Consider the following 126,750-nt stretch of genomic DNA (forward strand, 5'->3'; position numbering starts at 1 on the left):
GAGGTGTTCTAACTGAGCCCAAGTCCCCCACTGCAGCAAGCTGGGAACTCTGCTTCAATAAGCATTCTTAGTAGGACCCATTCAAATTCTTATACATATTGGCAGAATAAGCAGGAAGTTCAGCAACAAAAAAAGGACGTATATTTGCACATTTCAATGCATTAAAATAATGCAGGACTTCCATTCTTCTCTATTCAAGTTCCTGTGTAAGTGTAAAAGAAGATGAAGAAGCAAAATTTTCCATTTCAACCAGGGACTCCTAGAAATGGCATCAAAGGATGGAAATGTGTCTCTGCCAGTCCAGCTGAATGTCATCTAGTCAACTGTTATAAAAGGTACTTACTAAAATGAGTGGCACAATCACCATTCCTTCAATAACAAAGAATCCTCTCTGAAGCTAAAAAAATTACCACATGGTTGTTTTTCACTTTTACTAAGAGTTCTTGCATTACATCAGCGTTTGCATCAAAGCTGGTAGTGCAAAGAGGACAGCAAAGCCCATTTTGTGAACTGATGTAATCAAGCCTAGCATCTCTCTGGGGTTTTTTTGTTCCTATGGTGGCAATGACATCAGCCTACTCTGCCTATTCAGTAGTGGAGAGCAATGACAGTTCTTCACCTCTGCTCACACATTTCTCTATTCTTTCATTTCTCTATTCTTTTCCTCCTGCTTGTACATCCTGACACATTAGGAGTCACCTGCATTTCAATGGGACACAAAACAACACTTGCCTCAAATCCCTCTTCTCACTCTTTTCCTCAAACGTTACCAGCAGTTGAGGACAACACCAAAACTGGTTGAGGAAGTGGAAAGAGGGGAAAGAGAAAAATCTCAGGCACATCTAAACACTGTAAAGGGGCCATGAATTTACAGTGGGGATCCCACAGTCTTTAAGTAATAGCCTTATGTTAAGTGCAGCAGACACTGCCACGCACAGAGCTGACCTGCAAAGCTCTGGAGCTGTCTGGCCCGTGGCAAGGGAGGTGTTTCATTGGCACCCACAGACACCCAGGCTGCAGCTCCAGCAGCAGCTCCGTGCTCCCAGCATCCTCCTTCACACGGCCCCAGATGTGCTTCACAAGGCTCCTACAAACCCATGCAAGTAACTCTGCTTTTCCAGATCAGTTTCTACACCTGGAAAATCAGACTAACTATACAAACCTTAAAAAGAACTTAACATTAACTGAAGAGAAGTCGATTTACTTGCCACTGACATAATCCAGCCCTGGAATTCCCCATCTAATTAATTCTCTCATCTGAGACACAACATCTAGGCCAGAATACATTAAAGAAAATATATTTATACATGGAAAGTACTGTAAAGCTTAGTGACAAATGTGATCTGTTACTAAAGCCTACCAGCAAGCACACTGTACACTTTGTGAATTTTCCTAACAAGAATTTTCTTGGATCTGCTCTGTTGTATAGCACACAAACATGTATCTGCACAGTACATGGTAAAACTTATTGAAAAAGATGGAAAAATATCCACCATCAAACCAACCAACCTATTAACCAAACAATCCCCCAGTCTCCACTTCTTCCATCCTTTAAACTACTAGGAGAAACTAATAAATAGATTTTTTTTTTACTTTTTCACCAAATGAGGTCTTTTGCAAGGTTTAAGGAAGACAACATTATGGAGCACCTAATGCAAACCTGCAAGAAATGTAACCTTGCCACAGACTGAAAAAATTAAATGTCACGTTAGAGAGTTGTGTACATAAGATTATCACAGATTTCTTATGTTATCCCCTTCATATATTCTTCAGCTGAAGTCAGAGAAATTATTTCCGTATTTTCAATTACAAATGTAGACAATAAGAAAAATATGATTCTCTGTAGATGACCTGCCTACTTCAATCCCTAGAACTGATTTTTATTTCCCAGCTGTCCTACCCATTAATAAAAAGGAGCACAATCCCCCCACATCTGCTATAATTTTTGAGCAGCTTACCAAATAACATGCAAAGAAATGAGCAACTATTTTAATAAGTAGAAGTCAAATGCATTAGAATAAAAGCATTATAAATATAAAAAATAAAAATGAGTTTTTATGAATAGAGAATGCTATGCACAGCTTAAAATGTATATAGATATGACATGCTTATAGAATCTATATGCAACATATAGGTAGATTGCATCTATACTGCATCTATGTTGTCTATATGCCTGTGTATTAATGACATATTTATACAGATAGAAATATACATACTTTTATCTCTAGATAATATAGATCTCCTCACAAACATCACTACCACCAATTTTTTTTTCCCATTTGGGAGAAGCTGTCAATTTAAAACCAAGAACTTGATGCACATTTATCCCTAACTCTATGGTGAGCCATGCAAGTTAGAGCCTAAAGGATTTATTTAATATTCCTTTTAGTAGCAGCTGACAGACATCTGACAACACAGACATGTAACATTTCATTTAATTTCTCCACAGGTTGATTTCATGGAGCCCTATATGTTTTAGCAGAAGAAAGACATTCCGCATCTTTACAGTGGGGGATGGGAAATTTGTTTACAACAAATGGCCCTTGCTTTAATAATTTCTATCAAAAATTAAAAGACATTAATTTAAAAAATATCCTAAGTAGTACTTCATTCTTGGTTTATTGACTTGCTTGTCTCTTTTTTCTTTCTTTTTTTTAAATTATTTTGTGTGTTAAGGCACCTTGTGGGGCAGAAACCAGTATGAAATTTTCTAGAGGACATTCCATATTATCCCCCTAAACCTATCATCTATGTATTCTTCCCCCTCTAGCAGAAAGAAGGTAAATTACAACAGAAGACAAATAGCTCTTTCTAGTGTTATATCCCATGCATCAAGCAGTACACAACAAAATGCGACGAGAAACAATTACAAGAATCCCTAGAATGATTGCAAGGTGATTATGTTCCATTTCACTTCCCAAGCCTTCCAGAAGGAATGATTTTGTGCCTTTATTTAAGCTGCAGTATCTTGAGAAACTCTTCAGAGGGTTTTTCCCAGACAGGACACTCACGCTGTGACGGAGGTGGAAATGACAAAAGGCAGAGTCTGTAGCAGCCACTGCTCCCCCCACTCCTCGCAGTGGGGCAGGTGAACCTGTCACATGTCCCCGTGGCACTGGGAGAAAGGTAACACTGCCAGGTGTCTTGAACTCCAGCCCACTCGGCTTTGTTCCTTTGCCAGTTGCATCCAAAGTGGGTGTAATTCCTATGGGGAACCAGCCATTTACAGAAGCACCTGAGACTATACACATGAAGTCTGTCAAAAATCTAAAGGCAACATTTCAAAATACACTCACTTGCTATAGTGTTAGACAAAGTAAAGAGCTCTGAACTGCAGCACAAAGGTCAAAACAGAACAAAATCCTCGGTAGAACTACAGATCAAAGCGATTCAAACACAGTGACAAGATGTAAGTAACATGTAATTTAAGGAAGCTCAACTTTTCAACATAACAGCTTGGCCAATAGCAGAAATCCATCAGAAACTAAACTGAGTATGAGGGTTACTATTACCTCTAAAGGTAAATACTTAAGCTCTTTTTGCACTTGTTAGATTGTATTTTGTCTGAAATGCATATTGTGAGCAAGACAGTTGGAGAATGATGAATTATGGGTTTAGAAAGAACAGATAGTGCCATATAAAACCTCTATTGCCTCATAATATAGATAATACTGTAATCTTAAAAAAATATATATATCTTTACCCTGACTGCAAGTGACTGAATACTGCTCAAGAATAAAACATTTCAAAGGCTGACGTGGCAAAGTGTCATCAACACTACCTTTCATTGAAAGAAAAATAATCTTTTTGTTAGTTAAAAGACTAAAACTTTGTCAGCTAGCTAAGGAAGGATCACATATACAGCAACTTAAATAGAACTTGTAAACCTCAGTAAAATATGCCATTCTTCCAGGACGTTCCATAGTTCCATACTGGTAGAGCATCTTTACATATGAATAAAACAGAAATGCATCCAGTGTGCACACAGGCCAACATTCAATAGAAAAGACTGTCATCCTGCAGAAGTAAAAACCTGCTCAAGTCATGAACACAACTGTGCCTGCCCGAATCTCCAACTGAGCAGCTGTGTCACTGACTGGAAGGACACCAGGCTGCACAGGAGAAAGCCAGCCCCAGTTTTAGCAGTCAGAAAATACAATGGGTGTTACAGCTGAAAGGGAATTGAGCAATAGGCTGGAGACAAAACAGTGCAACTGACCATAAACAGAGTTTCAAATACTACAGAGTTCCAGCATTATTATACTAAATTGCAAAAAGAAAGGGCACTGCTGTTTTAAAAAAATTTCCACATAACAAAACTGTAGCAGTGCCTGGCAAAATGAGCCGTGATCTTCAACAAGGTACATCTGTGACGTAAATTAACTGGAGTATTTCCTGCTGAGACACAAACTGAAGCAGAAAAACCCACCGTAAGAGGAGAGTGAGATGCCTAATACAGAAGATGAGAAAACAAAATCTCCTTGTCATCTTTCACTCTCTCTTCAGACGCTCATCTACCAAAGATGTCAAACAGATAATATGCCAAGGCAGCAACACAGCAGGAAAGGGATACTGCATCCTGACCTCCGGCTCTGTAACTCTGCCTTACATGTGGGGCATCCTAAGGACTGAAATACAGTTCAAACTTCAAATGGAACAGAAAAGCTTTTAACACACTACATAAAACAACTAATTAACACTCTAGCAGACACGAGGACACACGAGATCATCACTGCAATAACATTTACAAAAGTCATAAATAGCTTCAGCAAAGAACCAGATGAGATACACTTTGAATAGGGTAGCCAGATTTTCCTGATGCTCAGGGCAGACCAAGTATTTCAGAACAAAAAACCTAGAACAGGGATCCCAAATTGTCCTCATGATTTGCACTGTGCTTCTCAAGAATCTGTGGAGGTTTTTCCAGGTAAGAGGTTCCTAGATTAACATGCACAATTTTCCGTCTCTAAATCATAGCCCTGCAATTACTCATGTAACAGGGCAAAGACTGGCTCGGTCCATCTGCTGCCTACTGCAGTGTGGTCCCTTCCCCACCCCCAATATCTCTACTTAGGTTCTCCAGAAGCTGATGCACTGGAAATTGAATATGGGAAGAAAGCTTTAATTACGTCTTACATTGCCATTTATGATTTCTGTCAGGAAACAAACCGAGGATTTAGGTCAGACGGGATGCCAAGTTCCCTGTCTTAGGCAAGCTGGATTTCTCTGCCATGTGCAGATCTCTCCTCCTGCACACTCGTAGTACATCTGAGCTGAACACACATCTAGGATTTCTCTGCATCTCTAGAGGAACTGTGACTCCAACTGAACGTCTTGATTAGAGTCACTACAGGAATCCCAGGCAATCCTCCAAAGGCCTCACAAAGCCTCCAGACAAGGACCAGCCTCACACAAGTTCCAGACACAGAAACCCACAGAAGCCCAGAGAACAAATCACTGGAGCAGGACAGAACGCCTTTCTTTGTTAGAGGCTGAACTGGTCATTCTGACAATGGCTTCAGGAGGGAAGAGTTACCATTCTAGGGATATCAGAATCTTCAGAACACAGATAAAAAATTCACTATATTAAAATGCTAATTTATTGGTTTTAATTTCCCTAAAATTTAGAAGCTTTTGTGTGTGCTTACCAAGAAAAGAAAATAAAACCGCTTTTTCTCTATAGCTTCATCCTCAAAAATAAATAATGCAAGGCTGTCAATATTCTCCAGACCCTCTGGAAATTATCACTCTAGCTAAATGTTATTTTACTGCTGAAGCAGATATTGACCAATATTTTAAGACAGAGTGAGTTCCCTGTTCAGATTATCCCTATCCCCCTTATAAAAGCATTTCCTGACCATAGGAAGGCAATTCTTGTGGGAGAAGGGAAAAAACCCTACCATCTTTCAGAAGGGATTTGTTGTCTAGATCAGCTTAAGGGTGCACATCTGTGTACCCCAGACTTTTATGAATATTGTCAGTGCCACAGTAACAACAAAATTCTGCTTCTATAACTGCATTTTCCATCTGAGACATCAAGAAGAAACCTTAATTTTAATTCTATGACCTGCTTGTAGGGACAAAACAAACATTATAAATAATATTAGCCAAACACACTGAACCACTGACTCCCTGTGTTGTGACCTGAACAGAGGGGTGTTATCTGAGAAATAAACATTAAAGAGATGTCTTGGGAGAAACTGAACTAAACTGCAACCAGTTCTTCCCTAAAATATTTTAATGTCTCTGGAGGACCAAGAAAATAACTTTTAAACTATGACCTGAAACAAGATTTTTGCTGAATTTGTGTAAATTCTTATGGACTTCCAGAGGAGCTGTCTAAGCAGGGCTTTTACAACCCACCCTGGCACGTGCACCCTCATGGTTTTATCTACATTTCCCGTCTCAGTTTGCTTTCCTAACAAAGGTTTGCAAATTATTTCCAAACAAAATAGCAAAGAACTGTCTGGGAGCGCAATGAAGACATTTGTCCCTGAGTGAATGGAGAAAACAAAGAGCAATAACACGAAAATTTGTACTTGGAGAGGGCCAAGATTGACTCCATTGGTAATCCTGTCCCCCATGGACATGTATATTCCAAATGCACAGACAATTGGAGCCCAGTGGAACAGCTTGCACACTGCAAATCTACCTGAGCAATGCTTCCCTTGACCTTGCAGGCCCTTGTCAGACTCAGTCAAGGGCTGTAAGCACTCCCATCCAAAAATGCTGCAGTGCTACCTGACTTGGACAGGTCATGTAGAGCAGGTTACTGCAAATTGCAGAAAATGTGCAATTCAGCTGGCTGATTGTAAGCACAAGAGGTTTGCTCTGGAAGAGTCCTGCTGGAGTGAGGTTTTCAGCAATGACCACTGCTGAACCCTTGAACTAACGTAGAAAACCAGATAATTAGCAAAATGTAGATACTCTCTCTCTTTAGATATAGATATATAAATTAATACATTCTTTATATTATTTTCTCAAAATTTCAGTCTAGATTTCTTAAATTCAATTTAAAACAATGTTTAGTTATTGCAACATATTTTATAACTAATACAATATCATATGAAGAAAAGGTCAAAAGATTTTTAGGAAGTCTTTAAGTCAAGGAGCACTTGATGCTGTTCCATGGATCAGAAAGCCACGAATATCTGGTGTGTGCTGCTCACAGTTAACTGGAATTTTCCCCTATTATTCTATCCATGCAGTGTGCCAGTGGACAGATGGCAGCAAGGTACAAAATACGTAATGGACACAGATCAGCTGCATGATAGGGAACTTGTATATTTTTCCAGTGCATCCAGGTTTATGTCAAGAATGAGCTCTTAGAAAAAGCAAGTATATTTACAAGCATGTATAAATAAAAGAAGCATGTATTAGCATATTCCCATATACTTTCATAAATATATTTTTTTTCATACACAGAAGGAGAAGGAATTTTTCTTCTTTCTTGGTTTTCTTCAATTGCAGCTGTTATTGGCCACATTGAAAAAGGAAGGTGAAACATGCAAGTGGAGAAACATTCATACAGCGCTGTGCAAAGATGAGGAAGAAAAGAAAAGGGGCCAACAATCACAGAGCTGCACACACCAGAAGGCTGCACATTGTCCTGCAAGAGGCTTCCAGGCTTTTATGCCCCTGGGATGCTTGAAGGGCAGAAGCTCGTGATTTACAACATGAACAAACTCATGCCATAAGACACCTCCTCTGAAAAGAACATCCACAAATTTCCTTACTCATCCAGTTAGGCACATGGAATGATGTGTACACTGAGAAAGCTTTTGTCTTTATTTTTCCATTAAGTTCAATGACCACAGGAATGCTAAGTTTCTAGAAAACAGCAAAACTGTTCTTTCAGTTGTCAAGATCTGTACTTCAAAAAATCATAAGCAGGGAACTGCAGTCAACCCATTGTGAAAACCTGGTCAAGCATTGCTTTTTTAACCTGAACTAACCTGAATTGTTATGAATTGAAATTTCACCAAACATAAACTAGAACAATTAAAGTTGCAGCTGGACTCATATCAAAAGTAAACCAAAATATTTATCGTTTAGATGTCCAACACCCTGGACATCTAAAAGGATGTAACAGAAGGGTGTTTACTGGGGTTTTCTCCTTTCCTTTCACTGCATTTTTCTCAAAACTGAGTAGATTCTGTCATTTACTAGAGATATAAAGATATAACCTTTTAAGGAAAATTATTAATAAAAGGTTCATCAGAGTTTTGTAATGAACAAAGGGGAAAAATTAAGCATCACATTTTTAAAATCAGAGTTTTGACCAATTAAATTTGTTCCAAATACATCATTAAAAAATGGCATTTTATCCTCATAAACTTGAGAGTGAAATTGAAGTCAAAGTAGTAATTTAGAGGGCAGGAGTGTAATTCAGGGTCTCTGACTGCCTAGTTCTTGTGTAAGGCAAGCCAAAGAAATTAATTCTGTCATCTTTGTATGAAGCCCATGGCTTCCATTGGAATGGAGTTAAATCCAGTTGGTCAGTCACTAGAGGTGTCCCCCAGGGCTCAGTTTTGGGGCCAGTTCAGTTGCAAATGACACCAAGTTGAGTGGGAATGTCACAAGAAAGACAATGAGGTGCTGGAGCAGGTCAGCCTCTTCTTTTAAATAACAATCAACAGGGTAAGGGAAAATGGCTTCAAGTTGTGCCAGGGGAGGTTCAGGTTGGATATGAGGAAAAACTTCTCCATTGAAAGAGTGGTTAAGCATTGGAAGAAGCTCCCCAGAAAAGTGGTGCAGTCACCATCCCTGCAAGAGCTCAGAAAATGAGTAGATGTGGCACGTCACAATACAATTAGTGAGAGTGGTGGTGTTTGGTAAAAGGCTGAACTTGATTAACTTGGAGGTCTTTTCCAACATTAATGCTTCTATGATTCTATACATTTAAGCTACAACATTGATTTTAGGAAGACAACCAGCACTGATTAAAAGACTTCAGCTGGTGGAAAACACTTCAGATTCCAGATGGTTAATTAAACTTGCCACTGAAAATTTGGTCATCTGCTTCCATTCTGCTTTATCTAGCCCCATTTCTATGTCATGGAGTTCATTATACCATGTCAATGCTCAAAAAGATATTCCTACTATCACTTGTCTTCTTCTCTGTTCTGGTAATTTTAGGCTACAATTGAATCTCCTCTTACCCTCCCCACCCCCAAAGTAAATAGTTATTTTTTATTTTTGCAAAGCTTGTCTTGTAAGAAGAGACTGTAGAAATTTCAGCTCTCATCTCACATACAGGCAAATCAGTGCTCCTACAGTACTAGAAACCCACTTTCAAAACAATAAATGAGATGAGATTCACCCTTAGGCTTTAATAAGACACTTTTACAGCTCAATAAGTTGCCAGGTTGGTGCTGCAAGCAGCCAGCAGGATTCTACGTGACAGTACATGACATTTGGCCAGTCAGGACAGGGACCCTGGTAGTCACACCAGACAGTCACTGCCACTCCTTTTCCATTCCCAAGCATTCACTGGCAGTTTACACACTGACAGCTGAGGACACCATTAAATGGAGTTACACATTCCCCTCGTCTGTTTTAGTCTGTGGACTGTCATGGCAATAGGTTTTTAGCTTAAGACAATTTCTCTGCCTGGAAGTAGTTAGAGCACCTCATAAGAAGACAAATTTCCTTTTCATTCATAAAGGGCTGACACTTGGGCTGTGAGCCTTCACAGATCTCTGACCTCACAGAAACCTTTACCAAAAAACCTCATCAAGTTTGTGAAGGGCCTTCCTATTTAAACCAGTAAAAACTTTCAAAGAGTATCTGCAAAACAGAAAAAAAACATATCTACTGATATGGAAGAGGAACTGATGAACAAAGCCAGTTAATCTTTAAAAAACATTGTTCTATTTTGAAAAACCTTCTGGGGTCACTCTTTTCAGATATGTTGGAAATGCTCAAGTTATAACCTTGAAATTGAGACCTAATAAATGACTGTATTACAAGGTTGCATTGTAATAAGTAAACATAAAACACTGATCTAGATAAATTTTCTTTTATCACTTCCTAACTTCTTAGTCATTGGATTTTCAAGCATAGTCATCTGCTAAGGTAGCTCTTGCAGTATGGATTTTTGTATTGTTTGCTTATTGTACAAATAAACTCCAGACTTTCGGAACAGTTTTTACTGTGCTGTGTGGACACCAGGCAATGCAGTTTTCAGTCAAAGGGCTGGAAATATAAAGTGAATTTTCATTATCAAGCAAGTTCTGAAAATAGGCAGTGTCTTTGTGTTATTGAAATAAACCCCAACAAAACTGCATGAAAAATCTGTATTTCAAAAATGATTCTACCAAGCCCCTAGAAATTGTGTCTTATGTAGAATTATATATATATATATATATATATATATATATATATATAGGAACTATTGATAGAAGCAGGTAACCAAATTTTGGGGTACAATTAATGGGATTAAACTCCAAAAAGGATTATTATGTTCATTGGCATCCAGCAAGCAGTGAAATGGATTCTAGTCTGGTTTTCTCTCTCTGAAGTCAAAATGGCAACAAAACCCCCTGCTATGTTCTATTTGTTGGCAGAACCGTACCTCAGCAGACACACATCTTTCCATCTCACAAAATCAGCCTACATATTTTGTCTACCATCTACTGCAAAGAGCAAGAGAAATGCTGTTTCCTTTTACAAAATCTATTTATTTCTGGCCATGCCTCTGAAGAATTGGAGGACTCATTAGATGAGATACTTCAGTGTCAGAGGCAAAGCTCTTTGGACACCTGCACGAGTGCTGCAATGCTGATCTTGCAAAGAAAGGCTTTAGCACCCAGGGGATGTGAGTGAGACCCCAGGCTCTGCAAGTTACTTGGCTTTCAAATATTAACAAATGACAAGAACAGGAGGATTTTGCCCACTGAAGACACTGACACTGTATATACACCTAACAGGGAGTAGGGAGTCCCCATCACAGCCAGTCTGGCTATTCTTCAAAGCAACAGCCTCTCTGAAAAAAAAACCAAACAAACCACCCAAACCCCCCCAATACATACAGATACCAACAAATGAAAGGCACAGCGGCTTATGCCTTCCTTCCTTCTTTCCTCCTTCCTTCCTTTTTCTTTCTTTCACTTTTTTCTTTCTTCCTTCCTTTTTTATTTCCTTCCTTTCTTTGTTCCTTTCTTTGTTCCTTTCTTCCTTTCATTTTCTTTTTTCTTTTTTTCTTTCTTTCCTTCTTTCCTCCTTCCTTCCTTTCCTTCTTTCTTTATTTTTCTTTTCTTTCTTTCTTACTTCCTTCCTTTTCTTCCCTTCTTTCTTTCCTTCTTTCATTCTTCCTTCCTTTCACTTTTTTATTTCTTTCTTCCTTCCTTTTTTATTTCCTTCCTTCCTTTCCTTCTTTCTTTTTTCCTTCCTTCCTTTCCTTCTTTCTTTCTTCCTTTCTTCCTTCCTTCCTTTTTACTCAATGAATGATGGAGCAAAATAACTGCAACTTTAGGTGATACCACAGACACTGTAGAAATCATGAGATTTTTTGCAAGTAGGCATTCTTCTAGTAAACTTAGAAAAGTTTAACAGGAGTTTTCCAGTGTCTAACAAAATATTTAGCACACGGTTGTGTATCTGGGAGATTCAGTTGCCTCCCTAACAGAGGACAAGACTGTCTAGAAAAGCTGTGAAATCAACTGCTCCTAAGCCTGGAGGGACACTCATATTTTAGTGCAAAATTAATTTAATGATCATAGCTCATAGGAGGGATTATTTAATTATTTTCCTTTAAATTGTAATAGGACCATGTGATAAATGTTCCACAAACAGGAATATATTGATGCAAGGAAAACCAGCTCTGTTAAAATTTGCACCAAATAAAGTCCCTCTCCCCAGCCTGTAGACACTGGATGGCAGGAAAGGGATTAACAAGGAGTCTTCTGGTTACTCACATGCTTCATGTGCTCCTTTGCTAAAAACCTTGGAAACACACAGCATTCATTTATTTAGGCCCTTACCAGAAGCCTTTTCTCCCTCAGCTTCAGGAAGCAAACATGGCAAAAGCTGCTTGGTCTTCTGATATTCCAAAAATTAACACAGCACTCTACAGCTATGCTCTTTGCCATGCTCCAATTTTTTCTGCTTTCTCATTTAGAGTGATATTAGCTGCCAAAATATGTTTCAAGCTTGAAGACAAAAAAATCACCTTCTAAAATTAATAGTAAAATAGAAATAAAGTTGCTGCCTTGGTGAACCAGTAACACATACAGAATTGGGGAATATATTGCCAGAGGTGAAATATTACTTGAAGATAAGCTGGTAAACCAAGATACCAATGTACAGTCCCCAAAGCTTGTTGGCCTTTGTTCCATCAACGAAATTACTGAGAGAATCCTTCTGAGACACAAAACAAAAGAACTGGAAAGGGGAGATTATGTCAAATTATGAAGGTTAACAGAAATATCATTATTATTTATAGGAAATCCTCCATGCAATTCCTAGAGAGAAAAACCAATCAAAAGAACTTCCTGAAACACAACAGCTACTAAATCAAAGCTACTGCAGTAATGTGAGTATTTTATTAGCTAGTAAATTGCTCAATTCCCTTTCCTACTAAAAGATCCCATTTTAGAGTCCCCAAAGCTCAGAACTGTTACTTCTGCATTAAGTCCATCTTTCACTGACCACAGCCATGGCTCAGCTTTTGGAGAGGGACAATCCTGAGTGCACCAGTGGAAAGCTGCAGATATTTTTCCCATACCAGCTCCCAAAGCCAAGCCAAACCTGTGTCAGGAGCAGGAGCACTGTGGGAGCAGCTTCTCTCTCTGGGAGCAGCACTTTCTGGAGTGCTGCATCCACGGTTATTTGCTTCAGTACCTGAAGAAACAGCTTAGCTCATCAATCAAAAGCACATTCTCAGACACCCACAGCAAAACCACCCCCACACACTGTAGGCAAAATGTGTGTGTGTACCAAGAAAAAGAAAATAATGATTTCTGACAGATGAGGAAGATTTTTAGAAAAATAAGTCTGTTATCATTTAATTACTGACTTTGTACAGCATCTTTAACTACCCAGTTGCACAGATTGCTGTAGTACACTAGATAGAAAATTCAGTAAATTCTCTCTCAAACTCCCAGTCTAAGCTGTTGCATTACAAAATGATTCTTGTTTGAATAATAAAATTAATTTTAAAATTAACTGGATGGCATACCAAACCAGAATTTATTTTCAAAACCTATGGAAGGTTTTGAAACCCACAGAAAAGGGGATGGTGAAGTATTCAGTCATGAATTTATACTTGCTTATTTGAAATATTTGTTTCCCACTGCTACAAAAACATTTTACAACTATTTTTGTACAGCATCCTTTCAGAAAGCTACAGTACTAGGGCTTGCATTCTGTAGCTGCTTTGATTTACAGATTTTTTCCCTTGGATATCTGTTGAATTCAATTCTCACTTAGCCTTAACTATCACATTTCATTCTCCAATACATGGAATCTCCTATACCAAATGTGACTGCCTTTCAGAAAGGCATCTCAAACTCAGCTCTTTCTAAAGGAAAAACACACCAACAGAATTAGAAAACCTTTTATTCTCAGTATTTGAAATTCTTTTGGATTGTATAATCCAGCCTATTGAAAAAGCTAAACAATTCAAACTGAGTCTTCACGTATCCACCCAAACCATGGAACATCTATGAAACACACGCCATTAATCTTGTCCAAACAATTTTCTACATAATCTATTTATTCTGTTATCTAGAACACAACCCAAAGTGGATATTACATCTGCCATCTAATAGCTGTAGACCATTAATAGCATTTCTGATTAGACAGAAGTACATATTCCTCAGATAAAGCTGTATCCAATCATCCAAGTCAAGCTACTTTGGATTTTCTAAAATGTAGAAAAGCGAAATATTGCTGCCAAAAAAAAAATTCATCAGAACTATGATAAAAAAATCGTGTGAAAGGCAGCATGCTGGAACTTTTAACAACCCTACTGCTTCTCATAATTTGGAAGAAATGAAAATGATACCAGCGATTTAAGGGAAAAAGCAAGCTTTTACCCCTGATGAACCGTGAGCGTATTTTTTACAGTCTTACTTCTCTTAATCAGGGAAATGCGTAGTGACTGTGCTCATCAGCACATGCCTGCAGGCCTCAAGTGATACCCTGGCTATGCTTCCTTACCCTTTCACTCTTCTGACATAAGACTGCTGCTTTCTTCTGGGGCCTTGTTCAGGAGGGGGCTCATCAAAGTCACTTACTTTTATCTCTGTATCTTGTGCCTTAATGACTATGCAGAATTATTGTACAGCTGTTGATATATATAATTTGAAAAGAAAAAAAAAGACTGTATTAGTAAAAAATCTCAGAAGTGGCACTGCTGAGGTTGTTTATGGCTTTGGAAAGGTGGGGGGTGAGAGATTTTGCTGACATTTGCACTTGGATAGCATTGAAACATGAAACAAAAATGGTTCATGAAATTTAAATTAGTTTCTCTACACCACTGGAAAATAACACTACTCTCTCCCCAAATTACACATAAAAATAAAGACCCCTGCATGATGGCTGCTTTCTGCAGAGCTCACATAAATTGCTTCTAGCTGTCACTGTCTGGCCCAAAGCTTAATTCCACTGAGCTACTGAGAATAAAAGAGAGTGATTAAAGGAATACAGCGTCACTTCCAATACTGGTTTTGCAGTGTACTGGAACAATATAATAGATCAGCATCCCTAACGTAGCTTGGAACTCCAGTATGTGTCTGCTGTACACCCCAACTCAGAAATCTGCCTAACAGACTTTAGGCCACGTTTGTCAATACATTTGGAGACTACTGGTTTCATGTAAAACTGCACTGATCTGAATACCTCCCGCCACAGAATGTGCTGGATCTGACTTCCAATGCTAAACTGCAGCAACAGGTCGAGTACGCAATTGTGCTGAGGATATCAAAGACTATTTTCCCTTCTAAAACACAAATATCTCTGTCAGTCTCTCCTCTATACAGATGTAGTAACTTTTTTTAATTGAAGATGTTTTCTTGATTACAAAATCCTAAAGATCCACTATATATTGTAATTTTTACTTTGCATTCCAGGCAATTTCTTGATTTTGAAATCCTAAAGATTCGCTATATATTGTAACTTTTACTTTGCAATCCAGGCAATGATAGGAACACATTCGTTAACTCTAAAAAAAAACATAATAAGCAACCTTTCTTTGGATAATCTATTAATTCATTTTATGATATAACACATAGCACAGCTACTTGAAGAGCTCCACAATAAGCTTCACCTGAAGTGAGCAGCTGTAAATTTCTAATTATAAGTGAAAAAACTCTCTGCATTCCATATCTGCTTCAAATTTTGCTTTTAATAAAAGGAACTGCAACATACATACCCTCTGAAGCAAAATGAGTGAAAAAATGAATAAAGCAATTTGTGAAGGTCTCAAGAAAAAAAGAAGTTCTATTAGTTTTAGTATTAGGGAGAGATGACACTAATGTAAGTAGGGACAGGGTGAAGCTCTTGGGTTCCAGTCCAAATCTCTCAAAACCAATGCTCTAAACAACAGTCCAAACTCTAAATTTAGGTATCTAAAATTAAAATGGCCTAAGGGGCCAACAGTCTTTATCTTCCAGTTTGTTTAAGAAATCGTATAGTTACTCAATTGTGTGAAGAAAATAACCCAACCCAAATCACAAAGCTCATGCCCTAAGTTCAAGGGCCCAGGTTTAACATATAATGATTTGCTGTATTCTATGCAGTGATTTTCCCTAAAGTTCAAACTTTTGCCTCAGCCACAGAAGTCTCTGCTCAGAGTATTCTGAATATCAAAAACCCTCTTCACCTGCCCTAGGAGGTAATACAGCTGATTAACACATGAATTAAGCAGCTGTTCCCTTCAGTTTTTACAAATTTGGCAATTGTCTTCTCTACACTCCTTTACTCCCCCCCTTAAGTGATCTATCAAGGGAAGAGTACAATTCAGAATCTGAGTGTTAATCCTCCAGATATTTAGTAAACTACAGTTGAGACTGACTGGAAGTTATAGAATTGTGCTGCCAGAAGATACAATGAGAGGTTAATAGGAGTTGAGAAGCATCTGATTTTAAAGGGTCATTTTATAACTTTTTTTTACTCTCCTTTCATCTGCATGTTTGAGAAGTTTTTAACACAACCACCAAATACGTACACTTTTGAGTGGACTATTACATCTCCTGGCTACAGCACCTGACTCTAACTCTGAGGAGAGAAGTGCTGTTAATATTCCATGTCTGCACTTCAGCACCTGATGTATCCATCAAGACTGTGATTATCATAACATCATTTTGCAAATGCTCTTCATGGGGCAGGAAACGTTTTAATAACAAGAGATCTTAGTCGATGAGCCAATAACCACACAGCCACTCAGCAGGAACCCAACTGCCCTTTCAGTGCCAGGCTTGCAGCAACAAACCTCAAACACTTTGTACATAACATTCACCATCCTGCAGAAACAGAGACTCTGACAGTTCAATCATGCCTTGCACCTGTGAGGTTATTTTCATCCCAGGTCATGTAAGAACAAAATAATGAGGTGGCTTTGCAAATCCTTGCTGCTAATGATCTTTATATTAAACCACATATGTGAGAGAAAGAAAAAAAATCCCCACCAAATCAAAAATACCCACCCCTAGTACAAGATTAGAACAAACCCAAATTCAAAGAAAACCCACACTGAAGAGCATAAAAAAAAAATCCTGCATTGTTCACTCGCTAAAAAGCTCATTGCCTCCCAAATGAGCTCCCTTGGGAAGCCAGCATGGCCAGAGCTCCACTACACACAACATCCCTTGGCATCCCCTGCTGCAAGCCTAGGACAGACAGGTGAAAGGGAAAGGAAGGGCCCGTGGAAAAAGCTTGCACTGACCAGCAGGAACAGAAACTCCTGTGTTCTAGATGCACATGCACACAAACAGATACATATACACACATGTGTAGATTTATTCCACTCTAACAGTGTATAAACCCCTGCGTGGGAAACACCTTCCTCCACCACAAATACAGGGAAGGCTTATCATCTAGAATGTTTTATCTTTGCATAAAGGTTGATACTCCACATTCCCAAGTGTTCCTGACCCCTTTTCTCTAACTGATTAAATGAAAAATAAATTCAAAAAGAACTAAGACATCTCTTTCAATTCTGCCACAAAGCAATACTTTGTAATTTCCTTCCAAGTTAAACAGCAGAAGTGCTTTTAATTAGAATTGTGGCAAGCACACATTTAACTACTATTCCTTTGGCTTCAATCAGCAGCACAGCTCTTGGAGCTGGCTGAAACCTTCCCATTAAATGTGATACTCAGCAGCAGAAAGGATGCTAAACCAACAGAAGAAACAATCAAGCTCCATATTGTTTTCTCTTGGGAACACTGGACATGCTGATAACCCTCTGATTAAAACAGATCAGCAGAACCAAAAGCTGCAGAAACACTAAAAGGAAAGAACATGAGATGAGTATCTGCTCCTTGAAAGGCCTATGGCATGAGAAAATAAGAAGTTGCCTCATCTCTGAAGCTGTTCTTCATATTCCAAACGCTTTCTCCCCAACATATCCTGAAGCATAAAAATAACAGCCAGAGAAAGTGCTCTGCTGCTTCTACAATCAGCCCATCAACATTTATTTCGAATTTATAAGCACCTTAGTAACTGCAAAAGAATTTGGACAGCCAATAGTGAGATGTACAAGTGATGCTTTTGGACCTTGACTGCCCCCAAACACTTTCTATTTCTGAGGTCAACTGCCTCCAGGCATGAGAGAGCATCCAGCTGGACTCTGAGAAGTGAGGGGAAATGTGACACTTCCCTAATCCACAAAGAGACACCCTCACATTAACTATGTCGGAAGCACCAGAGAAAAAGGCCATCAACACAAAGCCAGATGAAAAGACAAAGGAATAATCAAAATCTGCAATAAGAAAAAAGACATTTTCTTGCTACTATTAAGTTACCTTAATTTTTCTTTAATTTTACCTGTATGTTTCTATACTCACAGTCAATAGGGGAGTCTTTTGCATCATTAAAGGACTACAACACCCCCTGAAATTTATCATGTCAAGTATTGCAGCATGTGAAATTCTCACATTATGTGAAGTCCTCACATAGAGGAAACCTTGAAATTGTCACGTGAGGTGCAAAATAACAGTCATATGCTGTACCTCTTGTTCTAGCACCAATCCACATTTGGATTCCTTTCAAACCAAGTAAACTTAGAAATTCTGTGCGAAAGTACATTGCAGAGGCAAGATATTCGTGTTAGTGAAGATCAGAGACTATGACAAGGTGAATGAAGGTTTTCCTAACGGCAGCAAGCATAGCTTTTGGCACGAGTGCATCAGTGAAAAGAACAGCTCAACTGCAAACGCTAACAGGAGCGGAGCAGTGGTGATGTGTGCGGGCCTGTGGTGAGTGGAGCTGGATTCTGAACTCTCAGGCAGAAGACTCATACTTGCTCCCTGCAGTCTGTACAGGTGGCTTGTAAACTTTAGTGACACCTGGACTAAAGAGAAGGGTCACATTCTGAGTCCTCCAACTAGCAGAGGCAGAACATGCAAGTAAAAAGGCTGCTCACACATTGTGTTTCTGCACACTGACTATTTCAACTGGGGAAAAATAGGAGTTGGAGTGTGTTATGGTTCATGTTTACTTCATTAAGTTGTTGTTAAATGGTTCATTCAATTATCCTCCCATGCTTTCCCCAAGTTGTTTTTTTCCCTAAGTTGTACCCTCCCTTAAAGCTGTCTCTCAAGCTGTTCCCTGCTCTTTGTTCTAGTCCCTTCCCTGCCTGTCAGGGTGATCCTGTCCCTCTTTCCCTGCCTAGCAAGGCGACCCTGCCCCTTTATCCTGAATGTTCCGTGCCACTCACCCCCTGGGCCAATCCCTGACTGAAACCCCCATTTGGAAATCCCCAAATCCTCAATGCCCTATATTGGCCCATGAGCCTTTCCCTCTGCTCTCCCCATGCTGATTGGCCCCACATGACTGCTGTAATCCCCTTGCTCTACCCCTGAAGTTTCCCTTTTGGTTGATTTTCTGTCTCCACCCCTGGTCTGTCGCTGTATTTAACCCCTTGCACGGAGGTGCTCGGGGCTCTTTGGCATTACCTGCTTCACCTGGAATATACCTTCCCCTGGAACCTTGAGACAGAGAGCCTCCTCCTTCCTCCGGTCCCTGCCGTGGCTGTAACAGCATGCACTGTAGAGCTTGCAGCTCTTCATCTTCAGCTGTGGGTAAACCCCAGTCCCCCCTGTTCCCCACTCCTGTTGTGGCTACCCAAGTGTTCAGAGCTAGCCCGGGTTCCGCTGGGCTTCGGCAGGGCAGGAGCGTTGAAAATAAGGGTTCCCTGAAAGCAGGAGCAGCCTCAGAATGCAGAGGCCAAGGAAAGAAGGCAGCAAAGATCATGACTGGCAACAGGAGAAATGAATGCCAGGGGATGCCCAGGAAGCCTGGCCAGTGTTTTCCAAGACTGGTAACTTCAAGGAGAGGCAAGCACAAATCAATGTGATTTTCTACCCAGCCTTCCCAACCCAGCAGTGCTCACCCTGCTGGGAAGGGAAGACCCACTGAACGTAGTGCTGGCAGCAGAGCCGGTGAGTGATACCCCAAATGGGACCAATGTGATGAAAGCCTAACCCTTGTTGGTTCTACAATAAACCCACCTCATGCTCTGCCTCACCTTTGACAGCAGCAATACTCAGTTTCCTCTTAGTTCTCCTCAGCAAGCTGTGGCCTACCTTGGGAATAATACTACCTGATTATAGATGTTTAAGCACATTTGATTCACCATTTACAAAATAAAAACATAAACAGTAAAGAAAGAAATACATACATCTAAATCCCCCAAATAAAAAATTAATTGATTTTATACTGATAGTTGCCGCTACCTCATGGAAAACACAACCTAACAGATTAAAAAAATAATCTAAAACTGAAGTTCACAATTATTAATAAAAAAGATTGGAATCCACTGAAGGATCTCAAATAATTAATTTTTATTTCAAGATTTCTATTTTATATATCATAGAAAGAAGCAGGCAGGAATATAAAACCTTGAACAAAAAAAAAAAAGCATCTTATTCTCCTGGGAGTTCATTTTATGCTGTAACTGGTGAAAAGCCTCTTTAAAAAGGTTATAAATACCATATTAATTTCATTAGGAAAGCTCCCATGGCATATTAATTTAATTTCTGGCACTGTTATTGCATCGTTTTAGATGCATAATATCTTAGAAGTAATTTCATTAACAGTAAAGATCTGAGAAAGGCAACTAAAATATTTTAAACAGATTGGTGACAACACAGCTAGAAAGCATGCAAGTTTACTCTAATTCTCTTCCAATTAACACCACCCTGACGCATACAAGAGCTAGCAGACTCTGCTACTGAAGTTATGTTACCCCCAAGGCCTCTGTATTTGCAAAGACTGCATGAACAGTTCTCAAAAGATGAATGACCTGCTCCTTTATTTAAGGCAGATACTCATCTTCAGTGATCACATATGAGTTCTGCAGCTGAGCATGAAATTTAACAGCTGTCTTAGCTTATTCTGCTAAGAAAGAAGACTTTCCCCCACACACTTGCTACCCAGGGCACTGGACTATTCTGGACATAAGAAATACTCTAAGTGCCAACATGTGCAATAGCAGTAGCAGCTTCTCCACCCTGGCCTTGATTCTGTAGCCTGACTTTGCATACAAATCTCTGAAGTTACCCATGGTCTCAGCAAAGCCAACAGGAGCTTTTCATCATAGGATAAAATTATAAAATGCAAGTAGATAAAAAGCAAGTCCTAGAAAAGAACATTTCATACTCTTTGATCACTTTTACACATACAGGATGTTTACTTTGTATGTTTTAAGTCATGACAATCTAAAACCCTCATACACTTACTGTTTAACTGAAACACCAGCTTAGCTACCATACAAAAGGAAATCCTTTTCTTTCAGTTATTTTAAACCCAAACTCTTCACTCAATTTCACTCTTAGTCCCAAGAAAGGTATCACAAAAGGGCTTCTTTGAACAACCAAGATACAACCTGTGTGTCCAAGGCTGCTACTTTTAGGGATTCATGACATTCATCTAATGAGTTAAGAGTCTATAAATCAGGAGTGGGAGTCTTTTCTGAAAAGGATGCTGGAGTTCAACAAGACCCATAGAACTTTAAGAAGAAATTCCATCACTGAGTTCTACAGCTAGAGTGATTTCAGGAGATCAGACAAGAAAACCTCATAAATGTCCCACCAGCTTCAGAAAACTAATGAGTCATGTCCTAGACATCTCTCCATCAAAATACTAAAGCCCCACAACAGATGTAAAGTCCCTGAAGTATTTACCCTCTGATACATAGAAACTACATTCTGAAATAAAAAAGATAACTTTTAAGCCCTAGTTCCCTTAACACTAAGGCAAATTTGGATAGTAGTAGTACATTTTCCCATTCTTTGGGCATTTCATTTGAAGGAGTTTTTTAAGAGGTAGTGAAAATTAATATTTTAGAAACTTTGTTTCATGACTGATCATCATTCACAAAGCAATATAAGCCCTCTGGCTGACAAGCATGGGACTCCTAGGAAAACATGGATTTAGAGCAGTTCTAGAGGATTCCAGAAAGGGAAAGGTTGGAAGGGAATGCTAGAGTATCTGCCATCGCTTCCCAAAGACTACACCCTTGCAGGTTCAGTTTTAATCAGGCATATCTAAGAGCTAGACAGATGTTTCTTTTTGCACAGTACTCAAGAACAGACAAGCACACAAGGGTTTGGGACTTAGGTGCAACTCTACTTTTTCAGATACACAATCAGTGTTTTGAATTAGGGTTTTACAGACTGGCTATTAATGAAGTTACAACTTTCTCTGGAAGTTTAATCATCAGGACAATAATAAACTTTTTTTAAGTACTTCATTGGACCTAGAAACTTAAATCCAATTAAAAGAAGCCATGTGATCTCTTAAGCACCTGTAGTCAGCTTTTCAACTGAGGCAAGGTGCATTGGAAACTTTTGAAACTATTTTCTCTGTATGGCTACTGATATAAAATAATTCATTTTAATTTGTCTCAAAAAAAAAACCTAAATCAGATTTATCTCAACTATTCATACACAAAACTTAAACATGCTATTGCAAAACATTAACAAAAGAGCTATCAATCCACTGGATGTTAGAGCTATAGTCTGCTTTTTGCTACATTTGGTCAACTTTATCGAATCCTGAGCCATTTACATACAGAGGAAGATTCCACAAGAATATTGCACTTTGTGAATGGCTAGTAATTTATTTAAAGGAAATGTGCTTATTCTTAACCAAAATATGTTTCCAGAAAATACTGTGAGATCCTGCTGCTAACTTTTTCTGTAAATACAACAAATCCTCTTGTCTTATTTAACATGCATTATATGCAGTGACCCAATTTTACAGTGCAAGGCTTGAGGAAGAGCTGTTAGATCTACAAATATGTAACACCACTACATTCCAGCCAAGCAAACAGTGGGAATGTGAAAAAGCAACACAGAAGGAGAACTGCATATTATTAGCAGTTCTCTCCATCCAGATATTTTATTAAACAGACCATAAGTTTTGTTTACCTGGCTGCTTAAGAATTTCTAAAAATTAAAATCAACCAAAAAAAAAAAAAAAAAAAAAAAAAAAAAAAAAAAAAAAAAACCACCACACAACTTCCCTGGCAAATTACTAGAGGATTAGCTAATTTCCTACTTCAAAATAATTTTACAAGGTTTAAAGATGTCTTCAAATTTTTAGCAAATATTTTTGCAATTTGACAGTAACTCATGCTTCTAGAACACATCCATATTTCTTCAACTACCTTTTCCACAACTTTTTCTTTCAAAGTAGTGAAAGCTCCTTTTAACTGTGTACATATAGTTTTATATCTCTACAGCTACTGCATTTCATTTGCTTTGTAACTTAAGCTAGAAGATCATACAAAGGTCATATTTTGCATAAACAGCTTCACAGACAGAGGAGCTCTGCTCTGGCATTTCCACCTTCACAATACTTGGTGAACCCTTGCCTGCAGTGCTCATTATCTCAGATGACAAAACTACAATTAACACCAGGTTAAACTTATCGTGGTATAGCAATAAAAACAAATAAGATAACCACAAGATACTATAATTAGAGTTTGACTTACTAGGCTTTTTTGCACCTAGATCTCAGGATTTTACTCTACAGCATTGAATCACTTTTAAAATTAGCTGCTCTTAAGACCACAAAATACACAATAGTGATGAAGTTACAGATTTCATGAAAATCTATTATTTTTTTCTTCCTCTCCCTAAGTATAATGTATTTTCCATAGCCATATCCAAGAAAGATATGGCTTGGAGATAAAATATCACCAGAAATCACACCTATGTGGCAAACTATTTTATACAGTTACATTTCGCCCCACTTTAAAAGTGAATATACTGACATGGCATCATTTCAAACAGCTCAAAATAGACTTTCTTCATAGATATTAGTCATGAAACTTGTTTTAAAATATCTGGGCCTTAATCTGCAGCTTTCTGACAGTAAAGGACAGTTTTACGCTTTTGAACAGAGTAATGGTAATAGCAGTGAACTAAACCCACTTGTTGTCCATCCACTCTTTTAGTATTTCAGCTCAATATGTATTTTACTGCCACAATGATTCCCTCTGAGGTAATCTTCTGCCAGAGATACTCAGAACTCCACAACTTAAAGGCTATTTTCTGGCCTTATTCTACTAGGAGAGAAGGCCCAATTCAGTGGCCCAGAAGAGGTGCATGGATTTTGCATTTTTAAAACCCCAGACCTCTTTTTCTCCAGTTCCTAAGGACCACAGCAGCTTGACTCTCAAAGAATTTGTTACATAATAATTTTCTCCTCCCCTGGTAAGTCTCAGACCAAGAGAAGAAAAATGGTGCACAGAAATCATACATACACGTTACTATAACCTCTGTAAGAAAATAATTAGGGTAAAGCCAGTCATAGGACTACTTCTACCCAAAATACACAGTAAAATTATGTGCTCTCTCAATTTTTACCTCACAAAAATGAAGCAACTTTTTATGGAAGTAAACTTCATTATGAAATCCAAAGAAGGATATTCCACACATTTCTTTCTGTAAAGTTACATTTAATGACAGCCAAAAGGTTTCAGAGATATCTTCTCTCATGAGTACATATCTCTCTATTTATACAGGATAGGAAGATATTTAATCTTAAATATGAGAGGCATGTGGAATGAAACCTAACAACTGAACAGCTCTTGAAGGGGCCACTTCTCATGTAAAGCATATTTTAGGAGACAAAACTGGAGGAAGGAAAATGGTAACAACTCTATTTCTCAAATTCTGTATCAAAGAAAGTCAAGAGATTATCAACTAGATGTAAACATGTCATCAACTCCAGACACTGAGAACTGAGCTGCTCAGGCTGAGTGAGTATTCATCTCTGGTGGTAGCAAAAGATAATGATTTATATTTCTGTGCTAATTGAGGTCTACACTTTGCAGCCTTGTGTGCTCATAATCAAGCACCTGATCTGCATTAGCACTGAGGGGGAGCAGCCAGCAATACCTCAAGTGGAAGCACATGCATCAGGTTTTCCAGGGTGAGCACATAATGCTTATCTGCAGACACGAGAATATCATCTTTTTGAAGTCAGAGTGCTACCAAGCCTCATGAGCAATACACCACAGCAGTGAGGGGCGCGTGTCAGTGAGTGCCACAGGCTTGCTTTAAAGATTCCCTCATGTGCAATAAGTAATTAACAGTTTGTAGCATGTGTTTTTAGCCACAAAACCAGTTCAAATGGACATGGACCCTACTAAAAAATTCTTATTAATTCTCCCAGTCACTAGTACTGAGATTCAATTTCCAACTACTAGCCACTGTTTGACACATCCTCCTCTGCCAATCACAGGGATTTCCCTTTGAAAGGTAAAGGAACTGAGAACAGTATTTAGGGTGGATTAAGGGACAGGAAACTCCTGTTACAAAGATGATGTAGCCCAGAAGAGACAACGTAGTGATTATTGTTACAAACAACACCACTCTAGATTTATGATGCTGCTCTTTCTTCTGCATGGGCTTTTATCTGTCAATGTCAGAAGAAATTCTGAACAATGCAGAATTATAAAAATGTAAACTGTGTTGCCCAGGAGACAATACAGATCTCTACATGGGGTTTCTTCAAGAGAACCTTCATATACCATTTTTCACAGCCTTTTGTTTCCTCTTATTCTTACCAAGAAAAGACATCCTTTTAATAACCCTGATTAAATTCTGCTTTGAGTATTTACAGCCTGACTATATACTAATGAATATCTGCCTTTGTATTTCCTGCCCAAAACTATTATACAGTCTTTATCTACTAAGCATGCTCAGGTTGGAAGGCCAGAGCAGAGAGATACAAGTGTGACTATACTTGAGAGAAATATGAGAGAAAGAGCAAACCAGCAAAGCACTTCTGGGTGCCTCTCAGTTACTCTATGCGTGCAAGCAACTTTTCCTACTTTATTTGAAACTCTGTCTCGAAGAATTGAGCAGTGAACTGAACCACAACAGAGACATCTAAGAAAACTTCAATTATAAACATCTATGTGAGTTCTGTATATCTGAGGTTCATATGCTTTCACATATAAAGAAGCCTGAAGGCATAAACTGTCTATTGCTAAGAAACACTTGGCTTCTACAGTTCTTGTCAGCCACTAAGACACTCCCAACTACAAGGCTCAAAAATTCATTCCTTCACACAGGTGGTCTTCCAATACAGACAAAATACTACAAAAAGTCCAGTAGTAGAATATCTGATTTTCTATCACCTGCATCCTGACATACCAAAATGAGATATAGGATAAGAAGCTGCGAGAGTAGCTCACAGGGCATCAATCTCTATGGAAAACTATCACTAAAACCTGGAACTACCACCCTAAATGACTTAATATTGGCATGCCTTCCCATAGTTTTATTTTGAACCTTGCTTTTTATGATTGCTGGAAAACCAAACGTGAAACACCAACATTGATAAAAACCAGCTGTCATGATTTTTCATTTAATTTCTGAATTTTCAGGTTAACTTCACAATCTCCAATTTAATCTGCTTCTTGCAAATGCATGGTACTCAGGGGTAATGAAAAAGGATACTACTTTTCAATGGCAATTTCCTACCAGCAAACAGCTTCAATTTAGCAAAGTGCAAACAGTATATCAACCTGGTTTTATTTCACCTTATCCTTGTGGCTTTCTCCATTATATATTAGATCTGTTAATTTGTTCTGAAGGGAAGCTTGTCTCCAGCTCTTAACTCAGCTGTACTTGGCAGAACAGATGAACACACCGTACTCTCTGAATCTTTCCCACATGTGAACTTTAACTACAGGTTGTATACACTGTCATTCTGCTGAAATTACATAAATCTGCCTTCCCTTTATACTCTGCCTTTCCTTTAAACCAGTTGTACTCTTCCAGAGACAAAGATGTAAAGAGCTATTTAGAAGGACATGGAGGTGATTTCATTGCTTCACATTTAATTATAGTTTGCTAAATCAATGCTTTATTTACACTAAAACAATCCTGTCTCATTACCATAATGTTTAATCCACCTGTATGTCCTCCTCTTCATAAGAACTGACAATGCAACAGCTCTAAGACTTGAAATGGAAGCTACTGGGATATTACATATTCTCAGGTAAGAGATGGGCAGATGTTAAGGGATGGCAGATCAGAAACCATTCCTGACACATCCATCTGCAATGCTTTGGTCTGAGTTCTGTTCTCAGGTAAGTATGTTATTCTCATTAGAGAAAGTGTTTTATCATCTCTGTATCTAAGTGTACAGCTTGATGGTCTGTTTTCTTCTACTGTCTGCTGCTTAGTACAGGGTGAATCTAAGTAATAAACTCAAGTTCACCACCATCAAGCAACTGTCCTTTACAATGATCTCAGCGCTAAGAGGGAAAACTGTTTAAGACAGGATAAAAGCTCCTCTGCACTACCTCAGAAACTCTGCAGGCAATATAAGTGTTTGCACAGAAATGTAATCAGTATACAGCTAGACAGATACATCTGGGTTCATCCCCCCCATGTCCTTGCTTAGCAATTTCCAACGGGGTGTAAGTACCCTACAGAGTCACTAATCAGTAATGGTGAAATGACTCATAGCAACCAGAGATGGAGCATCGTAAGCCAGACACTGTTTCTTGCACTTTTGTTTCTTGTTGCAATAGATCTCAAAAGAGATGAGAAAAGCTAAGCTAGTAAAAATATTAATGTTATATGATGTTATTGGGCATTCTTGTACTCAAGATTTGCGTAGTTCAAGTCAGACAAAACCCTTTTACAAAGTCAGGCTCCCAAATTAAAGATCTTCCACTACTATGCTGTGTCTGCGTAGACACTGGCTATGGGACACAGTCACAGCCCTTCTTTGCTTGAAGAGTGCTTTTGAAGGAAATCATACTTATTGTACTGTTTAAAAAGTAAATACAATGGAAAAAAGTAAAGTGACTTAACAACAAATACCAGCTCTGTAAGAAAAGTCTCCTACCTCAGTGTCCTTGTTCTTGGGACTAGAAGTCATCTGTGGGATGACTGAATTTTCAGTCACTCAAGAATTTAGTGTTTCAGCAGTACCAATACAACAACCTGAGCCCAGTCTGCTGTGTAATACAAAGGAATTCATTCAGTATGTTTTTCAATCAGAAATACAACATCAGCAGAGTTTCATTCCTGTTTAGGTGCTGAAACATAAAAAGACAGAAAACTAGAGAAGAATTTTTCATTCAGATTTCCTAATAGGCACTGATTATTTTACCAGTTTCTATGGCACTATCACCATGGCAGCTAGCCATTTTAATCAGAGGCATTCGAACACATTTCTGATAACATCACAGTATTACATCTCCTGGGCACACGCAGCAGTAACCACTCTGTACATTTCCATAGGACAGAGGCCACTAATGTCAGCAGACATCAGGATTAGAAATGTGATATTTCAAGCATCTAATTAAGGAACAAGTTCTCAGTGTTCCTTACCCTAATTCTGAAAACAATAGTGGAAATATAATCATTGTGACCAAAATGAGAATCAAAATTCTTCCACAGCTTGCTCAGTTTCTACATGGGTTTTGCCCCTTCTTTGATTAACTACTCAATGCAAATGATTACTCAGCAGATCCTAAGAGAATGTGCAAATGAAAAAAAAAAAATCACTGTAGAGAACTGAGTATCTGCAAAGCACTGACAGATAAAAATAGCTACTTTACCCTTTGTACAAAACCCCCATACTTTGTTCTGTGTACAGGCTAAATTGAAGCATTGCATACAAGACTGAAATCATGAGCTGAGAGCAGCAAAACTCAGGGTTCTGACCAAAGGAATTTTCAATGTAGAACAAGAAGCATTCTAATTTTACTAAATATATCATGAAGCATTTGCAAATATGCTCAGCCTGAAAAATGCCCTACAAGTATTGAAAAATACTTCCAGCAACAGCAATCCTTCATGTCTTCTATAAAATACATAAGAAAATAATTTTTCAAACTAACTTAGGGCAAATTCATACTTTTGTCCTGAGATTCTGTTATTTTTTTTTTACTGAAAGTGTATTTCAAAAGGCTGAGATACTCTAAATAAATTAATTTATAAACCCTTTTAATAAAAGCTAATAAGCAAGCTAAACAAATTCTCTATTTCAAGCCTAAAGATTTTCAAAATGTCCATCCAAGAGATATTAAGTAAATACAGATAATGTCAATAATCCACAGTAAAACACCACAGCAAAGCACTATGGCTAAAAATCATGGGTATAACAGCATCCTAAAACAGACAACCTCAAACAGAGGAACAAGAAACTTAAGTAACCTGAGAATGAGACTTGAAATACATCACAATTAGCTTTGTCTTATCAAACTGCTTAAACTCAGAAATAATCACAGAAACAGTGATGTTAGGAGAACAATATGAAAACAGAACAGTAAGTCAAGTCTTTCATATCTCCAGTACCTCCATGCTTGTCAGATTTACAGTTTTTCCTCCCTTGGGTCAGTAGTTGGGGAAGGACAACAAAAAAAAGTCTAGAAAATATTTGGCAGTGAAAGTGTTGTACTGTTACATTTACATGTATATACTAATTAATCTGCCCTTAAAAACAACCAGTTACCACCTAGGATTTGAGAAGAGTTCTGCCATCTTATTCAACTTCTCTGTTTTGTGTCATGCATTGCCTTAGGAAAACAATTATAAAGAAATACAGGGAAATGCAATATAATATTCATGCAGTATTCGTACCACTCCTCAACTGGTAAGCTACTTTTGTATAAGTCTATACAGCTGAATTTTCAGACCATCTAGGCAGCCAGATTAATCTCCCAGTTTTTTTCACTAGGGCAACCTGATTTATTTGTTTAGAAGGTCCACCTACCACTTAGCTCCATGCTTTAGTCTAAATATCTATGAATGCTTGTATAGTCATGTCAGTGATAAATGAACCAGTAGAATACAAAATCTTCAACCTGGTATTTTAAGCTTACCATTTGCTTAATTAAAAGCTTATGTTTAATTTTATGGTTAATTTTTGCTTAATGAATCCCAAAATATGTTACAAAATTTGAGTCAAAAGGAGCTTCAGATTTCATTATGTTTTTGAAATGCAGAAAATACTAAACAGAAGGAGACTTCATTCAAAACTGCAAGATAAGAGGTGTGGACTATCTGGACACAAACATTCTGCTAGTTCCCTTGGTCTTTTCCTTCTCTCAGGTCCAACTTTCTCTCCTGTATAACTCAATACGTAATTATGCCTTGCAAGTGTTCTTCTCCTCCCATGAAGACTACAGAGGGTTACTGTGTCTAAAGGCAATAACAGGCAAAATAACAGTATGTGACAGCACAATGATATGCACATTTTTTAATCCTTGAGTTTATGCAGTATATAACAAATTCAATAAAAATATTCCCCCCCCCCCCCAAATAACACAGATATAATGAACCCATACAAGACTAAATGATCTGAAAATGCTACAGGGATTATATTTAAAACATGCAGCTTTAATTTAAATTAGATGTTCTATGTATACTGCTGGTTAAAACATAGATTGCCTAACTTTTAAATGAGTAACACGAAGGGCAACTATGACAAGAACTGGCACAATGGTTGCACCAGTAACATCAGTCAGTGTTCATAGCCTGCATGTGCACAGCTCTATGAAATTCCTTACCTGGAGCCCCATTCACTGAATGGCCTTTCTGCTGAGTCTGCCAACATGACAATAAGAGAGATGTGCCAGGGCAGTGAAAGATGCAGAGTGAGGCTTACTAGGGAAGGACTAAGTACCTTTCTTCCTGCTCATTACACGCTTCCTTGGAGTCTGTAACATCCAGACACCATCACTACTACAAGAATATGTATTGATTAAACCAAGACTAAAATCTTCTGGAATCCATTGGCAAAAAAACCCCAAACCAACAAACCAACCTTTTCCAAAAATAGATTATTATTAAGCAAACAATCAGTTACTTTTGCACTACACATACACAAAAGTATAACTCTACAAGACCTGATTCCTATCCAGTCTCATTCCCTTAACAGTTGTTATATTATACCTGAATTAAGCTGTCCTGAAGATGAGTGAGTTTCTTGTAAAAACTACAGACATGAAAATGTAGTACCACAAAAGAACCAGACTCACAAAGGTCTGGTGCCATTGCTACCCCACGTCATAGCACGACTGCTGCCGTGTGGGCACGCACAGCCCACAGAGGTTCTGTACTCCTCACCAACATTACAGCTTTAGCAAAAGCATGCAGCTTTGTAAGAGAAAGTGTTCCAGAGGCTGGTAGGCACTGATATCCATCTGTATTTCAGATTCAAATGGGAAAAGTCTAGCTTGCCCCAGTGTGAGCAGCACAGTCATACCAGGGAAAAATCTGGCTTCCATCCATAGAAAGGGACCATTTAGTCAATTCACACCAACAGCAGAAAACAGAGCCAGATCCAGCCTTAACAGCTAACACGCTCATATTTTAATAACAGATTGTAAATAACAAAACAACGCTTTTCCTATCAACAGCAGTTTCAATTCCAGAAGCTTAATACAATTTGCTTTAAATCTGTGCCATAGCAACCTTTATTAAAGTCAATGTCATCTGTAAGGACTGAGTTAAAATAAAATGTGGGCCAAATTTATCAGACATTAGTTCCCTTTGATACAGAGCTCAGAACACTGACTGTGTGTCATCCTAGATATGGTATGAGTTGCATACATAGCATCCAGCAACATATTTTAAACCAGGCCTCTCCAAAAGACTTTCCCTGACCATCTGCTTTGAGTATTTGTCTGAGATGGTGAAGGTCAAATGAAAAGTGTGAAAGGTATCTTTCTGTTTACATCAAATTTATATCCGTATGCTAGAAAATGCAGCACTATTCAGGCATAGGGAGAGAAGCCTCGGGAGTTTATTAAAATATTGACAGTGTTCTAGCCAGTCAGTTTAAAGGCACATCCAAGGGACAACAGAAGAGACCATTCCCTCTGGCTGTGGGAGCTGTGTATGCCCATGTAGCCATGAATATCACTGTGTGTGAGGAGACACTGACCAGCAACGAGGAACTTACTGTGACAGAACTACAGCTAAAGTAGTCAACAATTTCTCCTGTTATTTTCAGCACTGGCTCACAGGGCAGGCTGCATCTTTATGTCAGATAGGTATAGAACGAGTCTCCAGAAAGCGCTTAGAACAGACATATTCCTACAACCTCCAGGGTGAGCGTAGGGGTAGTGAGCTTTTTAAATTTAGATTATGTAAGGTCGTGTGCCTCACTGCATTATGTTTTATATACACGTTACATCTCACTGCACTATATTGCACCCTGTGAACTCCTAATGAGCATTATTCTCGCAAATCCAGGCAGATACCCTTTTGTAACTGTTTCAGAAGGAGAACAATTATCATATGTACCTGTAATAGTTACCGAATGAGGTCAATCCTCCCAAATGTCCTGACATGGTCTAAGAAACACAGAAGGACATCCCACCTGCCCGAATCGGCCTCTTGCCCAAGCAGCACCGAACCACCCGCCAGGGAGCAGGCTCCGGGTACAGGCTGAAGCCGCGAATGCAGGAGCGAAGCGAGTCTGCAATGCAGAAACCCTTCCCGGAGCTCATCAATGAGCCGGGGGAGACGGGGCGGGGGCAGAGCCGACAGCCCTACCGCATCCCCGCCACGACAACCCGAGGCACGGGGCGGGAGGCGTTTCTGAACGCCCGGCTTTGCCCTTAGGGGCTGCGGCCGAGGGCGCTGCCCTCGGGCTGTCCGCCCGCAGCTCCGCACAGCGGGAACTTCTGCGGCCGGGGCGCCGCGGGCAAGGACACGGCCGCGGCCGGGCCCACCTGTGCCAATGGCACCGGCCCGCCCGCCGCTCGCAGCCCGGGCGCGGGAGGAGGAGTAGCAGCTCTTCTTACCTGCTCCCGCTGCTCCTCCCGCGAGCCCTCACTAACCGAGCTCCATCTTCCTCCGGCCGGGAGGGGGAAGGGAGTCAACCCAGCGCTGCCGTCCCCCCCCAGCTGCCGCTTTCCGTCACCGCTGTCCCCCGCCCGCGCTGCCGGCGCAGCGGCCGCCTCTCGCCCGCCCTGCAGACGGCACCGGGAGACGGAAAGCGAGACCCACCTCCCGCCGCCGCCGCCTCCTTCTCATGAAGTCACCGGCCGCAGGGCCCTCCCTCCCCTGGCTGCCCGCAGCGGCCCGGGGAGCCGCGCTCCGCCCCGCTCCGCCCCCGCGGCCGCCGCGCCGAGCCCCCGGCACAGCCCTGGCCGGGGCCGCCGCCTTCCTCCTTCCCTCGACGGCCCTGGGCGAGCGTGGCCTCTGCGCTCCCCGACGATGCCCACGGCACAGCACGGCCGGGAGCGGCCCCCAGCCGCCCCTGCACCGCCAGCGCTCCTCCGCCCCGCGATGTCCCGCGGCAGGGGGAGATGGGAAGCGTCGCTCCCTTTCCTTTCCATCCTCGTTCTGGAAATCACCATGCCCACTGCAAAGGTTTTGCCCACTGCAAAGTGGGGTACGTTACAGTAAGTTACTGCTTTAGATGTGCCTTCTATTTCGACATGAAAGTCTACTTCAGGTTACAGTAACTTCTCAACTAACCTGGCTCCAGCTATTCCAGTGTGCACACAGGTGTGTTCTGTCTCACTCGGTTAAATCTACCTCCCCCACACCAAAGCAGTCTTTCACTGTTACTCTTGCAATTACATTAGAGTTGAAAATGAAATGGGTTGAGGAATACACCTCTAGAACTAAGCACTCCATTTTTTCACTTACTATGACAAAACCAGAAACATGTAAGACTAAGAACAAGGCAAAATATGTGGGAGAGAAAAAAAACCACAGGTGTACCTGTCCCTGTTCAAGAAAGGCCTCCTTATCTAGAAACACCAAGTATTCTCACCTAAAATCAACCTACTACAGATGATGTGCAATCAGTGACAGATACAGCAACCTTGAATCAGTAAGAAACACCGCTGTAAACACTGCAATACATTTTGCACCAACACACGCATGGGTCACACATGAAGACAGTTTTGCAGATATGCATTTTCATATCATAAGCAAGGGACAGTTGATGGTTAGGGAAGAAAACCAGATCTAGTTGTCTGATAAAATCCCAATATCAATTTGGAATATTGCTGAAACCCCCAAAAGAATCTCATCTTACCTTTGAAAAATATTTCCTTCTGCAGCTAATATAAAGGACAGGAAAAAAACATTTGAAAAAGTTCCCAACAGTCGCACACATAACCTTTTGCTGCAAATGCACTGAGCTATTAGCTTTTGGCAAACCCATGACAGGCAAAAACCAAAACAGTTTTGGGCCTGCATAAAATGAACTCATTGTTTGCCCCTCACATTCCCTATTTTCCTTAGTCAAATTCTTTATGCTCATGATTGAAGATTACTTCACCCCAAAACCAAAAAAACCCATGAGCAGAACAGTTCCTTGGTTTCTTCACCAGTGCAAAGTCCAGCATTCTTTAAATGTGGCAAAGAAAAATAAATTGTGAACTATATGTCTAACACACTCAAAAAATAACCATAAGTACAGAAAGACATACTTTTTTCTGTTCCTTGATGTGACTGTCTGCACATATTGTCCTACAGGTGATTCTCAGCCAGCGAGAGTTCTGTCTGTAAAAGAAAGAACAGTTTAGCAGAGTTTTGGTGAAAGCTCTAGTCCATTTGCCTTGCAAAGGGAATGAATTAGTGAATATGTGACCCTCAAGTGGCTGCTCTAGAATTGCTCACAGCAATGTGAACAGATTCAAGAAACAAAATTCTCTAGAACAAAGAGATGCAACAAGTACTGCAATGTGTCATCTGAACATCTTCCCCCTCTTTAAATTAGAAAGCAGGTGTGCAGTAGTCCACAAAGATCAGGAACCCAGAGATCACTAAGTCATTCAGAGACCTTACATTTCCAGGCTGCAAGAGAAGGGAAGCATGCATATGACTGACACTCCCTGCAAAATCCATTGTATCTCTTCTGTGACCACACACAGGCACAGGGGGATGAAATGAAAGAAGTAGTGTCAAAACTACTGTTTGACACTGCTCGTTAGTCCTGGGGGTTGGGTGACAGTCAGCATAACACCTGTCTAGAAGTAGAGAGGTTCCTGTCATGGGGAAAATGATCTGGTATCACAGAATAGTTTGGGTTGGAAGGGACTTGGAAGGTTATCCTACTCCAAACCCTCTGCCAAGTTGCTCCAAGTCCCATCCAACCTGGCCTTGGACACTTCCAGGGATGGGGCAGCCAGAGATCCTCTGGGTAATGTGTGCCAGGGCCTGACCACCCTCATGGCTGATGACACCAATCCAGTCCAACAGGGTACTTCCAAATTTTCATGGGAAAGAGCTATTTTGTAGAAAAATATAAAAGTGCATAATTCATAACATTTAGTGGATAAAATGAGCTTAAATGAAAACCTGCTGAATCCTCAGCTTGGGGAATGAGGTTTCCTCCACAGCATTTGCTGTATATCTCCTTGACATACTTTGATGTTTTCTTCATCCATCATACTTTTTTCTTTAGCCTTGCCACATTTCTACACCTCACTGAATGCAGGAAGTTCTTTAGAGGACCACAGATGTGCTGCAGCTAACAAAAAACATATAAATACATATATATATATATATGATCAAAAAAAAAAGTGCAATTAGGTATCGAATCAGGCTTCATTGGACTATTAGGTATTTTGCCTCTATAAAACAACTTTGTTTCTATTCTTTGTCTTTTGTATTTAACATAATGAAGTATCCACTTTAATCTCCCCCTTCAGAAAACATGGAAACTGGGGCAAAGCTGTTAAAGACAAGTTATATACCACAATTTAGACTATATCCAAGAGAAATGCAAATTGGATCCCTTTCCATTGCAACTGATACTGAATACAAATGGTAAGCACAACATACATTATTTCTGCTAATACCTGTTGCAGCACATGTCACAGCTGAGATGGCCACAATACACAGAGTATCATCATACAAGTTTAGAAAGCTTCAACCCATACAGAGTAACACCATGGCACTGCAGAAGGCTGCCAGCATCTGCCCCTCTTGTTCTCCAGCCCAGCCTTTCATACCCCTCACGCTGATGCACTGCACCTGTGTGCCCTCTGTTCCCTTTGGTGGTTGCTCAGTGCCCCTGGGCACTCCATGGCTCATTGCTGTCAGTGCTGCTCACCTGCTTCTCACAGCTGTGCCCACTGGGGATGAGGCTGGGCTGCAGCCCCACTCCCAATCACCACAAACTGTGTGCCTACAAATACCTATCTGCAAGGCCATTAGAGACTAGATGCAAACGGACAGACAACTGTTTCATCTTGCATACTAAGATAGAGATATTTGTGCTTAGAGTCCAACGAAGTTTTTCAGAAACTCTAGCTTTGTCTAATACAGTGAAGACACAGTCAACTATCCCCAAGAAGAGAAACTCCTCCATTCATCTTTTATGGTTGCTACGTGAGAAATAGCTCCTAGTGATACTTAGATGGTAGATCTGTAGCACCTGGAAGAGTTTCTAATGAAAAACCTCTTAATGAGAAGACTTATTCTATTTTAATACACAATATCCACAAAAAAATATTTCCTTGAAGGTTTAGGAAGAATCTTCTTTAACTGCAGGTATAAATTAAAGCTTTAAATAATTAAAATCTCAGACACAAGGAGGCCAGTTAAAAAGGCAAGAAGGACATACTCACATTATGAATACTTCCAAATATTTAACTTGAACTAGAAACGAAGGGTATAACTATTTTATAGATGGTTTGGAGTAGTTGTAGCTAGTAGTACATAAAATTAGGGTTACTATGAGTTGCTGCTTCCCCTCCTTATGTTTATAGAAATCAAATAATCAGAATCTTTGCTGATCAGTCCTGCACTGCTTAAAGCACATACACTGCAGGCCAGGACAGAATAGGGCAGGACAAGAAATCAGACTGGTTACCTCCTTTACCTTCTGACCTGTGAGACTGGAACCAAGAAGATGTTATTTCCTAATTAATTTGATTTTTAAAACTCCTTATTATTAAATATCACTGAAATCACAGCATTTCTTGCCAGCATATTGCTTTTATGACTTGTTGACTCTGTAAATATCTACTCAACAACAACAGATTTTTCTGTAAGGTCAGCTGGGAAGTTTATTTCTCCTGTCATTACATCAGATTACTATTTTACAGTTAAAGACAGATTGTTACCAGCCTTCAGAGACTTTAAAAGTAATACAGTATGGTTCCTGACACTCACAAGCAGACTGACAAATGCCACCCACACAATTAGCAACATATTTTTTATGCAGTATGCAAGAAGATTTGTTCTACAGATGTTTTGGAGTTAATTCTGCAGTGAGACCTGGTACAGAACCGAATCACCACGGAATGACAGTTCTCCACTAAAACTTGCAGCAAATCTGCAAAGCCTTTGCAGTTTACTGTAGAGAAAAGTAGATCTGGAAGTTGTTTGTCACAGACAAAGGTGACGTGACATTCCAATTTAAATTTTTTTATTTCATATTTCTAAATCAAGCTGAGTGGCTAAAAGGTCAGCACTACATGCATAAGGAACACGGTAAGCATTCCTGATTTATAAATAATATGGGAAAGTTTTGCTTTGTGAGAGTGACCACACTTTTGGCTGATATTTCAGGAGTGGAGTAAACATCTAATCCACTGGATCTCCATGAGCAGAGAGGTTCATGGAGATCTTTCAGTACAAAATTTAGAACTTGTAGAAGAAGATAACTGCCTATGTGCTATGACCAAGTACTTGGAACAGTCATTTCTGGATTTGGACAATAATCCAGTAATGAGGATCATCTCAGATTTCTTTAATAGAGCATTACCCTTGCATTACCATATTGCTGTGATTCAGGGGACTTGTTCTTTTACCAGATAAACCAACAGTAGTGAAAGAACATCCGTAAGCATTCCTGGCTCCTCCTGAATTGCAAGCTCCTAATATATTTTTCACATCTGTGCAAAGGCACAACAATACTGTTCCAAAAATCATAGAACCAATTAGCAGACTTGTGACAACTGGTTTGAAAAGAAACAAGCTAAAAATTTTAGTTACTAAAAGCTTTTACAAAGTCCTAAGAATTAAAAGCAGGAGATACATTCTGCTCAGTTTGCAGGAGCCTTGGAAAGAGCAAAGAAAACACTGTCTTTCAAAGGTAGTAGCAATGTCAAATATTTTACTACTGAAAGGTAAATTTTCTTTTGGATTATTGTGTTCAGCCTGAAAATGCTATCTATGAGCAGAAGCTGAAGAGACTCAAAGATGTAAAGAAAGAACAGGCTTCTAGGTGAAGAGACTACAAGCTATATAGTTAATAGGACAACAGTGGTGGGCTTCTATTATCCTCAGTGGGGAAATCCAGAGAAGCATGTTATTAAAATGAGCCCCGCTGACTGAAATTACAATACTTCCCCTTCCCTTTTAACACATTAACTGCATGGCTTTAAGAGTAACTTAATGGTCCAAATACTGCTTCAGGCTTGAAGCAGAAATTATACATTGGTCACACTGAATTAGCAGTTGTCATAGGGATTTTGGAGACCATTATTCCCTGTATGTACATGTAGCTCCTACTACATTGATGTGGTTAACAAACACACTGAGAGGAATGCTGGCCCATTATGTGAACATTGTTGCAAAAAGACTATCTGATTTCTCAACCTAGATGGATGAAATAGAAGTTTTAAACACTGATTCATTGAAGAACATAAGAGAACACACTGCTGTTAAATGAAGGCATGGCACAGAAGAGAACTGAAAGCCTGCCTTTGGAAACAAGGGGCTGCAGGGAGCAATACCATTCCTTAGGAATCCTCTGCTTCAGAGCATGGACAGGACTGGGAATCAGGCTATATGGACTTCATTCAGGTTTCTGCCATGGATGGATACATGGTTAACAACACACACACAGCTTAATCTCTTCAGAGACCATTAGTGCTATCTAATACAGGAGGCATCTAATACAGGTGTCCAAATTAGAAGCCTGCACTCATTATAGTCACAGAGCCTTTAGAGGACTCCCAAACCTAAACTACCAGTCTCCATTGAGTGTTAAAGTAGGCCAGACTGCTGCTGCAAACACTTAAGTATAAATTATTACATTCCCACTAGCAGCAAAATACAGTGTTTTGTTTTTTTTTTAACTCTGCAGGAGGGAAAAAGCACTGCCTGAGGAAGTACCAAATGAAAAACCACAGAACACCTCACATTTGAGTAATGGCACAATGGCACAGTATATACCTATGTCAAGGCTTTGCAGGCTCACCTTTCCTGATGAATACAACTGAAAATGAAAGAACAGCTCCCTGGAAACATTACCTGCAGGGATGCCTCATCACCAGATTCTGCAGCAAAGACTTAACACAAGGTCATGAGATTAAGAAGTGTGAAGGACAGAAAGCCGGAAGACGTGGAAATGCTTTATCTCTTCCTGGAGCATGTGCCACATATCTCATCCTCATCCATGTGCGCACAAGGAGAAGAATATGACTGTTGGGAAGCACTGCAGTGCCATGGCAGAGCAGAGGAAGCCAAGTACACTCTGTGTGATGCATGTAGGTCAGTGGAGCATGGAAGAGAATGGGATTTCTGAAAGAGCCTTCTAAGCAACAGCTAAGGATCAGCATAGAAACTTGTCCTATGCAGGTTTGTGACAACACTAGTGACTAACAATTACTAATGTATGTGCACTCAACGGCAATGAAATATCTCAGTCCTGTGTCACATGAACAGTAGTGGTTTTTACAGGAACTATAAAAACAAGATGATAGGAAAAACCCCAATATTTTAAATACAATGGAAAAATTGCCCACAGAGAAACAAACAAGTTGATTACCAACCATCCCAATCAGAAATTCATCTACTGCAATAGCAGGTTTGCTCTTCTTCCCATCAGTTAGAGAAGGAAGGTAACCTAAGAAGTGCATAATTAGGTGTACATAGAGCTAGTTTTGCAACTGTTAGCTCAAGGTCCAGAACCATGGCAGAGTGCTACTCATTTCAAGACCAGCTCATAAAAGAATGTTTCTTGCTTTACCCCACAAAACTCAAAACCACAGAAAAGAGTATTATTCAGATAAGAGATGTTGTAAAACCACTCTTCAGTGGTAACAAGTCCCTAAATCAGCCTTTAAGTTCCTGCTCAGTTCTTTCCCCAATATAGAACAGAAAATAAAAATCATCACTTCCCTGCTCCTCCCAGACATTTAAAAAAAGACAATTAAAAAATTGCAAACAAATGACTGAGTACTAACAGGCAGTTAACAGACCAGTACTTAGTTGCTATCACCTCCTTGATTACAAGTCTATGTTTACCCTTTGGCTCAGCACAGGGCTATTACTTGCCCCTGGAGAGGAAAGGAAGGTTTTATGGACAGAAACAGCAAGCAGGAAGTTCTTTATATCAAAGGAGACAAACCTGTTTCTTAAAAAAACCCCTGACGTGCATCTCAAAACATAGAAGGGCAGGATGCTTTCTAAGGCCAGTCATTACTGTGGGGTTTACTCCAGGCTGAAAATGACTCATTTACCCAGTTCTCTGGTGAAATTCAGAAACTGGACAGTAAGAGGGAAAATCCTGAGTCTTTATTGCTGCTCTTGCATTTCTCAGTTCTTATTCCCTTCTCCTCAAGCAGGAACAGGCCATATGCTGACTGAAAGCAATCAGAGAATACATTTGAGCAAAAGATTCTACAGTATTAGCTCCATCCCCTATGTCAGACCAGTTTTCCACACTGTCCAATGCTGCCAAATCCAGTAGAGCTTAGCCCACATGTATAGACTGTGAAAAGTGGGCAGCTTCTACCAATAGAATTTACTGGAAGTGTTACCTAGAAAAAAAATCTCATGAAAAAAAAAAAATCAGCTTTGGCTGAGAGTACAGAAGACCTAATTAAACAGTTGAGGTGTTTTCCTTCTCTCCAGGAAAAGAGCTGAGTTAGGTGCCACCAGAGGTTTGCTGATAGGACAGTTAATGACAACATAGAACTCATCCAGTTTGCTCTTACACATAATGCTGACATTCTTAACTAAGAGCAGGTCTGTGAATCTGAGATAAGATTTTATCCTCTGAAGAAGTGAGTTTTCAACAGCTACCCCATTTGTGCTGATTTTGAGTTGAGGGTTTTCGATTTGAAGGGAGCACAGAGCACACTGTATGGCTGGAGTTTACCTCAGGACACTTAGCTATGACTCACCAGAGTAATTTTGTGACACTGCTGAGCGAACAAGCACTCCCTGGGCAGATGGGTGGATGCCACACATCAGTACAGGATTTAATGACAGGAGGAATTCCCGGGCAGACAGGTGGACACCACACGTCACTCCAGGGTTTAATGACAGGAGAAGCTCACATGCAGCAGTTTCAGGGTTTGCAACGAGCAGAACTTTGCCAAGCATATATTCAGGAGGCTGGATGATTCCTGGAGACACTGATCTCAAAGCCAGAGGCTTTACTTGCACATGCACATTTGATATGTGAGATACTCCCCAAAGGAGCCACAGCCCAGGCTCTGGTTCCAATCAGGGTGCTCAAGCAGAATGAACAAGAGTACCAAGTGTTCACATTTCACTGTTCAAATTTCTGGGAGAACCTCAGGATGTATTCAGGGTATTTGAGAATCAGGAAGAAAGGAAAAGGCCGAAGGACAGATCCAAGTTTCTCTTCTGCTGCAGATCAGCTTAAGCTGAAAGACTACATCTGATCTTCCCACAGCAGCCAATAAAAACATTCCTGTGCCAAAATCAAAACTCATCTCTCAGCTGATGGGAGAGAAGAAAAGCAAGTAACAAAAATAGAGAAAACAAATAAAAAGAGACATAATGAAAAATTAATTTTCTAAAAGATGGCATTCAAGATGGATTGCCCTCAGATACAAGGCAGGACCTTTGAGACATCAGTCACAACTGTATGTGTGACTAAGTGCAAGAGGCACATGGATAGAGCTGGTACTGACTGTGGGGAAGCCAACAGCAAAAGCCTCATATAACACAAGATTAAGTTCTCAAATGAATAGGATTCTTGTACATATAAAATTCAGGATTCTCTATTTATTACAGAAAAGCATACTTTGCGCCCCTCTAGATATTTTCATGAAAATGGTTCTTGTGTAATTTAAGAGGGTTTTCTCTGAGACACCTCCTGATTTACACTGATCTAATAGATGACACTTCATGGAAAGTAATTAGATGTGTATTCACTTTGGTGATTTCAGTCTGTCAACCTCTGTTAAGACTGACTTCATTGAAAATAAAACTTTCTTAGGGCAAATATATTTTTGCCATCAACTAGAATTCTTTCACATAACTGCAGATAGAACTTGCACTGGCAAGCCTGAAAATTTTATAATTAAACCAAAATATGTATACACACAGGTAGAACAGAGAGAGAGTGACAGCAATGTCTGTTGTGTGGGTTTTTTGGGTTCTTTTCCCCCCCGCTGTCATGCAAGGATGTTACTTTCTGACACATATACACAGCAATGCACAGCTGTTCTCCATGAGCCTGCATTCTACAATTGCAATAAAATATGATAAGACTAATTGTCACCAATTTTAAATAGAGAGGAATCACTATAAACAAACATGAAACATTTCACATTACACATATGCTGGTTTGCCCCTGCACGTATGGTGCAAGCGTATCGCTGTGGTGCACACAGGTCTGGAGATGTAGGTTGGAGCTGTCCACAGGGACACAATTTATTTCCAGAGATCATTATTCTGCTACAATTAACATACAACAGAATAGAATGAAATCAGCTTGCTGTAGAGTTTGCCTTTCCTAATTTTGGCTTTTCTGTTTCTGGGACTGCTACTGTTACTCCTCTGAGATTTACCAGCACATTGCTCACAGCCTGAAGAGCAGAAAGCACATGGCACAGGATAAACAGTCAAACACACTTCTCACATTATTCCAGTAGATGGGTCAGAGGCACTCTCACCTTGCTTTTAAAACAAAGAAACACAACACAATGGGGCTTATACCTAGTTTTTAACCACAATGTATCTTACATACAAAGTGGGAACTCTGCAGGAAGACTGACATCAGCCCATGAGGCACACCACTCCCTTCAACAAGAGTTCTATTTCTGAACCAGCATTCTTTCTTTCCCTGCAGTCAGCAAAAAGATTAAGCCTTTATTGTAAGGAAAAAAAGACAGCCTTTAAAATTATAATATGCTCTCATTCTCACAATTGTCTACAGAAAGTGGCTTTTGGGACTGAGAAATTTGACCTGCAGTTACAGGTTCTTCTCTTACTTTGATCCAAAGTGCCTCAAATGGCCTAATTAAAACTATCCAGTAAGTGTCATAAAGGCTGTCTTGCCCTGCTGAATCTCAGAGGGAAAAAGAAAGCATGAACATCATCCTCTACAGAAGGCAATCTATTCCATACAGCTGATGCACTTGACAGGAATTCCATATTTCATTGTTTTGATGCTGACAATTAAGTGCAAAGTACTTATCATAACAGAAATCTCTTAAGGTTACTAAGGTTAAGAACACCAGAACATTAAAAAAAAATTATCAATTTTTGTCTATATTTTGATGTTTATAGAAGTAGCAATGAAAATACCATTAATGTCCATTTAACAGACTTAGAATAGCTATTCTCCTAAATAAGATAAAGTTATTTGCCTTAGGTGAACCCTCTCTGTTAAAATGATTGTCCTTAACCCTTCCTACTCAAACTCTCCCTAGAGTTGACTTGTATTGATTCTCCATTCTCCTGCCTCTAAAACAACTCCAAAAAAATCACACTAAAATTAAAACCTAACTGGATATAAATATAAATAACCGCTTCAGTCATCCTTAGTCCCTTTTACTCTTGTCAGCTCACAGATAATGTTCTAGGAGTGACAGAAAAATCTTGGTTGGAAGGTAGCTAGTCCAGCTTGCTGAACAAGTCTAATGTTAAAATTACCATAACATACCATCATTTTGTAGTGAAATTACCAGGCAACTAAAGCATGTGCTTACACCCAGGCTTTTTATTTCTTGCACAAAATCATGAAATTAGAAATTTTCATTGGTAGTAATTCCTATGAATTTTTTAAGTAATTTCATGTGTGGGAAAAGGGCTTAAATACTACTCCCTTCTTCACCAATCCAAAATATTCCCAAATGATAGCTGTCTGTTCTGACTTGTGCACCCTCACCTCAAGTCCTGTGAGCAGTTTTGGGTACCAGAGTATAAGAAAGACATCAAGCTATTCAAGAGTGACCAAAGGAGGCTACAAAGGCGGTGAAAGGTCTGAGGAGGCTGTACGAGGAGCGGCCGAGGGCACCTGGCCCCTGTGCCTGCAGGAGACAGAGGGCAGCCCTCACTGCAGGCACAGCACCGACCTCTGCTTTGTGGTGACCTGACAGGGCCTGAGCAAAGGCCCTGAAGCTGTGTCAGGGAGTTTAGGTTGGACATTAGCGAAAGGTTCTTCCCCCAGAGGGTGCTGGGGTGCTGGAGCAGCTCCCCAGGGCAGTGGTCACAGCACCAGCCCGACAGAGCCCAAGGCTCTCGGGCACAGCTGGGGCTGCTGGGCTGCCCGAGCAGGGCCAGGAGCTGCACTTCAGTGATTGCTGTGGGTCCCTCCAGCTCTGCGTATTCTGTGATTATATAAACTGACACTCACTCTCAGGAATGCTGTGATCAAGATAGACTCAAGCCCAGATATTATTTACAAAAGGAAGAGTAGTTTAAGACAGACATCCAAGAGAATGTACTCTTAAGAAAGAGGCATAAAGAATATATTCTTTGGAATGGGAAATAGAGCTATGAGCTTTCTCTGTTCTGAAAATACATTCGGTATTAAAACATCAAAAGCTTTTTCAAAACCACATTTTAAACTTAGATAAAGTAGTGGGTAAATCTTAATTGACTAGACTTAGTTCTCTAGAATTTAATGATACTAAGAAGAGAAAATTGAAATGGCTGTAAAACACTTATCAGATGACTGTGAAGGTCAAAACAGTACATTTCACTCTGTTTTCATGGACATTATGTAACTCATCTGAAATTCTACTCTTAAAGCAAAAAGCATTTTATAAAATTCTCCTCCTCCTCCTCTCTGACAGTTAGAAAAAGAGCAAGGGAGAAATCAGATTTGCATGGAATTAATTCTGACTCATTAAATGAAAGTTTGTAAGAATCAGTGAAACAGTATTCACCTAATACAGCTCATCATCTCAAAAAACAAATCAGCCTCCCATGTATGGCAGATGCACTGTTTCTCAAGAACCTCCCTCTGCACTCACAGGGGTCATCACTCCTAACTCCAAGTCATACATTTTATAAGCCTTCATTCAGGGCAAAGCATTAGGAAGAAACAGTATTTCATAGCAACCTGTTTCCTGCTAGCCACACGACATTTCTCAATGTAACATGAATTTACCTGTCTGAATGAGGAAGATTGAACTTTTCATTAGTCAAATAACCTTCCTCACAATTATCAAGCAAAACAGAACCATCAGCTAGTTCAGTACCACAGATGAATTTGGGAAGAGAAAACAGATGCACTAATTAGCTCTAGCAGATCCCCTGTGAGCTTCCTATGGGCCACTGCCATTTGCTGTGTGTCTTATGCCCATAAACCAGAAGCAGTGCAATATCCCTGCAGGGAGTTTGTTCTCTGCAGTAAATCATGAAGGAGTAAAATTTAGATAATAGTTCCTTTCATCACTATTATGATCTGAAATAGATCTTAATAATGAATTCATTCCAGCAATTTGTGGTATTTTTATATTTTTAGACACAACTTGCTAGTGAGATAGTCAAGTTGTGGGAAGACAAACAGTTACTTCAGCAGACCTACACTTGCACTGTGTGCAAAAAAACTCCTACAGATCATACTGAGGTGGGCATAAGGCTTTAAAAACCTGCAATTTCCTTATTTTTTAGTGTGGTAAAGGTAGAAAGAGAAAATAAACCAAATTCATCTACATATGTATATACAGCACAAAATAAACCTACTGTTAAACCAAAGGCACTCATTTTGCGAGAACTGTACAGAAGCCAAAGTCCAGGTACAAAAAGAAAAACTCTAACATTTATCCATGTGACTCTGTGATCTTAAAAATTCAATATAACACATTTATCCTATTCCTTGATATCAGCAAGGGTGGCCACCTCGTGGTGTTTAAACTAAAGAAAAATAGGAGAAACCATAAAGCTACCTCACCAAAACATTTTAAAAGCACATAATTAGACCCATGTATGTAACCATTAGAGAGAGGAAACTCTGCCAATACCAGGTAATTCAGATCAGATTTCAAAACAACTGCTTCAAGGTAAATTTCATTTTAAGTATAACCAAGAAGAAAGATATACAATAACACAAAACCTCTTGTAAACATTCTAGAAAAAAGATATATTCAGCTGAAGCCAAAGGAATTGAACTGCCTGGAACTAATTTTAAATGCATCAGACTTTCCCCCATCCCTTTTCTGTTTTTATTTCTTAGCTGCAAATTAAAATAATAATAAAAAGAAATTATAGCCTTCAGATGTATACTGGCAGCTCTGCTCTGGACAAGTGGCACTTCACGGTCTCTTCAGCCTCTTTACTGAGATATTAATACAAACAAATGGCAAATTTCCAGACATTAAATTGCCTTTATTTCAACTTACCTCGTCAGCAATAGCTTACTCTCTAGTCTTCCTAGAAGTTAGATAGAGTTTTCTGCTGTTTATGTTGCTCTTTTTGTACCTGGAGTGGGGCCAGCCAGGTCTCTTGACCTGAGAACTCCTTGTTGGTTGGGTCTTTGCAATGACTTGAATTTGGCACTGTCAAGTTTTCCCCTTCTTCACCACTACAAATCCAACCCAAGCTTACCAGACCTGCAGTCTGATCACAGCCTCAATCTAGCATTTCAGAGATTTACTGTCACCTACAGAACAATTACATCATTTGCTAAATCTTCAATTCTGTGATTAAGTAATCCTGACTTTGCAGGCCATCTTTAATGTCTCTGGTCAATACTTTCGAGGCAGCAATCTCCAAACTCCTTTTTCCTATAATGTTCTAGGGGTGCACTGTGAGGCACCTCACAGAAATGGACTGTTTCAGCCCAAATTGTGTCAAAGGTGTTTCCCAGTGGCAATCACAACAGGCAAATGCTTCCTCTCCCAAGGGCTGCAGTGCTGGGTTTGTGCTGACTGCCACCAACCCTGTCCTGAACTCCTGAAATGCATTTCAGGAGGACTTCACTGAAGTGACCTGAGGTAAAGCTCTAACTGAGGAGGGTCTCACTCTAACAGCTGCCTTGACCAGGACCACAATCATAACAAATATGCACTTCTGAAGGGAGCAAAGGTTATTTTGTAGGGCTGTGCAATGGGAGGAAACTATACTGTGCCATAAAGGGAAGGCTTCTATCTACTTCTGCATAAGAAAACAGCAAAAAGAAACAGACTCTTCCATTGATCGTGTGCTTTCTCCCACTGTTATGTGGGGTAAGATTCAGCCCTCTGAAGCAGGACCATCCAGGACATTTTGTGCTCCCCAAGGACAGTTACTAGGGCTTTGAGAATGACTTATCACAATTACAGCTCTCTGCCAGGATAAAGGCCTTCCATGAAGCAGAAGAAAGAAAGAAATAAGGAAGGTGTTCTGTCAGTTTGGATTGCTTCAGGCACATGCTGCTCTGTAACAAGCCAGGAAAACTCCTGTGTCATCTCTAAGCATGGCTCAGCTGAAAACACTGTGAGAGAACCTAACAGCAGCAAATGAGAAGTAAACAAGCCACTGGTGCTGAAGAAAAATATTTTTAAAAACCCACCAATCACAAGATTTAGAGTCAACTATTTCAACATAGGGGATGGGGGGGAGGAACAAATACATTTCTCAACTTAAAAGTTTACAGATTTGCCAGTTTTATTTCCCACACACACGTGCACACACAATTCTAGTTCTAATAATAATGTTGTTAATAAATACATAGTTGCTTATTTAAAAGCACTCTCAGATTATGACTGCATGAATCTCAACTATAGCTCAGTCTTCCTGTATAAACACCAGTCCTGTTTCTAACTGTACTTCATTATTTAAATGAGAGGTACAAAAATGTGACAAAATGTAAAACAGTATTGGGAAGTGGATGGGGAACAGTTGCTTTGCTCTTTAGCTTCTACCTTCAGAATGGAAATCTGAAGGAAAGAAAGATTGACTCATAATAGCAGTTAATGAATATATAAGTAGGCTGCAATTAATTAAGCAGATATATTGCTTTTTAAAACTTCCCTTCTGTATTACAGTTTTCCTTCTTATCTCAGTTTGCTCAGTCCAGCTCTTCTGACAGCTATTGACAGCAACAGCCAAAAATACCCCAGGCCTTCCTACAGAAACCCTACCAATACTGACTGCTAAATCCAGTGGTGCATGTCAATTTGATGACTCATGCCTCTTATTTCATTTTAATCTCCTTTCCTTTCATGTTGATGAACTGAAGTTGTACAGTGTCATTACAGCCTTCTCCCCTGCCTCTCCCCATATACCTAAAACTAAGTAGGACAAGTAGAAAAGCCCCCACTGGCTGTCGCTGGCAGCCCTGGTGCTGTTGTGATAGCAGCCTTTAACAATTTATAGTGTTTCTAAGGCTTCAACAAAAGGAACAGAGACAGGAACAACTCTCGGTAATGCCACTCTGCTTGCCACACAGTAGTAGGATTTAAGAAGGACTTATTCTGTTTTCTCTTTCCTCTTGCTTCCTTCCCTACAATGCTGAAATCTGTAGAAATGAGAAGAGTGGCCACATTTCCATTTTGAATAGTGCACTAAACAGAACCAAAATAGACATTCAAATCTGAGCCTGAAGTGCTTGATATTTGTGATATTTTTACTTTTCTTCTCAAACAAAGTAACTGCACTTGTGGCTATGATTAAGGCTGTTATGTCATTTATTTGAGGTGACCATACCAGACTGTTTTTTCATTAATCATTTAAAGGTTTTACCAGTTTATCTTACCATGTGTTTTGGCAGAGACTGGAACTCTGCTTGGACAGATACTTCTATTACACATTTCTATTAAGCATCTGCAGCTGCCTCCAACTTAAATTGGGTTTGGATACTTAAACACAGGGATATGAACTCTGAGTGCAAGAAGGCCTCTCAAATACACAGTTTCTTAAAGAGGAAAAAAAAAAAAAACCCAAACAAAAAAGTAAACCCCGAAGTTCCTAAAAATTATGGTACATCTTTCAGGACTAGTAGTGCCAAACCAACTCCTATGCACAGCTATAATTTAAGTGGTGGTGGGATCTAAAAATTTATTCTCATGCTGATTGATATTCTTTGACATTTGTGAACTTACACCTACAAATGGGCAAAGCTACAACTGTAACATGAACACAGATCTCATTCATCCAAATAAACGTGAGAGGGTAAAACTGAGTCCATGACATACTAGAGTATGGTATGTGTTTTCCAAAACCAACCAAAGCTGGTCTAGGCACTTTGACATTTAGGAATTTATACTTCCCACACTCCGTCCTTACTCAATTATCTGGATCATACAGCCACCTACACTAAGCAAGTCATGGGTGAAAGGGTGAATGTGAGAGATAAGAGCATTTCTTCACAGAAAATTTGGGTATTTGGTTTTGTGAAATATTATTTACAGTTAGTGTCTGACAACCAAATTAATTCCAGTTTTGCTTTTTTACTATGCTGCAATGAAAAACAACTAAATTCTGAAAATGTCAGGTAATTGTCAAGCTATATTTAACTACCACGTTTCACTTGTAAGGAAACATCCATTTGAATAAACAGATGGTGTTGCTATGGGGTTGCCATCACAAGTAGAAGCACACATTTAACTCTGAAAATGGTAGATACAAAGGACAAGAAAATTATATGCAATGCTGGGCATTTCTGGAAGTAAAACCATGGTTATACTACATTTTGCTTCATTCCTGCACTCAATAACAGTGTCATACTGTTAGGATCACTTGATTCCTAAGAACTACATAAGAAGTCATAGCATCAATCCTCAAATAATATCAGAAGTATTGGCATCTCTAGTTCCATTGCTCCCTCCCCCAAAATCCCTGGGAAAACAAATGTACAGTTTTGGTTACTTCCTCAAATCCTTTAGGTAGCTGGGAGTCTATTGAAAATAGATTGTCATGCTATTTCAGGAAAAAGGATGCCACTGGCCAGCTAATGGATTTAGTCAATGTTACTTAAATGTTGGAACAGAGATTTCTAAAAGCTCTCAAAATAAAGAAATGTGCAGAACATTCCAGTTCCTCCAAAGAAATGCAAATAGAAGGCCTGTTTAGATATTTATGATGCTTGACATTACTTGTATAAGGAGTTGAACTTTACTAAAACTGAACATCATGTTAGGAGAGAGGCACTGTTTTATTTCCAATAATTGCTTTAAAACTATAACAGCTAGAAATTTTTCCAGACTACAATGGGACTTTCATCTGTTTAAACACTCAAATAACATTAAATTAAATAATTTAAATGTTCATATTCCAAGTTAGTACCAAGAGGAATGAAAAGGGAAGCACGGAAAATTTCATTAGCTGCTTATGTAAGTTAATCATTGCTCAAGAACGCTGAAGATAATGTGACACTATACTTGTGGATTACTTTGAAATTTAGAAAGCGATTGGTTGTTAGATTTCATTTTGGCCTTGTTGGTATTTCACTCAAATACAGATAATTAAAAAACAGGTATAACCAATCAGTTCAGCAATATATAAAAGAGCATTTCCACAAACTACTTCTGATATGTAGAAGGACTGTGATTATTATTTACTTCAGAATTTCTCAGTGTACTAACACAAAGATGGGCCTGCAGGAAAAGTCTTTCTCCCTTGAAAATATTACCACTGCACTACTGTCTAGGAAAGAATAAAATATGGCAAACAGGAAAATTCCATTACTGTCACAATGGCCTCTTCATATTTCAATGTCAGAAACTTAGTGAAATTTAAGACAATTTATAGTATTTTATGTACAACAAGTCAACAGGAGTATGGAATTACTGAGCAAAATGAGAGCACAAAAGAAAACTGTAACAAATTAAACTGTATTTTAAAAAAACTATTGAAGTATTGATGGGGACCACATTTAAAGTGTGATACAGTAAAATCAAAATGCGAAAGGCCATGTATTGCACTGGACAGAGGTAAATATGCTTTCCTTGCTTACAACAAATATACAGTGAGAAAACTTACCCTCCTACAGATAAAACACAAATCACTATTCACAAGCTTAAATTCTGGGTTTGTTCAGAAGCAGAACATTTCTATTCATTAAAACCAGAAAATTATCTTTCTTCACTTACTAAACATCCAGTGCTAATGGTAAAGACTGGACATTTTTCTTTCAGTACCAAGTATCACAAGCTTGGCAACAGCCATTCCCACTTTCAAGGGTATTTCCTTTCTAAGGTACAATTGTTAGATTCATACTACCTGAGAGAGAAGGTATCATAAACCATTCCAATCCACAGGTAGAAAGGCCCTGGCTCAGTCCTCAGTCTGTCTAAGGACCCTGGGTAGAACAAATCCCCAAACCAAGTTGCCCATCACTTTTGTTTTCATACCTCCTTTCATGCTGTTTTGTAGAATTATGAGCTGCCCTGTGGTCTCCTTCCTTCAAAGTGTGATGTAATGCACTTTATTTGCATCACACCTGGCAGCAATTACAAAGCTTTTATATTTAAATGATAATTAAAAGAGTGTGAGCATAAATAGCTGAATGTAAGTAGAACCTTGCCAGATACAGATTTATTTCTATGCAGAAGTACTAATACAGCATCTTTTGAAGCCATAGATATTACAGTGGAGATCAAGCAGCACAATCACCAGTTTCAGTGAGATCACTGTGCCCAGCATGCAATTATCTTTCCAACATGCTCCAGATCATTACCACTAACCAGAGATTAGCACCCATGACATTTTGTCCAAAAAAATTAAGCATGCACACAGCTTCAGTCTACCTGCAAAATCAAAGCCATCTAGGAAACTGTAAATAATCTGATTTACATGCTAGATCTGTGATAATGTGTTGTAAATAGCATGTTACTGTAATGGGTATAAACTACCTTAGAACTTTCAGACAGGCGTTGATTTGTGAAGTTTTTAAAATTCTTACAGCAAAGCAAGAAGCAGCACCCTAGAAAAAGCAGCTTAACTTCAGACACCAAGTTAATGAATGCATGCAAATTGAGATTCCTCCCCACTCCTCTCAGAGGCAACACTTCCTGCTCTTGCAATTTTATCATGACTCTCACTATTTTTAGTGCTTTGCTTAGAGTCTGCTACTGGAATCACGTCTGAGACTCAGCATTAATTTTAAAAGAAAATATTTCCACTCCCCTGCATCCTGAGAAAAGCTTGAAAGTGTGAAATGACTGCAGCCTAAAGGCTAAAAAACGAGAAATAATACAAAAAAATCAGGGTGGGTTTTGTTTTGTTCTTAAAAAAGCTCACAATATCTAAGCTGACTGCCTGAGTGGCAGGAGCTGGATAATGCATTGATTCCTCGTGGCTGACTGTTCCTCAGAATCTTCCCAGAGCAGATGTAAGGCATATCAGCAGTTTTACATGGAAAAAATATGCAATGGCACTATCACTGCTCTTTCTGTGCAGTGGACATTCTTACTCTTCAGAATACCAATACAGCTTCTCTTAAAAGTCATACTTTTAAAGAGAACATTTGACCTTTTGAACTAAAAAGAAATATTATTTTGTGCACATATTGTTCTTGGTTTCTCTTCTCTGAAAGCTAACTCTTCTGCAACTAAGAGCATTTTGCTTAAGAAGATAAACCCAACAGTTAATGTTATCTGCAAGAAATATGTAAACACATGTTAAGGAATAGAAAATCAGGCTTCTTAGGGGAAAGATGATGCTTAATATTCACATTTACACAGCTACTTGCTTTTAATTATACATGCAGTTGGAATCTAAAATAGAAAGTTAAATAGATTATCTGCTTTTATCTTAGACTATTGAGAGGCTTTTTTGAAAAGGTACCGCTAGATGGTGCAGGAGTTTAAATAATTCATAAATCCACAGCTAGTCCCCTGCCTCTTCTCCGCCCCAGCCACAGCAAGAGACAACTCAGCACTGCCAAGCAAACAGAGCTTCTGTGATTTGCATTTGGCAAAATTGCTGACTTTGGCCCTAGAGGCAGTAACTCGCTCCCTTCTTTGGTATTTCTTTCAAAGAGGAGGAAGTATTTGGTCGTCTGAGGGAAAACTGGTTGCTCAGTGGCTGTGACCTCCCTAAGGGTCTGGGACTTGGGAGCTGGGGAGGAGGGAAGTGACTGACCGACCACTGCAGATCAGGGTGGACAGAATGCTGTTCTTGATTGTGAGAAAAGGCAAATTCATCTCCCTCCTCTGCAGACAGACTAAGTCAGCAAACCCAAAAAACAAGTCTCAACCTCACTGCACCTCAGTTCTCATCTGGAAATAAGTTCATGGAGTTATTTGTTAGCACTTCCAACCTCAGAGGGATGCTGAGAGAAAAAATACATTTAAAAATTATGCCACGTTCCAAAATGATGAAGTATTTTAGTATATGTATGATGCCTTTACTGGTGGTGAAGAATGACTGGATTTTCATTTTAATAATTTTGGTTAAACATTTAACAAGAGTACCAGGAACCATTTATTACAAATTAAGTTAAAATGATATATAAAGCAAAATGTCTTCTCCAGTTCTAGATGCACAGCATAGGAAGATCTGAGCTTACTTTGTTCATGACCAGCAGAACTAGAAGCCTAATGTGCAAGCTATTCCAAGAAATATTTTTTAATGATCATCAGTAATGAGATTATAACCAAAGTTTTGCATAATATACATTGAAGCCTGTAAAAATAAAGTAAGTGTTGGATAGGTGACATTAGGAGTAAGCCATGTAGTCAAGGTAAATTTTCTATCAGCCAGTAGACGTCAAAGAGACTAATTATTCAGGTATGCAAGATAACATGGAAAGCACACACCTTCATTGCACAGGAAAGAAACCTCCACCCAGCCATGGCTACCCACCACGTGAACCTAAAAACCCCCCAAAACCAAACAAAAACCTGCTGAGTAACACACACCTACAGGGTGATTGTGACTAATATATTAATAACTATGACCTGAAAACCAAGATAACTGAGAAGATTCTTCTCACTCTGAATACATTCATGGGATAAAATTTCCCCAGGAGATGACAGGACTTGTGACTTTCATTATAGGAAAGAACATTTCTTGGATATATATTATGCATTTAGCTGTCAAGCCTTTTACTATTCTAAACAAAACCCCACAAAATCAGTCATCAAGTCTGTAACTCTGCCAGATTGGCAAAGAGAAACTGAACTGACAGTCTCAGAAAAGTATGACAGGATTTACCAGGAATCAAACTGCCCAGAAGGGATACCAAGTGTGCCCTTTTCCCCTTGCACTGCACTGAACAGAATTGTGTAGTAAACATGCCAACAATTTAAAAACAAACATGAACACAGCTGTTAAGAGATAGAGTAGAAATCCTACAATGATCCAGCAATAGCTTGATTATTCATGGAAGAAAATGAAGATCAATAATCCAGTTACAGTCAAATTTTTCTCATACACCACATAAATTCTTTATACAATGGAATAAGGTAGCTATATAGTTACTAAAGAGCTTCAACAGTGATGTAGCCTCTTTTGGCTGATACTATTCCCATAGGGAATAAAAGAAAATCTTTTCACGTGAGAGTGAGCAGAAACCACAAATCAATACTGAGGTCGCATCTGCAGTACAAGGACTTCCCCAGCACAGCACGTGGTCTGTGGCACTGTGAAAGGCCTGTATCACCACAGCAGCAGAGCTGCAGATCTGTACTGAGAGCAGTTCATCCTGAAATGAACTAATATACCTCTCCCTTAAGTGCCATAGGGAGAGCTGGCCTAACCACATACTTCCATGTGGCAAAATTATGTTTACACTGGAGGGTTTGCTAAGACAGGTATTTTACCAGGCCAAGTCTAAACTTAAATCTCCACAAATGCAGCTACCCACTATGGTTATTGAAGTGCCACCTTCAATATCTCCATCTCAGGGTACTGCTTAGGGCACCTCCCTAGCTCAGCCCACTTCACTTCCTCTGAGGTAGAGGATGAAGTCATTTCAGCAAGATGTGTCCACTGTAAGGACATCTAAACTGGATGAGAATCCTGTTCTATTCATTTCCTTCTCCTCTCCTAACAAAGCTCTTCCACTTGGTTGCAAATTTGGCCTCCGTCCTCTTTGTTCCAATGCTGCTGCAGACAGGGCCACTACACAAAGTAGGGGACAGGTTGAAGAGAAACCAGGAACAGGGCCTCTAGCCCACTCTGAATCCCAGCATCAGCTAGCCCCAAAATCTGCTGTGGGAAACTCACCTTGGTTGCCCTGTGAGCATGACTGCTGGCAGCTCTCTTTTCAATCCAGGCTATTAATTTCATTATCAGCCTCCAAGCGACAGAATTTTAGTTCAATTTTTCCACCACAAGATGATGCTTGTGGCCATTCTGGACAGCAGCACAGATACAGGTGAAACAGGGTATTTTACAGCATAAATTTAACAGGGTAGAAATCTATTTGGATTTAGATGAAATGTGCTGCTTTGAATTATTAGTTGCTTGCTAGCATAGGTAAAATATGCTGTTTAGTCTGCTAGCTCTGCTGCGCTTGTAAAAACTGCCTCAGCCGAGAAGAAAGAATGTGAATTTCCAAGCTGAACAGATAAGAGAGGCCCCTTGAACTGTGAAATGAAGAGAATAAAATCCAGAGCTGAGTCTGCAAGAGATGGACAAAGTGACCAGACAGTTCACTATACAAGGACAGTTCTCTGTACTAGGACTAATTGCAAGCTGTAACTCGAAACCAGTAAAATGAATATTCATGAACCCATTGTGAAATTCTAGGCATATGTACTAGAAGGAAGAATAAAAAAGGATTGGGAGTTCTCAGGGGTGCACACGTCCTTTGAAGGGGAATAATCCCCACGTGTGCCCAGTGCTGCAATAAACATACCGGCTTTACAACTTTTACAAAGTTGTGGAGTTTGATTCTTTTTTCCACAATTCACAGGTGTGACCCAAGCTGACCAAACCTTGCAACCTAAGAGAAGCTGTGTCAGAAAGCATTGCATGACAAACTCCAGGTCAACCCACAAGGAATTACATACAGCACATTAAAGCAAATAGAAGCCAGGTTGTGGCACCTATGCTTTTCCTGGATCCTCCCATCCTGAGAACAAACACAAGACAGCAGAAAAAAAAACATCTGTCAGATAAGCCACTCTTGAGAAATCTGCTGGCTAATACGCAGCTGTCACAAAAGCAAGCAAGGAAACACTGCAGACAAGACAATTTCCATGCCAGTGTGTGCTTTGCATAAGGCTGAAAATAACAGTGACAAGCCATACAAGAAGAGGAAATGGCCCCAAGCTGCATCAGGGGAGGTTAGACTGTGACAACCAAAAGTGCTGTCAAGCACAAGAACAGGCTCCCCAGGAAAGCAGTTGAGTGACTAGCTCTGGAGATAAAAGACTCAATGTGTACAGTAAAAGCGAGATGTGGGACTTTGGACATGGTTTAGTGGTAGACTGAGCAGTGCTGGGCTGACAGTTGGACCTAATGGTCTCAAAGGCCTTTTCCAAGCTAAACAATTCTATGATTCCGCAACGGAGACTACGCTGGGTTCTGTAGGAAGCAGAGATTTCCAAAGCATGTATTGCATATCCAGTCCTCTGATTAAGTTCATAGGTCCTAATCAGGGAAGATACTAAGTGTACATTTTTCAGCAGATATTTGCAGACTTGATCCCTCTGGGTGCCCAAGAACATTCATGAGCTAAAATGCCAATCTAAATGAGGAAGATTATCTTTATGATTAAGGCTTATGTACTCACATGGCACCTCGTTCTGTAAAGGAGATTACATCGAGAAAATATTTAATTTAGGAAAAGCCCTGTGAGGCACAGAAGATCAGTTCCACAAAAGGAGTACAAAAATGAAGATCAAAAAATTACATTATATTGCTTTTCACCAAAGCAACGTCTAAAAATTAAAACTAATCCTATTCCCAGGCTAGCACTCTCAACAACTTTGTCTTCTCTGAGGCAGGAACAGTCTCTTCTTTTTGTCTACATTATTTCTTTACTGTTAGAGTAATAAGACTGGAAGAACACTGAAATATATGCACAGATTCTATCCAAACTGCACCTTTTCTCAAAGTATTAAATTCTGTGAAATGTGTAGGCTAATTGAAAGATGGCATGATCAAAATTTATGTCATTAACTAGGATAAAGCAAGGTCAGACAGCATGGCTAAAAAAATAATCTAAAAAGCATTTTCTCTTTTAACCAAAAACTATACAACTTTTAGATTGTCTAAAAGTTCGGATTTCAGGTACATACAGGCACATTTGTGTTGTCACGAGTGTAGACTTGTAACAGTTATCTAAACAGACATCAGAAGAGGCAATTGAAAGTGTTCCCTTATCTCTTTCTTTCTCACACAAACACACTTTTCCTTTCTAATCCAAAAGTTTTCTATTTTCTAATAAAAAACACCACAAAGTATTAAAAAAAAACATGGAAAGAACTGAACGAATGCATAATTTGTCTGGAAAATGACTTCATTTTAGTTATCCTAGTAACTTTAAAAGAATTATTTTCCAAGTATAGGCATAAACTGATGAGCTCCCATTGAAAGAATGTCTAGTGTATTCTCTAGTTTAGTTAAATTCTTGTGGAAGAAAGCAGGAGGACTGCAGAGAAAACACAGCCTGTTGTCCCTGTCTCACACCTTTAAAAAAAGCTTATGTGACTCTGACTTGTCGGTCACTGAAATGATCCGATAGAGAGAAGCAAGCTGAAATCTTGACCCTTTTCTGATGTGGCTGCTCTCATTACAGTCATCCTGCTAGCAGAGACAAGGGAACTCAGAGCAAGCAGAGCCATCCCTCCTTTAACCACCAGGTGAGTGGGTTTATTGCATCCAGACAGGTGCTAAGCTAAAAGCCCTGGTGTTCTTTAGGAAGGACACATTGAGCTATTCTTGCATTACTAAGCAGGCACTTGCCCAAGAACATTGTATTCACATAAAAACATAAAACTCATTTTGCAGTAATTTATAATTCTGCAAGGTGACAAAAACAAACTAACTTTGCTCATTTCATAAAATGAATTCGAAATCTGCAGGAGAAAAGACAGCTGAAATTGCTTGAACAACATACATGTTTGAATACAGCAAACAATAGTTTTTAACTTAAAAAGATAATGTTCACTTTGTCACCATTGCTTTGTGATTTGCTTCAAAAACAGTGCTGCACAAACCAAATAAAACCACACAGAACCTGTAATGTTTGAATTTTGACACAAAATTGTTCTTCCTTTCTAACCAGCAGTACTGGTCTTGGTGATTATTTTAGTCGTGCTTTATTCATTTTTCCTCTTGAGAAAAACAACTTCCTTTTCCTTTTGCTTCCAGTAGCACTAACCTATAAATTCCCATTAAAACTCAAATTCTGTGTCTCAGTAAGATAGAGATTTGGACAGATGGGAGTATGTGCATATAGGAAACTCATTTCTAGCTGAGGGAGACTCTTCAAGGATTTACAAAAGGTAACAGGCTTTACATACCTTATGCTATACATACCTGCAGTGTCAGAGGCAGCGTCTAGTCCCAGCATTCACTGGAAGACAGAAAAGGATTTGTTACTATGGATGAAAGTTCTCCCTCACAATGCCATCATGTTGATACTGCTCAGCTCCTCACTGGAAACCACTGACAAGCTATAAAGAAACATAGGGAGTAACTAGCTCACATTTAACTAGTAAGACACATACAGCTTTTTCACCACACAAGAGTGTAATTCTATCAACTATCATGTGACACTGCTCAGAAGAGGCATATTATCTTTATACATACACAATATAATTAACTTGAAGTTCAGAATTAGTAACTGGCGAAATGTCTCACACTCATTATTTGAATCATCTGCTGAAAACAATGGAAGAATTTGAAGTACAGTTGAACTGTTCACCCACAGTTGAACAACAGGGGTAGTCAATGGAATGTAGCCAGTTTCCTGAGCTGTAAATTAACTTCAGTTTCATTAGAAACACAAGGAGAGAGTGGAACAGTGTCAGAGGCAGATCCTGCAATATACTGGATTTGCCAGATCCTCTCTGTCAGCTGTCAGACAGAAGGTGTTGCTGACACAGCCAGTAATTTGGCAAGGCTATACCTACTTCAAGTGCTTGTCTAATTTAGTCCCACTGTTAGGCCATTTGGTGGATGTTGAGGGTTGCAGAGTCCAGCACTGCACTCTGGCAATTTTTCATGGATTCTGAAATTGAGAAGAAAAGCAAACAGTGCTGAGATGACCCTGAAATACACAGGAATTTTTACAAGTAAGACGTGCTTCAAGTGCTCCTCATGCTTCAAGTGTTCCTTTTGAGGTGACTTGAAAACAAGGAGTTGCTTGGGTTTGGTTGTTTTTGATTTTTTTTTTCTTTTCCTGAAGACTTGTATCCTCCCTTCAGCTTTACTCACATTGCACTAAAAATGATGGAGTTGCAAAGTGGGACTTGTGCACTTTGCAGGCATTATTTACATCTGCAGTTGAAACTTGGCATTCCATCTAGAAGGTTTTGGCCACGTTGGCAGTTTTAAGCATACACAAAGTATTAGTAGTGAACAAAATTGATGGCCTGCAGATAATCCCAAATTAATCATTAATGGAAGCTCCAAACACAGCTGGAAACCGAAACACTGAAGAAGCAATTTACAGCAATCCTCTTATGGAGGAAGGAAAGAAAAATGGACTTCTACCATCATCCTAGAAAAGATAATCTTTTGTCCTGTCTTATAAAACTCTACAGACTACCGAGTATTTAGCATTTTTTCCTGGGTTTTTAGTATCTTGTTTCAAACAAGAAATTTTCTAACCCAGTTTTCAGCTCACCACACCTGTCATGGAGGTAATAGAACCATGGAGTGTTTTACATTCAAAGGGTCCTTAATGATCACCCAGTTCTAACCACCCTGCCATGGGGAGCTGGAACTAGACAACTGATACCTGACCAGCTCTCCACATGCAGCACTGCTGCCTTCCTCTCATGTCTCTTCTCTAATTAATGCCTCTCCTTATCTTAATTTAGGTCTAATCCCTGAATTCTAATGCTGCATTCTTGATATATTTGCCTGTTTCTTCAAAAGACAAGAGTCACTAATATCCAGTGAAAAACCTCATCCCTCAGGCTATTAATTGATAGAATAAAGTTAAAGAGAACATGGAGCCTTTCTGATTTTTTTTCTTACAGTACTCACTCAGCTGTTTGCTCACAAAAACTCTGGTATCAATTCCAGTGGTAAAAGCTCTTTTCAGTGTATTCCCTTCTCAGAAACTCAGTTGTTTGTTACATATTGCCCAGACTCTTTTGGGGTTTTCCTGCAGTCACAGCTGCAATTTTTCCGGATTGCTGCTAACCTAAAGATCAACCACTATCTCCTCTATGAAAGTACACAAGGTTGTCAAGTGTCATTAGCAGGTGACAAATTCAAAGCTACAAAAACAAAACATTCACTGGCATGCTCATATGTGAAACTGTGCACACAGTCCAGCCACCTTCCCTCACAGCCACCCAGTATTCATAATTTTAAAAACAACTTCAATATGGTAATGGTGAGTAAGAGCATCAACATCACCTATTAATCTCTACCAATCTGAGGTGAGAACACATATCAAAAGCATATGATTCCTTAAAGCCTGGAGGGATGCACCATGAGAAAACCTTTTCGGAACCCAGTGTGTGCATTTTTAACATTTTTATCTCTTATTGGCAAGCATTTCATTTACCATTACATTTGGTCACTTCTGGTGCTTCAAAAGCAGGAGAGTCAGCTCTCTCTGCCTGGTAAAATCTGTGTCACTCTGATTCCTGTTAGAGCTAACCATAATTTCAACATGCTTTACACATAGGATGAAATAATGGCAAAACTGTAGCTCATATCCAGACTGTAGCTCATATCCTCCTGCGTGTGAAGGTTTTCCCTCTTTTTTGGCAAAGACAGTTTAGTCTGTGATATGTATTTTTTATTCAAACAAACACAAGCACAAACACCACATTTCCTGACCCAATTCTTTTCTACAAGTTAAACATTCACACTAGTGAGTACATATGTGCCTATCAAGTCTTAGCAGTAAAAAGACACAGCCATATTGCTGGTGAGATCTATGGTTCCAGTTACACTAACGGTCATATAAGAAAAAATATAAATATATATTTTTAAAAAAGGAAACAACAAACCACCAAGCAATTGATTACCAATACTCTTCATTTTGTCCTGCCCATTAGCTTTAGCAATGGTAGCTAACACCTTGCGTCAGCAGCAGGTGGACAATGCCACCTGTATTCTAGGAACTGTGTCCCACACTGGCACAGCACAGGGCATTCTGCCACAGTATCAGTCCGGATTTACACATCAGTGCTGGGATCTCACCATTTTAAATGTGGAACAGTGTAGCCCTTTTTGCTGTATCATTTCCAAGCAGTTTCCAGGAGATCATGAACCATAACCTTCCTGAAATAAAGGAACATTAGTGCTCTTAAAGAACACCTTGTTTCAGTATGGAATCTATTGTTTGCTGAAATATACCCTTGCAAAGGTGGTAGTTTTCTTGGCATTCTTTTTTTAGCTTTGTTTTTTATAAGTCTACATGGCGAAGATGGAAGGGAAGAACAGTTCCAACTTACCAGCTTGGCTGAACCCAGCCTTTATTGTCCAAGAAGTGTTCCACAATTAGTCAAATACACATTTTGCAAACATTCTAATTTTTTATGCTCTAGCATGTGGCAAAATCTTTCTAGCCTAACCATTTTTACATATACACCTCAGGAGTCTGGTATGGTTTTAGTGACAATTCCAGTGGTTTTTCTCTGAAACAACCTGCAAAATTTCATCTCAGTTGTGACTAAGAAAAATAGCTTGAATAATTTTTTAACTGAAAATATATTTTATAGAATCATGTCACTCTTCTGCAAGCTGCCTAATAACTAGAGATGCATATATTCAAATAGTTATTTTTATTTCATAATCATAAAGACAACGGCTCTATGACTTTCAATTGCCAACAGAGTCCAGAGATGAAGTGATTAATAGCTACTTGTGACAACAGCAAAATTGCTTTAAAAAGGTGGGTGAAATATCCTAGAAACAGCTATTCACAATAGCAGCATTAGACAATACTGAAGTAATCTAAAGACCAGCAAATCACTGAAACACTCTCACTCAGGTGTATGGACTATTCCAACCAGAGAAGTTAAGACACTGCACATTTTTAGCTAATATTAGAGCAAACTTCAGCTCAAAGGTTCAGGTAAAAACTATGAAATTATCCATTTGAAGTGAAACACAAACACACTTCTCTTTTTCCTCTCCATCTAATTTCAGTAAGAGTGCTACAATTCACACACTCCCACTCACATTTATTGCCACTGTTATATAACAACCTCACCACTGAAACAGAGAACAGGCAGAAGTAGAAAAAAAGACTTCATCCAAATCTAGGACTGAAAATAACATGAAGATAGGGACCATACCAGTGTCGTGTATTTTTAAGACCAAACTACTACTCCCCTTCCCACTGTTGAATTTGTAAATAAGGTGTTTTACCACAGGCCTAAATTTTGGTAGTTCTACAAAGCACACAATTTGCCTAAAACAAGTGCCAAAACCATGGAGAATAGCATCACTTTATAGGCAGAAAATGCACATCAGAAGGTTAGAAGCTATTGGGTTTTTGGGCTTGTTTTGGGGGGTTTTGTGTTGTATATTTTTTTAGTAAGAACAGTAAATAGAAATACATTTGCCAATATGACATCTAGCACTACATAACCAGCTTTGTTCACAAAGATAAGCTCAGTCATGCTCATTTGCGCACACTGAGAAGCACGACCTTCAGTCAGCTAAAACAATATTTCAGTCTTTGGACAATAAATGCTTCTCAAAACCCAGAGGAGCTCTTCCTTGGCCCCCTCTGCACAGGCAGGACACACCAGCATATAATAAGTGCCAGAAGAAAGATGCAATTGCTGTCTGCTGCATTAGCACCACTGATGCAGCACAGAACTGTTCCAGAATACAAGTCCACATACTGCAGCACTGATTACTTGGAGGTGGGATGCTCAAATACCTCAGTGGTTGTAGACCTCAGCTGTTTACCTGCTATACAGAAAGCTTCTTTTTTGCTATTGCTAACCTTTTCCCAGAAATAGTTTACAGCAGTATGGAAACATCACAGACAGACAAGCTGTAGAGACATGTTATAAGCATTAAAAGAATGAAATAATAAGCAGTAAAAACCTTAAGGATTTTCTCTGGCATAAGTGCAGCTAATGTTTCTTCTAGCTTTGTATAAAGAAGCAGAAGTGTCAAGTGTATAGGAAAATTTTAAAGGGTGAAAATATGAAGCAAATAGATCACCTGAAATAAGGAAAAAATGGTACTACTCTCCCCACAACTGCATTTTCCCCTACAAAGTAATTTCATGTCTTCTGCTGTGAACATATGACACAAAAAGCAGGGCACTCAAACTATTATAAAATACTTGGGTTTCTTTCCAGAACTGCAGCCAGAACAAGGGCAGCACATGGCAGGAACCTCACACAGAGCTGAACAGCCCACAACAACAGTTCTAGATAACAATCTAGATGACAATCACCCTTCCCCCATTGATTCTTTGTGCAACTTCCCTTATAATGCACTCTATGAGTGTGAAGGTAAGGAGTGCTCTGGGTGAATCCTCCAAGCATTGAAGGAAAATTTACTGAACTCAGCAATACCTATTCAGCAACTGGATAAAGTCCCAGCCCAAAGTATTCTTAGGCAGCTGTGGGACATTCAAGGGCAACTGTCACAGCATAGACCACAGCACACGTCATAGTCGAGATGACCACAATACACAGAGCATCCCCATAAAATTCCAGAGAGCTTCAACCCAGCGTAACACCAGAAGGCTTTAAGCATTCCCCCATGCACAGTAACACCATGCCTCATCAGAAAGCTTCAAGTATCTGCCCATACAGAGTAACACCACACCACTCCAGAAGGCTGCAAGCATCTGCCCCTCCTGTTCTTCAGCCCAGCCTTTCATACCCCTCACGCTGATGCACTGCACCTGTGTTCCCTCTGTTCCCTTTGGTGGTTGGTCAGTGCTCCTGGGCACTCCATGGCTCATTGCTGTCAATTCTGCTCACCTGCTTCTCACAGCTGTGCCCACTGGGGATGAGGCTGGGCTGCAGCCCCACTCCCAATCACCACAAACTGTGTGCCTATAGGCAATCAGACCAGGTTTAGGTCTAGACATATTCAAATATTTCTGGGCAGCCAGAGAGACATGAAAGCAACAATCTCCATTGGACATGATCTGTGTGTCAGCCCTCACTCTGTGCATGTGTCTGTGTATTGTGGCAGACTCTCTACTCATGACCAAATTGAACTGCACAGAACACTGATAAATTGATAAAGTTCTAGCACAGAACAGAAACACCTGAAGTTCAGAATACTATCTAGACAGCTGAAAACAAGGCAAGAAATAAAACTAACATGCTTTTAAGGGAAAAAGATAAAAACCTTTTTCAGTAACATTTGTGTCTATTTCAGGAAGTCCCTTATCTCTTAAGAAACAATCTCTTCAATAAGACAGTTATAATGGGGTTTTCACTGTGGGAAATGTACAAAATTAAATCCATTCCTTTTGGTTCTTTATTCCTGTAGCCCTGAACTCCTCTATCATCTGTCTATAAGAGGTTTTTTTTCTGTTTTGTTTATATTTCCCATGATGTATGAAGCAACCCTTTTCTAGAAACAGTGCAGCATGAGCTAATGTATTTATAATCCCCAGTATCACTGTGTTTCCTTTGTGCTACGTCCTTCAAGAAAAAAACCAGGTTTTTTTCCCCAGGACACAGTCCAGCTTACAGTGTTGGGCACCACAGTCAGAAACAGTGCCAGACATCTTTCCGAGCATCATGATATTTATTTGTCTGTCTCTTCAGCAAACTGTATAAGGTGAGTAATGCCTTATCACCCTATTTTGCTTTATTATACCAAATGTAATTGAGGAAACTTGTTATACTTTATGAGCAGTGTTCAGCTTTTGTGTAAAATTTCAAGTAACCAATATTATCCTATAGACTATATCTCAATTATGATTGTCTGCTTCAGCTTTTTTCTAAGCCATACTTACTTATGCTCTTCAGTCCAGCAATTTTGTCTTGGATCAAAGCAGAAATCCTCTGACCTCAGTAAAAGTGCACCACGGGTCCAGAAAGAGCAGAGCAATGAGTCTGCAGCTGTAAGGTGAATAGCGTAAGGCAGTACTCAGTTAAATAACAGGAACTGGTATGCATGCAACAAAAATTATTGTGGTTTGATATTTTACTTACTGCTTTTTACTGTTACCTTTTCATGTCCTTTCTGAATCAGCTTCAGATGTACTGCATGTAGTGCTTTCAAACCATTTGTCACAAACCAGCAATGAAGTACAACTCTGAAAGGAAAATTAATTAACATCCAGCAGTTTCTTCAAAGATGAACTTGACCTCTCTCTTGTCATCAAACTGACCCAAGACTCTGCTAGTGGACATGCAATCTCAGCAGCTTGTAAAGATACAGCCTGAACTGTTAGACAGTACAGGACTGTGACACATAATTCAGTTGAAATTAAATGGAAGCAAACAGAAGCAGAAGTCTATAATCACACAGTTCCCAGTTTCAAAAAGCAGAACCTGCACAAGACCATGTTCATCATGTTAAAGTTTTACAGATAAAGTGTACATATACAATATACTTATATTTGCATAAGTTTTATTTATTTTGAAACCTCAATACTTCCTCATTCCCACCTTTGCTTTGTTCACTTTCCCACTCTGGAGTATGTGCCAAAGACTCCATATAAAAAGAACACTGAACTTCTGGTTTCTGAACATATATAATGAGAAAGCTATAATGAAATTTTCCAAATGTTTGTTGGTAATTTTAAAACTATATATCTCAAAACTTTAAGCCAAACAAAATCCCATTGCTTTTAGGTATCACAATACCAGCAGAGACAGTAAAAAAAAAACCAAAAAAACTGAACAGCCAAGAAAATGGAATTGTAATTTCTTCTCAATTTCTGTCATAGTTCAAAGGAAATACTGATTTTAAAAAGAACAGTTATTTTGAAAAGAGCCGTTACTACTTGACACAAATAAAAACATTCCTTATGTGAACACAAATGAAAAAAGTGGAATACAGTGGCTCACAAGAGGATACTGTACCTTACTACAAGATGTGTACTTGACAGCAAATTACATACAAAGTATACCTAGGAAAAATTTTGCTTAAATAGCAGTCAGTGAGCATATCACTAATTTTGCTTAATAATACTTTATTACATAACCAAAAATTAAAGAAAGATCAGAGCCAGTAGTAAGTATTTTTAAGTGTGGGGCCTACAAAGTAATTTTACAGGCCTCATGCAGGGTTAGGTACTTCTCACATAACTAATCCATCTAATCCAAATAACTCTGGAGAGAGGCAGCAAGCTGATTCACCACAGGTTTAGGTTACCTATTACCTATAAACCTGGATATCTACATGTCTCTGACACGTAACCTATACCAGAGAAGTTCAGGTTGTGCAGACCCTTGTCTTTTTCAGGAGTCAAACTGTCTGCACTCTGTAACAAACCTGCTGCTTGAAGTTAGTAGAGACGTTAACAGCCACACCTTCTCCCAGCGAAGTTTTCATAAAGACATTAGCACACATCCTCCCTATCAATCAGAACACTGGAAAAGCAGGTTAGACACCAAAGTAATCTAGTAAAGTCTTTCAAAAAGGTGCCTTACAGAGGGTTGAATTCTAGAGGAATTTTCCTTGCATTACGTGCTGGACAGGGGTAAGATGAAATATCGTCTTTTTAACAGACACAGAAGATATAGAACCACCCCCAGTGTTGATAAAACCAAACAGAGCCACGCCACGGGGAGGGAGGGGACTGTTGTTCACCTGCGGTCACACCGGGATCGCCCGGGCACTGCTTCCCCACCTCCCAGAGGCAGCAGGTGCCCAGCTGCCGGGCTGCTCCGTGCGGCAGCGGCTCGGGCTCCCTCAAGGCAGCGCAGGCAGGAGGCGAGGGCAGACCCAGCGCGGGGATGCAGCGGTGGCAGCGGGCCCCGGCGGCGCGGCGGCGCTGGGCGCTGCTGCTCGGGCCGCTGGCGCTGCTCGCCGCCGCCCTGGCGCTGCGCGGCACCGCGCGCCCCGACCCCGCCGACCGCTCCCGCCTCTATCGGGCGCTGGAGCTCTCCCCCAGCCGCAGCATCAACTGCTCGGGGGTCGTCCGCGGGGACCAGACAGCCATCGAAAAGGCGCAGCTCAACAACCTGGAAGTGGCGAATAGAAGGGCTTCACTGACGCCCGGCGAGTACCTGAACATTACGAGGGACTGCAGAGCCTTCAAGGAGACCCGGCGCTACATCGAGTTCCCGCTCAGCCAGGAGGAGGAAGAGTTCCCCATCGCCTACTCCATGATCATCCACCACAAAATCGACATGTTTGAGCGACTCCTGCGATCCATCTACGCCCCCCAGAATGTTTACTGTGTCCATGTAGACAGCAAATCCCCGGCCGCCTTCCAGGAGGCCGTGCGGGCCATTGCTGCCTGCTTCCCCAATGTCTTCGTGGCCAGCCGCCTGGAAAGCGTGGTCTATGCCGCCTGGTCCCGGCTGCAGGCCGACCTCAATTGCATGCAGGATCTCCTGCAGAGCCCCGTGCCATGGCGCTACCTCATCAACACCTGCGGCACTGACTTCCCCATCAAGACCAACGCCGAGATAGTCCGGGTGCTGCAGGTGCTGCAGGGCCAGAACACCGTGGAGTCGGAGAGGCCCTCGGCCGCCAAGCAGCAGCGCTGGGAGTACCACTACGAGGTGGGCGAGACCATCTCTCGCACTGCCCAGAAGAAACTGCCCCCACCCCACAGCTACCCCATGTTCACGGGCAGCGCGTACAACGCCGTCACACGGGACTTCGTGCAGTATGTCTTCGAGAACCCCACAGCACAAAAGTTCCTCGAGTGGTCCAAGGACAGCTACAGCCCTGACGAGTACGTCTGGGCCACCCTGAACCGCATGCCGGGCGTGCCGGGGGGCACGCCCCTCAGCGACAAGTTCCAGCTCTCGGACATGAACGCCCTTCCCCGCCTGGTCAAGTGGGCGTACCTGGAGGGTGACATCAGCAAGGGCGCGCCCTACCCGCCCTGCACCGGCCGCCACCAGCGCTCCATCTGCATCTACGGGGTGGGCGACGTGCCCTGGATGCTGCAGCAACACCATCTCTTGGCCAACAAGTTCGACCCCGAGGTGGACGATGCGGCCATCCAGTGTCTCGAGGAGTACCTGCGCCACAAGGCCCTGTACGGCCGGGGGCTCTGAGGGGCAGCCGCGGAGACTGGCCAGCACCTGCTGCCTTCCGTGGGCGACTCCAGCCGACGGCGCCTCGGGGACAGCGGGAGAGGATCCCCTGGGCCCCTGAGGGGCTCACGCCTCGGCGCGGCCCCGAGGAAAAGCCCCGCGGGCGGGCGCGGGGCTGCGGCCCCGCCGAGGTTCGGACGGATGGACAGACGGACGGGGCGGCCCGCCGGAGGGAAGGGCCGGTGTGGAAGGGCGGGAGGCTCAGCCCCGTCCCGCTCGGCCCCCGTCCTGCCCCAGCCCGCGGGGTCCCCTCACGGGGCGCGGGAGCGCCGCTGTCCCCCGGCCCCGCTTGTACGCTCCCTTCCCGAGTCTACGGGCAAAGGTGAGCCCCGGGCTGCTGCCCGCGGACGGGCAGGCCCCAGTCACGGTGCCTCCAGGTCGGCTAGGGGCAGAGCTGAAATAATGATCAGTTTGCTTTTCCGCAGAGCACCCACAGGCTGCTCAGCTGAACATCTGGCTGCTGCTTTTGTCTCACTTTAAACTTTGACTCTATAAAAACCCGTTAATCATTAAAAGCCAACCTTCAATAAAATCCAAGCCAATAAAATACATAGTGCTTTGCTGTTTTATGTCCTCTGAGGAGAATGGTTTGTGCTCCTGGCAGAAAAGCAGGCAGCATTAAACCAGTTAAGCCTTTGTGCACCCACTTCTCCATCTCAAAAACAGGCAGAGGGATGCTCACAATAGTGTGCATTTTCTAAGATCTACATCTCTCTTCCTACCACCACCCCCCAGCCAAAAAAAAAATAAAAAAATTAGTGATATTTCAATACTGTAATTGCCTTATCCAGTAATGGGCAATGAACAAACCAATCACCTAACACACTGCTTTTTAAAGTTTCTAGTAGCTGAAAGGAAGATTTGTAAACTTCGGTATTTCACCCACATGTGTTTTTCTCACCTTCTCATATTAAAGCTAGCCACTTTCCATGGATCCAACAGCTTTTCACTGCCTGTAATGCTAAGAGATTAATGTCATTGGTCAAGTAACTTTCTTGTACGTAAACACTCACCTTTACAAATTTAAGGTCTACAGTGGAGAATTAACATTATACAAAGAATATCTGAAGCAATTCCATAACGCCAGGCTACATTTAGATGAAGTTATGACTGCAGTCACATGGACCTTTAAAACATTGATTTAAATAGGATGAGAAGATGAAGTAACTGAGTTGAAAAGGTGTGTCATTGCAATTTTGTTAAACATTTTAAAGTGAACTTGGTTGGAAAATAGTGATTTTTAAAATGCCATGGTGATTTCACAGACAACAACACCAAGTACTGGCAAGAAAAGCCTTCAAACATTAATACCCAATGTATTATTGGGCATTTGTTTATGCAAAAAGAACAAATAAATAGAATTATTAATCCTGGGGGGAGCTGTTTCCAACTTAGGTAAGCAGACATTTGCTAAAGAGATTAAAGCTCTATGCTAACCTAATGGTAACATACAAGTTTTTTAAATGGTTTCCGCAGCAAATTCACAGAATCACAGAATAATGAGGTTGGAAGAGACCTCTAAGATCATCAAGTCCAACCTATGCCCTAACACCTCAACTAGACTATAGCTCCAAGTGCCATGTCCAGTCTTTTTTTAAACACATCCAGAGATGGTGATTCTACCCTCTCCCTGGGAAGACAATTCCAGTACTTTATTATCCTTTTGGTGAAATTTTTTTTCCTAATATCCAACCTGTACCTTCCCTGACGTAGCTTGAGACCGTGTCCTCTTGTTCTGTCAGTTACTGCCTGGTGAGAGACCAACCCCACCTGACTACAGCCTCCCTTCAGGAAGTTGTAGAGAGCAATAAGGTCACCTCTGAGTCTCCTCTTCTCCAGGCTAAACACCCCCAGCTCCTTCAAACGTTCCTCACAGGGCTTGTGTTCCAAGCCCCTCACTAGCCTTGTTGCCTCCTCTGGACGCGCTCAAGCGTCTCGACGTCCTTCCCAAACTGAGGGGCCAGAACTGGACACAGCACTCCAGGTGTGCCCTCACGAGTGCCAAGTACAGGGGAAGAATGACCTCCCTGCTCCTGCTGGCCACACGATTCCTAATGCAGGCCAGGATGCCATTGGCCTTCTTGGCCACCAAGGCACATTGCTGGCTTATATTCAACCGGCTGTTGACCAGTGCCCCCAGGTCCCTTTCCACCTGGACACTGTCCAGCCGCACTGTCCCCAGCTTGTAATGTTGTAGGGAATTTTTGTGGCCAAAATGTAGAACTCGGCACTTAGACTTATTAAACTTCATGCTGTTGGACTCTGCCCATCCATCCAACCGATCTAAGTCTCTCTGCAGAGTCCTTCTCCCGTCCAACAGATCAACACAAGCTCCAAGCTTAGTGTCGTCTGCAAATTTACTAATGAAGGACTCAATGCCCTCATACATGTTGTGTATAAAAATATTAAATAGAACTGGTCCCAGTACAGACCCCTGAGGGACACCACTGACCACTGGTGACTGGCTGCCAGCTGGATGCAGCACCGTTCACCACCAATTCAACATTAAATAGAAATTATCTCCATGTCTAGTACATTATTTTAAAACAAACAAAACTTCTCTGATGACTTAGGGTAAGAACTCAAGTCTCCCACCATAGAAAACTGCATAAAACCACTGCTGCCTAACCTGATTTTGCCTCTTAGAACTCTTTAGCTTACTTTAAATTAATACATATTAGTTCAAAATGGCAAACTAGTGCCAAGGGGTTCACTGGGGGGCTGGGATATGTTCAAGTTTCTGGATTAAAACAGGCAGAGAAGGGTCACCATGTTTCTAACTGTGCCAGAGTGTTGTCTTTTTCCCTTAAAAAATGGAGGAAAAATGTGCATATTCATGGAGACAAAAAAATCCCCATACTTAACCGTTCTAAGAAATTGCAAACCCAAATCCATCCATGGAATGAATGTTTGTAAAAACTAAATAATTTATTTCTTAAAGGACAAAGGTGTTTGGGAGGCTGGAAGGAATCCCAGCTTGAAATAGTGAAAGATTAATGAATGAGGGGCCTATTATTTTGCAAATATACCTGTAGAGAAAGATACATACTTACAAGTTAGCTACAGACTTGTCAACAGTAATTTTTATCCCCTTTACTTTGTAAATATGTTGAACTTCTTCAGCTGTTTCTTCTCTCAGAAACATGAAGTGTTGCTTGTACACACTGTAATAACAGTCTTTCATCTGTTGTCAGACACAAAAATGTGACAAATGGAGAGCCAGAGACAAGAATTTACATTGGGGGTACAAAGTGCCACTTCAAATCTGTTCCATGGTAAGCCTTTTAGCAAAGTAAAAATATTTTTTCTTTTAATGTTACTCACTGCAATCTTTGCCCTTCCTGGTTAGACCTGAAGACAGAGAATCTGAGCATCTATCCAGATTTGAAAGAACGTGCCCGTAGAATATGAAGGCATCAAGTGAAGCCAGCATACCAGAAAGCCAGCTTGCTGACTCAGTAGGAGGGACAGCAGTTATCTAAAAACATAGCCTAGGCAGCCCTCCCATTCACAGATAATGGTTTTGGATGAAAATGACTGTTCTGGCGTTATTACCTGCAGAGGCAAACAACTTGCAAACCTCCACACCCAATTTTCTTGATCCAAAGGAAATTTCCTGTTTATAATGGTGTTACTACCCAGAATTCCTCTCAGATGATTTGGTTGCAAAAACAAAGGCTATCTTGTGCAAATTTATTTTCAAATCACTTCTTTTAGGAGTGACCTAATTTCTTTTGAAAGAATGAGCCTACTCCCAAATGCTTAAGGTGAACTAAGACAAAAAGATTCTTACAAAGGAATGTTCTCAGCATATTCTCTTTCAAAGATATTAGGAAAGTCATATTTATGAGTGTAGTCATACATTAAAGCAGTGATATGTCCCTGCCATTAGAAATGGCAGTAAAAACCACCACTCAACACTAATAGAGAACTTTGCCTTCCAGAGATCTCAAAGGATGTTAGCTGGCATCTTAGAAAGTTGGCAACAGCACAGAGAAATCATGTAACTTGCCAGTTAGTTGTAGAACTGAAAAAAAAATGAATTTGGAATTGAGCAGGACTAGCCCAAAGTAACAGAATCACACCAGATTATAGGTCCACCTCCAAAAATAGGTTAAACCCCATATGAAATTCATCAGTAAAATCACGGGCTGTCCAATTGGAAATCATATCAGAAATATTAACTTTGTGTAGTAAAAAATCTACTTCTGGCACTTCTGTCTATAATCATTAACTAACAACTTGAACTCTAGATAGGTCACCAGTTGTTTAAGGAGGTAATATGCTGCAAATTTACCTTTCAAGAAGTGCACAGGAGGCAGATGTACCTATAATTCTGAAATTTAACAACAGATTTATTTTTCTGGTTTAAATCTGTCTTTTTGTTTTATTTCCAATTGGTTTTCACTTTATTTTCACAAGAACAATGAGGCTTATTACATACTTACACAACAGGACCATAACAGCTCTTTTTAGCTTTTGTTAGGAGGGTTTATTTCCTTCTTGCTTTGCATTTGATACTTTATATTATCATCTCTGAGATGCCCTATAATAAAGAGATGGGTCAATGAAAATTAATTTGGAGGAAAACAGGTAATAAATTCTAAAGAAACAAAAGTAAACATGAACAATATGAACACAATAAAGTATCTGCAGTCATGAGTAAAATTGATTCAGGGAGTAAGGTTAGGGTGTTCTTTTTCTTCTGACTGCAACAGCAGTGACCATTAAATGTTAACTACTCTCTGTGAACAATTTTCCACTTCCTTGAACGATGCAGGTTCTTTTAGCACAAGATGCAAACCAAAATGCTGATATATCTGTAAATTACTACCTCCTGGTCCATAATGGCTAATCCTAACAAAAACCACCCTTTAGGTTACAGCAAAGACAAAGTTCATGTCTCCCAGTACACTCTTACTAAAGTGCTTTCTAACATGCTTCTACTTTCCTCCCCACCCCAAAAATTTTGAGTACAGAAAAGCAAACCCAGGTCAGTAGGACCTTGACTGAAATCCTACCCCCTAAGCTGCCAAGATCCTTAAACACAAGTACCTGTGCTTTGAGTAACTCTTCTCTGCCTCACTGTGTCTAGTCATCGTGCAAAGGTACATAGCGATCCTGATTAAACTTCTCTTCTGGAAATTCATCATAAATTCTTCCTGCTCTGCACTTTAAATTTGTGCCTTTCTGATAACATCCTTGACTGAGCAAACAGCTTACATCAGATAACATCCTGGTTTGCACACCAATGGAATTGACAAAATCCTTTTTCTTGGAAACCGTGTTTAAGCAGGCAGTCATCCACAGCCAGTTTTGCACTGGTATTTACTCTTCCCTTCACTTTAAGTTAATTTACTTTCTAAGTAGAAATATCCATTCCAGTTCAATGTCAAGGTGCAAAGGTATATTTTACTTTCTCTCTTCTGCTGAGAAGTGGAAGCAATTGTGATCTTTCTAAAGAAAATCAACAAGGAAATAAATAAATGAAAAAGTCTGGAACACTACAGGCAAAGAAGAGCCAAATAGGCAGCAGCAAGTGAAATGGTGTGTCTTCCTCTGCATATTACAATAGCTTAGTATAGCAGAATGCAGTTGATGCTTTTAGTTGTAAATTCAATCTTCCAAGACCACAAAGTACATTAATCACATGAACTTGGCAGGATTAGCTGAAATTCAAACAAAAAAAATAGCAAGTGGCAAGAAAGTTATGGAGAGGAAAACAAAAAAAAAGCAGAAAGAACTTTGGCACCAGACTGCCTTAACTTCCCTTTGCTCCTGCTCCTTTCATGAACTGAAACAACCTCCCTAGAAGGAGCAGATCCAGCACCTGGACAAACAGCATCCCAGAAATACAGTTAAAGCCTGGAGTGACAGGACAAGGGGGAAATGCCTTCAAACTGAAAGAGGGTAGGTTTAGATAATAGGAAGAAATTCTTCCCTGTGAGAGTGATGAGACACTAGAAGAGGTTGCTCAGAGAAGCTGTGGCTGTCCCATCCCTGGAAGTGCTCAAGGCCAAGTTGGACAGAGCTTGGAGCAACCTGAGATAGTGGAAAGTGTCCCTGCCCATGGCAGGGGACTGGAACGAGATCATCCTTAAGGTCCCTTCCAACCCTGGCCCTTCCATGATTCTAATACACACTTAATTGGAACAAAAGAAAAGATATAATTATTTGCATTAGGAGAGAAAACAGGCTACAGAGAACTCAAAATGGAATAGTCTATTTAGAGACAGAAAGAGACTACAAGTAATTGGGAGATTGGAAGAGAAAATTTTTATACTTGTATGAGTTGAAATTCAGTTTACCACATGATTATTAGAAAACAAAAAAAGTTTAAACCTAGAAGATTGAGTCTAATGTAGAACAAGAGATCATGGTACAGATACACATTTGCATCCCTTAAGATAAAAACTACTTATTGTGCTATTGAAATAAAAGCAACTTGTCTGTTCTTTTTGTTCCAATCTGCAGTGTGCAGCGAAGGGCACGTAGCAGAGCTATTTATAGACAGAAAACTGCAGTCGTAAACACACAAACATGCTGCCCAGCAAGAGCTGCTAAGCTTTTGCTGAGGCCCTCCTCCATCATTCTGTAACAGACATTTCTTGCAATACTTGACAGTGCAACCACACTTGGAACCCTGTAACTGAAAGACTTTTTCATTTGCAACATTTCTCTAAACACACTTAGAAAATTTTGGGGAAATATGGTATGTTAATGCTAGTTTTAAACAAAGTTTTCCAATGATCACTCTTTCAAAAGTTTTTAAATAAAAGTTTATTACAGAAATTATTTAGAACAAAAAAAGACAACAGTATCTCTTGTAATTAAAAAAAAGGTAACATTATATTCATGCCCTATAAGGTGAAATGAAGAAATGCTACAGGTATTTCTTCCGCTGTCATTCTGTGATGCTTTCTAGTACGGATTAATTCACATCTGCATCACAGGAATTGAGTATGATCAGTCCCTTTCCATGCTTCCTCCAGAAAGTGCTGCATATTAACAGAAAATATTGCAGACAAACCACAGGTCTATTCATTCTGCAGTATTGGAACCAGTGTCTAGGAAAGAAAAGAGAAAGTGAGACAAATACACACCTCCACTGAAAACAGAGAACCAACAACTTTCTCTAGTACGTTCCCCAAGTTCAAAAGCATCCCCTAAGCATTTCAGAACATGTTCTGTACCTACCCTATTGTCTCTACTGCTCTCAATGCCATGCATGAACTGCTTATGCTGTTTCACTTCACTTAGCAACGCTGAGAAGAGCCAGCACAAAACTCCAGAGCTGTGTACCCGCACACATTAAAAACACTGAAAGCTTTGCTCTAACATGTAATGATACACAAACCCTTTACTGCAGTCAGCCACAAGCACATCTGGCTATCATCTACAAAGGAAAAAGGTTTTTGCACATCCAGCACCATAAGCTCTGGTGGAGTGTGGGCTGTAGCATGTCATTTATTTTGAAACAGATGCAAGAATGAACATGATCTTCATAAAGCAACTGAGACCACTTCTCTTTTCTGACCTTTTATCAGAATCACCACTTAATGCCAGTGCACTTTTTGATACACAACCATTACTGCTTTCTTGTTTTTAGAGTTGTGGAAAAAGTATGTAACTCAAATATGGAGAACAACAAGCCAGTGTTTAGAGTACTGTTCCTTCAACAAGTCAGCTTCTCGTGGGAAAAAAAAAGGGTTGTAATGTTAATAGCAACTTCAAGTCAGCCAGTTATTTAAATCTTATCTGCACAATTTATCAGGAATGAAAATGATTAATACTTGGAGAGTTAGGTTTCCTCCACTAGCTATAATAAGCACACAAAAACAAAGCAGTAAGATTATATGCTTGGCTAATACCAGAAGTTGAGAAAACAATAAATTCTGTCAACTCTTTAGAACTACAACTTGAAGGGACTATTGTAAGCATGCCCGGGTCAGGGAGCCATGAAGAACCTGTTTCAGAGGTCTATGGTGCATTTAAATAAAGCTTTTTCCAAGCTCAGTTCCTGCTTTTAGCATCACTCTCTGAGGATGAAACAAGCAGCACTGTTTCACACAGCTCTAGCAATACTCTGCCACACTGATGGTTTTAAATGTTATAAGGCAGCTTGCCACAAAAGTCACTGAATTACTTTTTCCAGTAAAAAATCTCAAGGGACATGGACAAAAGTAATCCAGTCAAGCAGATATGGACTGTAAACTCTCACAAGCAGTGTACAAACAGAGGGTCTGTCAGGCAACAAATAAGTCTTATCACTTGCAAATGCACATAAAAACTTTTCATGGGTTTGTGTCCCCAACTATCAAATCCAGAGAATGACTGCTTAGACACTTTTCTCAGACAATTCCTTGCTCAGTTAAAACACTCTTCAGATTCAGTAAAACATGGTGCTATCCGAAAAAATAGGTTTGTACTAGAAAACTCACCACACAGAAAATAAAGCTTACTTCTGACTTTCTAATTGTTGTGGTATTCTGTACTTATCTGCAACAGGTGCACAGCAGTCCCCAACACAGTTCTACCTCAGTGCCTCTGAGTCAGGGAAGCATTTAGCTGGCTTTTGTTTCATCTCTGATCAGGTGTACAGGGGAATACAGAGCCCTACTTTTGTCTAAGTCATACAGTCAACCTGGCTTTAGTAAGACATTTGGTCAAAGCTTTCCAAAAACAATCGAGTCTCATGTCTCAGCCTATTTATATCATATTTCATACTTACTTTTTCCATCACATGCTACAATTTTCACTTTATCCACTTTCACAAGTTCGGTGACCTCCCTAAATTCCACGTCATTCAGTACAAATGTCCATACATTGTCACAGAACCTGTATGTGTTCAGAGACCCCTATAAAAAGACAAGAGACATTTTCTACAGGATGCATCTCAAAAGCAACAGAAAATATGATGAGTATCTGCTGAACTATGTCCCTTCTAGAACAGATATGCTACAAGGCCAACAGTGGACCTGAATGCATACAAACTGGCAAGCAAGCAATTCTGAGGAAAACTGGAGTTTAAATGCCCTCCAGTGGCTGAAATTCTCAAGACCATGGAGTGCTGTTACAGGATATCCAAGGGGAGGCTCCTCAGGTAGGAAAAGAACTTTTACAATTTTTCTGATGTATACAAAGGATCAGTAGCAGAACACATTTCTTAAAATATTGGGCCATTAGAAAAATCAGATACAGCAGTGATCATAACAAGATGTGAATTCTGCAATTGCTTAAACAATGTGGTAGCTTAAATAAAAAATCATGACAAAACTGATATATGAGACATAAAGGGGTATCCCTCCTATTTGATGTATTACTGAGGATGACAATATGGAAAACTTCTGACCTCCACTTTTACATATTTTAAATTGACATTCTTGAACTCAGAACTTAAGCTCCAAGTAACGTTTTAAAAATTTATCCACTAAACACATACTAAACTGTTTTTATACCATGCCACATCTGCAAAACAATCTAAGTGTGCAAGACAAATTATGCTATTTTAAACATCTCTATATTGTTTAAAAATCTCATCTTTTAGGAACCCACTCACATCATGAACATGCTCTACATGCACTGTAGAGAAGTATTACAACAAAAGTTAACGTGAAGCTGGGTTTTGTGCTTTTTTCCTTAACACTACATTCAAGCTGACATTTAACAGCTTGCTGGCTATCTAACATCAATTAGGGTGGCTGACTGGGAACACCCCCCAACTTATTTTTCTATGATACCTACAGAAAATAGCTACAAAATGATCCAGTGAAAGGGCAGATCTAAAACTGTCTAGTCTTTCTTCACATTACTGATGTGGCTGAAAATCTGGCCTCATCTCACTTTTGCTAGGGACAGCTGTGAGAAGCAGAAGTCTCCCTCCTCATCTGCAAGACACTGAGGATGGCAATGTTATCCACCAAAAAAGCATTTCCCTCTTCCCTGTTTTTATCATCTGATTTTAGCATTTGTTCAAAAGATCCCTGGCAGAACAAGGTAACGAGCCTTACAGCTGCATACAGAATACACAGGTAAACACTCATTATCAGAGCCAAAATGAACCCTCTTAAGTTCTTGCTTAGAGCACACAGCTTTAAATGACATTCTGCATCAACACTTAGTTGCTGTATCTCATGTAAAACTTTAAGATATCGTTTCCTTACCCTGAAATTGACTCTGTTCCTGACTCGCTGTGCCAGTGCTGAATTTATAGCTTTATCAAACTGAAGTAGCACCTGAAGGGCCAACTGAGGTGTGATTTGCTGTGACTGAAGTAGTTGAAAAGAAAACAAGTTTTGAGTTGTTTCAAAGTAAGCTCAAACATGCAGTATAAATTAAAAACAGCAAAACAAAGTTCACTTCAATGAAGCAGATCTCTAGAAGAACTAGCTAAAAAAAATATATATATTCCTGTATTTATTTCCATTTTTGAATTTCAATCCTGCAAGACACAAAGATCTCTCATAATAAATATTTACTGGAAATAACCAGAAGAACAGCAAATTGACTGTAATGTTCCAGCTTTGGCTGGTTGCTAATTTACTGAGCCGCATGAGATTATGCCACCTACATAAAACACTTTATTCAGAATGTAAAGAAAAAAACATCACAATACCAAACCCTTATCAAGTTAATCGGGAAGTTTCCCAACCCTTCGCCATAAGTACCCCGACAGAGGAACAACAAAGCCCTTTGGATAAAGACCTCTGTGTTTATTAAGCCACTCGCCCAGACCCCAAGCCCCAACCTGTATGAGCTCATCCAGACTCTCCTGAAGGCTGTTCCCCAGCGTGGTGTTCCTATACAGCTGGTACGCCATGGTTTATGCGAGGGCTGGACACGTCCTGCTCATCCACGGCTGCGCGCCTCTGCTGTCCTCGCTCCCATTGAAAACAAACAAAGGCAACAGTGAACCCCTCCTCGCCCCACGGCCGAGCCCGCCGGGCACGCACAGCCCAAAGCACCACCCCGCAACACCGCCCGACCCCCGGCGCGCTCCCGGCGGCGGGGCCGCACCACCGACAGCCCGGCCCGGCTGCGGGAGCCATTCCGGGCGGGAGCCGGGCCCCGCCGAGCCCCGGTCCCGGTGCCCCGCCGAGCCCCGGTCCCGGTGCCCCGCCAAGCCCCGGGGAAGCGGCCCCGGCCCCGGCCCGGCCCCGCGGCGCCATCGCCCCTCACCGCGCGCGGCCGGAAGCGCGGCCCCGCCCGGAAGCGGAACGGGGCGGGCCGGGCCCGGCCGCTCCCGTCAGGCCTTACTGCATACAGCCGCGCCTCTCAAACACACCCCGCGGGCAACGACCGCAGCTCATTCGCACTCGGGCTTATCACACCACCCCGGCACGCCCTGGAACGCAGAAAACAAGCTCATCTAGAAAGAAAGGATCACAACAGTCTGAAGAGGTAGGGGCAGAGTCTTCTACTTACATTTTTTCTATTAGAGGGACAAAGGAAAATAGCCACATCTGTTAAGAGTGTTACTGGCCCAAGTAAGCCAGTTCTATTATCCATGACTCACAACCCGTGTTTTTGCATGATTACTACAGCTTCACTTTGTTAAACCCTGCCCGTTTCCCATTATCACCCACAATAAAGTTTACAGACACTAATTGTCAGCGAAATCATTCCATCTTAACCCTTCAAAGTACCATTCAACCATTAGAGCACCTTACTGCTCAGGTCTTTCTTGTTGATAAAAAGATTTTGTTAATGAAAAGAAACATTGCAGAACTGAAAAAGATTTTATTAATGAAAAGAAACATTTCAGAACTGCAGAGCCACTGGTAAACCAAGCATCTGTCCTCCATGAATATTTATTTGTAATTATTAACCTGGAATTCAATCTTACCAAAATTAACTAGCAGTTGAGTAAGCTAGAGTAAGGAACATGGTAAGACAGGGACTTTTGGAAAGCACTCTGATAGCTTCTCTTCAGATCATTTTCAATACAAAAAAAAAAAAATCATGTAAATCAGAGTAATCTGGGCAGTTCAAATTGCAAAACTGAAAAAAAAAATCTAGTTGAGCAAAGAATGGCTTTAATTTCACTGATCTCAGTCATGCTTGAAAGGAATGATGAAAAAGTAACATGACTGCACCCTCCTCACAAATGCTCTTTTTTCCTGTTAGTTTAATATGGGTAATGAGATGTGATAAAAGAAACAGTGTAGTTCAACATAGAATTCTGAAGCTAGGAAAGCTGCAAGACGTCTTTCAGAATATGAATATTTAAATATTCCTTACATTTCAGAGTATTTCTCTGACTAAAAGAAGGTGTCCTTAAAAAGTATAATTAAAGCACTTGTTGCAAGTGTCTCTGACAAGGAGTCAGTGAAACAAATCCTCTTGAGAACGACCTGCATCCACAAGGACTGAGTAAGAATTTTGACTGCAAGATCTGTAAGGCTTCTGTGGTTACAAAAAGCTGGCAAGCTGTTATCCCTCTCCTCTCCATTCCTCATATGAGGTTTTTGAGGGAGACTGGAATGACTTGAGAATACAAGTCATTTCCAAAGATAACAGCTTTTGAGAAGACATGAATTTAAACCATCTTTCTAGATACTAAATACTGTATAAATCTGTAGGATACACTGACAAAAATTTTACACTGAAAGAAATTTGCTTTTAACCAGGAAACTTTCTACCTTGTGACAGATGTAGTTAATAAAGTGCCTATTCACAGCATAGTTAGGTGTTTTTTCAGTCAACTACAGACATTTCAGCAGACAGCATCTGTGAAGCTGACATGAGCAGGCACCTCCTGACCATGACACACTCGGAGGTCCTTCATAAAAGATTCCATTGCTACCACATGTAATCTGACCTTGAAGTATGACACAATTAACTGCTGAAACTGTTTTAAACTGTCACAGGAGCATTTCGGGTATGATGCAACAAAGTTGCTGAAACAGATACAGGCCCTGATATCCTCGTGGGCTGCAATTTGGAGTGTAACTGCTGTCTCAGTACAATGTTCCTCACAGCAACCGGGGCTGTTCTTCACTTGTTTACTGAGAGTAAAGGAAAAAATATGCCAAACTGTGTTGTAATGAACAAGGTTACATATTATTCTAACTAGTTCTGCCCTTTTTGGAATAGAAGTTCTTCAATCTGCTTCAGCACTAAATCTTTTCCCATTACCCTCCAACAGAAGATGGCTCTGCCACATTACACAGATCAAGAACACTCAAGCAAATCCAGAGTCTACTCAGATCAGTTTTTAATGACACTTTCTCCAGAATTTCTTTGCCACTTCTGAATTTACCCTGTTGCAGAAATCATTAGGAAATGTCACATTGAGAGGCCACTGGCCCAGACTTCTCTATTTCAGCTGTGCACAGCAATAATGAGATACGTAATGACTTATTACTACATATATAAATACATATAAACTAATGAGACCTCCAAATCAGAGGTAAATCAGTGACTCATGAATTTTTTTTCTTGACAGGGGTCACCAAATTCTAGCAAAATTACTCTTACTTTTAGAAGGAAGTGCCATTGAAAGGTGAATTCCCTCCAATACTGTATCTTATCACAAAGTGATTCAAGTTTTGAAATCATTTTTATTTAAGTATGACATTCCAACTTTTCAGGTTTTTAAATATTAAAATATATTACATTATATTATAGATTTCAAAAAAGTTAAGTTTGACAAAACATTATCCATACCTTTGGGACCACTTTGCTTTTTGTAAACATCCACCTCACCACTAAATGATGAGCTGCAGGAAGGCAGAGGGGAATAATTCTTTAGTACACTTCTTTCTCAAGCTGTGTATCTTTAGAGACAGAACAACTGCTGTGCTGTATACTCATCCACAACAACTTATACTAGAGAAATAAACCATTTATAAGCACATACACATTTCCAACAGAAATCATACTACTGCAGCATGAAACCGTAGAATCCTTGGCTACCAGGAAACACAAAACCAATCCCATCATTTGGTAAATGTGGCATATACAGAGGAACAGCTACTCCGTACTGCACTATGCACACAGGAAGCCACAAGACACAGAGAACTACAATCCCTCCACAAAGAATATAATTTTACTGAGACTAGTCCTTTTATCAGATAGGAAAAAATGGAAATGAGATAACCAGAATGCTTCCTGTTTAGCTTAGGACACATGCCAACCCAGTAAAAATCAGATTTGCATGGTTGTACAGACCACACCGTGAAAGTATCAGAAGTAAACAGGCTGCAAGTGCTCCACGTACTGACTTGAACTCTACATTAACCTGTGTCAACATCAAAACTAAAGCAGGAGATAAGACAGCCCCAAAGAAAGTGCATTTGTCTTCTGCTTTCAGAGCAAGATCCAAACCTGATGGAGTGGATGCAAGGTAACTTGCATTGGAATTATCTGCTGTGTGAATACATCCTGCCTATCAATCTCCATGAAAATCAGATACAGAAACTACTGCAACAAAAGGACTTACATCTTGAGATGAAAGTATCTGAACCGCAGACTTAAGTAAACCTCCAGAGAGATGAGCTGTTTTCCCTCACCTGACATCCATATGCTCTCAGAGTCTATGCAGGTATCACTGGAGACAGTGGATTAATTGTTACTTGGTAAGTCTTGACCAGGGAATATCTCACAACTGCTATCTATCAGTGTCATGTAATAATCTGGTTGAACATAACTTTTTTTTTTAATAAGGTAACTGAGTAACATTAAATATAGTTAAAAAGTGATATTTTTAGCATTAAGAATTGTGAGCACAATAAACACCAAAAGCAAAGATTTAATATACTTGCTACAACATATTCTATTGCTCAACTCCTGAACGAATTTATTTGCATACACCTGCCCTTACATGGAAAATGCAATGTTTATCAGAAGACATTACAAACTTTTACAATGTATCAACCAGTGCATTACTGTTGTCCCCGAAAACCTATACACACTAGTTGTGTCCAAGAAGACCTCTTGCAGACAGAGATTTACCACCATTGCGGGGAGTGAAAATACCCCAACCTTTAAAACACTTCCTAAAAGATAAATTAGTGCTGGTATCATGTGCCTAACAGCTTTAGAAATGGATGTTTCATCTACAAGAATGACACAGGTAGCATAAGACTTCTCATATTTCTGCCTAAAAATGGTATTGGGGCTAGAATACCTGTGTAGCTCCCAAGTTCTACTGAGCATGACCAGCGTTCCCACCAGAAACAGTCAAGATTCATCCACAAAGAACTGCAGTGAACTCATTTCCTACTGCTAGCTGAGACAGTCTTGACATACTGAAGCAGAACCTAAATTCACAACTTCAACTGAAAAAGGTCTGGCATCTTACTAGTCACAGTTCAGCTTTTGTGCCTTAGGCTTAAACCTCCTGGCCAACAAACTGCCACCCACAGAACTGCAGTTCTGCATCCTGAATTATGGACTGAAAGACACCAAAGGTGAAGCTCACTCTGGTGAGGTAAAGGAATGAGCTTGTGTAAGGTAAATGAACAAAAATAAGGATCTCTGTATTTGTGAAAGCCAAGTTAATGTGATTGTTAATATCCAAACAAGTTTTCATGACAACAAAGAAATGCACTTGACCATTTACAGCAAAACAGATTTATACAATAACAACGAGTAACTTATGGCCTTGTCTACCTGCAAATGAATTCCTTCAGCAGGTACACACAATATATTGTTCAGTCATAAAAATATATATATATATTATCTCTTTCCTTTAACATTTAGGTATATAAATATTTTACTGAAGAACATGCATCATTTAGATAAACAGTTGCAAGAACATCCTGTGAAAACATAGGGTTCTTTGCCATTTAGCAGTATAAAACGATTACATAAACAGCAATTAAAGTCAAGACAAACCAATACAGCAGTAAGCAGTTCATTGTGTGCTAGTCCAAAGCACCTTTTGCAACAGATTATATAATACATACACACAGAGAATGCACTGTAATGGAGCACAAACAGCATCGTTCCAGCTGCATATTCTTCAGTCTTCTTTGGACTCCAAACTTACTGTTCACTTTTCTGCTCTTGTTTCCCATTCAGCTCTTGGTCAACTCTGCTTAGCAAAGAAAGTAGTAAAATTAAACCGTGTTAACATAATTTGATAGCTCATATTATTAAGAAAATACTATTAACAGGAAAACACAAAGCTTTTATATGGGAAACGTTTTAGTAAATAAATATTAAATTAAGGGTTTTTTTTAATGTAGTCATGATGTTTGGGTTCGTTTCAATATCTATTTTCCTACCACCCCCTAGAAATTAATTAAAATTGTTAGGAAACCATTTAAGTAACTACAGCACTAGAAAGGAAGCATTTTAAAAGTGCAAGTGAAGTTTGACTACAGAAGAAAAAAGCATGGCCTGTGCTCATAGTAACAAATGCAAGCAGGAATACAGTATAGGTAACATGACAGTACTGGCAAGCACTACCACTCTGATGAATTCATAAGCACTGAATTACCTTCTTGGCTTAATTACTGTAACATTAGAGGTAACTGCACTAGTTGAATTAACAAAAGTGAAGAGGCTCCTTAACTACAATACTTTTTCTATTACCTTCTAAGACTCTTGCAATTACCCTGGAAAAATTCACCATCATGCTGATAAAAGTGGGTTTGATTTTGTACCTTATTTTTTAGTATCTGCCTTGGGACCAGCAAACAAAGTGCTGCTTTGCAGATACTAGGGGATGATTGGAAGCCCTGCACAAAATGTACTTTTCCTCTTTACAGTAAGAACAAGCTACAGTCTTGATAAAATCTTCTGGCAAATAAGTTGTGCATGGAAGTAAATTAATTTTAAAACCAACAGCAGTTCTAAAGTGAGAGACTATAACAATCTGTCTAACACACCTGTCCAGTTTCTCAAACTATCACCGGCCAGTTTTTCAAAATGACAGAAACAGTGACAGCTCCTTTGGGCCACAAATCCATAAAAAGGAGCTGCTTTCTACCTGATAGAAGCCTCAGTATCCAATTCCACCTGTGATCTCTAGACCTAAATTTCACTGAAGAACATATTACTTTTTACAAAAGTGATGATTATAGGTGAAATTATCAACAGGGACACTAAAAAGTGTTTGCTCTACTGGAGATTTTTTTAATTACCCCTTAATTGGAGTAATTCCTGAAGAACATTCAACACATCACTAGATTTACATGTGAGTTTCCAGAAATAATTTAAATTCCTTTTACTTCAATCTCAGTGTTCCTCTACCCAATTTAGACAATAAACCTTAACAGTTAGGCACACAAAGGAAAAATAATTTTAAAAACTCCAAAGTTAGTAGCAAAATCTTTCAGTCTATTTGTTAGTGAGTGAAAAAATAACATAACCATTCAAAAATTTATCAGCTGTGGAATAGCTTGAATAGTTAGTCCAGGAGACTGGAAATAACAAAGTGGAAATCCAGTATTTATTAGGAAGGAACGTAGGCACTGCAAATACAAACAGCACTAAAATACTAATTTAGATTACATCTATGCAAGTTAATAACTAAAAAGGTAGCAAATACCAAAAATACAAGATTCAACATTAGAACTTCTTACAGAGTTGCATGTCTGCTAATGCATAGCTACAGCTTAGCACCTAAATACAGCTCATTTCCAGAGATCAATTCCTGTTAGAAACAATGACATTTGCTTTAATGGGTTCATACAGAAGCACTGCTTTTGCCTCTTAAAGACTTCCAAGCTGAGAACCCATGTATTCCCTTAAAAGTGGGCATCTCACATAAAAGTGTAATAGAAACTATTTGCTAATAGCTGTCTGAACACCCAGAGTGAGTTCTTCCAGATTCCATACTGCTGCAAGTACAGTATAGTTGCTGCCATGCATAAACACTTGGGCAATAGTGCATGTTTATATTTACAAATGCTTATTCCTTTATGCAAGCCAATCAACTGGGAGTTAGTTGCAGTGCAAATTGTCTTATCTAGATGCAACCCTAATCAAAAGATGAATATACCTTTTCTGTTTCTTTCTAAACTTTTCTTCTTCATACCTTGGTGAGGAAAAGTTTTGTTTCAGTAAATATAACATATGAAGGCCAAAATCAACAGAAGCTGCAAACCAGTATTAGTGTCAATAAAATTTGCAGAAACTTACCAAATTTTGAAACTGATATAATTAAGAAAAAAAACCACACTGTACTTCCAACCTTTATTAGCATTAAAAAAACCCATTAAGATTTAGTTACTATGACATAACAAATGAATTCAATATGACCTCTTGCACAGAGTTAGCATTCATCACTAGAATTTAAAGTCTGTGTCCATAACAGTTTGAATCCAGATATAATCCTCCACAGAAATCTGAGAATTAACTCTTTAAGTTAACCCTGTCCAGACTTTGCAGAACAGTTAAAGGTTCATCAATACAGAGAGAAATCTTTTAAAACTCAGAATGACAGTCTGAATATTCATAACACGCCCATAAAACCCCACTCAAAAAAATTCTAAAGACAGCACAAGGCTGCCTCAGCTTTGTCATGTGTTTCACTCCCAGCCCATGAAAACTGTTTTTCTGTCTTACAGAGTTAAACTGTGGAACTGACAGCAGCTAGATGTCTACTGAAATAACCAGCCATCTGCAGGGCACGAGGCTTTGTCCAGCATGGGTGTGCCCTCATGGCACTGGGCCGCCTTCCCCCAGTTTGTCTCGCCTATTACAATGCAGACAAGACAGGTTTGGTGTGCCATACCCTCTAACAGGCTGTCATCAGGATTGTTAAGTGTTTTCATTTGGTTTTCTTAAGACCCAAGTTTATGGTTTCTACTCTATTACTGCATTCACAAATGCTTTTGACAAAAGGATCATCATCTTATTTTACAGCAGAAATGTGCTGATGTTAAAATGGCTATTTTTATCTGGACAGGAAGGAAAAAAAATTACACTGACGCTGTCTTCATTTCTTTACCAAAGTAGTTTAGAACTGTTGTGGGTAGGAATTCAGCATTTTCCCATCACTTTTCTTCAAATGAAAACCCAATCCAAGTGATACTTCAGCACTTAAGCTGTTCCACATTTTAATTAAAATGCTTTAGAAGACATTATAAATAACTTCAGTATCAACATGCCTACAATGTCTCACTCACAAGCCAGTTTAATTACACACTAAGGTGCAGAACAACTGGAATGAGACCTTCTCTAGAAGGCTTAATTTACACACCACAACTTAGTAATTGCACAAAGCTCCACTCTGAAAATGACCACACATTTCCATTCCAAACTGCCTTTAGCAATGAGGTCACACATGGACATTCCTCCTACGGAGAGCAGTAATCTCATTTAAGTCATTATGTGCCAAGTGTTACATTCAACCCAAACAATGATTACAACATCTACCAGTCCTAAACCATGATCAATGTAGAAGATGTTGGAATAATAAAACATACTGTTTTATGCATTCTGGGATGCCAACGTATTCCATGGGGATGAGTTCAGCTAGTTCTGCCAGGGTAAAGACATACCTAATTTTTTGGCTGAATTTTGAGCTGTGGAAGAACAAATGCAGGGTACAGTTACAAGTCTAAACATTTTTCACTAGGTCAATATTAAAACAGTCTTTTGACAGTTGTCAGAATTATTTATGAAAAAGCTTCCAGAGTATTACCTAATAAAAGGTTTTGTGATGGCCAGGAGAGTTCTGATGAACCAAGAAGGATGAACTATGATTAAAGATTTCAGATTTTTCCTTAACCTGAAGGATTTAAACAATGGATAATTACTAGAACAAAAAGGCAGCATGACCAGGGGTTTTGGATTATGTAAGAAGTATGTTTTTAGAAGCACAACTGTCACAAACACAGTATTCTGACATCCCATTATTAGAAGTCAACCTCCATGAGAGGAAAAAATACTACACAACTGTAAAGTAAAAACTAAAGATTCAGTATCAATTTGACAAGGAAATACCACTCCAAGGAGAAGCTCCTTTAAATCATTTTACAGAACTAATGATGAAGTGGTTGACAAAGGACCTCCCTTATTAACCTTATGTTAATACATTAAGTTGTAAGGATGTTCTACAGGATAACAATATTCAGTACTCTAAGAGTACTATTTTCACTATAAAACACCCTGAGAACAACAGCAACAAAAAGCATACACAAAACCCCCAACCAACCAAAAAAATCCACCACACAACACTACCCAGGCATGTTTGTAGCATCATCCCACCTCTTCCTAGCTTAGGACGAGGTTTTTCAACACACCAGTTTCCTTCATCAAATCTTAACCAGAAGAGACCTCATTAAACAGCAGTTTTTCCTAAATATGTCTATCTCTGAGCATGTGAATATTGTAAGAAAATATTGCAGAGGTTCTTACCTTCTATCAATTTGCTGGTAACATTTCCTAAGCCAGCCTAAACTTGGCATTTTTCTCCGTGTTGTTGCACCATTCAGGTAAACTATCATATAGTTCTCTGCTACTAACAGCTCTAAAGTGCCAATTACATACCTGGAGAGACAGCAAAGAAAATTTAAGATGAAGATTATGGATACTGAAGTTAATTCCTAGTAGTGCTCAAATATATTACCAATAACAAAAACTCAGAAAGGCAGATGATGACTTACTTAAACAGATTGTCCATTAGGTATCTGTAGTTGGGCTGGCTGCTCTCCGGCATGAAGCAAACAGCAAACACAACAATGGCATTTAACCCATCACCATAATAACCTAAAAAGAAATAAGCAGCAGTAGTGACAAAGGTGACAATACACTGACTACATTTACACAAAGTCAAGCACATTCAGTAAGCTTTTTCCTTATTTACCTTAGAGAGATGTACACACATCCATATGGACACATTAATACAGTTACAGAAAACATCAAGGTATCTTTTTCAAGTTTGTCTACTTCTAAAGCAACAGCTGAAGCTGATGTCAAACACTCTATGACCAACGTTTCAGTGTAGAAGATCAGTATATTTAATAATATCTTATGTTCTTCATCAACTTTTCTTCCAACCCAAACTTTACAGACTACTGGAAAGAATCATGAATTGATTTCTGCCTTAGCAGATCGATAGTTAATGTTTTCAATAATCTAGAAACCAAAAAATTTGGTAGCAGTGACACTGTAGAATAGAGTAAATATATTTTATTACATAGGTGCATTTTAGTACATGTGACCATGTGTACATTTTGGAACTTTAGTTTAATAGAGAAAAAAATATTTTATCAACCATGTCTTAACACTGCAACAAATTAATTACCGTAAGTCTTTATGCCCAAAGCTCTTCCTCTGCCTCCCCATCTCAGCTTAAAGAAATAGTTGCTCAACAGTTCCCCAGAGCACATCACCAATCCTTACCACCGTGACTGATAACTTTTTTGTACGGTTCAATTGCCTTCATGTCCACCCTATGGTCCTGTTCTCCGATCCGAAACATTCGCCAGCGGCGACCATCATCCTTCTCCTCTGCCACTGTGTACTCAGCCAGTGAGCCTTTCCTAATCACATCAGTAGTTTTTGGTTTTGGAAGATCGTCTGCCAAAATGAGAACATGTTGAAGACCCATTATGAATACCATGCATAGTGACAATCAGCTACAACACAAGTTAACCACTTTGCTATCTAATCTATTTTGGTATTCTCCAGCCAGTCAGACACACCAGCTGATGTCACTGATATTTTATTAACATACTCATGTTGGCAGTTATCTATTGACTTTAATTTTCTCTATTACAAGTATGTGAAAATTTTCCATTCATGGAGAAGCCTAATTAATTGTAGGCTTTCAGAACACAGACCTCAATGAATTTGACCAAAATAGACAAAGTGGTTAACTCCAATGAGAATTACAGAGGTTGATCACAGATTTACATGAAGCATGATTTAAAACATTGAGGTACCTTGCAAGCAGACATGCAGACAAATCTATTGTAAATTAAATCTAATTCACGTGTGCAATCAAAATATATGAAATTTGTGCTGAGAGGAATCTGTAAGACAATTTGCTCCAATGAAATTATGATTCTTGACTTTGTTGCATGGACCTTACCCAAAGCGAGAAAAACCTACTGCAAGTTAGTTGTCTGTTCCCGAAACAAAGCTGTTAATTGAAACTATCCTTCCAGGAAAATGAAGGCAGCAGCATTAAAGGAAGAAAAGACAGAAACCCTTTTCAGCCACTTTTAAAAACAAGATACAAACATCCGGAACATTTCCTTTGCATCACTGCAAAAGTAACCCTAAATACCAATTCTTCTTCATTTAAACAGTGAAAATCCTTTTACAAATTTAAACACACAGTCTCTGTTAAGAAAGGTTCCACTGCAATATGCCTTTAGCTATTTAAAAAACAAAACCACCCCCTTAATCTAAAGAGTGTTTCTTTCTCCACAAGTAGTGTTTCAAACATAACAGTGAAAAGAGAACTTCCTGTTTATTCAGGAATTTAAATTATTTTATGTAAGAATGAGAATATAATAATTGAGTTTACATATTTACTTATTAGAGACATTCCTAAACCATGAAGTTTACAGATGTTGGAGACTCCAACAATTTGCCCAACACAACTGTTCTTGGCTTCCATAAAGAGGGCCTTAAGACATCATTAAACTCCAAGTTTAAAATTTGTGCTTTAAGTGCTACACAAAACCTTCATCTCAAAAAAAAAAGTGTTAGAATATCAAGGTTTTGCCTGTAAGATATATCTCCTATTAATGTCTTAAAACTGAGATCATTACTAGTGTGGCTATAGCTACTTTAAGTTCCTATGAAGTAATTTCAGAATTCCTTGATGTGAAATAGAGGCTCTTCTACTGCCTCTAGTCAGTCTGGGAATATGCATACTCTAAGGCCACTGAGCTTTTGTCATTCTCACCCCAGGAAGATTTGAGATCAGGTATTACTTAGTATTTTTAAAAATACTATTCAGTCCTCCTTAAATTGCAATTCAGCAATTTCTGAGTAGCTAATCTATATGCCTTTGTTTGGCTCCTTCCATTTAAAACTCATTTCTAACATGTGTAAAATACCTTGGGTACTTCTTTCTGTTGGGTGATTCTTAAAAACTTACTGCAATAGAGAATTTTCCATAACTTCAAGTCTTCTAGAAGCATATGTAGATGATCTTCACCTAAGTTTACCTGCAGTTACAGCTAGTAACTGTTTGCCTGTTTAATAATCAGATGAGGTCTGATTTGCTCTTTAAAAAGTCACTGCATCTATTTCTAATTCCTAATCTAATCACTCCCTTTGTATTTCTCCTCTTGTACTATTGAATCATAGCTATTTCTTACTAGAGAAACAGTCGACCTGCACTTAAATATTTTAGAGTACCAGACAAAAGAACTAAAATACTCACCTTCCCATTCAAATTCATTGCTGTTTTCTGAAGCAGTATCTAAATCATCCAAATCAATCTCTCCACTCTCATCCAAGTCATCGGACAAAACAGATTCTCCACTGGGATCCAAAGTTAAGCTAGTATCTGGAGCTATTAGTTTCTTCCTCAGTTTGGTTCCATTACCCTCTGTATCTACAGAAAGCAAATAATTTATTTTCAAAGCTAAAGCAAGTTTAGATAAGCATATTATCAAGACAGAAGAGCTCAGTCCTTTCTCATAATGCATTATAAATCATTGCCCATAATTTAAACAAGGTCTCTTTGGAGTAGGACTTTAATAGGGGATGGAAAGAACAGCAGGTAAAAGTTCTCAAGTTACCCATTGCACACACAGAGTCTGAGCAGGGTGGCAGACACTACTACTCCTGCCTGCTGCATCCAAGTGTCCCAGGAGCTGCCCAGATATTACACTGAATAAATCTTGCAAATAATACAACAGATTCATGTCCCTAGCACTTGCTTAGTGTTTGTTAGGCTTCAGTGACATCATAACCATCTTTGATAAAATAGAAAATAATATACAAGCTTAAAAAAAAAAAAGACTGACAGACAACAGTGAGGACATAAAATTAACAAATCTGTTCTGTGGATACACAGAATGCTTCAAGGTACAAGGCAAATACTGGCATGATTTAGACAGGAGTTGAAAGCAAGGAATAAAATCAGATTACCAATCCAGCACTAGAAATGCTTCAAGTAAAGCAGATGGACAAAATAAAAAAAAATTTAAATGTAAAAACCTCCAAAACTCCAACCAATGAAAAAAAAAACCCACACCAAAAAAACACCCAACAAAACCTAAAACCTCCAAAACAAAACACGCAAAAAATCCCCCCAAACCAAGGAGCTTTAAAGCAGCCATTTAAGTAGGAAGCAGTCAGCTGGACTGGAGTGGAATGCTCCTACCAGCTCCACTTTCTGTTCCAGCTGCAGCCAATGCATCAGACTCAACAGGATCATCCTCTGGCAGGGGCCTGGGACACAAAGAAATTATTGTTACAAATCTGCTTTGACCTTTTTTTAATGCCATATATTAAGACTTACACGTTACTACAAATTTAGTACTGAATTAACTTTACTTAGAGCCTAAGTTCAAGCTTTCAGTTGACAAACACCAAGGCAGCAGAAAATTCCTTTACAGCATTCAAGTGACCATCCCATCCTATGACAAATACCAAAACACTGGCTACTACCAGTGTGTCGTCCTTAGGAAAACTTGTCATATTCTTGCTTGACAAAATTTGACTTGAAATAAATTACACAAGCAGTTTTGTCATGTTATCTTAGAATGCATCTAAAGCTGATTTAATTTTTTGTAGGCCCAAGCATCAGTAGCAGCATTAACTTTTAAAGACTTTCCTCAGAAATTTTGCTTCATGAAATATTTGGGCCATGAGGCACTGGGAGTAATATGCAAACAATGTAGTTACAAAATATTATCACAGGAAATAAAAAAAGCCAAGCTTACAAATCTTCATTTCAGAAACACTGGAAATGTCAACAGTGGCAATCCTGAAGAAATATGCCACAAAACCTTTCCAAAACTGCTATGTTGATGGAAATCACTTCAAGATTATTACTGAGTATTAGTTCACCAGGAAGACCAAGAGATAGCTTATTGCTGATGTTATGTGTTTGATCCAAATTATTTCTAAAATAATTCAAAACCTTGGAAAATCTTCATCTTGCCACTCTTCCTTAAACTCAACCCCTTCCATTCTCCAGCTCACTTCAATAGCTAACAGAGACTCCTGATCAGGCAGAACCTCTGGTCTTCAGCACAATGGGCTAAAGAGGAGCTGCAGGAACATAACAGAAGGTGTTAGTTCAATACTGTGGTAATTCCCATACTTGCAACACATCCTTTAACTTATCATCAAGTTGAGGTATGATGCAGAATAAAAACAAAAAAAATACAGGGAAAAGTTTTTTGCTTGTTTCCATTTTACTTTTTTTTTTCCCATACAAAACTCCTTGTGGAATGGTTTACCATACAATAATTTAGGTTGGAAGGCATTTAAAGCAGTCAAGGAGGATCAACACCTCAGTTAAAATTAAGGCCTTGAGCAATTTGTTCTATCATTTATGATTACACCAGTTCACTCCAAATGTAAGAAACCTGGAGTGTCTCTAGATTCTATAGGAGATAATTAATAAGTGTATATTTTGAGAAAAAGTCCAGATGGTCAGATCTCAACTACAAGCCATTTAAAAAGAAAAAAAAAAAACCTCTAACAACACACTTAAACTATTTAAGACAGTGTTCTAGGAGAACTCACCCTTTGATGTGCAAGTAAAGCTGTAGTTTTTCAGGCTCACCCATCACGAGCAACGAGGAATCCCCAATAACAGAACATGGTAAACCATTCCGCTGACATAGAAGTCCAAATCAGGTGAAGCTCTTGGCTGTGTTGGTTCTAAAGATTGGCAGAAACAGGTAAACTCATCAATGAAGATATTAAAAAAACCAACACCCATCAAAACAAGAAACCATGGTATTTTGCGAAGAACCGATCAACACAGAACAAAGTAAGTACAAAGTTTGAATTCAATCAATACTGCTTATTAACCCAGAGATATTTTTTTAAATGGCTGAAAACCAAATTACACTTACTGTTCTGTAGAACCAGCTTTCCTTTCATGACAAATCAAATTTTTTCTTCTCCTGACCTGATTTTAAAATGTCCTGCAATGCTTAAAGCTACGCTATGCAAGTTAATTAGTAAAGAAAAATTAAGTGATCTTTTTGTAAAACTGCAGTACTACAAATTAAGCACTAATGATCTCAATTTAAGCCTGTTTTACTGACATTTCCCTGCCTCCCTACCCAGAAAATTTAAATAAAACTTCTAGAATGTAGGAACCTAGTTCCTCTGAAGGGCCAAACTCTCCTTGTTTGAGACATTCAGCACCTGCACCTCTCAGCTGTTGTTCTGCAGCAGTGTGAAGCCATTGCCCCAGCCAGTGGCCTCCCAGCTCTCCCTGTTTGTCCTGACTAAAGCACTGCTTGGAAACAAGTCCTAGCTCTCACCAAGCTGATGATGTTCTCAGCATACAAGGTGTGGATACTCCTGGCCACCAACCTGCTGGCTGCAACAGTGCGCTTTAAATATTTGCTCAGAGGGAAGATCACATTTGGATCGGCAGTAACAGTGAATGTGTGCAGAGCTCTCTATGTGCTTGTTTCAGGACACTGAGATGAAGCCCAAGGAGTTTCCCCAGGGGCCCTCAGCAGTCAGGAGAAGGCAGTAGTGGAAGAAGGCTGCTGGTTCCAGCAGCATGGGACAAACAGCTGATGCAAATATGCAGGTGACTATAAACCTGAAAGAAAATCTTAACTCATAACTTAACTGTTAAAGGACAAAAAACTGGCAGTCAAAACACCCAAATATCACCCCCCTCCAAGCCTGTCACTCTGCTGGTGGCTGTAAGATGCTCCCCTTGAGCTCACCTGCACTGCATTCCCTATACAGTTCTCAGACAGTTGAAAGCAGGGCTTTGCTCCAAGACTTGAACAGTTTTCTTCCCATGCTTCTGAAGAATACCAAACACCAAGTAACACCTATTAATTTCAAATGGACAGCCTTTCAGTGCAGAAGCATTTCTACCTGCACTTACTTCATCACACTGGGACAAACCTGTTGTACTAAGACAAGAGTTTAAAAGCTACTGGTGCTGTTACCTAAGCTTAAGGTGCTTTTATGGAACACTCCTCACACTACTTGCAGAATTCTCATCAGCAGTTTCTCCTGAAGGTAGATTATAAAGCAATCATTTGCTAAGTACCAGGTAGGACACCTGAAAGCAACTTACAAGGCAAGATTGGAGTGAAACTTCAGAGAAGCCCAAATTTAGGTTTTCAGCATCCTACTTAACACACAGACTAAGTAGCTGGTTTGGATGTTTTGGCTTCAAGTCTCACCTATAAAAGCACTGTCATTTGTCAACTAGATGAATGAGAAATCAAGAAGGAAGGGTAATCTTTTCAAGAAAGTTAGAAAAGTGATGGCTTCAGAGCTATTTTACATCAACTGATATAAATGCTTACTAGCAGGCAAAAAAAAAAATCTACTTCTGCTTATGCAAACTAAAGCTAAGTTTAGAATAGTCTTTCTACCCCTGCTGTGGCACTGCTGACATGTTTTTAAAATGCCAAAGCTGTTTTAATTCAGCTGTAAATCTTAAAATCTAAAAATGTAACTTGGAAAATGTAAATTTTAATAATGCAAGTATTTATCAGTCATGTAGGAAAAAAAGCAAATAATTTGTACCTGATCCTAGCACTCTTCATGGCCAGTTCAAAAAGGTTTGGTTCCTAAGAACAGCAAGCCTGATCTTATCCTCCATTGCTCATTACTTTCTATTTTCCATAAAGAAATTGAAGATGGAGAGTTATCTAAAGGTCAGAAACTTCAACACATCAAAGAATATCTGGATGCAGGGCTGCCAGGAGGTTCTGCTCTCCTCCTGGAGCCACTGGACTTTAGTACTGTACAATGCCTTCTATATTTTTAAGTATCTCAACAGGCAAGTTATGGTATTACAAAAAAGTATTACATCACTCAAAACCACTGCTCTTTCACTACAGCTAATGAACAAATTTCCATTCCAGAAGAGCAGGTTAAACCTAATTAAGTTTGCATCTGAAGAATGTCACTGCTTGCACCAGAGGTCAAACAACAGTGTTTTCATCCTTTTTCCCTAGAAGAATAGATAATTTTCAAAGTTCTCTCATTAATACCAAGCTGTCTTAGCTGGTTCTGGCATATCAAGTACAACAGTGTTAAGAAGCCTGTTAAAAATTGCCATTTATAAAAATGTACAGTACAGCTAAACAGAGACTTGGGTCTGTCCCAAATACCTAAAAAACAGGGGTGGCAGCAGGGGTGGGACAGAAGAACAACAGAAAGCATGTAATCATTTTATTCATGAAGTTAAAGGCTGCTTACAAAAATTATTATTTAGGTTTTCATCTCTGAGTTCTCAGGGAAGCACACAAATAATTACAAGCCAGACACTTCCATGGTCACATCTGCCTATCCAATACAAACACCTATATTTAGTACTTGATCAGCACCCCTGCATCTAAAATAGAATAAATACAAAGTTTAACTTTGCAGGACAATTACAATGTCAAGCATTTTTACTGAACTATGTACCTGACAGGCAAAGAACAGAAAACTGCTTCCATCTCAAAAAGTCAAAATCAACTTCAAAACAAGGTTAGCCTACGTTTCCCTCCTTACATTTCACTTCACTGTGTCAACAGAAACATTAAGTGAGTGTCAAGTTAATTCCAGGCATTAAAGCTAAACTTGACTGAGTGTCAAGTTAATTTCAGGCATTAAAGAGGTGCTTTTAAGAGTAATTTTCACATCTGATTTTACAGCAAGCCTAAAGCAAGGAAAAAACACCTTCTGGTACACAAACCCACAGGATGCAGCTCACTGCAATTTCTAAATGTTTCTATAATTCCAGTGGCTTTTAGAACGTGGCCAGATTAGCCATAAATCCAGGACAAGTTTCCCAAACCTGAAGATGGACCTCCAGACTTTACCACTTGCAAGTTTGCAAAATGGGACGATGCAAAGATACAGTTAATAACAGATCAATTGTCTCATTTTATTCCCTTCTCTCAGCATCAAAGCACAGAGAAATCAGTCAGCTAAAAGAGAAAGCTTCTGAAAACTCTTGCGTTCCTCCCGAGGATACTACTTTAAACTCCACATCCAGAGCAACAGAAGGGTCTGTATTTCTGCGCCACTCAAACTTATTGTTCCCAAAACAATCCCGAGGAATTTATACCCTGCCCAAATACCCAGGACTTAAACATGCATACAAGTCAACCAGAAATAATCAACCATTATTTAGTGCATTGCATTAGCAGCAGGAAATCAGGAGGAACTAAGACAAAAGGCCCTAAAAAGCAACTCTGACTTCCGCGCCACCACGGCTCTGCACTGCGCCTTCGCTACGCCCGCAGCGGAACAGCCGCGCCGTGCGAAATCCTGAGCGGACAGGGCAGGGGATCTTCCCCTCGGAGATTTACGTGTTCACAGCCCTGCCCTCTGCGGCGGCAGCGGCGCAGGAGAGCGGCGGGCGCGGCCGAGGAGCCGCCCGGCCGCGGGGTCCCTGCTCACCGCCGCCCCGGCCAGGCCAGGCCCGAGCGCTGAATCCGCCGCCCCCTGCGCACCTGCGGTCGGGACGCGGCCCCGCGTCGCCCCGCGCCCGCCCCGCGCAGCCGGGCCGCGGCTCGCGGCTCCGGGCCCGGCGCTGCCGCCCCTCCGCGGCCGTACCTGGCGGGAGCGGGGCCGGGCCGCGCTCGGGGCCGGGCCGCGCTCGGGGCCGCGCTGCGCTGCGCGCCCACGCTCACCCGGAACCGCATCCGCCGCCCGCGTCACGTGACTGCCCGGGCCGCGCGGGGCGCCGACGCTCGCGCGCATGCGTGAAGAGCGCGGGGCGGGGCGCGCGCCGCCGTGAGGGCGGGCGGGGCCGCAGAACGGCCGCCGTGAGGGCGGGGCCGCGCGGAGCGCCGAGAGCCGCTCCCGGCCGCCGTTGGGCGTCACCGCGTGCCCGACAGCGTTGTCCCGGAGCTCCTGGAGCTCTGTCAGCCTTGGTGCCGGGAGCACTGCCTGGGGCAGCCTGCTCCGAGCACGACCACCCTCCGGGTGAAGGCCCTTTCCTGATGCCCTGCCCCAGCCGTTCCTCGGGCCCTGTCCCTGGCACAGAGCAGAGACCTGTGCCTGCCCCTCGCGAGCAAGCTGCAGCCCGAGTGAGCTCGCCCGTCAGCCTCCTCCGGGCTGAACGGGCCGAGGGCTGTGGCTGACGGACGGCGCCGGCCGACGGGCGCTGCCGCCGCCCGGGAGCGCGGCGGGGCCGGGCCGTGCACCGGGCAGCCCTCGGCTGGAGGTGACTAACGCCAGTGAGCCGCTGTCCCTGCACTCGGTACCGCCCTCCCCCGCGGCCCGTGCCGCTTGTCGCAGGACTGACCCGAGAGCTCGAATGCTGGGTCGCGCCCCGCGGGACGCGGGATGGAAGAAGTCAAATCGTGCGTGCCCGGCTGGAGTGCCGTGCCGAGGAGCCCAGGAAGGTGTAAGATGAGTGTCAAAAACACGAGGGGAACCTCCTGCATGAGGGAAAAGAGCACAGGTAATGTCAGCACTAGCATAGCGGTAGCCGAAGTACCGAGGGAAACCTCAGAATCGCCACATCATTGCAGCTACAATTTCACCTGTGTAAATACAGCATCAAAAATACAGACCTTTATCACAGTAATATCATGGAAAGGTAGATAAACCTAATTTTTTATCTCTTTCACGTGCCAAATTGTAATGGTACTATGTTTAGAACTAGAATTAAAGTTTTGGCTAAGGTTTAAAACTTTCCACTAACACATAATATACAGACAGCTACTGACTTGATCGCAGCTGATCTACTGACCAATAGACACAACAACAGCAGCAAAGTTTGTTTTATTGTAGGGTACTAAATGAACTTTGAGTGAATGTGACTGATATGCAGAAGTGTGGAAGGAATTAAAAAGGGATATAAGGGTGCAAAAAATGCATGGAGGAAAACATGAGAAAGAAAAATACCACCGAAGAAAAAGCAAGCAGCACCAACCAGCAAATTAAAAAAATAAACAGGGGGAAAAGCACAATTATGACGATACATTAATTAGAATTTTGAAAATATATTAATAAAGAACTAGGATCATGCACAGCAGATGGCCTGAGGATTGTATACATTATCATATAAATGTTACAAATGTAAAGGTAGAGCTAGCTTAAGTATAAAGAAATCAGGTTTTAAGAAAAATTGTCATATTAAATACTTTCAATACTTTTTAAAATGTGCTTCAGTTGCTGATAAAGTGAAAAGTGTATTCAAAATGCAGAAATATTATCTGCAGGACTCTGATGCCGAACTCAGGGTCACAGTGGTCAGAAAGTTGTGCAATTTCCCATCTCTTACACGGGGTGGCACAAGATAGCTGCAAATCCATCAAGTGCTCAAATTGAACCGAGAAAATAAGCAAACAAAAGGTCAGAGCCAATGACTGGGGAATGTTGAATAATCATATTTTTAAACATCAGATAATTGCAAATATAAGCAGTTTCTGACATGAAAGCATTACCAAAGAGAACAGTCTTGAAGGAATAATGCTCTGTTGTATGCATGGGGAAAATCAACTGTTACACAATTTTGGGGTCTGACATAATTGTCAATTAACTTTTAAATAGAAATTAGTAATCAAAAGTAGTGGAATACAAAACATTCCCCTTCTTTACAGTCCTTTCACGTTTTACATATTAGAAAAATATTTTCTAGTAATCTAAAAAAACCCCATCAACTAGATGGGAAATGTCTCCCTTTCAAGTTTGTTCAAGCAACGGCTCAGAAATGTTGGAACTTGAAAACATTAATTTGAAAGTCTATCCCAGTGGGGGTGGATGTGGAGATTGCATTTGTACAGAATTCCTCCTTGCAATTTTCCCTATACAGGAAATCCATATACTTTAGTGTGGATTTTTTTTTGTAACTTTATTTTGCCCTTTTTTGATGGGAAGGTTTTTGGGTTGTAGTTTACTTTGCTTTTGTAGTCCATAAAAATAATGTGGCACCTGCCTTGGACAACAGTGATATGATTTTTCAAGATCAGCATGTCACAGAGTAGCAGCTTTCAGATACGTGGATAAGAGGTAGGTGGTATATAACATTCTGCTTCACTTCTGATATTTCTATCATCTCCTCTTTAAAGCCATTCTGTTGCACTCAGTTGTCCCACTGCAGTGATAATTGAGTTGCTCAGTCTTTGCATACCATGAGGTAAGTTACTGATCTGAAAGTGACCCTCACACAGTCTGTGCCCCTGTGTTCTCTCTTCCCCAGCTTCCTGACCTACTTCAGGTACAGCTCACGATGCTGTAGTGGATTAGTTCTTAAGCAGACTTTCACTTCACATCTCCTAACACACCCCTCTGGTGTTTTGTCTTTTTCTGTCTGTGGACAAATGCACGGTTGCTGAAAAGAAGCCAAGTTCTAAGTCAGGTCTACATGAATAACTTGTGTTTGGAATTCAGCTGCAGAAGTACAAAATGTGCATCCTTCTAAGAGTCAAACAAAATCCCACACCTTTGCTGTTTCAAGGACATAGCTATTACCTACATACAATCTACTGATGCCCTCTGTGTATGATTTTCAGGGAGTTTTAGATATGTTTCTCTATCAGAGAGCATCACAGTGTGTTGGCTACAAAACAGCCATGCTGGTATCAGAGGAAGTAAGAGCCAGCTTGCTACCCACGGGAAACTTCCTGTCTGTGTTTGGAGGGGAGGGGATGTATAATGATTGTTTTGTTTCCAGAATTTGTTAATGTTTTTCACTAGTCTTTCAATAAGATTTCTGTATTGCAAGTGAAAAGTACTAAATACATGACTATTCATACCCTATTTGCTAACTTCTATGCTCTCAAGAAAAGTGAATATTAATCCTGAATCTCATTTTGGCTGAAAATTGGGGAACCTACTAATTGTGGGAATAATGCATAAAAATAAAAGCAATAGATCTCTTGCATCTCCTTCCAGGTAGGTACCACTAGATAATTCCAGTACAGCAGTAGCATTGCAGACCAATATGTGGTTGTATACCGTTAATTCAGCATTCCTAAATTTGTACTGGGAAGTGTGCCTGTCTCAGAAAAGGGAAATAGATACAGATAACTTTTGTTTTCTGAGGTTATTTTCTGCATATTTATTTTTGACATGCTAAACATTCTTACCTTCCTGTGCCTTATAAAAAAATGTCCAATCTTTGCCATTTTCAGTATTCATGTCTACAATAATGCTGTGTTAATATTATAATTTTTATCATACTGTGGTTTAAATCCAGTGTCAATTGTGGATGACTCATACCAGGAAAATATTTATGCATAATCAAAAAATCTGCAGCTTCCTTGATATGAAACAATTGAGTTCTCAGTTTGTGTTTCTGCGTACTCTGATGGTCAGGCTGCATTCCTACCTGCATGCAAGATGCATTCAGTTCAACTCACTTCCAACAGCTCCTGGAAAAAAACACAAAACACATGAAATGCCCTGTTACATGGACAGAAGATATCTTTCCTGGTTGAGCTTGAGGGGAAAACTGGGTACAATTATATATTCTTTTAATTATTCATGACTTGGGTCTGAAGTGAATGTGTATACATTTTTCACTTATTCACTTTATAAAATTCAAAACTAAGCCCAGGAGCAGTTTTATTCTTGGCAGCATGACAAGTTTCCTTTTCTCAACGAACCAGTCAAAGGAATTGTTCCTCAGAGAGTTTGTCATTCTCACATATCCCAGAGAGGCAGGAGGGAAGCTGGCATTCATTACGCCCCTAGTCACACATGTGTGTGTGCTCTCTCTCCTTCTCCCTCTCTGCTGTGACAACAAGCCCATCTCAGAGGACTGTGTTTATCTCTAGCATGTGGTTTCATTTGTGTAGCTGATTTGCAGTTCATTAATTTAGAAAGCATTGCTCAGTTCTGGGAAGGACGATGCATCCATCCAGATTCTGCTTACTCCCCCCTCTACCTCTGATGCAGCTCAGTTCAGAGAGAGGGAATTTGTGCTGTTTTGCAGAGCAACTACAGCTAAAGCAGCTCAGAAGCCAAAAGCTGATGTAAACACACACCAGGAAATTGTTTTGATCTGGCCTATCAGGCTGCTGGCAATGCACAGCGCTTCCTTGGGAGACATGCAAATTTATGGGACACAACTTGACATGATTAAGGCAATGCATACAGAATAGGTAATTGCCCTTTGGCAAGAGAATGATGTCAAGAGCCAATGATTCTTTACATTCTTGGCAGTGCAGGTAGGATCAAGAAATTAGTGATTTCTTGGAGATGCATTATAGTTTAGGTGTTGGGTTGGGTATTTTTTAAACTATGTTTTCCCAACTTTTATATGGTATCACTACTAATTGTTTGTCTTGCTGGAGGACCTAAGAATAATAGTAAATTTGTAGCCTTCAAAATCTAAATCTGTATCTGCTGATATTATGACAGCTTATGATAGCTGTTGAGTTTGGAGACAACAGCAACAGAGGAGTGAAAATAATGCCACAGGGAAGCATCAACTTCTGCTGCTCAGTTACAGCAGTGGGGTTCTTCACTTTGAAATTTAATTACCAGAGATACTGACACTCCTTGTTGGCAGACATGTGCTCAGAACTCATCCAACATGCCTGAGTGGAATCTGATTCAGCTTGGGTCAGGGTTAATGAGAAATTACTGATCACTACCTGGGAATTTGGGGGTAAGAATGACTGAACTTAAGGTGAAAGACTCCATATCCTATTACTACTCCCCTGAGTCTGCCTAGCAAATAGCTAACTGTAATGTCTTAATTAACCATGTGCTAGAATCAGGCTTATTCTCCCTTGCAAGCTGTACACATTGCTGATCACATTAAATAGGCACACAGAGCACAAGGGAAGCAGGCTGGGGCAGTTGTGTTTCCCACTGTACCGTAGAGCAAGGCAAGTCCAGTGGCACTGGGAAGATGTTGGAATGACACCTCTTCATTTAATGCCAACAGGAGGAAGGAAATCACACTCTGTGTGTGCTGGAGAACATTTCCCTTCCGACCCCTGGATAAGGCAGGCCTGTCTAGGCCAAACTTAACAGGGGAAAGCAATGCAGGGGAACAAACTTGTAGTAGGAGCACAAAGTATGGAGCTGTCACCTGTCACACATGTGCTACACAGAGAGCCTGTGACACACAGGTTCTGCTGCTCTGAATGCTCAGCAGCCCCAGTGCCAGCACAGCAAGGCTGTGAGAGGAAAGAGCAAGTGTGCTTGGAGTGTGTTGTGTTCTGCCTGTGAACAGCTGGCACATGATTCTTCAGGGACTTGTGCCATCTGGTACAGATGAGAATCTATCATGTTACACAGTGCCTTTATCAGAAATAGGAATTTGGAAGAACATCACAAAGCTGTGATTAGTTTGCTGGTACAAATTTGACTTTTGAACTATAAAACTACTTCTAAAAATCACATTCTCTGGTTTGTCCAGTACATAGTTAATAAGTACTTGATTTACTAGGTTCTGCTATTTGGATAACTAAAAGTGTGGAATTAAAAATGTGTAATTTCTTGAGGTTTTTTAAGTCTAAAAAAATATCGTACCAAAGTTCTTTTTAGAGTTAAAATGCTCCAAATTTGATTTTTGCCATCCTTTTCCATTGGTACACAACTTTAATTTAATTTCTAGCTCTCTGTTGCTTCATGTATTAAATGCAATTTTGGAGATAATTTCTATCTAAGCTCTCTGTATCAGGCCCTTCATGTCCAAGCTTTTATTCAGGTAGAATACTTGGATTTTATCCCGGCCATTAATTTTAATTTTCTAACAGTATTTTTTGAAGATTAGCTAAATTAAATCATTTTTGCAATTAGTGTCAAATTAATCCATAATGGAAGGTAGATAACAGCAGAGATGAAGTCTCTTAGATTTTGACAGATACCCTCATTGGGTTTAATGTTTTGTATAATATCTCCTTAAGTGAGGAAAGAGCTTGCTGTGATGACTTCCTTCCTCATGCCCAGGCTGCTGGCCACAGAGAATAACTTTTTCCATTTCTGCATTCTAAGAGGGAGCGCTGTTAACCCTGATTATACTAAAAACCATTTTTGCCTTAATCAGGCCTTATCTCTGGCACTTGATAGCTGATGGTTGCTGAAGATTGTAACATATGAAGTCTACCACAAAATATAACAAAACCAAAAAACAAAACAAACCCAAACCCACTCAAAAATCCCCTCAAGCTTGATTTCATAGGGATAGGTGAAAAGAAGTCACATGATTAATCTGACCAGTGGAAACCAAGAAATTGTAATCTCCAGTAGGCAAACTAGTAGACAAAATGAGGCTGGAAATGGATGAGCAAGACCAGTCATCTTAGGATCAATTCCTGGATCAACAAGAGTTGGATCTGAAAGTACCTGAAAATTGTAGGAGTTTGTCATTTAGACTGACCAAAATGAAAGAAAGTAAATACACTTATACTTACGTTAGGGTCACTGGAGTGGGGTTATAAATACATCTGTGCCCAAAGTGCTATAATTTGAGGTACCCAGTTCTGAGCAGCCCTTTTGCTCTGTCTTGGGATTGAACTCAACTTCTCCAATGATTAAATGCTCACTCCTCACTGCTCAGGATCCTCAGACACTTTCATTTTCTGAGACAAACTTTTTTAGGTTTTTTAATAGGCAGGAACATTGATGTAATGGTTCATTTATTCTAGCATCATAGAGTATCACTTACATGATTGGTTAAAGTCAAAACTTCTTTTTGTGCCAGATCTGGCCTCCCTGAATTCAGTGGTAGTTTTGATTAAAGTAGTAGCATGTTTAAAATTACTAAAATTTGGGAATAGATGAAAATTTTTTAGAAATTATCTGTTAAACTTGAGAAAACAAGAAAGCAGTTCGGCTAGGGTAAAATCATAAAATCAGTTATAATTTTTACCACTTTTGGATGAACATTCCTTGTGTACTCTGTAAAGAGACTTTGGACTTGGTTATACCCTACTAGCCTAGCAGAATTCTCAGAGAACGTTTATAGAGCTGGTGACCAAAAGCCAAACAAGTATAAAACCTCAAGAAAGCAGTTCACTCCTCCAAACCCCAAACATTACTTACCGACATCACAGAAAACACCCAAGCTTTCAGGTGCTAGGGCTAAACATACCAGATATACATGGGTAAAATTAAAGTGAAGTACTTAAGCTGGAGGTCAGAAGACCTTCAACAAGCAAACAAGATTTTACCTCTCCACAGCTGTGAAGGCCCCAGTTTGTGCTGCACCTTGGCTGTTGCAGTACTGGCAGTCAAAATGCCCCAGCCCAATTCTACCACAGTGTACAGCCTGACTTACCAGAACCAGCTAAAGCTGTAGCAATTTAAGTTAAATTACTATATTATTAGGTTAATGAGTAAAAGCTGTATTTGCTGCTTCTAGTATGGAAGCAGTAACAGAACATGGGCTCCTCATAACCACTCCTGAATTGGAGATAATGAATCAAAACCTTTTGGCTGCCTTTGAAATTAAGAATGACATGTAGAAAATCTGTGTGTATTTTTCAGTTCTGCTCCTTTCGTGACCTTGGCCAAAGAAGATCACAATCTACTCTGTGGTTCCTTATTGCCTCAGTTCACAAACTGTGGGCTATAAATTCTTCTGTGTAGGATGATGTTAAGCTGTTAGTTTTGCACAGTGAAGCCTTGGCTTCCTCTGGAGCTATTTAATGTTACTGTAGCATCAACCAACAATGCCAAACTATTGATTTAGGGATCATAGGGATCATTTAAATTCAGTATTAATAGTATTTGTTCAGCTTTACTCTGTGTATGAACCCCACAAATAAGGAATACTCCCAAGTCCCTGAAACTCCTTCTGTGAATATCCTCTGGAATATTTAAGCCTTTTCATTTATTTTGTGTAGAGCTGAATGTGTGAGCTCTGCAATTAATGAGATCTCTGAGAATGGGGATGTCTCCATCAAATACTGTTTCTTGTAAGGTTTACACCTAAGTGCTTGCAGAGACCTAATTGTCATTTGTGGGTATCAGTCAGTTCTCTTACAGACATGAAGTGGATCTCAAATTCTATAAAAATAGGGGAGAGATAAGGAATGCTGCAAAAAGTGCAGCATTTTGCAGCCAAGTATCCCACATAGAAATTGGTTCTATTGGCTAGAATATTTGGAAGAAGATTTTTCCTGAAAATCCTTTGCCTCACTGCTATTCACTCTAGGTAAGCAAAAATCAATACAGATTTGGCTAGAGGTGAATTTTGTTAGATTCACAGTGAAATGAAATGTGAAAAGCACTGTCACACAGGACAAAGCTGGGGCACTGTAAATGCCATTAGAAAATAAAAAGACAGTAAGAGATGCATCTGTTGTGTACCACAATCTTCAATTTATCCCTCAGGCATGCAAAAGAGTTGAGCAAACCAGAAAGAACCTCATCTAATGGAGCAATCTAGAATATTGGCCTCAATTTCCAGTGCACTTACAAACTGCTGTTACTAACTATGACTCATCAAGATTAAAAAAGGAAAATAATTTAGTCAGGGCTGTTGTCAAGTCAGTATTTAATGTTACTTTTTGTATTTGCTGTGATAAGCAGTAAAATTTGCACGCTCCTTGATAAATCATTGTTTAGCAATGTCTAGAGGGTCCAGTAAATGGTTTGAAATTGCCACAATGTAAAAAATGGTTATTTGATAATGAATGAAATTGTTTGAAAATACTGTTAAAATGTCAAGTTTTAACATATGGAACATTAGTCAAAAGGAGTGCAAACACGGAAACCATAGTGACACTATAAATATACTGCAACAAATGCATTTATTTGTACAGGGCAAATAGTAGGTGCTGTATACAAACCAGTATAAATTGATATATGACGTTAATTTCAATCTGTAAAAGTAATTGCATTGGTTTAACTTATTTAACTCTCCTTACAGTAATATTTATAGCAGAGCAAGAAAGTAAAGAAATAAATTATGATAAATAGATAAAATACATAGGAAATGGGAATTGTTTTCCAGTTTAATTATGCTGTCACATAAAATTATCACAGAAATACACTATGCCAACAAGAAGAATACATTAAAATCCCATTATGCTGTGCAGAATTGGCTGGTTTGTGTTGCTGTTTATTCCAGAAACAGCTTTTCATCTTTTCAACTACCATGAAATTTACACTTTGTAAAAAAATAAAGTGGTGCAAAAAGGACAATAAAGGCTGTGCCAGCTGATGATTGACCTGTAGAACAAAGATGGGAAGCAAGAATGTCACATCTTTCTCCTCAAGAATAAATGTGACCACCAGTAAAATTTGAAGAAAAAAAAACCTGCTCAAAACAGATAATTTTCTTTTTTTTTTCCCCTCGGACACAACTCCAGTTGGAGAGTTTTGGTTTTTTTTTTCTGTGTTGAGGGGTCACTGTTATCTGTTGTAAGAGCAGGACCAACAAGCAGTCAAAACATTATAGTAAAAAAACATCTGTATTCTTCATCCACACCAGATATTTATGATTTGCAACTGAAGTTTATACTATAGTTTCTTTTCATGATGCATTAATACTGGGAGTATTTTCTATCTTTTTGCTTTCAAACAACAAAATCACAGCCACACCAGAGCCAGAAAAATACATGGATTTCTTTGGAGGGGACTTGGTTTTTCTACCCTATTTTTTTTCAGAACATTTGAAGCTTAGTTTAATTGAAAATAACCATCTGCTATTATGTAGGTAAAGAATACTATAATTCTGTAGTTAATGCTAATGCTATGTCAATGATATAATAAATCTTGCTTTTGCTTTTTTTTTTTTTTTATTTGCAACTTCCAAATCTGAGTGATTAAGTTGGAATTGGTGTTTTACTTAATTAAAAAAATATATTACTCTTTGGGATTTCTGTTAATATCTGGAAAATATATTCTACAGAGATTGCAAATTCAGAGGAAAGTTTTTAATAGATACTTCCTTAATTTTTTAATCTTATTTTTTTAAACATACCAAATCAGAGGCACACTAAGTCTTTGGCCTCTGATTGATGAGTTTGATCAATAAGGATAAGCAATACCCTAAGTAGAAATGAAATCTCTAGAATATGAAATACCTGGGAAGAAAATACTATGTGCAAAGCCCAGAAGATAAGGCAGCTTTCTGTGTAAGATGAGATTTAGGTCATCAAAGATACTCCTACTACTTGCTATACCTGTGTAAATTAAATGAATGGACTAACTCCAAAACTTTATGCCAGCTCCTTAAAATTATGTGTATGTGGTAAGAATGATTTTTTAAAGCTGTCTATTGCTATAAAAGAATGGCTATAACTAAAGTAAGCTATCATTAGGCTTTGGAAAGGATCATTTATTATACTTCAAAATGGCCTGTTATTTACAGTTCTTATTAAAAAAATTGAACATGGAATGCATTCAAATTTCAACAAAGTTGTAATACTGTTAACTTGCCTTCTGACAGTAGTAAATTATATTTTGGCTCACAGGAATGATTTATAGCCTTTACACTATCACATAAGCATTTCAAAAGGACAACATCAATGCACTTTTACACACCTTTTTGGGATGAGGTGCTGTTCAAGCTAATAATTATTAGTAATTAACATTAGAAGTATCACAGTAATGAACAAGTAACTGTTAGACACACACACAGAGTAAAAATAACTAATTATGTCCATCAGATTAAGTTATCAACTATTTTGCTTTATGCAGGATAATATTTATCATCAAAACCATGCAGAAACACTCAACAGTAATATACTAAATTCAGAGTGTTTCTGTTGGGTCCCTTTGCCCTTCCTCCTTAATTATGCCCTCTTGGATTCCAGTGTATCTTCACTGGAGTCAGTAGAAACACAACACAAGCAGAATACAGGACCTTGGGCTGCACATGAGACTCTGAAAATCAGTAGCTTCCAGGAGTAAATTTAGGTTTCACTTGAAATTCCAGTAATGGCAGTTCTGTGCCTCTTCAATGGCATAACAGAAGTAATGGTTCACTTTAAAAGCATTTTCTAAGGTCTGTATTTGTCACTTTCTTATGGCAGGCTATTAATGCTACTTTCCATCCTATGTTATATGCTCATACTTTGAACAAGAGCACCAAGGTCTTCTTGTCTCTGAACATACTCCTCAAAACACAAAGAATTAAACAGAGGTAAAAAACCTATTTCTCTTGCTAGTTTTTTTCATTTTCTAGAAAATAAAACTATGTATATAGAGAATCAAGAATTCTGCAAAAGAAAAGCATTGTGATGGTTGTGGTACTTTAGTTTTGAAAAATCAAGACATTTTAAAATGGCAAGTGTTGTTATAACAGAACAAACAACTCAAAAAAAAAAGTATCTTCAAAAGTCAGGTACAGAACTGAATCTCCACAATTGAGAAACTTATTTTTCCAAAACAGTCCCTCCACACTATCATTAAAGCAGTATGTGGAATTCCTGTATGTTTTTTCAGCATGAACCAGAAGTTGCAATCAGATCTCCAAGGGTTGTGTATCCTGGACTTGAAGTGTTTTTACCAAACTTAGGAGAGAGTAAAAGAGCCAAGTGCTTCAGAAAGTGTCAGTGTGCTGGAAAACCAAGGGGCTTTTACCACTGTTGCCATGAGTAACTCGGGACATCTCTTGGGCAAATAGAGCCCAAAGTCATCCCATAGAAAGGCCTCAGCTCAGTGGAGCATTTACTGGTGTAAGCCTGTCAGAAGGGCCTGGCTGTGCTTCCACTCCCTGGCTGGGAAGGCCAAGGCAGTTCTGAGGATTTGCTGTGGTGCTGTTGGGAAGGCCAGACAGGTCATGCCACTTGTTCTACAGATGAGCATTTTCAGCAAGGTCCCTCTGCCAGCCTCTTGTCTCCTGGTTTGTCAGCTGTGCAGCTGACAAATTGATTCAGGTACAGATGAGTCACTGACCTAAGCTGTTAAATGGATTCTGGGGGAAGTTCAGCTGTGAGGAATTTTACACATGCCAGGTCAGATTTTCCTTTGAGCTCATGAAGTTGTAAATATGAATTGTTCCTGTAGGTTCTCTCTGTAGAAAATTCAATTCACTTTCAAGGTTCGGCCAGATAAATGACTCAGGTACAGATATTTAGATCATGTGATTTAGCCAAAGTGCAGGGAAAAAAATTTTTCCATCCCTATTTGAAACTTTCACCATTATATAACTATATACATACATATACATTTACATAATATACACATACAAAATATTGTAAATTTTGACAGCTTCTCTAGGTTATTCTGTTTGAATAGCAAAGCGCAGCAAACAGGATCCTAAACAAAAGGAAAATCTGATTTCATTGCTAAAGAAAATTTAATGCTTCATACTGCTTGTGAATAACTACCATCTGAAAATATGAATCTATTTATATTATTGAGCAGGTGACCAGTCAGTGCTTAATAGGAACTAGCAATTAGTGTATGTAAATCAACCAAGACAGCAGCATCTCAATGGCTTTTCTGCATAGAGGAATAGTTAATTTGTAGGAGTACATGTTTCCAGTCCAGATTTTAAAAAGTCACGTTTTCTACTGCTGAAAACCTCAATACCTATAACATTTGTTGTGCATTTTATGATTATTCTTAATGCCCTTGCAAACACATGTAATAAAATGCTAACAAACCATCATCCACTACTTAATTATGTTTATCTAGATGGATAAAGTTGAGGTGGGGGAAGCCTGTGGTAAAAATATTGTTTCCCACTTGGCAAACAGAGACTACATTTACAGCTTAATTATTCTTTGTAATGCTGTAAGAGAAATCTTCCTGTTAATCATCCTCAGGAACAGAGATGATTAAAAATAGTTGTGGGTGGGGTTTTTCTGTTTGGTTTTTTTGGTGTTCTTTTTTTTGAAGTGAGGTTTAAAAACTATGTTGACTCACAGTTAAATCCACCTCTCCTCCAGTAGGAGATTTAAATGTTTGTGAAGCTTCATTGAGAACTACACAGGGAGCTTCTCTGAGAATGACGAAACACCTTCTATAAGACAAGACAAATATCTCAAAAAACTAGTGCTATATTGCACTGAAACTGTGCCTTTGGAAAATATCAGAATAATTTGTCTTAATTAAGAGAAATACTTCTATGTTTCAGCAACTAAGTACAAGAAAAATAGAGGTCAGTTCTAGAGAACCACTAAATTCCTATGGATTATTTGTGTGCAGTGATGGCCATGTGATTAAAGACTGCAGTTTGCATTTACTTGTGTTTTTCAGTGCTCCATTTGGAATATTTTAACAGTGTTTTTTTCAAAGCCAAATCTGTGGCAATTGCTACAGACCACTAGACGTTAAAAGTAAAAATCAGAAATGGTGTCTTGTAGTACAGTTGACTCTCATTGCAAAGATAGCCTAGGAAGTGATTGCTGAGAATCATCAACCAACCTTCATAATTTATTCTTCAGCAGTGACTGCAGAAGCATTCAGTGCAGTGAATGTAGTAAAACCAGTCACATTGTATTTGTGGAGTAACTCATGGAAATGCCTCCCTTTAATGCTGCAGCTGATGATCTCCATAGGTGTGAGATAAATCCATATGTCAGTCACTGCATTTGCAATGGTCAGCTTGGCAAAAGAGTGTTGATGTATCGGTCTTGGCTCTAGCCAGCTGTGATTTGATTAACTTCTGTCTTAACTAGCTAACTAATTGCTATCTGCTGCATGTTTGGAAGTAGAGACTATGAAAAGTTATTCTCAGAGTACCTTCCAGTCTTGGCATAAAGTCTGCCTTAGTTGCATGAACACAAAAAAAATCACATCAACATTTTAAAAGGTGTCTGAACACCAGGTATGCAGTGCAGTAATAAAATACTTTTCCCTTCCCCCCCACCACCCATATGAGAATAACCTGTAGTTTGTTAAGCTCTGGTAAGAAAAATAAGAAAAATATGTTTTATGTACAAGTGTTGAAAATCTGTTCAGTGAAGATACAAGTAGAAAAAGCTTAACCCAGAATCCCATACACAATATTGCTAAAATTTCATTTATCAGCCTGACTAAAATGATGCAATAATCATTTTTGCATGGATTTGAACTTTTACTACCAGATCATTTATGTAAACTTAGTAATTTACTACATGACCATTTGCTTTCAATTTTCCTGGCATTGGTGTAGTTCTTGGGTAGCCTATTATGAAATGTTAAACAATTACATTAGGAGTTTTAACGATTAGATTAGTAATTAAAGAATTATGTTAGTAGTTCTTGAGGGTATCTTTGTGTTAGAAAAGACTATACTTTGAAAAAATAGCTGTAAAAGTTCTTGTTTTCTTCTTGAAAAATAATTTGTGAGAAACAAAGCAAATATTTATTTCTATGGTTCTCTACCAATAACTAGGCTGCAATGAAGAATCTGTAAAAGAAAAGAAGTAATAATTGATACTGACCAGTCTCACGAAGGTAGTTACACAAAAGGCTGTGACTTGTTTTCTGATATAATGCCAGCAAAAATTTTGGCATACATGAAAGTACAATGATTTAAAAAGTGCTTTTAAAGACTTCGAAGAATTTGTGTTTCCATCATGAGATTTTGTTTTATCAGTGTAAAAAAATTCATACTGATCCCTATCCACATCAAAGAAACTTTTTACTTTTCATTAAATCGTTATAAGGATGCAGAAGCTTTTAAATATTTTTTTCAGCTACAGACACCCTAAATAAGACCTGCTTTGATTATCTGAATTATTTTAATGTGCTTTTAAAAAATAACAGAAAAACAAGGCAAAAATGATATCTGAAAAATGAGCTTTTAGGAGAACTGGTTATGGTACTGGGTGATAGTATACATGTAAAAAAGGTAAATAAAACCAGATAATATAACATTGACATTAACCATGCCCCATAAAGACTTAAACCTTTTGAAACTCAATATAAGGTACACTACTGCAAAACACAGAAGCAATTTCATCACCTTTCAAGCATTGCTACAAGAGAGCCAACTCTCAGCCAGACAGGAAGTATCAAACTCATTACTGATCACATGTTCCCTTCAGATTAGTGCCTTTCCACACACTGATCAAATATTAAGCAGAAGAACAGTCAGAATTGGCCAGTAAAATCTATAACAGAATATTCAGAGACCTGGAACTTAATATTTTTAAAACTTGACTAGGAGAGGAAGAAGAGTTCAAAAATAGTTTAAAATGTTTTTCTTTCTCTGAAGGAACTTAATATGTTAAATGAGGAAAATAAAATAACTTTAATATGTTAATTTGAAAAACTGAGCCTATGTTCCCCAAATTAAGTCGGTCTGCAGACATATCCTATCTTATTTAAGGGTGATAATTAGGGTCACTCTCGAGGAAAGCTCTTAATCACAGCTTACAGTAGCTGATAGCTTGAAATACCTGTCTAAGCACTTCCCTGCAAGGGCCTTCCCCTTGACTGAAAGTTAACATGTGATGATCACATGAATCTCTGAATAATTTCATGCCTAGTTATAGTTCAGACAACATGAACTCTCATTTCTTACTCCATTTTCACATGTAAAGGATTTCATTGAACTGTGGGATTCCTGGTAGTAGTGGGAATTTTTCAGCTGATGACATTTGTATCAAGAAGCTTATGAAGCATCATTCAGTGATGCCTGCACTACCTGTCTAAAAGGGGTTGTACAAGTCCAGAATATTAGAGCATCTTCTTTAAAAGAAAATCAGATATTAGGAAAGAAAATATAAAATTTGTGGATATAAACTAGTTAATACCATCTAAGAGGGAAAAAAAGCTTTTTAATATTTCAGAGACTCATAAAATTCTCCTGGCAGATTTAAAAGGTAAAATCTGGTATGTTTATACTGACATTATAATAATTTTCTGTTCGGACTTGGATCAGCATTTAGCAAATATAAACAGCTATAGCATGAATATTACAGTTTCTGAGTTTAGCTTATTCATTGACTGCAAGAGCTTCAAAAAACCTGGTGAAACACCACCAACAAAGGTTAACATTGAAAGCCTGATATATAATCAATTTATCAACAACATCTGCCTTCAGTTATAGACATTGCCTTTTGTCTTTACCCAGACCAATTTTCCATTAATTTAATTGATATTTGACAATCTAAACACACAATAAAACTTTAGGATTAAGCCATTGCTCGGATAAATCCTACTAAATTAAACTAAAACTGTTTTGTTATTCTAGATCTGGATTAAAGGCTCCGACACCAAAGCGCAGCTTGATGCTTCAGTTTAACCAGCCATAATTTTGTTGATTTTTAAAATGGACACTGCATTATACTCTGAAACCCAAAGCACATTTTATTTAGGGTATAAGTACTACACATGGCTTTATCAAATTCTGGTCTAATTGCACTGCTGTTACATGAAATAAATGTGGCTGTATTTTTACATTTTCTTACTCTGTGTAATGGTAATAGCGAATAATAGTAAGAGAGCAGAAGCTGGTATAATGGGAACCTTCTGCTGTTTAGAAAATAGATGATTATAATATTCATGTTATGAAAATGCTATGGAGAGACTTAGCAAATTTAATGTCTAATGTCAAGCTACAGGAATGAAATGGATGATCCAATATTTGCAAATGATATGAAGTCCTTAGCAGTAAGCTTAAGTGAAAACTTAAATATCATTATCAGAAAGAATATAGTAAAAAAATTTTGTCTAAGTCTGTAGTAAAATTTTAGATCACAGAGCTGTAAGTCTAGAATATCTCTCTTGGCAAGGTCTTGTCTCAGTCCTTTGCTCCTAAGACAAAAGTTCCTGTTATCACCCAAACATGACTGATACTTCATTGGCAGAACATAGAATGCTGAGATTCCCTTACCTTTGAAAGTGATTTATATGTGAGCAGTGTGAACAGAATGCAGTGAACAGGATGAACACAGTGTTGCTTATAAACTGGAATTTTTGATCTTGCTCTACACTAAAGACCAAATGGAAATGGTCACTTTAGGTAGCAGCAAATTTAGAGTCAAGGCAAGGGGGGGAAAAAATATGCATTTGAGTGATTTGCACAAAACCTAACAGAGAAAAAATGCCCCATCACTGTTGAATGAATATTGTATCAAAACTGCCACCATATTCTGTTCTATTGAGATTAACTTTACCTGCTGAATGCTGTGAAATTTATTTCAGTGGCCTATGACCACCATATATCAGCATCCGACCCCTATCTATATAAAACAATAAGCATGATCTTAAGGCTGTCTTAAAGGCTGTCTGAGAGATGTATATTTACTGACATATAACCTGACTAAAGCCAAACATCATTACCCCTGTGACTGATTGAAGGGCAGTCATAACTTAACAGTTTTATTTCCCTTCTACAGCTGAGCTCCTTGACCACGCTGGCTGAGCTGACATGGAATTTCAAGTCTTGTTACCAGCTCAATGGTTCTCTTATTAAGAAAAAAAAAGGAAAGGGGGGCGGGGGAGAGGGATGCAGGGAAGGCTGGAAAAGAAAAAGAAAAGGCACCTCTTCATTTAGGTTCTCCATCTTGATCATTGCTGATGGGCTATCAATAATTTCAACTTGGTTAAGCAGCTGGCTGAAGGTTAAATAAATTCTGCCTGTTGTCTGTATGATCATACCTGAATTCAAAAATTTTAATTTGAAGTAAATTTCTTTTCAGTTGGTCCTTGGGAAGTACTTACAGAGTCCAAAATAGGCTAGAAAATTTATTTTTGTGGAGAAGCAAAAGAACAATATTAAAGTCAGTGGGGTAAAGCAACTACACTTTGAAATCTCTAAAAGGAAATGTAAAGGTATGATAAAGGCCTCATATATGTATAGACATACTCCCCAGTTCAGATGAGAACAACAGGACCAGAGGTCATCTTCCAGTGAAAAGGAATTTGCCCAACAGCTTTAACAGATACTTAAAATCTAAGAGCTGTCCACTGATTCATGAATGAGTCATGATTTTAAAAGAAAATAAAGTGGCTCATGCTATTTTACCTGCACTGGGCTCAATTGTCTTGTGCACTACTATTTTGACAGCCAGAGAATTATTTGCAGCATGCACAGCTATCTACATGTCTCAGCCAATGTGAGTACTAATACTCTGTTAATAATGCATTCTGTAGACTCAGCATTCCTCTTCTTTGCATCAGCATTATTGTTTATTTAAGTATTTACTTCTTGGGAGCATTCCTGTTCTATTTCAGTAACAAAACTCCAAGCCCAATATGAATCAAATATATATGCTCTCACATTTAGCTGTAGTAGGGTGATTTTGGAGCAAATGCACTCCTTGTTACTGAGACACAGGAAAATGCACACTGAAATTTGTCTAAAATAATCGGAATAGTTAGTGACTTAAATAGCAGGTGGTGTCCTGTTAAAGGAGAAGAATTATGTTTATAGCTGCTTTGCCTCATATAGGTTTACGTGTATAGTCTACTTTTACTCAAGGGTTGATTTTTTTCTTAATCAAATTACCTGCATTTTCAGTAGTTTGCTACTGAAAGGCAGAGAAGTGACTGAGAGAGGAGTCAGGTTCAGGTTGCAAAAGGGCTGCCAGAGAACTGAAAAGGACTTTAGACAAGGACATGGAGAGAGAGGAAAAAGGGAAATGAGTTCAAACTGAAAGTGGGCAGGGTTAGAGTAGATATTAAGAAGAAATTCTCCCTGTGAGGGTGGTGAGGCCCTGGCACAGATTGCCCAGAGATGCCCCATCCCTGGAAGTGTTCAAGGCCATGTTGGATGGGACTCTGAGCAACCTGGTCTGCTTTCCCTCCTCTGAACTACCATTTCTAACTGTACAAATTGCATCATGCATGAAACTGTTTTTTTTCCAGCCTACATGTGCTTACTCACTGAAGTCTAAAATTACATCATTTCTGCCATTTGATTTGACTTACAGCGAGAGAACAGAGATGGGATCCAGCCTTCTCTGTAAGCTTTCCATAGGGCTCCTCAGACCACCATCTGGATTGTTAACCTCGGGTTTCTCTGGAGGGCAGCATCCACGTATCACACCAGAGCAGCTTGGAGTCACTGGCTCCCACAAGACAATCACTTGACCTTCAAGTGAGTGACTAGCAGACGTAATAGTCATGCTAACTCAGATGCAGATTGCCTCCAAAACAGCATTTTATAGCACAGCTTGCCCTCTAGCTTAACATTTTGTAGCTCCTGCTTCCCAATCCTACATAATGAAACGTTGTAGGGAGTACCGACTATGTAACTGGTATGCTTCATCGGTTTTAAGACAAGGACACTTCTTTGGCTGTACTTTGTCCTCACTCTTCTGGGAACTTTAAGAAACAGAAGGAAGAGGATGCCACTCCTCAAAGAGCTGTGCGAGTTAAATGAATAGAAATCCCAAAGTATTTATCTTACTCCTCCCTCTTTGACAAAAAGCTTGATATGGATATCTTCTTTCAAATTACTTAGGGTGAGTTAGAGTCATAGAATAGTTTGGGTTAGAAAGGACATTCACAGATCTAGCCCAACACCCCTCCAAGTGAACTGGGTTATTTTCTACCAGATCAGGTTGCTCAGAGCCCCATCCAACTTGACCTTGAATGTTTCCAGGAATGGGGCATCTACCACCTCTCTGGTGAATGTGCTCTGGTTCTTTACCACCCTCATCATAAAGAACTTCTTGCACATATCAGATCTGAATCAATCCTCTTTTAGTTTAAAACTATTATGCTTACTAAACTTTAAATTGGGAAAAAATAATTTCCACTATAAAAATAATTCCTAAGTTCAATCTAAAACTGCTAGTTGTTCATCACTGTCATTAATGTATCTGTCAATAGCTAAGAAAATACTGTCCTAATAAAACAGTAGGCTGCAATCAGCTATCAGTGTAATTCAGTAACTTGGCAAAAGGCAAGTGAAAGACGTTTGTTAACTCACATATTTTTACAAGTTACAGACCCATGGCAGCAATCCCACAACAAGGATATTAACTGGAATAAAGTTATAAAACAGTTTATGGAAGCAAAAAATACACACAATTATGTTTTATTAACCAATCTTAACCTTAGACATTTCAGTGCTCATATTCAAATGGCCCTGTTGAGCTTTCCCCAGAGCTGGCTTTGTTCCTTCTCTAAGTCCAGTGGACTTGTGCCAGGAATGATTGGAAGTAGAAGGATAGTCAAAACAATTGAAAATTTGAAATGTGAAATAAGTCTACTACCAATTGCCTCTGTTGGTTGCCATGAAGGGAGGGGGCAAAAAGAAAAATGTTGTCACAATCTTCCAAGTTCCATAAAGACGTATCCGTGAGTTCTCAGTTTGTTGCAAAACTTCTGCAAAAGCATCAGGTTTGGGTTTTTTAAAAACCCTTTAAGGGATTAAAAGACATGTATTGGTATCATATGTCAGTTCCATACTGACTAAACATAAATTCATTGTATATGTTATAGAGATGCTGGAATTCCTATCAGGTTTTAGGACACTGTATGTGCATGTAAATATATGTACACTATATATAAATATATAAATATACACACACACACACAAAGACACAAAGAGATTATCAGTATTGTCCCATGTCAGCAACTGGCCACAGTGCCTGACTGGAAAAACTATCACTTCCAAAAGAAACCAGTACTGGGCAATGGAACACAATGGGATCACCTCACTACAGCTGCACAGCTCATCTGTTTTTTTGGGTTTTCTCCTTTTGGGAAGGCTACTGTGGGGCATTCATGGATTTCTGACACATCAGTTTCTATCCTGAACTTTCTTATACTTCTATTACATCCTGAATGATTTTCTTTCAAGAAATCTTGTTGATCATAGAATCACAGAATGTTTAAATGTTGGGAGGGACCACAGTGGGTTATCTGGTCCAACCTCCCTGTTCAAGCTGGATCATCCCAAAGCACATGGCACAGGCTTGTGTCCAGAGGGTTCTGGATTATCTCCCATGAGAGAGACTCCACGCCCTCTCTGGGCAGCCTGTTCCAGTGCTCAGTCACTGCACAGTGAAGAAATTCTTCCTCATGTTGAGGTGGAACTTCCTGTGCATCAGTCCCTTCATCACCTATGTGCTCCCCCTGGACCCCTCCAGGAGCTCCATTGTGTCTCTGTCCTGAGGAGCCCAGAACTGGGCACATCACTCCAGGGTGGGCTCACCAGAGCTGAGATGAGGGGCAGGATCACCTCCCTGTCCTGCTGGCACTGCTCTTCCTGATGCCCCCAGGATCCCATTGGCCTCCTTGGCCCACAGGGCACTGCTGGCTCAGGGACAGCTCATTTTCCACCTGGAGCCCTGGGTCCTTCTCCGCAGAGTTGCCTCCCTGCAGACTGGCCCCAGCCTGTGCTGGTGCCTGGGGTTGTTCCTCCCCAGGTGCAGGACCCTGCGCTTGCCCTGGCTGAACTTCAGCCACTGTGCCCATCTCTCCAGCCTGGCCAGGTCCCTCCCAAGGCTGCACAGCTCTCTGGGGGATCAGCTGCTCCTCCCAGCGTTGTGTTGTCAGTGAACTCCTGAAAACATACAGAGAGATTATATAAAATTAGGAAAATGTATTCCTCTAGTATGTTGACCACTTTAAAATTAAATTTGGTGATATGATAGTTTCCAAAATTCTTTATTCATTACAGATATGAACCGCAAGTCTTAACCTTTTTCTTTTTTTTAAACATAAAGTTTGAAAACTATTTAGTGATACAATTTATTGATACATCTGTAGACAATGTCTCTTTTCCAACTGAATGCCATTTCTTTGGCAGATAAAAACAGATAACACCAGATAAAAACTATTCACACCAGATAAAAACTATTAGCAGGAAAAATAAAGTACATTAAACACTTTTTTATTTCCCCTGGCCAGAGGTTCTTTACCAGGAAAGATGCTCTAATTCTCACCTACCTCAAAATTAGCAATGCATCCTACAAAACCTCTACATGTAAAGAAAACTGTTAACCCAGGAGGCATAAATCAGATTTATTGCAAGAAAGAAGAAACCCTGTTTCTCCGTCAAATTCCATTTTTCTCTAACAGTCTCTCAGTTGTCAGTTTGATAATGGCTGCTTGATTCTGCAGTCACTTAACTGGGGAACTTCCAAGCCACATTATGTTCATCTGATGATAGAATTTATCTCCTCAGGCAACAAATTTGGGGACCAGAATTTATCCACCAAGAGATTTAATTCCACTGAAGGGTAAATTAAGGTGGACTTGTAATGTCTTTGTTTATCCTAAAAAATTAAATATATTGAAAGAAGATGAAAGCATATTTAATTTAAAAGAAAAGGCCATTATATAAACAGCAGCAGATCTCATCCAGAATATGTCACATAAATATCATACTATCAAACAAGAAATGTAAATTATCATACATACTCTATAATTGAAAAGTGTATTATACATTAGTGAAGTCACCCATTTATCTAATCATAATCAGTTCCAATAAAATCTCATTTAGGAAAGTTGAATGTAGTTCAGGGTGGATGGTTATGAGGATATCAGTCATGTGAGTATGCACCGAAACAGCTTTGAAAGATAGTTCGTATACACAGAAATCCAATTATTACCTACCTCATCTGAAAGAACTTTCTCTGATAAGGGCTAAAATTGTGGCATTCAAAATTACCCCAAAAGTAAAGCCAATGTACTGACTAATGGCTTCAAATGTTTTTAAAAAATCTTTACTCCAACAAGACATTTGCAAGAAGTCAATACAGGAATGACATGGTGGTTTAATGTAGGAGAGGCTTTAAAAGCAGAGAAAAAAACTTATATGTCATTTAAAAGTTCTGATGATTTACAACCGATTGGATTCAAACCTCCTGTGACTGGTTACAAATCCAACCTTTCAGCAGTAGAAGTTCTAATTTATCAAACATCTGCAAGTCTGTTGCAAAGGGTGCTCAAGTGCAACAATTTTCTATCACTGCTGCTCTTCTGCTGTAGCATTTTAGGTTAAAAAAGCCTCCAGACAGGAGAAATAAGTGGTTTTATTGAGCTTGTTGACATAAAACCAACAAAACAGACTAATTTTGCTATTCATAAATTGCAAATGAATTATGGAAACATTTGCTATCTTGATTTCAATAGCAATGCTAGTGACTTAATCCAGCAGTAAGGTAATCTGAATAGAATGTATGTCATGACTGCAGCAGAAGAAGCAGTTCATGGTGAATATGTAATTTGGTACCACGAGCCTCTTCTGAAGTTAGCATTAATGTTTATTTTATTCTGTTTCTCCACTTGTTGTGCAAAGCTACTCATCTAATTACTTACATTAATTTATCCTAACCTATGGATTATTTATTATACACCTATCACTCTTCCAACATTGCTGCTTCAGCTATACTGATATTATCTCTTCTACATAGTCCAAAAGTTAAACTTTCTAAAGAGCTCGTCCCCACTCCATTGCAAATAATCACAAATGTACAAATGGATGGCAATATTTACATGCAGATATATTCAAACCATTTGTGAACGGGCCAACAGCATTAGAGAGTTACAACCAAAATATCTACATGCTTTTTGTTGAAATGGGTTACAATAAGATAGATAACAAACTTGAGAAAAAGAATATCCATATATCCTCTTAAACGTTTTTGGTACTTACTATGTTCCAGGTATCAGTACTCACCTATATCCATCAAATACTGCAATTCCACCATATTTCTTATATTGCAATTTGCTTGTTTCTTCACAAAATCCAGTGGATTCTGAAAAAGGGGCTTCTTCAGAAACCCATGGGGAGGAAAAAGCTATTTTAACTACCCTGTTTTTGCAGCTGTAGCTAGCCCTGATTTGCTTGGCTAGATGTGCAACCATACATACATGCAATTTATCCAATAATTTAGAACAGACTAGTGCACTTAGAACATAACCATGATGCTCCACAGGAGTGATCAGGATACCTTATTCCCATTTCTATGTTCTGTTGCAATATTTAAAAGTAGGAGAGAGCTAAGTTACAAGCTTACAGTCTGTTTTTATAAGAGAATTACCAAGGAGTTTTCAATCACATGTAGATGGAAACCAGACTGAGCACTATACTTGCAAACACTTCCTGTTTAAATTGACTCGACTAGGTATCGGCCATCTCCCACCTCTCTGCACCTCTTCAATTTGATGAAATGTGGACACCTCCAAAGCTTCCTATGCAGCTCTGTAAGAAGCCACTGTGGTATTACTCATTTCCATTTCAAAGCAGGCTTGTCTGTGGCTCAACTGACCTCATCCAGATTATCTGCTGTGCTCACTCTCCAGCTTTGAGACAATCTACATTGTGTGACACTTCTGGGGTTGTCCTTTGTAGTCACTCTGTGATCAAACCCAAGTGAAGCTGAGAAATGCTCTGTGCCTTCATATATCTCACTTCAGAGATCCATCATTCACTTCTCTCCCCATAATCCTGCTGTCCTACCTGCTGTTTTCTTCTCAAACTGTAGGAACACAGACCATGGGTGGAGGAATGACATGCCCAGCATTTACCAATGCTGCCTACAAACCCTCTGAATGAGCAAGAGCCCGGGGCTGAGCATATGGAGCTGCTGGAGTGAGCCCAGGGAAGTAAGGTGCCCTCAGATGACACATACACCTGGGAAGATGAGTCTTTCTCAGCTCCACTGCATTTAAACATCTCACCCACAATCGCATAATTCTAATCACAAAACACAGCACGAAAAGGAGATCTAGCTCATCTCTCCAGAAGAAGATTACTGTTCCAGAAAGGCCAAATAGGACAAATAACTAGATGGATTCCCAACACGAATTTAAGAGAAGGTCCAATACTGCAAGCACAAAGGTTTTATAGCTGAAAAACTATGTCTAGTGAGATTCAGGAGGTGACAAGGTGCAGGAGAAATGCTACACTCAATACTCTGTACCTAGAATTTAATTCCATTCTCCAACTGTCCCAGCTGCTTTAAGAGATCACCTTCACCTCAGCCTGTAAAAAATAGTGTTATTAATATACTGGTATGAGGACCAACTCCTGTAACAATATTTTTTAAATCCACTGTTTAATATTTTGGTATTGATCCTGGAAGATTAAGCTTGACAAAGAGTATGAAAAGCCTCACTTGAAGATCTTGTTCACTTTGAGAACTCTAACACTCATTGCCTAGAGAACTTATTTTTTTGCAGTCCCAACAAAATGTGTGAACTTTAAAGTATTTCATTTAAGAAAAATAAATCTACAGTAGGAAAAAAAAATCTGTAAAGTTATGCAGAAAGCTAAAACCTGCTTACTTTTCTCCTTCCCAGTTTATACCATCTAGCTTAAACCAGCAGTGAATTATTTTGAAATATGCTGGGCTTTAGCCAGCAGTTTAAATGAATATATGTAATTTAGTTCATATTTTCAGGCCTCTTTATTAAATACCTCCCAGTTCCATCTTGCCTAATATTTGATCCAGCAAGTTTAATGACCATTCCTTCATTAAACATTACAAGCTTTTTAAGACCTTGACAGTGCTGCATTTCATCCTATAACCTAGTGCTGCTACAAAGTCAACATTGTGTGCCAAGTTAATCCCTCGTGTCCACTAATTATGTCCAGTGCTGCAGGTTCTTGGGTGAGCCTGAATCAGTGGGGAAGTGCAGGATTTCCAGGCCAATGGATTTGGCACTTCAGCTATATCTCATGTCTTGACACTAGATGTCAGCGAAGGGTAATTGTTGTCTCAATTTAGAGGCCAGCCTAGGTAGCTGCTAGCAACCTCTGTTAATGTTTTATAGCAAAGGTGAAGTATAGCTTAATACAAGCATCTGACATATATTACAATAAAAAAGGATATAGTTGTCTAGTGTTTTTAAAGTCACTCATAAAAGATGAATAATGATGCAGTTTAAAGCTAAAAGACAGCTGCCAAGCTGAATGGCCATGATGGATGTCTAAACACCCAGTGTAGAGAAAACCTGTTCCCTAGAGACCACCATCCAAAAAATTAATTACTACGATTCAGCATCTTTAAATGTGCCACTTAATATACTGCCACCATAATTAAATTTCCAGCCCTGTGACCTTGAGACCATTTCCTGAGATAATAAATGAGATCAAGGTTTAATCAATGCAGATGCAAGTAGAAACTGTCCGAGGAAGCACAAAACCATCACAATGTAGTCAAGGTCAGGAAAGAAAAACCAAGTGAAGCTGTGAGTCAACACTAATTGCTTTCTTATGATAAAAGATGTTTATTTTAATTTCCTTTATTTGCAAACAGTTCCATTGTGTGCTCTCTGACAGCAGCTTTTAAACTCTAGCCACAGATGAAGTCAGTAGAGGGCATATTTGTCTCCTTGTAGATAAGCACTTTCTGTAGCAAGTGAAGCCATGTTTGGTTGCACACTGAGATCTGATAACCAAGCTCATCACATATCAAACAATACAGAGAATAGAAACAACTGACTGCCTCAGGTACACTCCTTTCTCTCCAGTACAAGAAACCAAACAAAAAAGAAGAGACTTTGGATAGTGATATGGAGATGTGAGGGCTATTTTATGTCCTTTTGAAGTCAGAATGACACAAAGGGGTATGGTCTGACTTCTACTCTTGGACTGTACTAAAATGCAAAATCAGATGCCATATATACATGTACAAGGTGTCTGATAAATACAGAAATAGCTGTGTGTTTATATATAAAATCACACACCACCTAGTAGAGGACCTATTATTTTGACAGAGGTAAATATTATTTGGGCTGTTATCCACTTAATGAGTTGAAGTGAAAGTCTCTGCAGCTGAGCCAAGTCTCCTTAATTGTATGCTCTTAGAGAAATTAGAAGCAGCTGATGATGGGGCAGGGCATACACTAAACAAAAATATTGAAACTTCTTGAGACAGCCTTGTTTAGAGGTAGCCTTTCTTTTATTCCAACAAGTCTAGAGTAGAAAAAAGTTTGTGTTCTGACATCTAAACCCTCAGAACCTGAAAAAACATAAAAGTCATCAGTAAGAGAGAAGAGACTGTGAAACAATGCAGACCATATATCTTTAAATAATAGTACTTAGACATATTGTTTTGTAAAATAGGTATTAAACAACAATATCAATCTTGTCAACATTAAATAGATTCAATTATGACCACTGTAAATTCCAAGGTGAAACTGTATCTGATATAAGAGAAATAACCTTTATAAATACCTCAAACAAATCAGGGGGCCTGGTGTAATATACAGAACCCCAGTAGCGACAGGGAGCTCTGAATTTAGTCCATAGTGAGGCCAATGTACAAAAATTTGTACCAAAACAAGAGGACAAAACAAGACAGTCCAATAAACAAGAAGGATTAGAGAGCTCCAGTCCCAGAGGAGCTCTGCAGACATGGGGACAGGGGAAGTAATGGGCTGCTGCAGTGCAGCGTTGACTTCCCAGAATGGTTCCAGGGATAACTCCTCAGGCCCTGTTCCCCGAGCACACGAGTCACAGCACTGTGCCATGCACACATCCAGCTGTCATGGGGCTCCTGTGAGTGCAGCTGTTCAAGGGGACATCCTGAAGGTGCACTGAGGGTCATTAAAACAGTTATCTTCTGGTCAAAACCTACCAACTGCCCTTGAGAGAGGGAAAGTATTGGTAAAACGCTGTCATGTCTACAAAGTGATGCAACTAAATCACCTTGAGGACTCAATTCAGCCATAGCTCTAAAAGATAAGTAGTAGTAGCCTAGAAAAACAAACAAATCAACCAAACCCCCAAGGTATTACTGTCTCAGAACAAGGTTTTCTGGGGGATGGAGATAGACAGTAGAATTTGACTTGACTAAGGCTGAGACAGTACTGTACTGAAAAAATAAATCCAACATTTGTTGAAACTTGCATTTGTTTCATCTTCAGTTGAATGCTGTTAAATTTGGATTCAAAATATCTGCTGAAGTTAACACTTTCAAAATCTCTATGGACTTTTGTCTACATTCCTGTGTTGGTAGGTCAGCTGGGAAATGCCCTCTCCCCGACTTGAAACTTCCTCCTGTCATTCTGTAAGTACCAGCAAGACCTCTAGAGAATGAAAGTAAGGAGAAACAAAGCCTTAACTCTTAAATGACAGGCTGGTGCTGTAAATAATGCACTGTTCTAACACCGTTCCCAGGAAGTCTCATTGCATGACAAACAGTCTGCCAACACTGGCAGTTCCCATCTTTTCTTATTGAAAGATCTATTTAGATGCATCAAGACAACCTGAAGGCTACTTCTGGTAAGAACAATGGGCAGTTTTAAAGGAGAACAGGCAACATTTCAATTACAAATTTCTGTTTTATTTTTAGCCTAATTTGGTCTCTTTGTGATAAACAAGATGTTTTACATATGCCTAGTAGTAATAATTGATAGTTCATGCTTCTGTGTGTTATACTTGTTAAAATATTTGCATTTAAAAGCAAAGTTGGATTTCTAGCTCTAGGCTATGTATGTGTCTTTCCTAAGGAGTCTCAACTAGAAGAAACATTTTGAATTATAATTGTTTTCCAAATATCAAATTGAGAGAGACAGAACACTGTTAACCCTTCACTTAGATCACTTATCTATGTGAAAACCAAATGTAATTTAGGAAAGTTGAGTAGAGACCTAGTAGATATTCTGGAATCACTTGACTCTCCCTGTATTCAGTCACAAAGATTAGACAGCTGTGTACAGATTACTTAGGCTGTCAAGGGTTGGAAGATCAGGCCCCAGGTAATTACAGCATTAAAACATATGTACTTTATGAGGAGATCAGTTTTATAGTTAAAAGCTTTATAGCCTGATTCAGAGAAGCAAATTACTTGAAACTTTATAGAAAGTAGTAATAGATGATGAAAGAAGAGATCCAATGTTCAAAACAGCTGCTGAACTACCCACACAAGCTTTCATTACCTCCA

The 126,750-nt window shown here is 39.5% G+C and overlaps 3 protein-coding genes and 5 long non-coding RNA genes across 11 annotated transcripts; 3 read left to right on the top strand and 5 right to left on the bottom strand.

Moving 5' to 3' along the window:
• Positions 1 to 27,556: 27,556 nt before the first annotated feature.
• On the bottom strand, positions 27,557 to 32,824 carry LOC137482045 (uncharacterized). The gene is made up of 2 exons (XR_011003850.1): positions 32,462 to 32,824; positions 27,557 to 29,074 (listed from the first exon to the last, which is right to left on the bottom strand). It is a non-coding gene; the product is annotated as an uncharacterized lncRNA (long non-coding RNA).
• Positions 32,825 to 32,937: 113 nt separating this feature from the next.
• LOC137482050 (uncharacterized) lies at positions 32,938 to 41,174 on the top strand. The gene is made up of 2 exons (XR_011003854.1): positions 32,938 to 33,170; positions 38,719 to 41,174. It is a non-coding gene; the product is annotated as an uncharacterized lncRNA (long non-coding RNA).
• LOC137482044 (uncharacterized) lies at positions 34,115 to 66,661 on the bottom strand. Of its 2 annotated transcripts, XR_011003849.1 has the most exons (5): positions 66,288 to 66,661; positions 65,016 to 65,103; positions 64,801 to 64,906; positions 58,203 to 58,339; positions 34,115 to 34,178 (listed from the first exon to the last, which is right to left on the bottom strand). It is a non-coding gene; the product is annotated as an uncharacterized lncRNA (long non-coding RNA). The 2 variants fall into 2 exon arrangements; XR_011003848.1 differs by lacking the exon at positions 66,288 to 66,661 and having other exon boundaries at positions 65,016 to 65,432.
• Positions 66,662 to 66,732: 71 nt separating this feature from the next.
• GCNT3 (glucosaminyl (N-acetyl) transferase 3, mucin type) lies at positions 66,733 to 68,200 on the top strand. Its single transcript, XM_068204191.1, has one exon. The coding sequence runs from the start codon at positions 66,752 to 66,754 to the stop codon at positions 68,027 to 68,029; it is 1,278 nt and encodes a 425-aa protein (XP_068060292.1). The 5' UTR covers positions 66,733 to 66,751; the 3' UTR covers positions 68,030 to 68,200.
• Positions 68,201 to 74,824: 6,624 nt separating this feature from the next.
• GTF2A2 (general transcription factor IIA subunit 2) lies at positions 74,825 to 79,327 on the bottom strand. The gene is made up of 5 exons (XM_068204199.1): positions 79,247 to 79,327; positions 78,816 to 78,948; positions 78,232 to 78,336; positions 76,800 to 76,926; positions 74,825 to 75,135 (listed from the first exon to the last, which is right to left on the bottom strand). The coding sequence occupies exons 2-5, from the start codon at positions 78,885 to 78,887 to the stop codon at positions 75,110 to 75,112; spliced, it is 330 nt and encodes a 109-aa protein (XP_068060300.1). The 5' UTR covers positions 78,888 to 78,948; positions 79,247 to 79,327; the 3' UTR covers positions 74,825 to 75,109.
• A 2,283-nt stretch (positions 79,328 to 81,610) lies between these two features.
• Positions 81,611 to 97,788, bottom strand: BNIP2 (BCL2 interacting protein 2). Of its 3 annotated transcripts, XM_068204196.1 has the most exons (12): positions 97,709 to 97,788; positions 93,692 to 93,829; positions 93,081 to 93,211; positions 92,319 to 92,386; positions 91,371 to 91,544; positions 89,372 to 89,548; positions 88,633 to 88,735; positions 88,385 to 88,516; positions 87,669 to 87,755; positions 87,451 to 87,549; positions 86,022 to 86,057; positions 81,611 to 84,107 (listed from the first exon to the last, which is right to left on the bottom strand). In XM_068204196.1, the coding sequence occupies exons 3-12, from the start codon at positions 93,128 to 93,130 to the stop codon at positions 84,059 to 84,061; spliced, it is 975 nt and encodes a 324-aa protein (XP_068060297.1). In that variant the 5' UTR covers positions 93,131 to 93,211; positions 93,692 to 93,829; positions 97,709 to 97,788; the 3' UTR covers positions 81,611 to 84,058. The 3 variants fall into 3 exon arrangements, with proteins under 3 accessions (XP_068060297.1, XP_068060299.1, XP_068060298.1); XM_068204198.1 differs by lacking the exons at positions 86,022 to 86,057; positions 87,451 to 87,549; positions 97,709 to 97,788 and adding an exon at positions 95,684 to 95,707; XM_068204197.1 differs by lacking the exons at positions 86,022 to 86,057; positions 97,709 to 97,788.
• Positions 94,337 to 95,651, top strand: LOC137482051 (uncharacterized). The gene is made up of 2 exons (XR_011003855.1): positions 94,337 to 94,510; positions 94,602 to 95,651. It is a non-coding gene; the product is annotated as an uncharacterized lncRNA (long non-coding RNA).
• Positions 97,789 to 117,580: 19,792 nt separating the features above from the next.
• Positions 117,581 to 121,640, bottom strand: LOC137482049 (uncharacterized). Its single transcript, XR_011003853.1, has 2 exons — positions 121,536 to 121,640; positions 117,581 to 119,414 (listed from the first exon to the last, which is right to left on the bottom strand). It is a non-coding gene; the product is annotated as an uncharacterized lncRNA (long non-coding RNA).
• Between the last annotated feature and the right edge of the window lie 5,110 nt (positions 121,641 to 126,750).

Source organism: Anomalospiza imberbis, chromosome 13 (assembly GCF_031753505.1).
Source record: "Anomalospiza imberbis isolate Cuckoo-Finch-1a 21T00152 chromosome 13, ASM3175350v1, whole genome shotgun sequence".
NCBI classification, from domain to species: Eukaryota; Metazoa; Chordata; class Aves; order Passeriformes; family Viduidae; genus Anomalospiza; species Anomalospiza imberbis.

What these genes read in the sequence shown, in the direction of transcription:
- BNIP2 (XM_068204196.1), bottom strand. Translation starts at nt 93,130, where the DNA reads ATGGAAGGGGTTGAGTTTAAGGAAGAGTGGCAAGATGAAGATTTTCCA. An exon ending in ATCACAAAACCTTTTATTAG is followed by an intron (nt 87,550 to 87,668) that starts GTAATACTCTGG and finishes GTTCTTCCACAG; the next exon opens with CTCAAAATTCAGCCAAAAAA. An exon ending in ATCCCAGAATGCATAAAACA is followed by an intron (nt 86,058 to 87,450) that starts GTATGTTTTATT and finishes TTCCTCACCAAG; the next exon opens with GTATGAAGAAGAAAAGTTTA.
- GCNT3 (XM_068204191.1), top strand. Translation starts at nt 66,752, where the DNA reads ATGCAGCGGTGGCAGCGGGCCCCGGCGGCGCGGCGGCGCTGGGCGCTG.
- GTF2A2 (XM_068204199.1), bottom strand. Translation starts at nt 78,887, where the DNA reads ATGGCGTACCAGCTGTATAGGAACACCACGCTGGGGAACAGCCTTCAG. An exon ending in GTCTGGATGAGCTCATACAG is followed by an intron (nt 78,337 to 78,815) that starts GTTGGGGCTTGG and finishes CAACTACTTCAG; the next exon opens with TCACAGCAAATCACACCTCA. An exon ending in GGAACAGAGTCAATTTCAGG is followed by an intron (nt 76,927 to 78,231) that starts GTAAGGAAACGA and finishes GTCTTTTTATAG; the next exon opens with GGGTCTCTGAACACATACAG.